This window comes from Fundulus heteroclitus, unplaced genomic scaffold (genome assembly GCF_011125445.2).
Source record: "Fundulus heteroclitus isolate FHET01 unplaced genomic scaffold, MU-UCD_Fhet_4.1 scaffold_47, whole genome shotgun sequence".
Taxonomy (NCBI): Eukaryota; Metazoa; Chordata; class Actinopteri; order Cyprinodontiformes; family Fundulidae; genus Fundulus; species Fundulus heteroclitus.
The window spans coordinates 2,540,148-2,681,289 of record NW_023396890.1 but is presented as its reverse complement, the minus strand read 5'-3'; the positions used below and the strand labels follow the sequence as shown (position 1 = coordinate 2,681,289).

Genomic DNA, 141,142 nt, shown 5'->3' with positions numbered 1-141,142 from the left:
GTCATGTGGGTTCTAGCAGCAGAAGCCGTTCTGCTCCTGGTTTCCAGAACCTCCAGATGTTTCTACAATCCTCCAAGGAACGAGGCTGAGATCCCTGCAGCTGCAGAGAAACACGCTTCCAGGCGTGAAAATATTCTGGTGCCATGAATCATCTGCGTGAGCAGAGGCTACCGTCATTCAGCTGCTGTGGCAGAGATAAACTAAATAATCTGCATTTGGTGTTTGCTTTAAAATCTAAAATACTTCCACTGATCCAACAAACACAAAAATGTGTTTTTATTTCTAAGCAGAAAAGCAGCAATGGTTGTCAGAGCTGCTAAATGAGTAATTATCAGTAAAATATTTTACACTTTAGTAAGTAAACAGCTGCTAAATGTCTGCAGCAGAGCTTCATAGTTTCTGCTTCTAACGTAACAGTGGAGGCTGGCTGAGCAGCAACAGGTGGGAGAGGGGCAGCACTCAGGTACTCTGGGTTCTAGAGCGCAGAACTCTCTTCATGTTCTCTACCTTCAGATTAAAAGGAGCGCAGGAACCGGATCAGGAACATTGATGGACTTTAAAGCTACTCACGTTCTCCTCCAGCTCGTTGTGCAGCTTCACGTGACTTTCTGCGATCTCCATCAGAACGACGCCTGCAAGAAACGTTCAGCAAATCATCGGACCGTCAGAACCTCTTAACACTCATTCAGAGATGAAACGCTGCATGGGTTAGGGTTATTTTCCTTAAACAGACTCTGGTTGATGCATTTACAGAGAAGGACTGACAGCCTGATGATGAACCTTCAGGCTTTCATCACTCATGATTTCTCTGCATCCCAGTTTCTGAATGCAGCTGTTAAACTGAGAATCTATTAAATCCCTGCAGTCATAGATCTACGATCAATAGAGCTCCTCGCTCTGATGCCTGCACTCAGAAGGCAAACTGGAAACTGTGAGGTTAACAGCTCATATTTAATGCCACAGCTTGGTTTGTGAATAAAACTTCTTCATCGTGATGCGAGCCAGAGGACCTGAACTCCAGCGGTTCAGGCCGAGGCTGGTCTGCCACGCCCGACGTCTCCAGAACCCAGAACCCTTCAGACGGTTCTGATGGGACACAGCAGAGACTGACAGGCTGATGAAGTCGGTACCAGAACCGCTCTGAGGAGCTAAAACCGTCATCCTGTTGTTGAACTGGGAGTCAGGCTGAGCTTTGATTCAGTGAATAATAACTGATAAATTACGTCTGTGTCTCATTTAAAAAAGCTAAAAACTGATCAACTAAAGCCACTGGAGTGAAATGAGCTTTAAAACAGAACTAAACACCTTTAATCTTTAATAATCTTTGTCTTTCAGTTGTTGCTAAAACTGGACAACTTCTAGTTAAATAGTGGAAACATAAAGATCTTTTATTGGTTAATTAGTTTATGTAGTGGGGAAAGAGACGTTTTAACGTGCATCATACGTGACGCAGTCAGCGATCCTAGAAAAGACGTTTGGGTCCGTGTCAGCACGCCGACGCCTGACAGAGTAAACGGCTTTAATGAGGCGAGCGTTCAGCGCTGCAGCTACAACAACACGGTGAAGGTCACCAGAAGCTGCTGGTAAATGCTGCCTTTGTGCCGCAGCAACAACAGAGAGAACGCCGTCTGCTGCGGGTCAAAGAGGCCGCTGGTTCACCTTTAGGGCCAACGAGGCGTGAAAACCCACCTGAGGGAAACGTCCTGAACCTCATCACACGCTGAGAGCCCACCGTGTTTCCACAGAGACTCCATCAGGTGGAGAACCAGGAGCAGTTCTGCTTCTCGTCTCTCATCAGGCCGTTTCAGCTCGTTTGTTTTCAGTTGAAGCATCCAGATAATCTAGTTTCCTTTGAAAGATTTCACAAATAAACTTCTGCTGGCATGTTTGATGCACGCTGCAGATATGATCAGAATCTGGCTTTGTCCTGCCATCCAGGTGACTTCATCCATGACTGAAGCCATCGTCTCAGCAGCTTCACAACCTCAACCTGTTGGTTTAATGACAGGAAGCGGCGTCTGAAGAGCTGCTGGGATTCAGGCCTTTGGGACGAAGCCGCCTCTCTGGCTCTGATAAGCAGAAGGAACAGAGTCAGCTCCATCTGACCTTTGATCAGATTATTAGTCATCTGCTGACACGCTTCCTCGTTGGCGTGTGGCAGAACATGTCCGCCTCCTCTGAGTCAAGACGAAACATCCGGGGACGGGACCGACTGATTAAAACGTGGAAATTAAAGCCCTGATTGACAAAGCTGCCCTCAGCCTAAACATTCCTAGAGTCGCTCTGAGGCTTCAGCCAGGAGACCGACATTTTTATCTGAGTGAGGACCATCGAGCCCGTTGCTAGGTGCGCTGACCTGTTGCTAGGTGTGATGCTGTCTTCTAAGGTTCTGATTGGTGGATAGTACAGGAAGTAAAAAAACAAACAAATGCGCTCCCAGTGATCAGAGGAGAGAGACTGGGTGAAGAAATGTTTCATGATGATGAAGCTTAATTTATTGTCACGCAGCATCAAACTGTCACTTATTTACATCCTCATCGTTATTTTGCTTATTTTCTTTTACTCGGCAGTCATTTTCCTACTTTATCTTTTTTCTATTAACGCTCTCTCTGCTGTCAGCGTTGTACTGGGATGGCTGCTGGTGTGAAGCGGCTGGATTTAGCAGAAGGACACAGACAGCGGCGCTGCCCAGCGCACGGCTCTGGGAGGAGGATAGAGGAGCGCTGAAAGGTAAACTGTCCCTGGATCACGGAGCAGATACACGCAGGACTGTGACGCGTGTTGCTGCAGATCAATGCATCCATTTAACACTAAACGCTACATAAGGGAAAGTAAACCCAGCAGCAGATGAGAAGATCATGGATCATCTCTGACGTGTGCAGCGGTCTCTCCACCCATGGAGCCGTTGGCAGCAGTTACTGCTTCACCTGAAGCTCCTTCAGACCAGCTGAGCTTCACCTGAAGCTCCTTCAGACCAGCTGAGCTTCTCCTGAAGCAGGTTTCCTCCTCGTAAACCCGTTCATTCCATGTCAGCTGAATCAGAACCTGCTGCTGGGCCCAGGAGAACTTTCTAGAGACTTCTCTCAGCATCTGGGGTCTGCTTTCAGGGGAACTCGCTATGGCAGATGTGGAGATGTAGGCAGATGCTCTGAATGTCCTCCACCTGCAGACTAGTTAACGGCTGAGCTCGGATCTCTAAACCCGACCAGAACCAGAACCTGCTCCAGTCTTCTCTGTTCAGCTCACTTCTACAGTCAGGAGCACCAGACCGGATGTGTGAGGTTTAGGCAGGACAACCTGCTGAGTCATGATGTCATGATGTGATGATGTCATGATGTGATGATGTCATGATGTGATGATGTCATCTCCACCTGAGCTGATTCACCTTTTTAAATGTGGGGGGGGGGGGTGCTAACTTATTCCTCCCTAGAAATTATATTGTTAAAACTACGGTTTCAGAGTTTAAAATGTATTTTCTTCTGCGTTAAATTTTGTTTTACTGAATTATTCGAACCTAAATTTCCTTTTGTCTGTTTGTAAAACAAATTATAAACCAGGCTTTGAAAATGTTTCTTCTTTTCTCTACTTTCTTAACTGGCCTGTTTTCTCGTCTTTCCCATTTCAAAGAGTGAAAGAAATCTCCTGCAGGACGTCTAAACCTTCAACATTTCAAACCCTTAACAGGTCCTGAGATCTCCAGCTATATGCAACATAGCGCTGCCCCTCCCCCACTGGTTGCTGCACACTGCCTGGCAGCCGTCTAAACATTTTCCTTAAAAATAAATTAGGAATATTTCTGGTCCCATTGAAGTGCAGATGGTGGAGAGTGATGCTCATTACAGCAACGTTGGTCTGAACTGCAGCCGGCTGGCAGCTTCTCAGCTTCTCTTCTGGATGGAGGGAAGGTCCATCCTGATGATCCTCTCTCAGACCTGACTGGTTGCTTCAGTTTGGACCGGTTCTGTTCTGGGGATGATCTGAACCCCCCAGTGGTGCTGCCGGTCAGTCAGGTCCTGGTGACCCACTGATCAGCGGATGGTTGTGTTTGGTCAGAGGTTCTGGAGCAGCAGATGTGACTGTAAAGAAGCTGCCATCAGGTAGGGTTAGGGTTAACCCTAACTCTAACCCTCGGCTGATCAGCAGAGAAATGTTTATTCCGCTCAGGAACACGGCGCTCCTCCTGTAAGGTGTGGCTGAGCTAACCTGATCGCTGCTTCCCAGCAGAGGAACGCCTCGCATGGCGTAGAGCGCCTAATGCCACGCTCCCAGAGTCAGCGCTAATCATGAGTTAGCATCAGATTAGCTCGTTGTTCTGGTCCAACCTAAGCAGCACCAGAACCCGCTGCTCTCTGATCCTATGAAGACCACAATGATCACTGAAACGGGTCAGAGGAACGTTGGTTCTGTGTCGTATCGTTCCTGAAACGATGATGTCAGAGCGTCTGTAACCTGCGGGCTCCTCCCTCACAAACAAAGATGGCGCCGCCCGCTGTTACATGCCTGCTGAGGCTCATACTGGCTTTATTACGCCGTTAGTGTCCTTAGACTCTTCCCTTCTAACCAGACCAGGGTTCTGAGACCACAGAACCAGACCAGGGTTCTGAGTAGAACTCAGAACCCTGGTCTGGTTCTGTGTAGAACTCAGGACCTGTATTGTGTGAGTGTCCATGACCCGCCATGCAAATGTTCAGATTGTCCCTGGCGGTACCATCTATGACCTTCTGTCTAGCAGCAACTAAAAACTCGCTTCATGTTCCTTCATGAATCATTTCTAAATGAGCGCTGGAGCCAACCCCATCGACCCCCCCCCCCCCCCCCCCCCCCATGGTTTCTGCTGAGCAGGATTCTAGCAGCAGAACTGTTCTTCACACCGCAGTGAGCAGAACCACAGACTTCTATTACTGGACGGACCAACACAAAGCTGAAGAACGAGGTGTGCAGTTTTAAAATCCTTATTTTATAATTAGTTCTAAATTAATATTCAGCCCCACTGAGTAAATGCTTAACAGAACCTCCTTCTCTGTCCTGGTCCAGCCCGTCAGGCCTGGTGGACGTCCACCTGGGAGGTTCTGTAGAACCTGACCCTGCTGGAAACTGGACCAGAACTTCCTGACCCGTCTGCTGGAGGTTCATCTGAGACCAGAACCAGAACCTCTGCAGTTGGACCCAGAGCTGGACTCTGGTTCTGGATTAAAGGATTTCTAGAAGTGACTGGATTTTATTTAGGGTTGAGAAAACGTGGCTAACATCTAGGGGTGTGATTACTTTAGCCAGTACCTATTATTGTTAATTATTATTATTAATTATTAATAATTAACAGTTAGGCGACCCCAGCTCTCTGTCACAGAATCAGCACCAAGCTGAGTGAAGCTGCATCATTGCATCGTTGAGCCCCCCCCCCCCCCGTCTCTGTCCAAGCAGATGAGTCATCATCCTCAGACCTGCATCATGTCTGCCATTACCTTTCCTCTCAGATTTACTGGTGAGGGAAGGAAACGGCCGTCCCTGTGCTGTAAGTCATATTCATCTGTAGAGGAGCTGCAGCATCATGACAGCCACACAGAAACACGCGCTTCCCCCTCTGCAGACCACCTGAAGGTAGCAACAACTCACCGATCTCCCTGGACATAGGAGACACGATGGCATGCTCTCCGATCTTTGACACGGCGCTGAAATAGGCTTTTCCTGCCAGAGTCATGGCTGCAAGACAAAAGAAGGTTTAGGATGCAGTCGGCCGTCATCAGGGAACAGCCGAGGCGTCTGCAGCTGCTTCACCTGCGACCGACTTCTCGTAGCTCTTCCCCAGGTTGACCAGGTTCCTGAGGGCCGGGTTGAACTGCTCCATCACGTTCTGGGGAGACAGAGCAGGACTGGCTGTGACACAAAGGCCTGAAGCACAGATACTCCCAGCAGCCAAACCGTCACAACCCGCTGCTTTCGCTTTCTCTTCCTGGTAAACATCTGGAATGAAAAGTTATTCTGGCTGGCTGCAAAACTGAGATTTAAGTTCAACCGTTTCTGCTCCATAAATATCGTCACGTGTCGATAATAAAGCGCTTCAATCTTTAACCTGACCTCTAAGCTGTGAAATCCCCACAAGGTCAAAGTCCCGCAGAGCCGCAGCTATTTACAGCGTTAAGAGTGATTTAACGCCGGCTGCCCTGCCCCGTCTCTGCAGCCACACCCCGACCTGAACTATGAGGACAGGTGAGCCACGACTGCTTCCTGCTTTCCATCCATCTCTCTGCCAGCTACAGGAAGACTGACACTTTTTTCTGTTTATCCTCTAACCAACGACACTTTACATCATGCTCAGCAGGAACTCAGCCAGGATAAATGATTTAATGGTAAACCCACCAGCCTCCAAAGCACCATTAATACCTTTAACTCCTGTGCTTTCACTAATACTGAAACTTTAGAAATATGATAACCTACAGTTAAATCAGTTAAATCGTTTCTTGGCCACATCTTTAATTAAAGCCCACAGCTTTTATCCTGGTTCTGCTGAACATCTGGCAGATTTAACACACGGTGACTTTTCTAGGGTCCAAAGCAGCAGCAGCTCAGTTTGCTTATGCCTTGGGCCGGCTGTCCTGTCAGCCAGCTTCCCTCACATGAGATCCAGATGTCTGCCATATTCATTAAGATCAGTTTGGAGGTGATAGAGAACAGGTTGGTTCTCCTGGTCACCGCGCAGACTGCAGGGCTGCACCGAGCTGTCAGCGTAAAACCAGCACTTTAATTAAACGTCACATCAGCAGAAAAATTAACAATTAAACCAACAGCGGACAGAAAACAGCCTTTCAGCTTCATTTAAAAGCGGAAGCAGCAGCTTCAGGTGTTCCAGGTGCACCTCTCCCACCTTGTAGGTGCTCTCCGTGAGCTTGCTCACACCTTCGGGCGTCCGAGCCATGACGGCAGCTCTTCCCTCAGCAGCAGCTTCCAGTCAGCAAAACTAACTCAGGCAGAGAGACGAACCCCGGACGCGCTTCTCTGATCCAGCTGCTGCTCCCGGTCACAGCTCCCAGTACCGACCTCGGTTCTGTGCATGTGGGCAGAGAGACGCGGAGCACCGCTGGCGGACCGGCTGATTGCCTCACTGACAGTCCTCTGGGTGCGTTTAGGGTCGCGGGAGCGCGCAGGACGCGCGCGGGAAGGGGTGTTCCCAGTGACGTAACAGCAGCGTCACGCTCATTAAAGTCGCCAACAGGTGAAATGAAACACCTCAAATCATGACGCATTGTCATTGTTCAGCCAGTTTCCATGCAATGCTGTGACGCACCGGCAGAGGGCGCCACAGGACGTGCAGTGAGCGGAGGTGTTCCAGCAGGGGGCGCTGTTCTAAAGCTAACTACAGACCTCTGGATTCTTTCTCCTGTTGTCTCACCTTCATGTTTCAGATCCTCACACATGTTTTAATGTGAGACTAAAATCCAGCAGCTTCTCTTTTTTTCTGAACCTTACCAGCCAGAGTCTAGCGCCTGACCCACAGCCTCCCCACTAAAATCATCATTTAATTAAAATTTCATTTGGGACTAACCCAAAGCACAGTCCCTATTCACCTGGTTTGGATCACAAATATTCTTATGACATTGACCTGCTGAACCTTTGTTTTTGCCCTGAACCTAAACATTTTATTTTTTATTCCTCACCCTGAGCCCTATGTTCTTATTTTTGTGTTCTGGGGGCGGGGCTTGAGCTGCTAATGGAGGCTGACATGGCAGGCCAGTCTGAGTGCAGGAACAGAACACATGGGGCGCCTAAACCTAAACTCAGTCGCAGTGGATGAAGAAACCCACAAAGAATCATTTTATGCACAAGAAAAGGAGCATCAGGGAGGCGGACCATCAGATGTGTAACTTCAGGATAAAGATTGGCTCTAAGGGCCGATCAGGCTGGAGCGCGAGCATAATCCCAATATATATACAGAAAAAACTAAAACCAACCTCTACATATTAATACTGACTAAATATACTTTGTTTATACTTATACTTAAATTGACAAATACCGTTACAGCTTCTGAGAGCTTCATGAAGTGAATTCCCCAGTTTTAACCCAATAACTGAAGCACACGTCTGTTTAAGGGTTGTACGTGCAAATTGGTGTTTAAAATTATATTCTCTCCTACTAAACTAATTTTCTAAGTGGAAAAGTTGTATTTATTCTGGTAAATTTCTACATCTTGCTTTAAACATAATTATTAGTGTTTGAAACATAACAAAATCTTCAAGCTTTAGTACTTTGGATTTAAAAAATAATGTACTGGTGTGTTCTTCATAACCAACTTTGTGTATAATTCTCTGAGTTCTCTTGACTTATGTGTTCCCCCAGACTTCTACGCAGAAGTTAAAATATGGCACAACGAATTAACTGCACAATATTCTGCCTTTTTAAAACCAATAAACACCCTATTATAACTTTATTACCATCTTTGGCTTTTATTATTTCTTCAGTAATATTAATTAAGGCAGTCGCTGTGGACCGTTGTTGTCTAAAGCCATGCTGGCTTCCACTTAGCAGCTGATACTTTTCTAAAAAAGTATCTAACTTATGAACAAAAAGCTTTTGAGAACTGTGACAGGAAGGAAAGCGGTCTATAATGATTGAAGCTTTGCTTTTCTCCTGCTTTAAATCGTGAAATAACTTTTGCTCTCTTCATTCCATCAGGAAATATCCCCTCTCAAAAGGCATGGTTGTAAAAATACAACAGAGGGGTTTAATAATACAATCATTTCTTTATATAACCATGTCTATCCCATCAGTCAGTGGAAGCCTTATTCTTCAATTTAGAAACAATAATTCAGTAACATCCCCTAAAAACCACTGACTGCAATACTTTACTATCTCCTTTCCACCCTTCCTGTAATGAAGTTTCATGCAACTTAATGCAATCTGCCAGAATTGGCCTCACATTTACAAGAAATGATTAAATTCATCGGCTTTCTCATTCATATTATGCACCGTCGTTTTATTGTCAATGAAATTATCAGGCAGGGCTGTAGATGCTGATTTATTACTTTATACAGAATGTCTCATGTTCTTTTAATATTATTTCTATTAACAACTAACAATGTATTATTATAATCCTTCTTATTATTAAAACCTACTTATTTTTATATATTTATATACTTTATGTTTCATTCTCTAAAGTTTAGTTTTCTTTTTACATGCATTCACCAATCCCCTTCATATCCATGCTTTTCCCTTTTCTTTTCCTCTGTTTGTGTAACACGTTGTTTATCAGTGTGTTTTATAAATTTTGAATAAAAAGTATTATAAGCAGTGTAAACGTCTCTCCACTCGTCATTCCTAAACTTATTTATAGCATCATTCTTTCTTGTTCTCATAAATCTGCACCCAATCTTCTCCTTCTTTCTCTTTAATTGGCCTTCAAAAGTAACAAACATTGGCAGGTAATAACTTATATCATTTATAAATAATCCACTTTAATACTTTCTCTAAAGCAATTTATAAAAATGTATCAATCACTGTTGCTGTCTGCTAGGTTTATAATCCTCTGCCCTACATTGATTCAAGAAAATCAGCGGATGCCTTATGCTTAGTAACCTTTAGTAGGTCCATGTCTGTGGAGATTACATACAATTTATAATAATAATAATTTATAATCACTTAAACCAAGTTGTTCTTTTAGTACTGTCATTCTCATGCACAAATATCTCATTCTGCTTTTAAGCAGATTTTCACCAGTATTTATAAGTTAGATCCTCACATTTTCTTGGTAAACTCGTCTCACAGACCCACCAATCACAGCGCAGCTTATTAACGCGGCGTCCAGGTACTTCAGAGACGTTCCTCTGATTTTATAATAACGCAGTTTTATGCCTGCTGATCCAGGATCATTCCAGTTTACTGAGAATCCACTTAATCCACGTAAAGATAATATCCATTAAACGCTGGTCCTCCTCGTCCGCGCCATCCATCCAGTCCATTTGCATCTCAGAACAAATGATACATATAATTTGTTCTGAAGCCTGAATATTCCCGTAATCCGTCAATATTAAGATCATTCTTTGCATTTGTTCTTTGATATCTTTAACTTCCACAGCTTTACATTCCTGTGGTGTTCCATTAAGTTTTAGCATTACTCTGCAGTTGCTTGCAGTTTTCTAGCTTTTTTCAACATGCGCCCAGCTGAACATGTAGACTCATCTTAGTTAAAGCCATTTTCTGCTGCTTTGGATATGACAGCAGTGGCAGGTGAAACGTGAAGCTGCTGGATGATGACGTCTGCAGCAGGAAACCTGCTAGTCCTGCTGGACGTTCTCACCAAGCAGCAGAGGTCTCTGCGCTCCTGCAGCGGGGAAGGAATCTGGGCCGCCGTCACATACGGAGGTCCAAAGCTTCAGAGACAGAGAAGGATGCACAGAATAACATCATCTCACCATTTTAATGTTTAGTTATATCTTAATGTTTTAAAGTAAAATACAGCTTTGTGGACTTTAACCGTGACGGGAGCCTGCTAGCGTTTAGGCTGCCTTCTCAGCTTCTCTTTTAGCTGCAAAAGTTGACATATGAGGTCATTAATACATTTATTAAAAGATCAGGATTTAAAAAGCCAAGGAGGATTTCTAGGCTTGTTATTAAACATAGTTAATAAATGTCAGAACCTGAGGTCAAGTTTCCACATTTTTGGATGACTCAAAGTGCAGAAATCCTTATAATAATAATACAAACTTATATAGCGCATTTTTGGACACTCAGACACTTTATAAAACAATTATGTTTTAATATTTTCGATTAAACCTTAACTTAACCAGATAAACGATAACCTGACAACAGCCAGCTGCATGTATCGCTCCGCCTAGCTCCACTCACATACATCTGGGACACGGCCATAGGAATTGCCTTTACTGAAGCCTGGGCCTTATCAAAACTCCTTGCATATGATTGGATAAGCCACTTGTCTGTCATCTTTATCGACGTGCTATTTCAACCACTCACACCGAAGCTAACCCGTGACGCTGATGAGACCGACGCGGAAAAAAAAAAACTTTTTTTTTTTTTTTTTTATGTGTTTGCGGCTGTAGTGCAGGGTTTCCCGCAGCGCTATCTTGGCGAGGCGGCCGCGGAAAACGTGTCGTCCACCCCCCCCCCCGCTCCGCGAGCCGGTCCGCCTCGCAGAAGCAAATTCCTGCGGGAAACACTGTAGTGGTCACACCGAAGCTAAGAAGAGGGGGGAAGACAGCCGGCAAAGCGCCGCGGGTCGGAGTCGATCCCGGGCTGACCGCCCGAGCCGTTCTCTGATGTTCTTTTAATGAAACAATATCAGGTAGATTGGACAACACGGAGGAAATAGCAGCATCAATGCTAACGCTTGCTTCCTCGATGCGAGCCGCCATTGTTGTTGGAATCTCACGGTGGCTTCTCCACTACGTCACATCCATGAAACACCCGCCCTGCGTCCTGATTGGCCAGACCAAAAATTTGGTTGGGGAAATCATTTTCAATGAGCGATGTCCCAGATGTATGTGAGTGGAGCTAGGCGGAGCGATACATGCAGCTGGCTGTTGTCAGGTTAGATAAACGACCCATTGAGGTCAAATCCTCTTTCATAAGGGTGACCTGGCCTAGAAAGGAGTCATGGCTCATGTCATTGTGTAAAAGTATGAGCAATTTGATGAATAAAATACAAGAGTCATTGTCATATTAGCAATATGACATTTAAAGCAGTAATAGTTTAAGATTTAAAACAGGCCCTGTTAGAAGAATTTCTGTGGTTGGCTTGTTCAGGCAGAGCTGAAAGATTTCAGTGAAACTGATTATTTATGGCAAACGTTTGTTTCTTTTTTACAGCTTTCTAAGGATCGCATGAAAACATGCAAAAATGGAAACACACAGGGAGGAATTAAAGGCGGAAGAAAATGAACATGCATAAATAAAACAATTATCCAGTTGAAAAACTCATTAAACAAAAATGTTTAAAACTCAATGAAAATGCAAAAAAAAAAAAACTGGGAAAATCTTGGTTTCACCTCAATGTTGCAGAATTAAATACGATGCCTTGCAAAAGTATTCACGCCCCTTTCATATTTTATCATTGAACAGCCACAAACGTCAGCCTGTGTCAGGTTTATGTAATAGTTCAACACAAAGCAGGTCATAATAGTGAGGAAGGAGGAAATAGACGTGATTTAAAGGGCAGCTTTGTGTTCAGGTCTCTAACCAGCTGTAGCTCTGGCTGTTTGTTGAGGTTCTCCTGCTGGAAGCTGAACCTTCCTCCCATTCTCAGGTCTTCCTGGATTCAGCTCCAGCAGCCTGTCCCTGCTGAAGATAAAACATCCCATAATGCTGCCAGACCCACGTCTCTGAGGGACGGCGATGCTCCTTGCCAATTCTTTCACTGCACAGATTGTTTTGTATGTGGGCTAAAATGTAAAATAATGTTCTTATCTTATTTTATCCCTCCATCTTCCACGTTTGCTTCTTCCTCTTTGTCCTAACATGGCTGCAGGTAAACAGGATTTCTATTCATTTATCCCCCCCTTTGTTTGGAACAAAGTTGAATAAATTACTTAATGCCTTAAAAGTTGCAAATGTTTGATATAAATAAATGGCTTTACATTTAGAAACACAAGTTAACAGGATTTATTACAGGTTGTCAGCATATAGTGGAACAAACATAGTGTAGTGATATCAGGAATTGGACCGGCCATCTCACAAAACACAGAGTGAACGTTTAAAAGGTTTATTAGAGAAGTAGGCGTAGGCGGCGTGGGGAACTGGAGACTGGCAGCACTGCAGGGGAGAGAGACAGCTTAGTGGCTGATAGCTTGAACCAGAAACAGGGAAGTGCTTTAATAGTAGCCACCAACCTTAATTGGATCTGTGACAGGCAATGAATCCAATGAGGAATGTTCCTTCCTGAAAGGGACAGACAAAGCGTGGGAATTATAATACAGTCCAAGGTCATACACACAGAGGCACAAACGGGGAAATTACAGCCACGTTCACTACAACAGAACTTAACTTCTTTATGCCACATACAACATGGCGGCCGGTGACGTTGACGTACGAACCCGCGCCCAACGAGGCGTCTACATATATGATGTCTATGGGTAGGCTAGGCTGTACAAAAGCTGTAACAGTAATGTTAAGTCTCAAGCAAAATAATGTTTTAAAAACAAACATTTTTAGGAAATAGAGAATTTCAATTATACCACGTCAAAGAATTATTAATTGTAACGTTCTAACGTTATTTGGACAAACTCTTTTTTGTTTGCTCTTTCAGGAGGAGTGAATGCTGCTTGGAGAGACTTGATGCAAGCATGCTGGGTTTCCTTAGAGAGGAAACTTTCTCACCAACCTGGAGGATCTGATGGAAGCTGACTTTAGAAAGAACCTTAAGATGATGTGTGATGTTAATTGGAGCTTTATAAATAAAACTGAATTTAATTGACTAGTGGCTGAGGCAAAAAGTTCATAGAACTGGTCTGACAGAAAACTGATCTTCATGGCGGAGCCAAGCTAAAATAATGAGTTACACCCACAGGACACTGAACAAGCACTACATCCGCTTTTTCAAAATAAATCGCTAAAAACATCTGAGACATTCTTGAAGGTCTAACTACTGCAAATTTATAAACTTACACATATATTGTACGCATCTATGCTAAATTAATCGCATGTGGTTATGCATAATATACAAACTAAATGGACTGAGTAGTAGTTTACTTTCAGTCTGTCATTTAATAGAAAACTCAAAGATGTCTTGCATGTCACTTTGCCTTCTATCCCATGTGTCACATTGAACATTAAAAATGGAATGAATTAATAAAGTATAGTTTATAGTGACGACAAATGTTCATTAAAACAATTGTTTAAATTGATGTAAGATTAAAAGTGAAGGTAAGAAAAGTGTTTCTTTAAAAACGGGTAAAGGGTAAAACACCTTAAACAGTTAAAAAGTTTTCTGATCTGTGATCCACCTACTAAGTCTTCCTGAGGTGACGCCTGTGATCGATTAGTCATGCCTGCTCAGGACTGAAGGGGGCGCTGGCGGCCATGATGCTTCATTCCTGCTGCCTTCGCTGGAATGGAAGCTGTCTGGGCTTCGTTTATCAGTTAGCCGTTTTCAGGTAATAACTGCATATTCTTCTCTGTTCACTAGTGATTGTTGTTGTGTTTTGTAACAGTTTATACTTGAAGTTGAGTGGTTTGACCAAGTAGTTTACATTTTATGTCCGTGGTCTGAGGTATTATTTTAAGCTAGTTAGCTGCGGTTAGCCTGCTGATGACGTAGCAGTAAACCAGTGTTAGCATTAAAGCACGTGAACAAAAATAAAAAAAGCACGTGTAGAACATGCCTCTAAGCTAAGAAGATGCTAAAAACTGCAACAGAGACTGGTAATAGAGAAATGAAAAGTTAAGTTCACTGTTATTTGGGGAAAATGAGCATTTATGCTTTCAGGTTTTTAGTCGAGAACAAAAATAGAAGAAAGAGAATGTGAAAAGACAAAATAAATGTTTTTATTTACTTGTCATATTTTATTTGACATGAAGATTAAAGTTGAGTGTTTTTTGTAAATAATCTTGAATTGTAAATAAATTGCTGCTGCGTTTTCCTGAGCTTCCTTTATTCATGTTACCCGTTTTCAGGCCGCGGCTTTTTTGGAGGTTCCACTGAGATGAATGAGTTGTGGATCAACTATTAAAGATAGACGTCCAGCTCATCATTCATCATTTTAGTCAACGGTTGCTGTCAAGCTGGATGGTAAAGTGGTCGTCCATCATCAGAGGTCATCCACTGGAGCCAGCAGAGCATCACAACATCTGGATGACAGATTCATCACAGCTGGAGGATCTAAAGCTAATGCTGGGATGGGCACTATACACCCGGACAAAAGATGCTTTATAGATGTTTGAGACTGCCTGATAATTGCTGGACCCACGTTTGTGTCTGGAAGTCCATCATCATGAAAGGCGAGACCTCAGTGAGTGTGAGGACCAGAGCGTGGCTCAACTGTTGGCTTTGAAGGACAAAGTGATGGAGTTCCAGCAGCGTGATGAAGATCTGAGCTTTGGACGGTTCAGCAGTCAGAGGAGCAGCGGCTGAAGAAACAAACATCACAGCCAGCATCAGAGCAACCATTGCAAGAGAAACTAAAGTGATGGAGCAGGAAAACTTGAAAATAAGCTCAATGAACAACAATCTCCTCAGTCCGTCTTTCACTGCAGTGAAACAGAGATAAAGATCTGAGAGGAACCAGACCAAAAGGACAAGCCGTGCTTTTCTAGTCTGGCACCACGTGTCCCTTATTGTCCATCTATACACACAGACACAAATACAGCCATCACAGTCCACTGTTAAACCAACAACCCCCCCACCCCCCCCCCACCCCGTCTCCATGGCCCAGATATCATGACGCTGTTTTTTATTTTCATGTCTACAAGTAGCTTTCCTTTATTAAATTTCTCCCCAGGTGGTGCCCACAGCTCCTCCCCTCCTCCTCCTAACATCTCCCACTTTTCAGGATGATCTCCATCACTCCCTTGGTGTCCGTCTCCATCGTCTCTGGACTCCCTCAGCCTCCTCTAGTCGTCTCCATCTGCCAGACAAAGACTTTAGTCACATGATGCCAGACAAAGACTTTAGTCACATGATGCCAGACAAAGACTTTAGTCACATGATGCCAGACAACCAAGGAACCCTATAACTACTTTTCCTCCTCAGCTTAGTCTTTTGTTCAGTTAGATTAATTCCTTTTTCTATCTTTCCAACATATTTATGACTGAATAACAAGAACCATTCATCTGGCTTGGAGAAACAGTCAGTGGTCTGACATGTTCTGGCCTAAACCTTCATTCTTAACATTTATCGCTGCCATTGTGATCTGAGAGAACCTGAATAACAGCAGCTGCAGTATCAGTTGGTTCCTAAGGATGTTTCACATTTTACCTGAAAACGTTCTTCATCTCCATAAACCTGAAAGAAATCTCTTCACACAACACGGAAAATGTCTTCAAGATTTAGGAAAACATCCAGCGGCCTTTTTTTAGAGCCTTAGGAGTTCTATAAGTTATAAGGATGTTATGCACACATTGTACAGTTGCTAAGAATTGCACAACTACACTGTAAACCTCAATAAGTTACCAGAACTTTAAACTCAAAATGTAGTTGATAAACTTTAGACAAATTTTTCCAGAACATAAGTTTGGTGCTACTTGTATCTTTTGATAACAGTTAAATTACCTAATATACAAATAGTTCAATTTAATAAAAAAATTGTTTAAATTACTCAAAAAGGAAAAACTAGTTATACAAACTTGACATAAGTTAACTTTGCATATAGACAACTTAATTTAATACTCTGACTGTTCCAGTGAAATAACATACCTGTAAAATCTTTCCTTCCACCGTTAGCAGGCCGTCGTGTCCGTGGCACTCATCCTGGCTTAGGTGCAGAGACGGGGATGAAGGAGAGCTCCTCCTCCTCCATCAACCCATCTCTGCACATCACTGGGAGCTTCTATAAATATCTGGGTATTTATTGATGCTGATATAATATAGGGCTTATCCTCGTATCACAGAATCTTTCCTTGGGAAATTTTGGAGGAAATTTCCTCAAAGAGGGTCAGTTTGGTGACAGATTGGTCATCTGTAATTACAGCCAATTTATTCTTTTTGACCACAGCTGGAAATGCGCTGTTGTTCCTGAAAGTCCAACTTATAAACTTTTATTTGCTCCTCTTCAAGGAGGAGGTGAAATGCAGAGGAGGAGGAGGTTTGGCGTATTCAGCACAGCTTTCAATGCCATTCTGCAATGAAAGGAAAGGAAACTTTGTTAACATATGTTGTATATATAGAATAATCAGTGTTTCCCGTAGGAATTGGCTTATGCGAGGCGGACCGACACGCGGAGGGGAGGGGGTGGGGTGGGGTGGGGTTGGGGGGGGGGGGGGGGGGTGCTGGACGACACGTTTTCCGCGGACCGACTCGTGGGGGGACGGACCGACTTGCGGAGCGGGGGGGGGTGGACGACACGTTTTCCGCAGAGCGGGGGGGGGGGGGGGGGTATCCATGTGTTTTTCCATGTCATTCACGCAGGCGCGAAAGCGCGTGTTAAGGTCACTTTTTTTCCCTTTTTTTTTTTTTTTTTTTTTTTTTTTTTTTTGAATGTTGGCGTGGCGGTAGCGTGAGTTTGCGGTAGCGCCAAGATAGCGCTGCGGGAAACCCTGATAATGATGGTGCACTTTATCAGAAATAAATCTATGCTCTGACCAGATGTGCTGTAAAGTCTGTAATACAACTTAAAGGAGGTGAATGTCCAGCGGCAGGTGGATGTTGAGCTTCACCTGTAGAGCAGAACAAGATGTCAGAAACCAGATTCTCACCTGTTGCCTTAATGCAGATGTTTATAAGGATTAATATAAGGATAAAGGCAGAAAACAACATCATGTCCAGTGAAGCAGTAACTCCTAACGTTATAATTAATCAGTAACATTTTGATCTGCCGTGGCCTTCGTCTCTTTGCTGCTCTGCCCTCGGTGTCGTCTTCCTGTCTGAATATTTCTGAACTCAGTGACATCAGCTGGCTGGTTCACATTATTAAACTTGTTTTATAATCCCTAATTTTACAGCCAAAATAAGCCAATTAACGTTAGAAAACAAGAAAATAAAACTGTAACCCCGGAGTCAGAATTACAAGCGATTTAAAATTGGTCTCTTAGAACAAGCGGACTGGGCAACATGACATTATGACTGTAGGCATCAGCTGTTAGCTCAAACATCTTCAGCTCCATCTTTGGCCAAAGTCGAGTCCTTTCTCAGTCGGCAGAATCTCAAGAAGACAATTTATGCTTTCATCAGTTCAACACTGGATTACTGCCATGCTCTACGTTGGCCTCAGTCAGTCATCGATCTCTCGTCTCCAACTTTTACAGAACGCTGCTGCCGATTTCTAACGTGAACACGTTACCTGTGCTGTCGTCTCTCCACTGGCTTCCAGTCCGTTTTAGGAATGATTTTAATCTCCTGCTGTTTGTATTTAAAGCCATTTATAGCTCGGCCCCTTCTTAACTTTTCCTAATAGTGGCAGAGCCGTGCGCTCCTCGGGTCCTTAGGTCAAGACTTAAACAGCGGAGCGATCGCTGCTCCCAGACAGGAACAAACTACGCCCAGACATCCGCACCATTACTGATCAGACTTTTTAAAACGAAGCTTAACACCCACTTTAATTCAGCATTTAATTCTGACCTGGGTAATACGGTCTCTTAGGTGTTCCTCCTTCTGTCTGCTGCTTTCTATGTATTTTTTAAATGGCCTTTAACGTCCAGCAGCACTGCACCATTACAGCACCTTTTATTGTATCTGTATGTTTTATATGTCTTACGTATTGTTTTATGGCTCTATTGTAAAGCACCGTTCGGCTATTATAAAGGGTTATACAAATAAACTTGATTGATTGATTTTGTAATTCCTTTAGTTCACCACTAGACGGCGCTCATGTGTGTAAATCTGAAACACTCTGGCTTTTAGGCTGTATTTATTTAAAAATTAGGTTGTGTTCTGCTGCGTTTTCTAAATGAGTTAAACGGTAATATAATTTAGTTGGCCATGATCTAATATTTAGTTTATTTTTAAATCTATGAACCTAAAAATACTTAGATGGTTTTAAATAGCTGATAAATGGGTGAAAATAAAATGAAAAAATGTATCAAAGAAAATTTTAAGTAAAAAAACCTAAGTTTACAAAGACGTAAAGTGCTAAATAAGAAGCGTGTACGGTTATTTACAGTGAAGACCTTGGCGTTAACCTTGGCGCTCCTGAAGTTACGCTGGGGCTGGAAACAGGAAGGCCGCCTCAGTTTTCACGGCGGCGTAAGCCCGGTCCTTATGCCCACATCTGGAGAGAACAAACAAAACGGCTAATTATTTTACAGTCGTCAATGTTAAAGACCACAGCGGCTGGTAAAATCCGTGTTCGTCATACTGACAACCCATCACAACATAAAAACTGCTTTAGTATCCATTATATTTGATTTACAGTTTAAGACAACGTGAAGTCACTATAACCAGGGTTCCTAATTAGGAAATATGAAAGACTCCATAAAAGCTAAATAAAGAAATAGAGTTAGTAAAGAACTGACTGGTTGGAAGAGCGCGGGAAGAAAGGACGAGACGGCCGCTGGAAGCTGTATTAATTTAAGCAGTTACTGCAATTAGCCTATTAACCAATCACTGTGGCTGTAAGGACTGAGAACAGACTGGTAGAGCGTAAACGGAGGTGAAGAGAGGATGAAAGAGAGAAAAGTGGAGGAGAAGAAAAAGCTGAAGATAGCTGGAGGATGTGTGAACATTTTAAAGTTTGGATGAAGTTTCTAGGTGAAAGGCTGAACTAGTAAACTGTGAAGAAGCACAAAGTTTTTGAAGGATTCTCCATTTCAATGGGAGAAAGTTACAAAAAGATAGATATTTAAAAATTATGAAAGAATTACCAAGAGATATAGCAGTAATGTGAACGAGCTGAACGTTTTCATACCAAAATCGGTTGATGTATGCTGAAGTTATTAGATGCCAAAAAAAACATATGTAATAATTATGAAGAAAAAAAACAGGAAAACTAAACGGTGAGAATGCTGACTCAGCATTTTCACTGACTGAGACCAGAATGTTGTATTTTGGTCTGATCTGAGCCCAGAAGTCTCCTCTGACTCCTGTGGATCATCTAACGGTCACAGATGTTCTGATTTAATCAGGAAACCTTCCTGCCACGCATGACTATGACGTCTCAGCGTATTACCAGAGTAACGCCAGCTCTCTGCAGCTCACTGACCCGTTCTGGGCTCATCCCTCACCTGAGGATCACTGAGGTGGAGACCAGTCACCTTTACCTTCTTCAGTTGATCTTTTTCACCACGCTGCTTGGTAATTACTCCTTCCAGCCTTGTGGAGGTCTACAGTTTAGTCTCTGGTGTCTTTGGTCTCAGCCATGTTAGTAGATAGTCTTACTGCTTGTGTGGGGTGACAGGTGACTTTATGCAGGTAACCACCTCAAACTGGTGCTTCTAATTTAGAATAATGGGTGGAGTGGACCTTTTAGAGGCCGACTAACATGTTTTTTGGCTGATTGGCTGTTCAAATACTTCTTTGCAGCAGTAACACCCAAATAAATTATTAACAAATCATACATTTTGATTTATGAATATTTTTATGGATTAGTCTCAGTGGACATGCATCTAAGAAGTTGCAGGGAGTTCACTGTAATTCTCATAATACTACAACCAGCAGTTGCACAAATAATTTTGTGTAACAAATGTTTTACAACTAGGCTTTTTATTACCTCTCTGGTTTTTCACTTTGTAATAAAAACAGAACACACTGACTGAACAAGCAAACAACTGAAGCCTCCAGGGTTTCTTTAATGCGAAAACTAATTTGCTATTTAGTAATGTGGGATTTTTATGTAATATTACTTTCATTATTGGAAAATTCTTTATTCACAAGTGCAGATTCTTTAAAGTTTCTCCAAATTTCCAAGCATTCCAAATTATATTGAACGTTTTCATGCCTTGATTAAGTTACTGGAAAATAATAAAGCCTTAAATCTTTCAGATGTGACAGCAGTTTACTTTAGCTAAACCCCTGTGCTGCTTGTTTTATATTCTTTTTCCCTTTGCTTCTTTTTATTTGACTGTTTAAGTTTATATTGTTTTTGTCTTAAAAACAACTTATGGATGACGTATGTTGAATTGTACTTTTGCTGTTTTGGAATTGTATTTTGAGTTTGTCTAATAAAAAGTTAGCATCGAGCTGCGGCTAATAGCTAAGCTACCGCTAGCCTCCATGAGCGTCACTTACCCTCGTAGTCATAGACATATATAAAGATATTTTATTATGTCTATGCTCGTAGTTGTCAATAAAAATTAATTCCTTCTCCCTCTGCTGTCTGCGGCGGTGGGTGAAGCTTGTAAAAACCGCGGAATGGCGCTGATGGTGACTTCAGGAAAGGCAGCGAGTGGAAAAAGCGCCATTGCTTCTCTATCAGGGGACCGGAAGTACCGGCAGTAACGCTTCTTAAAGCGGAAGTAGCGTCACGATGCATTTTTTGGCAGAACCTGCATATTTGGTTGAGCACTAAAATAGAAAATATACAAGAATGACATTGCGAAGGATTTATCTGATATGGTCAATATTAGCACGATTATGGGAATTCCTCTTTAACTTTTGTTAAAGAGGAATTTGTTAGTCAACAAAAATGGACATATACAAAAAATGTGTAGTGACGTCACAATTTCTGGTGCTTTGACTCAATAAAATGCAAAAGTTAACATGATGCAAGAAATTGTGTCATTGCTGAAATGGGTCTGTCTCTGTAAAGTGTTGATTTTAAATCTTTAAATACATTTGTTATAGGTATTTATACTTTTGGAGATTGCTTTGTATGCTTCCACTAGTTTTAATGTAAAAGCCCGTTCATTTATTTATTTGTTTTCCTTTGCCTTGCACAAGTTAAGTTGATCTCCTCTTTATAACTATTTTATTTCTCCTTCGTTATTATGCAAAGTAGAGATTCTTATTTGAACATGTAGTTAGTGTTCTGATCAAGTAGCCCTGACTGCAGACCGCAGATCGGGGTCGCTTGACTGCACTTGGGCGCCATCTGGTGGCGGAGACCATTCAGCACATTCACAAACAGCAACGCAGCAAAGCTACGGCCAGTTTTCTTTTTTTAATGATTTTTTTTCAGACAGACAATTTCACCAACTAAAAGAAAAGTGATCGACAAAACAAAACAAGGAAATCACAATCAACACATGTACCACCAACTTTTTAAAAGCATGGATAAACACTTGGAACACATTTTAAACTGAATAAGGAAGGAGGTTGGAACCACAAGTAAAAAGCTTTCTTAATGGGCCTGAACAGAACGTAGCCACTCATTTTACTGAGGAATGGTCTTTCATATGGTCGTCCATCACTGGTGTTGCAGCCGTGTGGCTGCAGCAGGGACAGTGGAATAGTCCCTATTAGTCACCGTTGGTGTGTCATCATCCAACAGTATGCTCTACATGTGTCTCTACATACGGAGGGGGGGGGGGGGGGGGGGGTATGCATAGATGCAATAATTAAAAGTCCACAAGACCAAAGCCTTAAACTATAACACTTTGTTTTAAATATTGTTTTAGAGAGAGAGAGAGAGATCTATATATAAAACTAATCAAGGTCACATCTGAGGTTATACTTGCAGGTTTATGAAATGGATTATTTTTTTTTAATTAGTAGTTTCTATTTATGTTCAAGTTAAGATATGTAAGGTGGTGTTGGTGCTCATTCCGATTAATATGCTTGTGTTGATTGTGATTTTCTTTTTTTTTTTTTTAGTTGGTGGAATTCTGTCTGGAAAAAAACTCATTCAAATTAAAAAAAAAAACTGTCCTTAGGTGATGCGTTGCTGTTTGTGAATGTGCTGAACGGTCTCCGCCACCAGGTGGCGCCCAAAGTGGAGTGAAGCGGGGCTCAACCGATCTGCGGTCTGCAGGGCTACTAGTTAGTTTTACCCTCTTTAAGTAAGTTGCTTAGAGTGCAGAAGTTAACAACGTTTTAACTTTCCCGTGTCTTCATCACTTCCTTTTCTTGTGCATAAAATGATTCTTTGTGGGTTTCTTCATCCACTGAGACTGAGTTTAGGTTTAGGCGCCCCATGTGTTCTGTTCCTGCACTCAGACTCATAGATATCCATAATAACCTTTATTATGGATATCTATGCTCAGACTGGCCTGCCATGTCAGCCTCCATTAGCAGCTCAAGCCCCGCCCCCAGAACACAAAAATAACAAAATAGGGCTCAGGGTGAGGAATAAAAAATCACATTAGGGCAAAAATACCATACATTGATTTTTAGAGCAGATCCAAACTAGGATTTAAGCACTTTAAAGGTCGGTATGTGGGTTTCAATGGAAAGCTGCCCACCATGTAAGTAGGTCAATTTCATTAGCGTTTTGTGATCCAAACCAGGTGAATAAGGGTCATTATTGTGCGTTGGGTTAGTTCCAACTGAAATTTAATCATGAATGATGATTTTTAGTGGGGAGGCCTGTGGGTCAAAACCAGGGGACAAGCCAAGGCACGACTCCCACAAGCGCTGGGGCTTCAGCTCGTCAACGTTTACCATGCCTGATTGTAGATGTTCTGGTTCTGAAATGATGCCTGGGGCCCTGAGCACATGTGGTTTGGTGAAAACAGAAGAGTTTTGTGTTGTTTCTGCTGTAGGTCGACACCACAGCAGCGTGATTAGCAAACGGCTTCCAGAGTGAAAGGATCCTGGGTGTGTGTGGGGAAGCCCTGGATATCTGTGATCCATATTTGTTTGATCAGAAACATTTAAGTGAGACAAAAAAAGCAAAAATAGAAGAATTCTGGAAGGAGGCAAATAGTTTTTCACTATCCTGTAAACAATCTTTATGCTCAGAGAAAATCTAACACTGTTAAACGTCAGAGCCGAGCAGGAAATGCTTTAAATGAAAGATCAGATGAATTAAAATGCTAAAATATGTTGAGATTACGTAGGTGTAAAATGTGTTGGACTCAGTTATGTGTAGAAATGAGCTGAAGGACTGAAGAAAACTGATGAAGCTGCAAAGGTTTAAACATGTTGGTGCTTCTGTGGCCTGATGGGGGCGCCCTAATCCAGCAGCAGAAAACCTAACATGTTGAGAACAAACCAGGAGCCGCTCAGGTTGGTAGATGAGTGGAAAACTGAGTAAAATGAATGTTAACATTTATATTTCTATATCTGCTGCTGCTACAGAACTCATTAAAGGCCAGGGTTCTCTGCTCCGTGTTGTTTATGAGAGGCAGAAACGGCCCACAGCACCACAGATCCTCCACCGTGTTTAACAGCAGGTTGCTTTGGGTCTTCCTGGTCCGACCAGGAGGAGCTTTTGCTTTTGGGGGGAACAATATTAAAATGGTCTCACACGGCCAATGTTTAGACCAATCACAGTGTAATATGTCAACACATTCATCTAAATAACTTCTTAAAGGTTTATAATCAGTGCAGTTGTGACATGTTTATGATGGGTTATGATTTCTTGGTTAATCTCAAGTTGTCATGATAAAGACATTTTAAACAATGTCAGCTTTGCTTTAAAAGTGTCAGACTTTACCGAATGGCACATAATGGCAACATTAAGTTATAATTTAACATTAAGTATTAAATGGTGATTTGTCCGTCTTTTGCTCCTCAGGTAAAGTGTTAGCAGGTCTAACAGAAAACTGACCCTCAGTCTGAACGAGCTCTGCTGAGTTAAAACGCTCCGCTTGTTTCATGGAGTCAGCTCAGGTTAACTAAGCAGAACGTTTTCCTGATAAATGATCAGCGCTCTCATGGTTCCAGGTTCTGGACAGGAGACGTGGTTTTCAGAACCATTCCCGGCTCTAACTGAAGGAAACCTTTGTTTTTAACGCTGCTAGCTGGATCAAGCAGGATCATTTCTATCCTTCTAAAGCTTCTCATCTACAGCATGAAGTTAAAACTAAACGGCTGCTGAGGCTGTTGGTGCTGCAGCTCCTCAGAAAAGCATTTAGCTCTCATTTCTTTTTCAAAGGCGAACATTAGATCAACATTAATTAAGCATCTGAGGGAGCGTCCCACATCAGGAAAAGAGCGTGACCGTCTCAGAGAATCCTTCAAAAGCTGTTTGTTTTTGCTCTGCCTCATGACTAGAAACGCATGCCCACAATTTCAGGCTTTTACGCCTCGCATTAGCTCTGAGGCTCAAAGGCCAGAGGTAGACCCGTCACCACTCAGTCCCTCGCATCCGTCCCGCTCACAGCGTCCACTGTCAGACTGCTGAGCTGCTTGAAGGAGAGGACCAGCAGACATGGACAGGTAAAGCAGATTCTGGACATGTTAAGGTGTTTCTCTTCCAGAGATTTAAGCCTTTGGATGTGTGCACACAGAGAGCACCCTCCATGGATGCTGCTGCAGCTTTTGATGCTTCTTCCAGCTGTGGCCGGGTCTGCGGGCCCTCTCACACATCTGGGTATGTCCTCCAGCAGATCCAGACGTCTTCAGCAGCAAATATTCCCTGTTTCTCTGCTGGAAATGTTTGTATGTTTTCACCAGAGAATGTAGCCGGGAAGCTGGTCTTCTATCAGACGCAGGGCAACGCCACCTACGTGAGAGACGCAGGAGAACTGGCATCACATGTTCCCACAGAGACCATGTTCGAGCTCTTCGACCCTCAGAGGAATTTCAGCACCGCCAAGTTCACCTACACCTGGGATCTGGGCAACGGGTAAAACTCGGCTCGGTTCTCTGTGTCTCCAAGCTCTGGATCTGTGTTTATTCTGGTCTCTGGTGCAGAGAAGTGATCAAGGGGAGCGAGCCGGTGGTCCGCTACCTTTACCCCCAGTCAGGAAACTACACCCTGCGGCTGAAAGTAGGAGCCAACATGCCCCAGTATGCACCTCCCATTACTGGGGTCTACTCCAAGGACGTCCAAGTGCTTGGTTTGTAGACTTTTATATGATTTAATTAATTAAACTGGACCTTTTAATAGAGATATTTCCTAAAAATATGATGAATATGTTGAAATGCAGTTGTTTCTGTGAGCTCATAAATGTCAACTTTGCATCAAAAAATAAACTTCTTACGTTAGAGCTTCCTGTTAAATCAAGAATAGAATTTAAAATTCTCCTTCTAACGTATAAAGCCCTTAATAATCAAGCTCCATCATATATCAGAGCTCTGATTACCCCGTATGTTCCTAACAGAGCACTTCGCTCTCAGACTGCAGGTCTGCTGGTGGTTCCTAGAGTCTCTAAAAGTAGAATGGGAGGCAGATCCTTTAGCTATCAGGCTCCTCTCCTGTGGAACCAACTCCCAGTTTTGGTCCGTGAGGCAGACACCCCGTCTACTTTTAAGACTAATCTTAAAACTTTCCTTTGTGACAAAGCTTCTAGTCAGAGTGGCTCATGTTACCCTGAGCTACCTCTATAGTTATGCTGCTATAGGCTTAGGCTGCTGGAGGACATCAGGGTCTATTTCTCTCTCTCTGCTGAGTTCTCCTACTGCTCTCCAATCTGCATTGTTTGTTGTTATTTCAGCTTTTAAAATTTAGTTCTCTGTCATTTTTCTCTTCATAGAAGGTACACCTGGTCTGGTGTTCTGTTAGCTGTGACATCATCAGGGGAGGCAGATCATCCACTATTACCATCTAACATAGAAAGTACTCCTGGGTCAATGTGAGCTTCTGAGCTTTCTGTGTCTCTGCTCTGTCTTCTCTAACATAGAAAGTACTCCTGGGTCAACGTGAGCTTCTGTGCTTTCTGTGTCTCTGCTCTGTCTTCTCTAACATAGAAAGTACTCCTGGGTCAATGTGAGCTTCTGAGCTTTCTGTGTCTCTGCTCTGTCTTCTCTACCATAGAAAGTACTCCTGGGTCAATGTGAGCTTCTGAGCTTTCTGTGTCTCTGCTCTGTCTTCTCTAAGCCCCAGTGGGTGGAGGCAGATGAGCGTTCACACTGAGCCTGGTTCTGGTTCTGCTGGAGGTTCTCCTCCCTGTTAAAGGGGAGTTTTCCTCTCCACTGTCGCTTCATGCATGCTCAGTATGAGGGATTGCTGCAAAGCCATCAACAATGCAGACGACTGTCCACTGTGGCTCTACGCTCTTTCAGGAGGAGTGAATGCTGCTTGGAGAGACTTGATGCAACCTGCTGGGTTTCCTTAGAGAGGAAACTTTCTCACCAACCTGGAGGATCTGATGGAAGCTGACTTTGGGAAGAACTTTGATGATGATGTGATGTGAATTTGAGCTATAGAAATAAAATTTAATTAAACTTTATTGAATAAATTATTCCATAAATGTCCAGCTGAGACAAAATGATTAGTTATTTACGAAGGATCTGATGGAAAGTTGCAGTTTTCTTTTATGAGGAATGAAACGTGTAAAAATTTGGCATTTTTTAATGTGTTGAACATCTTTTAATTTTTAGCTGAGGATTATCTGAATTTCCACATTACTAAAAATGACTCCTGAAGCTCTGTGGTCTCAGACTGTATTCCTGGGCAGGAAACTGTATAAAGCACCATGCTGAGTTAGACCGCCACTTAAAATGCAAATAAATTAATGTTTCTGTAGCATCATAAGTTGTAGAAATGTTTTAAGATCGGTTTAGACCGCTAAAATCTTCTAGTCTGAACTGAATTGTCTGACTCTTCTCCTCTCTGGGCCCAAACTGGCCTTTGAAACTATAAGTTGACTAAAATGATCTTTTCAGATGCCATCAAGAACATTGAGCTGGCGGGGCCTGCAGACTACACGGTGTCCCAGGGCTCCAGCCTGGCGTTCCACGTTGATGGGAGGTAAACGCTCCTCCTTCAGTAACGCAGGTCTGGACCAATGAGCAGAGTTAACGACCTCGTTATCCTTCGTCTGTCCAGCCCCCCCATGTGGGTGTGCTGGCGCTTCCTGACCAGCTGCCTTCCTGACGTGGCGGCCGGCTGCACGCTCACCATGCTGTATGAAAACACCCTGGAGCTGAACCACACCTTCACCTCCACCGGCCTCCACTGCCTGGACATCAGCGTCCGCAACGACATCAGCCAGCTGCAGACCTCCTTCAGCCTCTACGTACGGAGAAACGGTGAGCGACCGCCAAACCAAACCAGCTTCAGTCGACAGGAAGAAAATCTGGTTTCATGCCCTGTGCAGCGCATCAGCCACGTCTGATGAAGACCTTAATGATGAAGACCTTAGTGATGAAGGCCTTAGTGATGAAGACCTTAGTGATGAAGACCTTAATGATGAAGACCTTAGTGATGAAGGCCTTAGTGATGAAGACCTTAGTGATGAAGACCTTCATCACTAAGGCCTTCATCAGCCACGTCTGATGAAGACCTTAGTGATGAAGACCTTAGTGATGAAGACCTTAATGATGAAGACCTTAATGATGAAGACCTTAGTGATGAAGACCTTAATGATGAAGACCTTCATCACTAAGGCCTTCATCAGCCACGTCTGATGAAGACCTTAGTGATGAAGACCTTAATGATGAAGACCTTAGTGATGAAGACCTTAGTGATGAAGGCCTTAATGATGAAGACCTTAATGATGAAGACCTTAGTGATGAAGGCCTTTCCTCAGAGGTGGACCAGCTATCAGTATAACGCACATTAATGCCTCTGTAGCTCTTCCTAACGCTCCCAGCACTAAGGACTCTGATGGAGGAACTGTTGTTGGGTTTCTGCTGATCTGCAGCAACATTGGTTTTGTTGCTCCACGTTCCCGGAGTGAGGCCGTCTGGCTGGTCCTCACATGTCGGCTGTGTTTAATGGATCCGTTCCCGCTGGGATCCATTAAAGCGTGTCTTCCAGGAGGACAGAGACTTCTTTGCAGGCTTGCTGCTCTGAGCTGAGAGGAATGCTGGATGATGTAAAGGAACCGAGTCAGACAGACCAGCAGATTTCACCGTCTCACCAAAATGTTACAAAGTCCCTTCACATCTGAAAATATGCCAGAAATGTCCCTTTAATGTGTCAGATCTTCACAAAGCTAGCTTTATTTCCTGTTTTAGTGATAGAGTAATTACCAAAGTCTTCTCACAGGAATGGTTTATACTTTCAGACTTCAGCTTCTTACTGAGACGTCAGGTTGATGAAAAGTTAAAACCGTTTTGCGTGGATGTGTCCGTCTCTCACGCTGCTTCCTCTCTGCAGATCACACTCACCTGCTCTTCATCCTCACCTGCGCCGCCGTCCTCGTTGCCACTTTCTCCTTTATTCTAGTCGTCGCCTGTCGCCCCAGGAAACAAAATGCATCCCAGGTAGCCCAGAAACACAACATGTCGTCACTCTGACACCATGTGTGTCCCTCCATCTTCCTTTCTATCACTAAAAACTGGCTCTAATCAAAGAGACGAGCTTATAGGTGTGCCTGCTGTAGCAATCCTATTCAGTTAATTAGAATATTACTGACATTATGTTTATCTGCTTTAAGTTCCAGAAAGTTACAATCAAGCATCATTAGACGCAGATTCTGATTCTCTGGAAATGATTATAGCGCATAGTGGGTTTTTATTAAAGCTTTATTATCCAGGAAAGTCACCATTGAGATTAATTACTGAAAATAAATTAATAAAAACAAATAAAGAACAGCAACAAAACATTACATGTGAAACATCTGTATTCAGCATCAACAAAGACTATTTAAAAAACAAATGTTGCATCAGACAGAATTAAAAACAGACAATTTGGAGAAAAATAAAACATAATGTAATACGGTGTAGGACAGCTTGCTTTGATATAGTTTATAATATATAGTTTGTAATATATAGTTTGTAATATATAGTTTATAGTATATAGTTTATAGTATGTAGTTTATAATATATAATTTATAGTTTATAGTTTAAAGTAGATAGTTTATACAATATAGTTTATAATACATAGTATATAGTTTATAGTATATAGTGTATAGTATAGAGTTTATAGTATATAGTATATAGTGTATAGTTTATAGTATAGAGTTTATAGTATATAGTGTATAGTTTATAGTATATAGTGTATAGTTTATAGTATAGAGTTTATAATATATAGTATATAGTGTATAGTTTATAGTATATAGTGTATAGTTTATAGTATATAGTGTATAGTGTATAGTGTATAGTATAGAGTTTATAGTATATAGTATATAGTTTATAGTATATAGTGTATAGTTTATAGTATATAGTGTATAGTTTATAGTATATAGTGTATAGTGTATAGTATAGAGTTTATAGTATATAGTTTATGGTATAGAGTTTATAGTGTATAGTATATAGTTTATAGTGTATAGTGTATAGTTTATAGTGTATAGAGTATAGTTTATAGTGTATATTATATAGTTGTAAATAGTTGTATATAGTTGCGTTGTAGTGTACTACTGTAGAGGTAGTAGTGGTGTTTAGTAGTGCAGCAGTTTAAGTCGTTTTAAGTCGTTTTAGTGCTAAAAGGTCCTGAGGAAGTTGAGCTATGATGAAACTAGCAACCTGAACATGTTATAGGTTAATGGAGATTTTCTCTCCAGCTCGTTGTCACACTGAGGAGCTCACTGAGAGTTTCACTAACGAGATCACAGCTAGAAAACCATGGAGTAACTAGGCAACGACTTGCTGAGCTCATATGAATTAAAGCTTATTCTTTGTATTCAGCTAAATCTCTGGCTATGACCCATGTGACGTCTGGTCCATCCTGTGATGCAGGTCGCTGCCTCCAGCAACGCTGCGTTTCTGAAGGACCGGGACGCTGGAGGTGAAAGTGACGTGGTGGTTACCTTCTCCTCCGTGGAGAAAGGAGAGAGGGAGCGTCTCCTCCTGCAGCTCGGCCCCCAGTACTCCTCCTAACCATCACGCCGCCGCCATGGGGACCACTTCCTGTTTACGCTGCCTCTTCTGCTCTGAACGTCTATATATGAGCTACTGTGTGCACGACCGGGATCATCCTGTTAAATTAAGCTGAATTAGTGCCTCAGTGTGTCTAGATTAAAAAATAAAGTCGTTAAGCTACGAGCGGAAGGTGTGCTGTGCAGTAATTAAATGTTGATAACAGATTATTGAGTCAGAGCGCTCAGGTTGACATTCAGATGGGTATAATAAATTTATGGAGCCTTTCATGTTTAAACAATGAGCCTTAAAGGGCCGTTTAATATCGGTAAACTGGGTTCAGCTGAGTACTTATTAGAAGTCAGTATCCTGTCTGAAGTAATCAAAGTGATGGTGGTCCTCAACGCAGCAGGTAGTTAACTTTATAAAACAACTACAAAGCCATCAGTGTGGGAACTAGTTTCAGTAACACGTGTTAGCACGTAGCTAACCGCTCTCTGAAGAGCTTCCACGCTGCCGCGGTCACGTTCTGCTGTTGGTTCCTCCTCCTGGTTGGTTTATGGGACCTAAAGGTTTGTGGTAAACGCCACACGATGCTTCACACAAGCAGACAACAGGGAGGACTGGAATAAAACTCAGATTCAAAGAATCAACAAAGCCCACAGCTCGGTGGCCTCCTTCTGTCTCACCAGAAGATCTGAGACCCAGAGAAGAAAGACGGACGTCCAGGACAGCTGGCAGGTCCCTGCGTCCTCTGGAGCTGGTCTCTGGTGAGCCCTGCTGGGCTGCAGGGTCTCTTCTCCTGCATTCAGAGTCTCCAGAGCTAGTTAGTCCAGTGAGGGAGCTCCACACCACCATGGAGGCCGTCAGGAGATGAAATCATCGAAACGTTTCAGCTCCTGGCGGCGCCACGGAGGGCGGCTTCCCGCCGGACCTTCCATCAGGTAAGCGTTGCTAATGCCACACGGAGCAGCTGTTGTTTGAGCCTGAAGATCCCACGCAGCCCGTGTTCTTAACGAGCCGCGTCACACCTGCTGCAGCAGCTTAACGGCTGCAGGAGACCAGACCCGCTGCATGCTGCCACGGCACGCTCACAACCTCGCTTTAAAGTGAGAAACAGTCAGACGGATTTTTGCAACATTTATTTCCTTCATGTTCTCCTTATGTGACATCAAAGCATGTAAAAAACAACATTTAATGGCACTTAAACATTAACGGGAAGGCCATGAGACGAGGTGGGCTAGGCTAACACTGACACACAGAATAATCTAATTTACATTAATTTACATTGAGAACAAACAGCTTTAAGCTCTTTATGGGTTTATATTTTCTACAGTGTAACACAGCATAGTGTAACGGGTCATTTACAGACAGTCAGACAGTTTTAGTGGCGAAGGCCAGAAGAAGAGCGCTGGGCAGACTCACTACTACCAGGACTGGAGCGCCGCCGCAGAACGAGTTCCTTTGAGCATCAGCGGGTGTGGAGGCGTGGAACCGTCGGCCTCTGGGCCCGTTCACACATCAGGCAGACTGTTAGCAGCAGCAGCAGCAGGCTAACCTGAGGCTGGAAGAGGGGGGGGGGGCTCAGGGACCACCGGCGCCACGGCGATCCCTTTGTTTTTATCAATGTCAGATTCATTTTGGACTTTTCAGCATTTAGTTTCTCTTTTTCCAGGATGGACAGATAATAAGATTTTCAAAATAACACGTTTGAATTTAATGTGAGTTTTCTCAGGTTCATAAGTATACATACAGGCTCAGATTGCCAAACACACAGCCACTGATATCTGGATAAATCCGTTAATAAACTCCTCTGGCAGAAGATCCGATGCCGTTCTTATCAGAACCGCTGGAGCTCATCTAGGTTTGTCTTCCTGACCCAGAACTAAACATGTTTCCAGTGATCATCGCTCCTCATTATTTAATCCTGTGTTCTCCAGTCGCTGTGGTTCCCTGTTCTGCTACCGCTATTCTCCCGGTTCTCCTGGTTCTGCCTCTGTCCTCCTCCGTGTCTCAGTCTGTCTGCCTACTTCCTGCCTCAGCAACAACACGGTGTTCCCCTCACCTGTACCCCACAGCATGATGCTGCCACCACCGTGCCTGGCAGTGGGTATGCTACTCTACCTTCATTCCTCCCTAACCCCACCGTGTCTAACTGTTACTGAATAACCTTATCTGGTCCAAACATGAAACATTCTTCAGAACATGTCTGGTTCAGTTGGTCCATGCAGGAACCTTCAAACCCTCTGAGCGCCCTCTGGACCCATGTTACGTTAATTTTGCTTCGTTAAGGACAGAAACTCTGGTTTTATCACATCTCCCAGTTTAGGACGGGTTTGGACCTTGGTGGTTCCTGGATGTTCTCTGGAACATCCTAAGCGACTAACCTGAAACAGAACCACGATCCAAACCCGGACTGGACATGGATAAAGCGTTCAGCTTGCAGAGCGGCTCTGCTCTGATGGGAGGAGCGGTCCAGTATACAGACGATGATGATGATGATGATGATGATGATGATGATGATGATGATGATGATGATGATGATGATAAGAAAATACAGTCACATTCCTGCTGCTGATGGTCAGTAAAGTCCTGGAGGGCTTCAGAGTAGGAGAAGTGGGTCTAGTGGACGTCTTTTGTTGGACGGACAGAAACAATAAAGCAATGGCCGCCTGATCACGCTCTAGAAATTCGGCAGCCGCTCCTGGCATATCTCCAGGGGGCGCTTGGATGCCCCCCTCCCAAAAACCTCGACGTTGCTGGACAGCCAGGAGATGACGTTACCGGCCAGGTAGGAGCTGCAGTTTGCCATGGACTGGATCTCCACGGGCTTCAGGACGCGGTCCCAGATGTTCACCTGGCTCAGCTCGCCCACAAAAGCTTGTCCAGCATCAAAACGCCCGCCGACCACATCCTGAAGGTCAGAAAGAGCAAGATCAGCAGCAGCACTAGCAAAGGTGATTATATCTACAAGGTGAGGGGGGGGGGGGGGGGGGGGTTGGAGTCCTTAAATAACTTTGTCCTAAAGGTCCATTGCTCTGGTTGTGTGTCAGGTCCAGTTCTCACACAGGTTATTAACTCTGCTCAGATGAGAGCAAAACATGAAGAAACTGTCAGGAATTAGCCTGGACCACCTGATCCCCACAGAGAAACGTGGCGGCAGCATCATGCTGAGGGGAATCTGATCTTTAGCCGGGACAGACGAGTCGGTCACAGCTGGTGGGAGGAGGAAGTCCAGGACAATCCTGACAGAAACTGGTGTTGTGAGAGGTTTTAGATCTGGTTTAGATCAGGTTTAGATCAGGTTTAGATCAGGTTTAGATCAGATTCAGATCAGGTTTAGATCAGGTTTAGATCAGATTTAGATCTGGTTTAGATAATGTTTAGATCAGGTTTAGATCAGGTTTAGATCCAGTTTAGATCAGATTTAGATCTGGTTTAGATAATGTTTAGATCAGGTTTAGATCAGGTTTAGATCAGATTTAGATCAGGTTTAGATCCGGTTTAGATCAGGTTTAGATCAGGTTTAGATCTGGTTTAGATAATGTTTAGATCAGGTTTAGATCAGATTTAGATCAGGTTTAGATCAGATTTAGATCAGGTTTAGATCTGGTTTAGATAATGTTTAGATCAGGTTTAGATAAGGTTTAGATCAGATTTAGATCAGGTTTAGATCCGGTTTAGATCATGTTTAGATCAGATATAGTTCAGATTTAGATCAGGTTTAGATCCGGTTTAGATCATGTTTAGATCAGATATAGTTCAGGTTTAGATCAGATTTAGATCAGATTTAGATCAGGTTTAGATCAGATTTAGATCAGGTTTAGATCTGGTTTAGATAAGGTTTAGATAAGGTTTAGATCAGATTTAGATCTGGTTTAGATCAGGTTTAGATCAGGTTTAGATAAGGTTTAGATCAGATTTAGATCAGGTTTAGATCCGGTTTAGATCATGTTTAGATCAGATATAGTTCAGATTTAGATCAGGTTTACATCAGGTTTAGATCCGGTTTAGATCATGTTTAGATCAGATATAGTTCAGGTATAGATCAGATTTAGATCAGGTTTAGACCAGGTTTAGATCAGAGGACTCCACCTCCAGTCCTCCACCTTTACCTCTGCTTCAGCACACCTGACCCCAATGTTAGCTCGTTAGCAGAGCTCGTTAGCAGAGCTCGTTAGCAGAGCTCGTTAGCAGAGCTAATGATATGTGCTCACACTCCTTTCATTGCATACGTATGTTAGCTACAGACTTACATTCAGATAGAATATATTTAACTATAAATTTATACGGTATTTCTTTCAGATCCAGTTAAATGCTTCATCTTTCACCTGTCTCCTGCTCTGTAGGAGACAGGTGAGAGGAGACAGGTGGAGACAGGTGAGAGGAGACAGGTGGAGCAGGTGAAGACAGGTGGAGCCGGCCAGAGAAAAAGTCAGCGTCAGATCATTGAAGCTTTTTGTTAGCAGATGTCTGGCGGTTCTTGGTTGCCTGCGTTGCCAAACCCTCGATCAGCTTTTGGATCTCCTCTCCCTGCCTCGCCCTGATTGGTGGAGCTGGACTGTAGCCTGACTAAGAGTTCTGCCTCTGTCCAGACCTCTGGGTCACGACAAGCCTCGGCCATCCTGGCTGCCGCCTTCAGTCAGAGAACCAGATCTCTCCAGATCTCCTGCTGCTCTGGTTCCTGGTCTTCATTAATAAACCTTTAGGTTAGATTTCCACTGCCTGCACTCTGGGTCCCTGAGCAAGACCCGTAACCCCTGATTGCCTAACCCAGGTGCCCCACATGGCAGCCCACTGCTCCCCCAGGGGGACGGGTTAAGATGCAGAAGTGAATGTCTCCATTGTGAGATCAATAAAGTTCTATAACTAGCATTCAGCTCTTCTGGGTCCACTCAGAGATGGACCTTTGGTTTCCTGTGGATTCTTCTGCAGAATCCAGCAGAAGAACACAACCTGATGACTGGACCTTCTTCTTCAGGGTTCCTGCTAGAGAGCAGAACCTCTGGTTCCATCAGGTCCATCAGGTCCAGGTCCTGAAGCAGCAAACCCAGACCATCACTCTACCACCACCATGTTGGACTGAGAGGTTCTGGTTCTGAAATGCTGTGTTGGTTTTACTGCAGGTGTAACGGGACCCAAACCTTCCAGAAAGGTCCAGTTCTGTCTTGTTGGTCCACAGAATATTTCCTATTATGATGTTTTTCAGTAAATTCTTTTGGGTCAGCAGTGGTTCTGGTCTTGGAGCTCTGCCATGGAGGCCGTCTTTGCCTCAGCCTCTCTTCCTCATTGTTGAATCCTGACCTCTGACCTCAGCTGAGGCCTGCAGAGCTGTAGATGTTCTGGGTTCTGCTGGGACCTCCTGGACGAGTCGCTGATGTTCTCCTGGAGTGATTCTGGGTCAGGACATGATGTTTTACTTCCTGTGAGCTTCTAGCCTACTTCCTGCTGTCAGACGGGTTCTTTTTAACTCCTGGTTCTGCAGTTTGGCTTCATAAATGGGTTTAATCACATTTAATTCATGATTTAAGGCAGGATGGGTTGGATTCTTATTAAATCTCCCCCTCCCCCCAGGTTAAGAGTCTGGGTGTCATCCTCGATAGCACCCTATCTTTTCAATCCCATATCAATAACATTACCCGGTCTGCCTACTTTCACTTAAGAAACATCAACCGCCTCCGTCCCTCCCTTACCCCACACACTGCTGCCATACTTGTGCACAGCCTTGTCACCTCCCGACTGGATTACTGCAACTCTCTCCTCTTCGGCCTTCCTCAGAAATCACTCCATAAACTACAACTGGTCCAGAACTCAGCTGCTCGCATCATAACAAGAACTCCCTCTATCCACCACATCACCCCGGTCCTCCAACAGCTTCACTGGCTCCCCGTGCAGTTCCGCATTCAATATAAAATTCTCATGGTGACATTCAAGGCCCTTCACCACCTAGCCCCCCCTTATCTGTCAGGCCTCCTGCACATTCCCACCCCCTCCCGTGCTCTTAGATCCTCATCTGCTTTACACCTGTCTGTCCCTTCCGCCCGTCTCACCACCATGGGGAGCAGAGCATTCAGCCGCTCTGCCCCCCGCCTCTGGAACTCTCTACCACCCCTACTTAGAAACACGGACTCACTTCAAAATTTTAAATCACAACTCAAAACTCATCTGTTTAAGACCGCCTATTCTCTTTAATTATCAATTTCCCTGTCCCAGCCTCGGTATTTATTTATTTTTTATTTATTTTTTAAATGTTTTTTGTTTTGATTCTGTTCCTGACATTCTGTTTTTTACCCTTCTGTACGGCGACCTTGAGTGTCTAGAAAGGCGCCTTTTAAATAAAATGTATTATTATTATTATTATTAAATCCTCATCTAGAAGCTGCTGCTGGTTTCCTTCAGGTTTTCTTTGTCTGATCTTAAAATGTAAATCTCTCTCTAACATCCCGTTCCTCTGATCTTAGAGGAACCAGCTACTGCACCCAGCTGGTGTCGGCCCTAAATGAAACACGCTGCCCAGAGGGACTGGGTGCCGTCACCTGCTCCTGCCCCAGGATGATGACCCCCCCGGCTTTGATGGGGTGCCAGGCTGCCAGGTTGTCCCCCGTCCCCAGCTTCTCCCCGTCCTGGTAGGCCTCCCACTGGCCGTCCCTCGTGGTCCAGGAGATGCAGATGTGGTGCCACTTTCCATCCCGCACTTCCAGAGGCAGCTGGGCGACCTGCAGCAAAGCAACGCGTTACGTTTCATTTGTTCTGTTTATTCTGCCGTCTCATGCAGCAGCAGCGGGGGGGGGGGGGGGGGGGACTTGCCTTGTCGTTGATGAGCAGCTCGATGGGGTTGTTGCCCCACTCTATCAGCACGATCTCATTGGCCTGGCCCGGAACGCCGTAGGAGAACGGCGTTCCCACCCCGGGGCTGGCGCTGGACTTGATCCACATGCAGAGCGTGAAGGCGTACATCTCCGGCAGCGTCTTGGTGATGCGGCCATACAGGTAGTTGGTCCTCTGAGGGAGGGACAGCTTAAACTGCTCAGGTGACTTAAAGTCTCCGCCTCCTGGTTTAGAGGAGAAGAGAGATGAGAGAAAGAAAGGTCAGGAAACATCAGGAAACATCAGGATTCACAGAGTTCATCGCTCTCATCTGATTATAACTGTTTCTGCTCATGGTTCCCTCGGCTATTACCGTTCACTTTCCTTCTGACCTGATCCAGACTTCGCTTTGCAAAAATATTCATTTTGTCCCTTTACAACCAGAAACTGCAGGGAGTTTTACTACAGACCAACACATCATGGAGGAAAAATGAGAAATGTCTTATAAAGGTTTTTAGAATTCAAAATGTAGAAGCAACCTTTACCCTGAAGCTCATGTGCTGCTAATTGTTCTCAGAAATCCTTATTTAGTAAATGGACAACATCAGTGAGCAAAGGAGATGATACAGAGCAGACAGGTGAGGGAGGTTTACTGCGGGGAAACACGGTGATGGCAGCATCATGCTGGGGGAAGTAGGTCAGAGCTGATGGGAGACGGATGGAGATAAACCAGGAGGAGAACCTGAGACTGAGGGGCAGGTTGACTTTAACTGAGCTTCAGCTTTTATGCAAAGAAGATAGGACCAAAACATCAGTCTGTTTTTTATGTGTAATTAAAAATGATTAAACAGCTGTTGCCTCCTTCCTCTACTCTGTTAATCCATCCCATAAACACGGTGCTGTTGTGGCTGTAATGGGACAAAACGTCACCATGAACTCTGACTGAAAGCTCCAGGTCCTCTGTACCTTTCTCCAACTCGCTGATCCTCTCCACCAGGGCGTTCAGGGTGCTCTCCGTCTTCAGCCTGTAGGCGGCCGTGGCGTTGGACAGCTGGCTCTTCTCCTGCTCCAGGCTGCTGACCTTCTTCAGAAGCTGCTTCTCCAGCTCCCCGAGCCGACGCTGCAGTAGGTCCCGGAGCTCGCTGGGGAACGAGGCGCCCGATAAGTTGGCCCTCATTTGCTGTTGCTGCAGCAGGAGATCATAAACAGGAAGTGGACAAAGATAAGCAGGTGCATTAAACCACAGGGGATTTCCAGGAGACGCCTTACATCACCATATATCAAGTTGTTGCTCTTATGTTCTGGACATAGTTCCACAATGGATCATAATGTGAATGAAGCCAATCAGGACTGCTTCCAGAAGAAGTTCCATATTTTCATCATTTATTCCTAGAAATGTTTCCTAACGTTACACCAGGGTCACATATTTAGGTTACACAGTTCAAGCTCTTTAAAATAACAGACACTCATCAGACTTTCAGCATTTAGGTTCTCCACAACCTGAGATCAGATGAACTGCTGTTTTATTCTGACCTATTTTTAAGCTCCGTCATAAAACCTCACGGCACCAAAAGCACCAAACCTTTGGATTAGGGGTCCCATCTGTGCCCACCTCTTTGCCTTGAAGCGCCCCTGCTTAAGATCCCAGAAATATTAGTTCTGTGGTTTGGAGAGAATCTGTAATGTTGCTCAGTCAAATGAGACTAACGGCCTTAATTTAGCGGACTTTTACGCATGGCGCTCCATGCCGCGGGCTTTGCGCAGCTGGTGCCACCTTACCTCCAGGTTCTCCAGCCGCTCCTTCAGCCCCTGCATGGTTTTCCCCAGGCTGTCGATGGAGTCGTTTGGATCCGTGGGGACGTCTCCCATCGTGTTCTGCTTGTCCTTCCCCCACGAAGCCCCCTTTCCGTACTTCCTGTCGGTGGTGGCCGCGGCGCAGAGGGACAGCTTGGTGGTCAGCTCGTTGATGGTGCCCAGCTGCTTGGAGATCGTCTCTTTCTGCTGTAGGATCGTCTCCCGGAGCTGCATGACGGTGTTCCGGAGCTCCTCTTCCTGACCCCCGGCGCTCAGGTCGGGCAGTAAAGTCACAGGGCAGCCGGCGTCCCCGCTGATGGGCACTGCCCGGCAGATGTACCGCTTCCCATCATCCGGCTGAGCGCTTATTAGCGCGCCGAGGCATAAAAATCCGCACAAGAGTGAAAACATCGCCGCTCCGTCTGAAGGAATAATCCCGCGGAGGGAAAAGTCCGAAATCTACCCGAACAAACTCCTCGGTCGCTTTGCGTAAAACTCGGTCCGCGGGAGGTCTAACCAAACGCAGGGCCTGCTGTTTGTCAAAGCGGCGCCATGACCAAGGGCCAAAAGCAGGAAATCCGATCAAGTGTGAGTCTGTCACTGTAAGCCCGTTAATGTTGTTCGCGCTAATAGGACTATTTCTGGCGCAGAGAGCGCGCACAGTGTGGTGCTGAACAGACAGCTCTGATCGCCAAAGCGGATTACCAAAAAAGGTGTCTGTGAAAACGCACTGATTGGTCGGAGCTGGCTGACGTCACAGGCAAGTCGGATAAAACCACAGTTCACTTGTTCATTTGTGAAGTTAATTAGGCGACCAGGTGTTCCTTTTCTGACAGGTGATGTCATTTTTCAGTTCCTCTCTGGATTCATGACACTGGCTGAAGAACAGCCTGATGGACGTACAGGCGCTACAATATTACATTTATATTAAATGCTTATTTATCCAGTAATAAATGCTTATTTATCCAGTAGATTTACTGGATGGTAGCAGTGGTGGTCCTGGAATCAACGGCATCCTGATCAGGCCCCCCTCTCAGCGGGCCCACTTACGGCCTAGGGTGTGCAAAATAATCGTCATGACGATGCATCGCGATTCTAATTTTCGCGATCTACTGCATCGACTCTTGATGCCAAGTAGCGATTATTAATTTTTAAAAATGTATAAATAAAATTGTATGAATAGTTGGCGAACATCAGCCAAAAACAAGTGGAATACAACTTCATTGGTTTAAAGGACCCCTGAGGCCATGTAAACGGCACTGATTATCCTTATTTTGTTATTTTTAGTTTTATAATAAATACAGCTATGTATAAATTCAGTTTATTTGAGTTATGTATCAATTGAAGACACTATCCAGATCATACACAGCCAGTCAGCCAATGGTAATGGCTGTAATTTTTTTCTAACAGTGTTCAGTGAAAATATCACAATGCATCGCGATGCAACGCAATAATTCAAGTATCGTGATGCATTGTGATAGAATCAGATCGTGGCATGTGAATCGTGATTCAAATTGAATCGTGACTTCTTTCGCAATACTCAACCCTAGAAGCCCACTTCCACAGCGAAGGATGATGCAGGTCGATGGGAACATTTTAATATTTACAGCTTCCAAAGGTCCAGGTCACCCTTAATCTAACAAAGAACGTCTAAAATATGGCACTGTGTTGATGAACAGACGGGATTCTGAATATATTGGGGAACATAGAGTGAAAGTTAAGGGCAGTAGTGTCCTGGTGGTTAGAGTACACAGGAGGAGAAACACACTGTGCAATTATTAATAGATAATATGGCATATTCAGGTAATAATAAGATGTTCTAGTTAAAAAGAAAAGAGAAGCAGCAGTGGATTCACACAACGATGTAAAAAAGGGACATTTTGCATGAATGTACCAAACAGACACTCTGAGAAGCTAAAAGTGAGCAAATAGTCATTAGTATGTGAGAGGCAGTTTAATTGTTTTAAACATAACAGAATATTGTGTAAAATTATGGGAATAATCATTTCACAGTTGACCACATACTACATATTACTATAACAAATAATTTTAGGTATTTTCACAAATAGGTTTCTTAAACCTGAACTTGTGTTTAGAGGATCTGAGTTCAGTGTAGAATAATCCAGCTGACCTGTTTAAATATGGCGGATCTGAAAACAAGCTTTAATTTAGCTGCCAATCCCACTTCAGTCTCATCAGCAGTCCTCACACACCACAGGGGCGGCCGTTGTCAGGGAAGGGAGCTGTTACAGATAATAACATCCAGATGAAACATTTCATGCATTCGGTCCTGATGGTGCCCCCTGCTGTGTGCCGCCCTGGGCAGAAAGCCAAACTGGACCCTAAAGCACCGCTGTCAGACCGTTCTGCTTGTGACTGAAGAAATACCGGCCTAAAGCCAGAATTACATCCATCCAGAAGAGGGCGGTTTCTGCATTCATCCGGCATAAAGCCAGCGGTGAGGAAACAGCTTGTGGTGAGAACAATTAGGCCCAGTTTGCTGTAAAAGGTCAATAAGGCCTGGAGTGCTGAGGGGAAGACGCACCACTGTGCCGGGCTCACGCAGACTCCATCAGAGGTAGGAAGGCATGTTTTAATGACGCCAGAAGCGATGGAGACCACCGCTCTCTGGCAGATCAGCTTCACATGGTTTCCATTAAACACCTGCAGGCAACCTGCAGCCAATTAAAGTCAAACTGATGCGTCATCGTGGCTTAAAAGTGTTGCTGAGAAGCTCTGCAGTTACGCTTGTTTGCTAAAGTTTTTTGTCTTATTTAGACATAAAATGGTGGCTGTGTTGATAATGCTGAAGAGGAGAAAGCATCTAAACAGCTGATCTGATAACAGGATCCACCCTGAGGGGGAGAGGGTTCATTTCTATGGTTCTGGATCACAGCAGATCTCCTGCTGTAATCCACTCAGAAGGCCTGGAACCTTTTCCTGTTAAAACCACAAACTTCACCGTCTTTTATCAGGAAGCATCGTGTCAGATCAAGTATCTCATTAAGTCACCTTTCCCCGCTGCAAGTCTCCTCAGGTTTCCTGCTTTTAGTAAATCTAAGGGCTTCACAGAAGTTTCTCAGGTTTTAAAAGTAACATCTCTGATGCATGAGCAGTGGAGCTGCTTCTACATCTCTGATGGAAACTGACTGGATAACAAGTGGCTTAAATTTGGTTTAGATTCATTTATTATTTTAAATATGGTAAAAAAGAGATTACTGGTTCCAATAACGGACATAATAAGGGAGTTACAGCCGTCCATAAATCTGGTACGTATCCTTCCCATGGTCTCTAAAATTAAACGTGCCGCTTGCAGAGCCGATTATCAGATTTCTCAATCCATTTAATCTTCACCCAGTTTGGTTTTAGAAAACATTGTTCAACTGGAACAGCTTTCTTCTTTATCTGGGGGAAAAAAGCAGATATGACTGCATAGATTATCTCAATTTAATTTGATTGAAGAAAAGAAGTCAGTGTTTAAAGGTTGCGTTCTGGGGCTGATATTGTTTAGTGCGTAAATAAATGATCTCCACCCAGCATACCATGTCAGACGCATGCTGACGATGCAGAGGTGTACGGTCAGGTGAACAATAAACATGAACGACTCAACAACTGTGACTCTCAATCAGGAAAGATTGGATGGAAACTTCTCAATTACACCTCAACGTGTCAAAAACTGTTTTAATGCAATGATTATGTCATAATGATGTACTGTACGACCAGACGGACGTCTGCAGAACCAACCAATGGGGTGGCACCTCAGCTGCTTCCTGATTGGCAGACAAAGGACTGAAGACACTGGATAGAAACGGTGGATATCCTGTAGTTGTTCAGCGCGTTATCAAGTCCTGAGGATCCTGGAGCTCTTGACTACATTCAGTTATTCATCCGTTCACTCAGTCACACGCTGACTACTTCAGCTGAGCTATAGATAGATAGATAGATAGATAGATAGATAGATAGATAGATAGATAGATAGATAGATAGATAGATAGATAGATAGATATGTATGTATGTATGTATGTATGTATGTATGTATGTATGTATGTATGTATGTATATATATATATATATATATATATATATATATATATATATATATATATATATATATATATATATTGAATATTCATCATCCCTTTCACAAATAAATAAATACAAACTAGAAATTACAGTTTAAGCTGCAGGACGGCATGCAGAGCTTCTGATAACACATTTTTAAGTTGTGACTTGGATTCTAATTTGTATTCAGGTCTGGACTTTGACTAGGCCACTCTAGCCCATAATCCGCTCTGTTCTAAAGCGTCCCATAGTATCTCTGGCTGCGGGTTCAGGGAGGTTCTCCTGCTGGAAGGTCACCCCCCCCCCCCCCCCCCCCCCTCCAGCCTGTCAGTCCAGGTGGACGTCCATGTCCTGGTAGGTCTGCAGGAGGTCCACCTCTCTCCAGGTCCAGATGATTGATGGATCAGAGCAAATATGTTTGCAGGTGAATAAAAATGTGTCAGGCTTTCCTGTTTAGGCTCATCAACACTTCTTAGACAGAAATAGGCCGAACCCGGCTGCAGAAATTGACCATCAACACCTTCTGCTGGTTGTACACAGCTTTCCAGAGGCCTGTGACTGTCGGTGCCTCCTCTGATTTAACGCTGAATATTAGGCCGTGACATCACACCTATTTTCTGGTAACAAACTGCAGCTTCCTGCCGGCCGGCACCTGCTCTAATAGAAAAGCCACCTCTGATTGCATGATGAGCAGAGCAAATGCACGTGTCCCTTTCTGCTTGTTTAGAGTCACAGTGGGCTCTTTTCAGCCGCAGCCATCACAAAGGTATATGAATGAGAGACTGCGTGTGGATGGGCCTTAGCTGCATGAATGGATTATAGGGCATCGCTGATGATTCAGCCTCCAGGAGAGTGCACTTGGTTCTATAGAAGGAATACTGCAGGGGTGATGTGGTTTCATCATAGGGGCACGAGCACTGCTCTGAAAAACACTAAGGTAATGGACAGATGAGAGGTTTCTGGAAGCTCCAGTGTGTCATCCACTCTCTATGCTCAGAATAAAGCTCCGTCACGAAAAACGAAATAAATAAATAAACCAAGTCCACTAATGAAACAAACAGGACAGCGCAATAAGGCAGAGACAAATATCTTTTAGCAGATCATTATTACTTAAGGGAGCGGCGGGGGAAAGTGGCATTATACGTCAAATTATCTCTTACATGATGTGTGACAGTCACTGAAAGGAGAATCTCATTCTGCAGCCTTCTTTGCCACGGGCCTCAGTCTATGGGAGGCTGTGAAGGAGAGAATATGAATGAAAAGCCATTAGCAAAGCTGGTGGGTAGAAGAGGGACGCGATAAATAACGGCCCTCTTTCTGCCGAGCCTTATTATTCCAGAGCTATTAAAACAGAGCATCAGGGCCTGTTGCCATAAAGACACACGGCCATGCAGGAAGCTCAGAGCTGTGGAAGCTCAGAGCAAGACTCCTTCAGATATGATCAGTTACCCTTCCACAGACTTTCAGCGAGACGCAGAACTAAAGGATAAACTGGGAGCTTCTGCAGCTGCTGATGTATTTAAGGCCTCAAACACTCTGTTCACCTTCTCATGGAGATGCAGGAAGCATCGAGTCCATCCTGGACTCCAACATCCAGAGGCCAGACGGTGCCTTCTTCACCACGACCCGTTTCCACCAAGAACCCTCAGACTAAAAGCAGCTCTGAGTGACGGCATTTTGGGAAAACTCTCACCATTTCCTGGATTCTAAGATTTTTCTCAGAATTTTACCTCAGTGAGATAAAAGTTATTCCTCCAGGAGCTGCTGGAGGGACAAAATGTCAGTAGAGAGGAGCTTTAGAGCCTCAGAGTGAAGCAGGAAGATGGTGGAAACGGAGAGAGCTCATTGGCTGATCCTCCACCTGAACGGAGGAGGAAATGAAGAAAGAAACTTCTTTAACAATCAGATAATTATTAATATGCAGATGATATAAACTTTAACATCCCCATAGAGGGAAATGAATTAGTTTCAGCGGCCCGACGGGTTAAAGGTGCGGCTCTAGTGACGTCATTTTATTTAGGATGAATAAGAAAAATGTTGCATGATCAAGAATAAAAAGTGGAGAAATTTACAAAGACTAAATATAAAATAGGTGATAAGGTATTTCCTGTATTTCATGATGATGTCAGAAGCCTGAATGGTCGTCTAGACTCTCCTGGCTTTGATCGCTGCAGCCATTCTCACCAGGCTGCTGCGTAAAAGACGCTCAGAGAAAAAGATGCATTGATCTGCAGCAACACGCGTCACAGTCCTGCGTGTATCTGCTGTGGTGGTGGTCCATGAGATATACAGCGTCACACCTAGCCTGACTCCATACAAAGGTGTGTTCTGCCAGGAGGAATGGACCTGCGGGGTTCCTGGTTTGACTCCCACTGACTGCCTCTCTGGGTCCCTGAGCCAGACCTGTAGCTGCATGATGCTCCCTGGCGCCGCCCAGTGGCAGCCCACTGCTCCCTGAGTGATGGTTAGAGGCAGAGGACAAATAAGGAATAGATGTTGCAATGAGAGGAAAGGTGATTGTTATTATTATAGCAAATATGAAGGAAATTTATAGAAACGTCTGAATTCAAAGAAAAATTGACGAAGGCGGCTGCAGATGTCGGAGCTCACAGTCCTTGTGTTTATGTTCATGTTATCACCGCTCTAAGCCAGAATAGGACAGAAGAGCTGCTTGAATTTGGGTTAAACGTTTACAGGTTGTACCGATCGCTGAAACTGGACTTGATTCCACCTGAGCAGCGGCGGACGCTGCGCTCCTCCCACCTCTGAGGCCCAGACGCAGGCTGGAGGCTGATCCTCTCCTCCTGACCAACGTTAGATCACTCACCAGCCTCAGGTAGGATGGACAGGTGTGTAGCGATCTTCATGGAGACGTGGCTGGATGGAAGCACACCTCTGAGTTTACAGCCGATGGGACTGAAGCAGCAGAGAGGAGCAGAGGTGGAGTTCTGGCCGTGAACATCCACTTGGTGCACGGCTGCAGAAGCAATCAGAACCTGATCTGGGTTCCTGACCTCCTCACCAGCAGACCCAGGAGGAGAGGATGGAGAACATCTGCTCCACTGATCCTCAGGAACACCACAGGGCTGTGTCCTCAGCCCAGATCTCTTCTCTGTTCACCCAGGACTGTCCTGCTGCCCCCCCCCCCCCCCCCAACGACACAGACATAGTGGAGAAGTTAGAGGACGACTCCACTAGTGGGTCTGATCTCCACCAATGATGAGTCCCACTGCAGGGAGGAGGTCAGCAATCTGACCCAGTGGAGGAACAACCTGATCCTGAACACCAGTCAGACCAAGGAGGTGATGATGGAGAACAGGAGGTCCAGGAGGACTGAACACCTCCTCTCTACATACAGGAGGAGGTGGTGGAGGTGTGGACAGCATCAGCTTCCTGGACATCTCCTCTGACCTCCTGGACTGAGAACATGGGTGACTGATTATCAGGAGAATCAGGAATTTACCCGGCTGACCCGGCTGACCCGGCTGACCCGGCTGGCCCGGCCCCCTCAGTGGTCGCAGAGGTTCAGGTCACTCTTAATTTAAAACATAAAGCCGTTTATGCGCCTCAGTCACGCCTGCCTGCCTAAAATTCCCCCAGATTGCAGTTCAGAGGGAGAAAACAGACACATCCTTCTCCTCATTTCACCAGGCTGCTGACGCTCTCTGTCACAGCAGCGCTACGTTTCAGACCCCAGCTCCATCGATTTATTCATTTTAAAAACAACTTCTGGTCTTTTTCTGTGTTATTGGCGACTTGAGGGAGCCGTGATTCACTTTCCACTTCTGTAGTCAGCCTCACAGACAGCTGCTGCTGCCTCATCATGGCTCATCATATGAAGCTTCATACCCCCCGCAGACGGAGCAAAGAAATCAGAGTCTCCTCTCCGTTTGCACTTTGTAAAATTTATCAAATGCAGTGCAGGAAGGTACACACCAAGGTGTGCACTGGACCCCTTATAGAGCATGTAGAAGTCAGCAAGGAAGTAAAAAAGAAAGAAAGGGAGCTGAAGAAGAACCAAGCACTGGCCTCTGATGCAGCAAAGTTCACTAAACTGAAGTTTTTTTCATAATCAGATATAAAGACTAGAGGTGAAGAGTGAAAAGGCCAGCAGCCCATCCTGCAAGTAGTTTAATGCAGAGGTTAGTCTCACTGGGAGGAACCAAGGCTTTTACTTTGCTTTACTTAGTAAAATCCCACTGAGTTTAAGGAAATATTTGTTATTATGTGAATATAACCAGTGCATTAAATAGTAAATTAGTAAATAAAAAAATGAAGTGGTATAGTATTACGTTTTTTTACAACAAAGCGGTGCCAGTTGAGTGCAGCAGTGGTGCGGCTGGAGCTCCTGCAGACATGGAGGTGGTGAACAGCAGCAATAAGGAGCCAGAGCTGGAGCCTTCAGGTATGTTTTAGGAGCACAAAACACCTGCAGGTTCTGAGGTTCTGCTGGTGGTGGCCGGGCCTGAATTATTGTCCCAGTCCACCTCTGACTGTGAACACCTCCCGCCTGGCGAACAAGGCCCAACAACGCCTCTTCTTCCTCAGGAAACAGGAACGGTCTGGACTTAATTCATGGAACAGCACAGTACACGTTTGTTAAAGGACTGCTATCTGACGTTTTAGAATCAGATACAAGCTTTATCAGACCCTAAAGACTAGTTGAACGCTTTAAGCTTCTCAGGAAGCGTGTTGGTCAGCGGAATCAACTGAATTCATTTAGAAAAGTGGAAATATGTCTTGTTGTGTCTGTGTGTTCTGTGTAATCTGCGTGCTTCTGAAGCTAAACGTCTTCAGGTTTAGAATAGAAGTCCAGTTGTTTTATTTTTTTAACCGTTTTTGGATTGATTCTGACCTGGATGACTGAGAATCTTCACCAACATGTGAGCATCAAAAAATTCACTTTAGTAACACTTAGTGACAATAAAGACTCTTGTAGTTCTTTCTCATTATTCTGGCAGCTAGGAAATTCTAATTTCCTAGCTGTCAGTATAATAATTATAATTTAGGTAATCTGAGCTACAACAGGAAATGTCTGATTTAATGTCAGAAAGGTTTTTTTGTGTGTCTTTTATAGTGTGTATGTAAATATCTGGTTGTAACTGTTGCCCACCAAAATGGCCGGACTTGTTTGTTTTCCCTTCTGCAGTGTTACCTAAAGTTTTGAGACTGACAGAAAGTTTCTTTCAAGAACTGTGTTGTTAGGTTTGTCAGCTTTTTTGATCATATTTTAGAGTTAAATCAGAAATGTTTTCTAAGATATCTAAAGTTTGTGCAAAATGTCAATAGTTTAGTAATTAACTAAATTATTAGTTTGTAAAGACGAAGATCTGGGGAGTCTCTCATCATGAAACTAAAATGTGAATAAGGTTTTGATTGCTTATTCACCTGTTTATTACCTTTCCATGGGGCAAGCTGCTTCTTTGTGCTCAGAACCAACAGTTTGTGTTGGAGAAACTGGGTCTTGGAGGATGTTTGATTGCATTTTGCATTTTGTTGACCTGATTCCTTTCTGATTTGGGTGCAGTCCTGCAGGCAGGAGGAACATTGCCACTGACACAAAGCGATGATGATGCCACATGTTTCCTTGGTGGTAACCATCCATGATTATCAACTAATGTATGATTCAAACTCCACTGCCTTTAAAACAGCCATTCATCTCCTCTTTCAGTCAGAATGACAGAGTCATTTTAGCTCACAGCTAAAAATAACATCACCAAACTGATGCTAGCAGATCATTTTTGGCAGGTTTTAATCAAGGAAACTGATGCATTTCATCCAATCATCCTTCACAGCAACCAAAATTCAATAGAAACTTAAAAGAAAGAAAGAAAGAAAGAAAGAAAGAAAGAAAGAAAGAAAGAAAGAAAGAAAGAAAGAAAGAAAGAAAGAAAGAAAGAAAGAAAGAAAGAAAGAACAATAGAGGCCTGCCATCTGCTGGTTAAACAGCCCACAGTCCTCTGCTGTATTATGAGCCTATAGATGATATAACTTACCATACCATAACTGCATGTGGGTAATATATGTGGGACTAGTTGTTTTATTTTATTTTGCTCTTTTTAAATTTGTTGACCGCACAAAAACTGCACATAGAGTTTGAATGGCAAGCAAAGTTTATTTTTCCGATGTATTACTCAGTATGATGCATCAAAATTGATTGTTCAGTTATGTAAATTAAACTTGCATTTTGATTTAAAAAATATTAAAAATATGTGTCGTTTACTTTTATTGACGCTGATTTATCAAGCGGCAGGAAGACCATCGAAAACGATGGTCTTACATCGCATGTTTTCAGTTTTTATCCTTCCGCTGGTACTAGTTTAAACATTTTAGACAGGTTAAACGTGTTTCACACAGTCAAAAGTTAACCATTTCGTCTTTATACATATATCACCGACAAATAAAAACGTTTGCTTCATATATGTAGCTTAATATTTAGGGTGTAAGAACGAAGGCGCGGAGGGATATCTCCCATGTCCGCCTGGTGGCAAACAGGAGCGCGAAGGCGGCGGAGAACTGACTGCTTCCTGTCGGCGGTGTCGGGTAAGCGCTCCGCTTTGTCATTTAAACTTTGACCACATATTAGCCCCATAACTCAGCTTCTTTGACGTGAGTCCGTTTAAACGGTGTTATTTGTGCTTATCGCGGATAGTTTTGTTTGATGCGTCTCGCGCCCATGTACTTTGAAGTGCCGTTTGATGTTAGGTAATGCGCGAGCGCGTTGTTTCTGCACGGAGAGCTAGCTGCTGTGCTAACAGTTAGCCTGCTTCTCTCCACGCACGGTGAGCCAAACTTTCCTCGCTTGAATTGACGGATAAACTCTTTAGACAACTCGACCTGGGATGGTTTTTATTATGCGTTCATATTGTGGCTGTGCTTTAATTTCTACAGGAGTTAAAAGCACTGGTGGTCGGCGGCGCGAATGATAACGTCATCAGTAGGCGCCCATAAACGGCATGTTGTTTTCCTGCTGCGAGTTAAATGTTCTTTATTTGGCGTCTCTGCGTTTAATAGAAAACATCAGGGCTTTTTTTTCATCCCAGGCAGGGTTGGTAAAAAGTCTTAAACTATTCTCTATCAGATCTTGATGACCAGTCCTCCTTTAGTTTAATTTAATCTTTAATGTTTCCATGGCCTTTGGCTGATTTTATGCCAGTTTTAAACTAGCACATGGCCTTTCTGTTAGACTGCTTACCTGCCGGGGGTAATGTAGTGTTGCTCCTCAGGCTGATTTAAACTGGAGTCTCTCCTAAAGACACAGTTACTGAACATATCTGCAGCTGTTCCCACACAAAATGGCAAAGAGAAGCAAACTGTGCTTCACACCAAAACATCCCTGTTAAAATGTCATCTTTCTTCTCCTGGCTGACTGTGGCAGGTTGGACCGGACTCTGTTTTAACATCAGTTAGGTCTGCCACCAGGGATTTAGGGTTTTTATTCTTTTCTCCAGAAAACATTTCTCATTGCTTTAGTTTGTCGATCTCATTTAGTGGAAAAAGTTCTAAACTTTTTGATCTTGTTTGATGCATGAGAAAACCCGGTGTTAAAAAAGTATCTTTATATTAGTAATTATCGTAGCATACAGACTGAATTACCCAGTTTGGATGTTATTGGTAAAAACTGTGTGAGCTGCAGTAATAGCAGATTTTCTTTGCTGCTGTCTGGTTTGTGTCGTCTGAACTGTGGATGTTTTCAGCCGACGCCTTTATTATGAAGATTCAGAATATAAAACATCTAAACAATTAGTCCCAGCGTTGTGATATTGCGCTGCACAGCACAGTGACTACTGAACGGATGGGGGATTCAGGTTTCTGCTGAGTTAAAGACGCGACAGTCGGACACTTTTCATTGACTTTGATGCGTTTTCTTTTCTGCGTGCTTTGCTCTCACAGATCGGTGCAGACTGCTGCTCCGTCTGGCTCTGCCCTCACCATGGCGTTCGTACCCGCGCCCAGTCCCACTGTGGTGGACCAGACCACCCTCATGAAGAAGTACCTGCAGTTTGTGGCCGCGCTCACAGACACCAACACGCGTAAGTTCCTGCCCTGGATCGGTACCGACGGTCCGATGGAGGAAAGTCTCACTAAATCCTCCTGCTGCTAAACTTTAAAATGAATAACAGATCTAAAGGGAACCTGGAAGCTTTAAATGACACAAAGGCTTCCTGAAGTTCTGTTATTTCACCGGTTTAGTTTGAAATATAAAAAAAAAAAATCATAATTTTAAAAAACATTTGCATTTAGCATGAAATCAAGCTGTGATAAATGCTTTAAAATGCAGAAAGATGAGCAGCTTTAGTTAAAGCCAGACGCTGCAGCACAGAATGAACAGCTGAGATGTAATGCTGCACATTTCTATTATTACATTTATTATATTAATATGATGCTTTGGTCAAACACCAGTTTGCTCCGTCCTGTTTATTGGTGTCTGCAGAGTTCACGGTATCAGAAGCAGGACTGTAGGTCCTATGAGTAAAATGTCAGTAAATAGGAACATCTGCTCAAAGATGTTTGTGCAATAATTAAATAAACACTTTTAGGTGATGCTTGGTTTGTTCCTCGGTTTTACTCCATGTGTTCAGCGGGGCGACGTGATGAGAGCGATAAGCTTTAGTCCAGGCAGAGGTACGGGTGTCTGGGCGAGTGCTTGTGTGGTGTGAGAGTGTCTGAGTGAGTTTCTTTGTGTACCTTTGAACAACCTGGACGCTGAAAGTAAAACTGATAAGATCTGAGAGCCTCTGCTGAGCGCATGGAGACTCTGAAGCTCCGCCTGCATCTTTAGCCGCTGTGACTAACGCTCCTGTCTGTCCTTCACCTTCCAGCCGATGAAACCAAGCTGAAGATGATGCAGGAGGTCAGCGAGAACTTCGAGGTGAGTCGGCCGATGAACTCGAGTCTCTTCCTGCTTTCTGCAGACGGACGAATTCCAGTTGATGCTCGTATGAAATCTGGTTTTGATGTGAAAGCAGAGGATTGTGCTGACGTGTGAGTTTTAAACCTGGTGTGTTTCAGAACGTGACGTCTTCACCACAGTACTCCACCTTCCTGGAACACATCATCCCTCGCTTCCTGACGTTTCTGCAGGACGGAGAGGTTCAGTTTCTGCAGGAGAAACCCACTCAGGTGTGTGGCTGGAGCCTCTGTCCACAGTGGGAGTTCTTTGAACCCGGCTGTACCGAGTCAGAACGCCGTGCAGCAAAATAAGTCGTTTATTTAGCATAACTGATAAAAATGGCCGTCCAGATGCAGCAGCGGTAACTTTTGTTGTTTTCCTCAGCAACTGAGAAAGTTGGTGCTGGAAATAATCCACCGGATCCCAACTAACGAGCATCTTCGTCCGCACACCAAGAACATTTTATCTGTGATGTTCCGCTTCCTGGAGGTAGGAGTCCGGTTCTGGTTCTGGTTCTGGTCTCTCCCCCTCTCCATGTGAACTCTGTGTGCTCATGGTTTAGTTTAGTGTTAATGCTTCACTGTTTACCTCTGAATCAAAGCCGCTCCTTCACGCTTCTCTGTGATTCTTTCTTAGATCGAAAGTGAAGAAAATGTTCTGATCTGCCTCCGGATCATCATCGAGCTGCACAAGCAGTTCCGGCCCCCCATCTCTCAGGAGGTGAGCGTCTCTGTTTCTGCCTCATCATTTTTTAAGATTTAATTCTGGAAGGTCAGGATTTTATTTTGCTGATGAACTCACTGGGTTTCCTTGAGGAGAACAGCTAAATCTGTGTTGAGGAAAATATAGTTAAATATGGTAAAGAGGAAACTTTATTTATATGAGACACTTTATTTTTTTAAGTTAGTTTGAAGTTCCACCAGTGAAGTGAAGCCTGTTCTCAGCTCATTGTGTTAATCCCTGTTATGGATATTAATAATTATCAATTAAGTGAGCACACCACTCATGAAAACAAATGATGCATCGTTTGTTTTTAAGTTATTTTAATTCAAAGGCATGAGCGTTTGAATGTCTCTGTCCCCCAACGCAGTCAGGAAACAGAGCAATGAGAAAAAGAACACACTAACTTTTATACATTCTGGGTTAACAAAGAAAGTGGGAGTTATCGTCAGAGGAGTGCAGCCACTGGTACGATCCAGTTCCTATCTAACTCAACTCCTCTCTGTGTCCTTGGATGTGGAAACACAATAGTGAATCTGTGAGCATTAGAGCTTCTTTCACACGGGAAATATGCAGGTGCATCCAGACAAGATATGATCAGAGTTACATACATCAATAAAATTTTCACAACAATCCTCTCTTCTGATGCTGAAATCATCACATAATAAAGAAAATTTTCAAACACTGTGAGCCTGTAATAGTAAAAAAAAAAGGAAATTGTGTAAAAAAAAAAAAACATAAGCAAAGTGAAAGATAAAGAAAATAAAATAATAAAAAAATAGTTAGAAAGAAAATGTTAAAACATACATCTTACTGAATTTTAAAATACTAGAATGCTGAACATCAGTATCAACTCCCCATCTGGCTTAGAGTTATTACATCATTATAGCATTTTAAGTAATGTAAAATCCATCTTCATCAGTACTGTCATCATCTTTTAATTCAGAAACATCATACTTCTCCAAATTATGGTCAGTATAAACAGAAAGCATGTCTGCATCATTATTGATCTTCAGCATAGTGGCATAAGTCATTTTCATTACCGTTCTCTTAACAATTGGAATAATACAACATGAAAGAAAATTCAAATCAAAAAGAAAATAGATAGAATTCCTCCAATCTTTATTAACCAGGAGGTCCAACCACCAGAAATGAGACAAGACACAGGATCCCAGGATGAACCAGTATTTTCTTCCTGCTGGATTGTCAGCAACTGTTGTAATTTATCATGGATATTGGTCATGTTGTTAGACACATCAGGAATAAAAATGCAGCATTGTTCCCCAATTATGTGACAAACACCACCTTTCTCAGCTAGTAGGTAATCTAGAGCCAGTCTGTTTTGCAAGGTCATTGTTCTGATAGCCTGTTGTTCCTTTGTCATAGAGTAGAAACCTTTTTCAGTTAAAGCAGTGAGATTTTCTAACTCAACAGACAAGTCATTGATTCTATGTGCTGCATTAGCAACATCATAATGAGAAAATAAAATACCCAAGATCCCTTTTGCTGTTTAAGCCTTGCCTTCTGTTCCAGTAACGGGTAAATTGAATCATACATAGTAATGGCAGGTAGTAAATGAGCTAAAAAGTACACTCCAGACCAATCAGCAGGCAGATACAAATATGATCTAATTCCACACATCCAAACCATGTTCTTAAGACATGAAAATACATCTCTGCTGGGAAAATTTTAAGTTACCTGTACCATGCAGTTTACTTCCATCTGGCAAAGCTGTAAGATTAAGGGTTAAAACATAGCGTGCTGGAAATGAAGATCCTGGAATTGTATAAGGGTCAGATCTTACCACACATGACTTGGAGGAGTGACTTCTATGGGTCATTGCACATGAAGCAGGTATGATTACTTTACAATCTACTGTCCTTCCCTGAAAATCAGGTGCGGATTCTTGCTGCACTAAACAGATGTCTACTACCTCGAAACCTGTAAAGAGTTTCTGTTATGGCACAAGTTAAATTAGTCACATCAGAAAACTTATGTATCCTTTCGGTCTTATGGTGTAATTTTTTTACCCACTAAAAATGGTCTCCACCAACCTGTTAGATTGATGACTAGGGAAAAAGGTTGCTAGAATATAGGCAGTGTCAACAGAAACAGGTAACAACAATGGTTGGTTGTCAAGAGCATGTAGAATCAAAGATAAGCATAACAACTGTCATTTCTCGTTTTCCGTGCAGTCTGATGTATAAGTTGTCACTAGATGTTATGAGCATGATCATGAAAGTCACTGAAGTGATGGGTCTCTCTTTGAGTCAGCCGATGGGTATGATTGGTGTGATTACTTAGTTTAGTCACAAATTGTTCGTGTTGTACCTTTTCTTCAGTGAGCACAGGAGTGATAAAAATGAGTGTGACGCCAATCACCAGTTCTAAAAACTTCAGTCTTCCGTACCGCTGCATGTTGATCTTGGCTGTGGAGTGGATTGTCCTTTCTTCTGGTACTCAGTACTTTTTTTTTTTTTTTTTTTTTAAAACAGAAACGAAAAACTAAATAAAAATCCTGCTGCCTCTCCAGAGTGGCTCTGCGCTTCACGCTGCCCTGTTACCGGCCTGGTACAGGTGGGCGGTCGTTGGAACCCTTTGTAGGCAGAGGGTTCGGATCTGGATGCTGCTCAGGTGGTGTTCCCTTGAACGCTTTGCACTGTGTGGCATGGATCCAGGTGTTCCTTCGTTGGACCTTCATGGCATTGTGGGTCACCAGCAGGATCTGGAACGGACCAGTCCAACGCTTGTCTCTCCAGTGGTTCCTTCTGGTGTCTCGGATCAGCACCCACTGTCCTGGCTGGAATTGGTGCAGGATTTTATCAGCCACTGGGGTTAATGCAGCTCTCACGGCCTGATGGGAAAGAGAAAAAAAAACGTGACAGAACCTTACAATATTCTAACATTGAATATTTAAAATGAGCAGTTATTATTGTGGATAAGTTAGTATTGGGTCCTCCTCCCCTGTGCTCGCAAAAAGAATTTCAAAGGACTTAGATTAGCTCTGGATCTATTTCTCATCTGCATGTACAAGAGAACCAGAGGTTGCTTTTTTTTTTTTTTTTTTTTTTGGTGAACTTTTCCTTTTCTACAGCTACTCCTGATTTGGATGATAAGCACAATATGTTTTTAATTAAGGTGGAGTGGTGGCCTAGTGGTTAGGGCAGTGCATCTGCACCCAGAGAAGGATGCAAGTACCCGGTTCGATACCCACAGCCTGCACTCTGGGTCCCTGAGCAAGACCCCTAACCCCATGCATTGCTCCCCAAGGCACCGCACAGTAGGCAGCCCACCGCTCCCCAAGGGGATGGGTTAAGATGCAGAAGTGAATTTATCCACTGTGAGATCAATAATGTTCAATTATTATTATTATTATTAATTAGAGACTCAGAAGTTTGCTGATTTCCTGCAGAGATTTGGTTACTAAATATGTCCCATTATCACTGGAAATTAACTCCTGGACCCCCCAGCATGGAAAAGATCTCCATTAATAAGGCTTTAGCGACGGCACTGCTGTCTGCGTGTTTCATTGCAAAAGCTTCAACATACATGGAAAACATGTCCACGACCAGTAGACAATATTTATTTCATTCAACAGGTGTCAGCTTAATCAAATCCATTATCAGATGTGGGAATGGAAATTGTAGAGGCGTATGTGCAGTTTGTGGCTGTGCAGGAACCCTAGACGGGTTGTAAGAAGCACAGATCAAATACTTTTTGCAGTAATTTTTCAGCTACCACTGAAAACCCATTTGTGTACCAATATTTTTTAACCATATCCAGCATCGCCTCTCTGGACGCGTGATCCAATTCATGTGTCCATACCACAGTTTTTTTTTCTTCCACCAACTTACAAGCCTCAGTTAAAGCGATGAGTTGAGCTGTTTGAGCAGAATAGGAGTGCTGTAAAGGACCTGAGCGTAAAACACCTGAGTCAGAACACACAGCAAACCCATCTCAGTTTAAACCTGGAGCAGAACGGGAGGAGGAGCCGTCAACATACAATACGAGGTCGGTGTTAGACAAAGGGATGTCTTGTAAGTCAGGACGAGGGGTACAAACAACATTTAAGACAGCTGCGCAGTCATGACTTTACTCATCCTCCTCTGTAGGCAGAAGTGTGGCTGTGTTTAAAATACTGCATCGTTTTACAGTGATGTTAGGCATGTCCAATAAAATTAAGGAAAGTTTAAGCCACCTTGCTGCTGATAAATAAGAAGTCTTTTGTTCCAGGAGGATGATAGAAACAGAATGTGGAACAAAAACTGTCAGAGAGTTGTAGCCAACAATGTCACGTGACGCTAACACTACTTTCTCAGCTGCAGCAATAGCGCGCAAACAACCAGGTAAACCAGCTGCAACAGTGTGAAGTTTACTGGAATAATAGGCCACAGCTCGCAATTTGTCACCATGAGATTGCAACAAAACAGATGACATGAAACCAGATTTTTTATCCATCATTTAAATAAATGGTTTGTCAGAGTTTGGCAAAGCCAGCACCGGTGCAGAGGACAAGATTGCTTTCAGAGCAGAGAAAGCCAGTTCTGCCTCAGACGTCCATATGATTTTACCAGCAGCTGCTAGTCCCCGTCCGTGTATTAAAGCAGCCAACGGAGATTCAAGCTTGGAGTAGTTTGAAATGTGAGCTCTGCAGTAACCTGTCATACCCAGAAATGAAATAATTTGTTTCTTTGTGATTTGTTTTAGGATTTTTAGAGCCACTTTGATCCGCTGAGGTGACTACTTTTTGCTTTTATGTTAAAGAACATGGCCCAAAAATGTGACTTCCTCCTGCACAAACTGCATTTAGATTTTGAGACTTTATGGCCTTTTTTAAAGAGATGTTAAAGCTATTTCAACATGTCTGTCCTGCATTGATTAGCTGATTCGGTACAGATTAACAAATCATCAATGTATTAAATGAGAAAGTTTCCACAAGTCAAAGTCAAGTCCATCAGACACAAGGGAAGTACTATGTAAGTCATCTGAATCATTATGTCATTGTCAGGTGTCACAGCATTTACTGCTGAGACAAAATGTTAAGGCACAGGAGCAGCTGGAAGCTTCCATTCGTATGCATACAAAGATTTATCTAGGGCCCAAAGTACTGCAGTAAAGTCAGAGTCCTGAGTGTGAACCGTCAGTCCGTCAGAGGTTAAAATGATAATGTCCAAACTACACATCAAAGCTCTATCCATAAGATTTAAAGGACACAGACGAGACACCAAAAAAAAAGAAAAAAATTTGCTTCAGCTTCACTCCCTGCAGAGTGAAACACTTTAAAAGAAACAGAAAAACTTTTCCTAACTGAAGCTGAGACAGAATAAACATAACAGCCACTGAACTTTGGCTGTTACTTGATACATTTAGCAGATAAGAGTGAGTTGCACCCGAGTCAACAACAAAATAAATTTCTTCACCTATTACCAGTATAGAAAACATTTTTAAAGGCATTTTTTTTTAAAAAAGGCAGGGGTCTCTGTGTGGAGATGCGTGCCTGTTGTAACCGCTGTGGCACATTCTAAGTGTGTGATGGCCTCTGTGAGCAAACTATGTGGATCAGTAGAAGCAGGTACCATTTCAGCATTCAAACACAGGTGTAGCGGTGTGTGTGTGTGTGTGAAGCCTCACGCCCCTTGGCAGGTCCCTTCTCAACGAGGTTGGCCTCCGGATCCAGGGTCCGATCCCCCACCTGTCAGTTACCGGCACCAGGCTGCTGCGGTCCCTGCGGGCAGTCGTTCTTCCAATGTCCCAATTGTCCACAGTTGCGACATGCATCAGAACGAGACCACTGTCCACAACTACAGCCTCTGCCCTTGTGTGCATGGCCACATCCACGATGGTTAGATCTTCCTCATTGAGATCCATCAGAAAACAGGATTAGGGCAACCTTGTGCAGATCAGTGTCTCTTCTTTTTCTTTTTCCACTGATGACATTACTGCTGAGCAGAGCACGTTTCTTTGAATCAGCCAGATGCAAAACTTGACTCCAGTCTCCAGACAAAGTTCACTTTCTGCAGCCACCTTTCTCCTTCCTCTCTGGGATTAGAGAGGAGGGCAGCGCTGGCCTGGATGTTCAGCTGCAGTCCTTGGTCTAAACATGGGGTTCATTCGCTCCTGTCACCTCCAGCATAGGGAATTGATGAATCTGTCCTTGGTTTACTCGCTGTTTCCCATTTCTCTGGCATGTGAAAAACAGAGAGGTGCGAATAAAGTCCAGTTCTGGCTTTGAGATGACTCTTGTGTCTGCTCTGCCTTGGGAGTGACTGGGTCTGATGAGGGAGGGATCCTCCCGTAGTTTTCACCCGCTGCGCCGTCAGAGCCGCCCTGCTTGCTGAGCTCGCCTCGCTCCCCAGCCTTGCCTCGGTCCGCATACTGTTGAACAGGTTGATGTCTTCTCGGAGGGGGACAGGAGTCCAGATCCGGGTCAGCCACCTGGAGGGCCTGCAGCTCCATCTGCAATGGAGCATATGGAAAGGAGGGTGAAGCACCACATGTCTATATGTAATTTTAAACAAGGGGTCATCAGCAGCACAACCAGTATTGTCATGTCTGTTACCATGTCACCAGAAAAATATTTTCCCCTGCCCTCTGTTTCAGTTCAGAATTTAGTTTTAGCATTCATTGCAGCACTTTATTCATTTTTCCCGCAGATCTAAATCCCTGTTTTTTTATATATATATATATATATATATATATAGATATATATTATTTTTACTTTTTACCTAGTCTCTCTCCATCAACTGTTTAACCTTATTTGACTGATTTATAACTTATAAACTGACTTATAAACCTATTATACTTATAAACTTATAATAACTTATTATAACTTATCTTACCAAATGAAAGCACATTCAACACAATCATCTCCACTTTTCCCCCCATAATTTTATGTATTGGAGAGTCTGGAGGAGGGGGAGACACCCCCGAGGCCTTTGAGGTTCCGGAACCCATTTTTTACCACAGGCGGCACGTCTGCCCGTCCTGGCTTTCTCCTTTATGAGGTGTAGAAATGCTAAGACCACCCGCAAAACCCTTTGTCTTGCTTGGTCCTATTGTTACCAATAGACCGGGTCCTATTGTTGCCAATAGACCAGCCCTGTTCTCCAGACAGGGTCAGGCCCTCGCGCTGATGTTCCCACTCCACCAACTCTGCAAAATTAATTAAACAAGTATTAGGAGATGATGGTTAATGTACAATAAAATGGTTTAGAGTAGTGTCTCACTCAGAAATCATAACAGAATTTTCTTTGATTCGGATCCGATCAGCCAGGAGCTGCAGGCAGGTTCCAGGACTCCCCTTTTTTTTTTAATGTAGGTGGACTGAAGATAGGTCTTCAGGCTGGCCAAGCATCCTTATCCCTCACCATGCAGTCCTCCTGGCATGTCGGATCCTGCCGACAACGCCAAATTGTTATGGATATTAATAATTATCAATTAAGTGAGCACACCACTCATGAAAACAAATGATGCATCGTTTGTTTTAAGTTATTTTAATTCAAAGGCATGAGCGTTTGAATGTCTCTGTCCCCCAACGCAGTCAGGAAACAGAGCAATGAGAAAAAGAACACACTAACTTTTATACATTCTGGGTTAACAAAGAAAGTGGGAGTTATCGTCAGAGGAGTGCAGCCACTGGTACGATCCAGTTCCTATCTAACTCAACTCCTCTCTGTGTCCTTGGATGTGGAAACACAATAGTGAATCTGTGAGCATTAGAGCTTCTTTCACACGGGAAATATGCAGGTGCATCCAGACAAGATATGATCAGAGTTACATACATCAATAAAATTTTCACAACATCCCCCAGCAGCAAACATTTAGTTATAGTTTCATTGTGTTACAAAGGCAGGGCGGCCATCTTGTTTTACCAGCATGCTTCACATCTTGGATTTAGTTGCACTTTGAATTCAGGTCGACTCCCAGATTAAACGCTTGACATAGAAGAATGTTTTTAAAATTTCTTTAATTTCTTTTTGTGAAACGAAAAGTAGGAAAAAAATGTGTTAATCAGATTTGGTAGAATAAAATCTGAGATTTAATTTTACGGTGTATACTCAGCCCTGTAATGTGGATTAAAGGTGGCGGATCCATTTGTGATCCGGGTCGTAGCAAAGGGAGAGTTTCTGTTTAGAGAACCGAGTTCAAGGAACCAGCAGACGATGATTGGAGCAAAAGCTTTAACCTTAAACTGCTGCAGACTGAGGACAGTGGTGCATAGAAATAAGGCTTCTAACAAAATAACAGCTTTAACACTTTAACTCATCATTTCTCCTCAGATCCATCACTTCCTGGACTTTGTGAAGCAGATTTATAAAGATCTTCCAAAAGTTATTGTGAGTCAGACCTCGAGCTTTTAAGCAATGTGAAAGTTTTTGTTCGGCTGTTATCTCCTCTCTGCTGCCTTTAACAAACAGTAACGGTCTTCTCCGCCTCAGGCCAGGTACTTTGAGAACCCACAGGTGATCGCTGAGAACACCGTGCCGTCGCCGGAGATGGTGGGGATGATCACGTCCGTGTTGGTGAAGACGGCGCCGGAGAGGGAAGACAGCGAAACACGAACGGTAAGCCGCTGATGCTGCAGAGCCGGGAAACGCTGCTGCTCTACCGGGAGCGGCCACCGGGGGGCGGCAGCGCGCTGCTGCAGTTCTAACCCGGCTGGTAAAACAGGGCTGGTTGCTGAATGTCTGCTGGGTCCAGGTTCTGGTCCAGGTTCTGGTCCGGTTCTGCTCTCCTCAGCCTGTTTTCTCTCTGTTTCTGCCTCCAGCACACCATCATCCCTCGGGGCTCGTTGTCTCTCAAGGTTCTGGCAGAACTGCCCATAATAGTGGTGCTGATGTATCAAGTGAGTGAAACGGTCCTGGCCTCTTCGGACCCGTCTGCTTACAGGGAAGCCCGGTTCTGACTGGGAGTACTGAATGTTGTGGCTTTAAATAAACCTGACCTGTTTTCTTCGTCCTCTCAGCTCTACAAGCTGAACATCCACAACGTGGTGTCTGAGTTCGTGCCGCTCATCATGAACACCATCATGCTGCAGGTGTCCGCTCAGGCCAGGTGAGACGGCGCCGACCCGTTGGACCCAAACAGCACCAGGCTCTCTGGCTCCAGATCTGCTCCTCCTTAAAACCCACTGGGGAAAGATGAGGTGGTAGAAGTGGGCTCAGCAGGAGGTGCAGCCAGTTGTACTCTGACTACACTGGGTCGGGTCAGAACCTCAGTGTCAGGAAAGGTTTCAGGGTCTTTAGAACCTTGTGGGGGTGTTCTGGTGTCAGATCCTGTGTGTGGGAGCAGAGTAGAGGCTGATGGTCCTGCAGGCAGGTGTGATCCTCTCGTTTAGCTGCTGGGTGTCGCTCCCGCAGGTAAACGGCAGAATCAGCGCCGCCGGGTCTGGCCGGGTTCTGAAGGTTTGAACTTTGGTTCCTGCTTTTTCTCTGCAGGCATCACAAACTGTTCAACAAGGAGCTGTATGCAGACTTCATAGCTGCCCAGATCAAGACGCTGTCCTTCCTGGCCTACATCATCAGGATCTACCAGGTAACCACCTGAGAATGGGTCGGGTTTTCCAGCCTGAACCAGAACCGCCTCCACGGTGAGGAGCGGGTCCGGTCCTGTGGTTCGGCTCTAATGGCTGTTCTCTGCGTCCTGCTAGGACCTGGTGGGGAAATACTCCCAGCAGCTGGTGAAGGGCATGCTGCAGCTCCTCTCCAACTGCCCGTCAGAAACCGCTCACCTGCGCAAGGAGCTGCTCATCGCCGCCAAACACATCCTCACCACCGACCTGCGCAGCCGTAGGTGTCGCCTGGCAGGACGCCGCTCACACCTTTACCACAAGAAAGCCGCTGCAGATGTGTTCCTCTGTTTTTACTCCACAGCGTAAAGGGAGCAGAGCTGCTCTGACCGCTCAGAATATGATCTGGTTTCTTTTTGACGCGAATGGTTGTGTAAAAGCTTCACAACCATTCGTCTCCAGTCAATAAACGCACCTTTAGATCCGTCAGGCTGCAGCCCGGCCTCAAGCTGCTCCATCAGAACAGAGTTTTCTTTTAGTCGGAGTGGAAACACGAAAAAAAGCTCATTTTGGCTCTTTTTGTTCTGCAGGAAACGCTCAGCTCCAGAACTCAACCCCGCTAAGGCAGCGTTAGATGAGGGGGTGGGGCTAGAACAGGGGGCGGGGCTAGCAGGAGGCGTGGTTAGATCAAGGGGCGTGGCTAGGAGGGGCGTGGTTATAATGAGGCAGCGTTAGATGAGGGGGCGGGGCTAGAACAGGGGCGGGGCTAGAGAGCATGCAGAGACGACATCGTGCTGTGGCGGCGTTTATAAAGACTGTGACTTCGGGTCGAGCGGCGCTGGGGGATGAGTCCAGAACACTGTGAGGTTCTGGTGGGTCAGACCTTTGGCCCTTTCTCTGTAGCCGGTCCAAAGTCCCGGGGCCTCCCTCCTGCCCCGACCCACTGGTTCCTGTTGGGTTCTGGTTTCTGAGACGGTGATCTGGTTTCATCTATTCTGGGTCATTATCCTGCTGGGCGACCCGGTTCTGACCCGCTGCCAGGGTTTTATGTTCTGCTGCTTCACTCATACTCTATTGTCTCTGCTGCGGGAAGTTCCCTCTAACCAGGTTCTCAGAACCCCTGGAGGAGAACCCGGCCCAATAGAACCTGCACTGGTTCCTGTCCCGCCTAGTGGCTGAGGGTTCTGGGTCTATGACCCGGCAGGAAGGTTCTGGTTCCTAGTTAGACGTGATCAACAGAAATTATCCTGTAAAATAATAATTACTCCAAACGAAGTGAAATGCTTTGACTTTGCTGCTGCAGTAAGAAATTATTTTAATGCTTTTCTCTCTTAGGTTTTAATAATTAACTAATTAATCTACGTCTGAATATTTAATCCGTAATTGGCTGTAATCTCTGAACGTTTTCCGTCTCTCTTCCTGCTCCAGAGTTCATCCCGTGTATGGACAAACTTTTTGACGAATCCATCCTGATCGGTTCTGGTTACACGGCCCGGGAGACGCTCCGGTAAGTGACTCAGTCCAGTTCTGTGGGCCGGTGCCCCCCCCCCCCCCCCCCCCCCCCCCCTGCAGCAGGGCGCTAGCTGTCCTACCCGGCGCCTCTCGTTAGCGCGTCCATTAGCGGCTCCCTGAGGACAGAGCGGAGCTCCCTTAGAACGTGGCTGCCCTGACTAACATGGCCGCCTCCTGTCTGCAGACCTCTGGCCTACAGCACCCTGGCAGACCTGGTCCACCACGTGCGGCAGAACCTGCCCCTCACCGACCTGTCTCTGGCCGTCCAGCTGTTCGCCAAGAACATCGACGACGAGTCGTTGCCCAGCAACATCCAGACCATGTCCTGCAAGCTGCTGCTCAACCTGGTCGACTGCATCCGCTCCAAGTCTGAGCAGGAGAACGGCAACGGCCGCGACATCCTCATGAGGATGCTGGAGGCACGTCCTCTCCTCCTCATCCTCTCCTCTTCATCCTCATCTTCTCCTCTTCATCTCCTCCTCATCCTCTCATCCTCATGAGGATGCTGGAGGCACGTCCTCTCCTCCTCCTCATCCTCTCCTCTCCTCTCCTCTTCATCCTCTCCTCCTCATCCTCTCATCCTCATGAGGATGCTGGAGGCACGTCCTCTCATCCTCTCCTCCTCATCCTCTCATCCTCATCCTCTCCTCCTCATCCTCTCCTCCTCATCCTCTCATCCTCATGAGGATGCTGGAGGCATGTCTTCTCCTCCTCATTCTCTCCTCCTCATCCTCTCCTCCTCATCCTCTCCTCCTCTTCATCTCCTCCTCATCCTCTCCTCCTCATGAGGATGCTGGAGGCACGTCCTCTCCTCCTCATTCTCTCCTCCTCATTCTCTCCTCCTCATCCTCTCCTCCTCATTCTCTCCTCCTCATCCTCTCCTCCTCATCCTCTCCTCCTCATCCTCTCCTCTTCATCCTCTCATCCTCATGAGGATGCTGGAGGCACGTCCTCTCCTCCTCATCCTCTCCTCCTCATTCTCTCCTCCTCATCCTCTCCTCCTCATCCTCTCCTCCTCATCCTCTCCTCCTCATGAGGATGCTGGAGGCACGTCCTCTCCTCTTCATCCTCTCCTCCTCATCCTCTCCTCCTCATGAGGATGCTGGAGGCACGTCCTCTCCTCTTCATCCTCTCCTCCTCTCCTCTCCTCCTCATCTTCTCCTCTTCATCCTCTCCTCCTCTCCTCCTCTTCATCCTCTCATCCTCATGAGGATGCTGGAGGCACGTCCTCTCCTCCTCATCCTCTCCTCTTCATCCTCTCCTCCTCCTCCTCTCTCTCCTCTCTCTCCTCCTCCTCTTCTCCTCTCATCCTCCTCTCATCCTCTCCTCCTCATCCTCTCATCCTCTCCTACTCCTCTCTCTCATCCTCTCCTCCTCTCTCTTCTCTCCTCCTCCTCCTCTTCATCCTCTCATCCTCTCATCATCTCCTCCTCCTCATCTTCTCCTCCTCCTCATCCTTTCATCCTCCTCATCTTCTCCTCCTCCTCATCCTCTTCATCCTCTCATCCTCTCATCATCTTCTCCTCCTCATCTTCTCCTCCTCCTCATCCTTTCATCCTCTCTTCTCCTCCTCCTCTCTCTCCTCCTCTCTCATCCTCCCCTCCTCTCTCCTCCTCTCATCCTCCTCTCTTCTCCTCCTCCTCCTCATCCTCTCCTCCTCTCCTCCTCCTCATCCTCTCTCTCCTCCTCCTCCTCCTCTCCTCCTCTCCTCTTCTCATCCTCATCCTCTCCTCCTCCTCCTCTCCTCCTCCTCATCCTCTCATCCCCTCCTCCTCTCTCTCCTCCTCTCATCCTCCTCTCTTCTCCTCCATCAGGTCTTTGTGCTAAAGTTTCACACCATCGCGCGCTACCAGCTCGTCTCCATCTTCAAGAAGTGCAAGCCTCAGTCAGAGATGGGCATGGTGGATCCAGGTGTGTTACCTGGGGTGCCGGCCACGCCCACTCCCTCCACCACTCCTGCCCTTCCTCCACCCGCCCCCCCGACGCCCGTGGCCTCTGCCGCCCCGCCGGCGGCCACGCCCTTCGACCGACCCGGGGAGAAGGAGGACAAGCAGACGTTCCAGGTGTCGGACTGCCGCAGTCTAGTCAAGACCTTGGTGTGCGGCGTGAAGACCATCACCTGGGGCATCACCTCCTGCAAAGCTCCTGGAGGTAATTATACCTGCTTTATACCTGCTTTGGTGACATTATACCTTAAACAGGTAGTTACAGGTTTGGTGTTTAGTGTCTGCTAACGCCGGGTTCCTCTTGTTGTTGTTCAGAAGCTCAGTTCATCCCCAACAAGCAGCTCCAGCCCAAGGAGACGCAGATCTACATCAAGCTGGTGAAATACGCCATGCAGGCCTTGGACATCTACCAGGTACCTGCAGTCTGCTTCAAAGGCTCCACATTATGCAGCTTCAGCTGTTAGTCCTGAGTTAGAGGGGAGTTTTCCTCTCCACTGTCGCCTCGTGCATGCTCAGTGTGACCGTGGTCCTCCAGGAGGAGTGAAGCTGCAGGTCAGTGACTGGATGGAAGCTGCTGGCTCTGAGAAACAGGATCTGATCAGACTCTCAGCTGCAGGAAACAAACAGAGTTAAACTGTTAAAGAATTGACCAGCAGCAGTTACCCAGGTTATTTTACTGAATAATTAGACTTAGACAACTTTATTGTCATTATGTATGCAGAGAGTGTGTACAGAAATTACAGGATAAAGTGCAGCAGTGATTTAACAGTACAACAATTAAAATGTAAACAATGCAGGAGAAAGAGACGGTGTACGATCAGTGTGCAGGTCAGTATTTCTTAAAAACCAGAGACTGAGAGTTCAGCAGCATTTGTAATGCTGGATAAAAATGCAATGATGCAAATATGCGAATGTGGTACAGAGTCCAGTTTATAGCTCTATAACGCGGCTTTCTATTCTTCTGTAGTAATAAAAAGACTCTTTGACCATATTTAAGCTAAAAGGCAGAGGGAGGTTTAGAGCTGCAGTTGTGGACCCATTCAGGGCGCAGCGTGACATCAGACCTGCTATAACGTCTTCCCCTGATCAGAGTCTCAGCGTGTCAGGCTGTGTGTCTCCATCGTCTGTCGTCTCCATGATTCCTCTCTCAGTCTCTGACCTGCTGACCTGCTGATCCGCAGTAGTGAAGCTGGTGGTTGTGAGTCCAGCTGAAGGTGTCTGCTTCTCCCGCTCAGGTCCAGGTTGCCAACAACCAGCAGACGTACATCAGGGTGGCCAACTGCCAGACGGTCCGCATGAAGGAGGAGAAGGAGGTCCTGGAGCATTTCGCCGGGGTCTTCACCATGATGAACCCGCTCACCTTCAAGGAGATCTTTCAGACCACGGTGCCGTACATGGTGGAGCGCATCTCCAAGAACTACGCCCTGCAGGTGCGTGGACACGGATAGAGGCGTGGCCTCCTGGGCCGCGGTCACGCTTTAACCCCACGTCGTCTCCTCAGATCGTGGCCAACTCGTTCCTGGCCAACCTGTCCACCTCGGCTCTGTTCGCCACCATCCTGGTGGAGTACCTGCTGGAGCGGCTGCCGGAGATGGGCTCCAACGTGGAGCTCTCCAACCTCTACCTGAAGCTCTTCAAGCTGGTCTTTGGCTCCGTGTCCCTGTTTGCTGCTGAGAACGAGCAGATGCTGAAGGTATTTATCACCTGACCGTGGACCAGACACCCCCCCCCCCCCCCCCCCCCACCCTGAGCCTGTCTGCTGCTTCTCCTCAGCCACACCTCCATAAGATCGTGAACAGCTCCATGGAGCTGGCGCAGTCGGCCAAGGAGCCCTACAACTACTTCCTGCTGCTGCGGGCGCTCTTCCGCTCCATCGGGGGAGGCAGCCACGACCTGCTCTACCAGGAGTTCCTCCCTCTGCTCCCCAACCTGCTGCAAGGTAACCCCCCCCCCCTCCTGCAGCAGACCAGGAGGCGTCCAGCTCCTTCATCACACGTTCTCCTCCCTCTCAGGTCTGAACATGCTGCAGAGCGGCCTCCACAAGCAGCACATGAAGGACCTGTTCGTGGAGCTGTGCCTGACGGTGCCGGTGCGCCTCAGCTCCCTGCTGCCCTACCTGCCCATGCTGATGGACCCCCTGGTGTCCGCCCTCAACGGCTCCCAGACGCTGGTCAGCCAGGGCCTGCGCACCCTGGAGCTGTGTGTGGACAACCTGCAGCCCGACTTCCTCTACGACCACATCCAGCCCGTCAGGGCCGAGCTCATGCAGGTGAGACGATGATCAGGGCAGCAGATACCTGCACAGGTGAGACGACCTGATGTCAGATACCTGCGCAGGTGAGACGTTGATTAGAGCAGCTGATACCTGCACAGGTGTTTCATTAGATCGCTGCTGGGAAACGCGTCACGCAGTCTGCCTGAGGAGGAGGGCTGGGCCATATAGAACCCCATATACCACATTTATCTGTTTCCTAAAGTGATTATTAGAAGGCGTCTCTGAGTTAAAGCTTTATCCCAAAACTGTTAAACTGCTGGAGATAAATATGAAAATCAAGCTGCTGGAACACGTGAAATTATAACGTAACAGACCATTTAGCCTCATTTTTAATAATCTAGATATGTAGCCCAGTCCTGCTCGGCAGTGACCCGTTTAAGCTGCTCACCACTGGTTCTGGTCCGGCTCCGTTTACTGACTGCAGCAGCCAGTACAGTCTCTCTGTGAAATAATTTCCTTTAAAGCTGGTACAGCACAAAGGATCTGCTGCTAAATAAGCTTTTTGGTTCTGGGTTAGACCGGACGGGTTTTGGTACGGGTCGGTTTTAAAGACCGGCTGTAGGAATCCTGCTTGTGCAGCTGCAGCACTGGCTGCCAGACAGCCGCTGTAATACCCTTATATACGACATTTATCTGTTTCTCTGTTCCTAAAGTGATTATTAGAAGTCGTCTCTGAGTTAAAGTTTTATTCCAAATCTTTTAACAAACCGGATGATGAAAGTTGCTCCAGGAAACTGACAATCTGGACCTGGAGCTGAACGGCTGGATCGGATCAGGACAGACCCGGTTTCAGCTTTGCTGTTAAAAGGAATAAATGATTAATTAGGTTTATTTATTCCTCTTATGTTCATAAGAGCTGCTAAAGCTGTTCTGTAGCCGTGAAGCCGAGCAGAAAACCAGGAGGCCTGAACGTCGTTTCCATCACGGCAGCGAGCTGTGAGACACACGTAGCTCCGTCCTCCGCTGGTCTGTTCTGGTCTGGACTCCAGACACCACCAGACCGGTCTGGTAGGCCAAAGGTGTCCTCTGCAGGACCGGTCTGGTCAAACCTGGTCCAGGCTGGTGGAGCGTCAGTCCAGTCCAGGCGAGGCGAGGAACTGACGCTGGTGTTGCTGTCCTCCAGGCCCTGTGGCGGACGCTGCGTAATCCTGCTGAAAGCATCTCCCACGTGGCGTACCGGGTGCTGGGGAAGTTCGGGGGCAGCAACAGGAAGATGCTGAAGGAGTCCCAGCGGCTGCACTACGTGGTGACGGAGGTCCAGGGACCCAGCATCAAGGTGGAGTTCACCGACTGCAAGGCGTCCATCCAGCTGCCCATGGAGAAGGTGAGCAGGTCGTTATAGAAGAGCTTTTTATTCCTCGTTACACCTCCCCACTGAGAGTCATGGATCACAGAGGGGGGGGGGGGGGGGTGATAGATGTGCGACTCCTGCAGGTAATTAAATTCATGTCTTGTTTCTCCTCCTCATCCGCAGTCAGTGATCATCAATCTGCAGCAGCAGGGCCGCCATGACGCCGTTATTTACTCTCTAATGACCGCTCTCTGTTTGCTGCCCCCCCCCCCCCCAGAGGTTCATGTGGGAAATACCAACAAAGGAGAACACATTAGTTAATTGGCAGGAAAATGATGCTTTTCACCATTTAACTGATGGATTCCCACATGTTCTGATGTCTGCATGGACGTCTCCCACAACCAGGAGGTCTGGAACCACAGAGGGAAATCTGCATTTAGCTAGATATTTATCACTAATATCGTCTCTAGCCCCCCCCCCCCCCCCCCCCCCCCCCCCCCCCCCCCCCCCCCCGCCCCACCCCCCCGTCACGCTGACACTGCAAAAACGCTGCTCTTCTTACACATCCTGCTCTTCAAATAACACCATGCAGAAGAACTGGCAGATTGTCTTATCTATCTGCTCATAAGGAAAATACACTAGTTTAGGAAAGTTTTACTTATTTTTAGTTTGGTTTGCTCTGAGGCTCACTGCAGCGCTTCTAGTTCTGGTTCTGGGTTCAGAACATCCAGCATCAGGGAACCCAGCAGACGAGTCAGGGAGGAAGTTCTGGTCCAGTTTACAGCAGGTCCAGTTCTCCCTCTGAGGTTCCGGCTGGCCACATAGAGATGGCCGTCCTGCTCTGTTCTCTTTGTTGCATATTAATAATTTAGCCGCGTTCCTTCTGCAGCATTCCTTCTGCAGCGTTCCTCCTGCCGCGTTCCTCCTGCAGCGTTCCTCCTGCAGCGTTCCTCCTGCAGCGTTTTTCCTGCAGCGTTTTTCCTGCAGCGTTCCTCCTGCAGCGTTCCTCCTGCAGCGTTCCTCCTGCAGCGTTCCTCCTGCAGCTGACCCTCTCTCGGTTCTCCGTCCTCAGGCCATAGAGACGGCTCTGGACTGCCTGAAGAGCGCCAACACGGAGCCGTACTACAGACGGCAGGCCTGGGAGGTGATCAAGTGTTTCCTGGTGGCCATGACCAGCCTGGAGGACAACAAGCACGCCCTCTACCAGCTGCTGTCTCATCCCAAGTGAGCCCAGCTTCCTGCTTCTTACCGCCGTCTCCCTTCAATCGTCTTTCTAACGTCTTTCTGTCCCTGCAAGGAAAGTAAAGATGAGTTTAAACGATTACAGTGAGATTGTCCTCAGCGCGCCGCTTTATGTCTTTTAAACGGCGCTAACAAAATGCGGTTTCTGGCCGCTCCTCTAACTCTGGTTCCTCCTTGTGGCCTGCAGCTTCGCTGAGAAGTGGATCCCCAGCGTCATCATCTCGCACCGCTACAAGGCCCAGGACACGCCGGCCCGCCGCACCTTTGAGCAGGCGCTGACGGGCGCCTTCATGTCGGCGGTGATCAAGGACCTGAGGCCCAGCGCGCTGCCCTTCGTCGCCAGCCTCATCCGCCACTACACCATGGTGGCGGTGGCCCAGCAGTGCGGTGAGCCTCGGCTCTGTAGCTCTATAGATCTGCAGCTCTGTAGCTCTATAGATCTATAGATCCATGCAGACTGTAACCCAGCCTTCTGTCTGCAGGACCCTTCCTGCTGCCCTGTTACCAGCTGGGCAGCCAGCCCAGCACGGCCATGTTCCACAGCGAGGAGAACGGTTCTAAGGGCATGGACCCGCTGGTCCTCATCGACGCCATCGCCATCTGCATGGCCTACGAGGAGAAGGAGCTGTGCAAGATCGGAGAAGTGGCCCTGGCCGTCATCTTTGACGTGGCCAGCATCATCCTGGGCTCCAAGGAGAGGGTAGGTTCCTCTGGTTCTGCTGCTGCGCCTCTCTGGGTTCTCTGGGTTCTAACGCGCTGCTTGGACTCCCCAGGCCTGCCAGCTGCCCCTGTTCTCCTACATCGTGGAGCGTCTGTGCGCCTGCTGCTACGAGCAGGCCTGGTACGCCAAGCTGGGCGGCGTGGTGTCCATCAAGTTTCTGATGGAGAGGCTGCCGCTCATCTGGGTCCTCCAGAACCAGCTCACCTTCCTCAAAGCCCTCCTCTTCGTCATGATGGACCTCACAGGAGAGGTGAGAGCATTTTCTGTCCTGGTGCTGCCAGAACCTCTCTGGGTTCTGACCCGCACCGACCCGGTCCACAGCTTTTCCTCCTTTCACCGTCACATATCTGAAAAGTGTGGCGTGCTTTTTGCAGCCAGGCAATGTTCAGTAGAGACGTCTCCAGGCTGCAGCTCAGATGGAGAACATCTGTGAACATCTGGCTTCCACAGGTTCACCTTTAGCTCTGGGCTTTGACTAGGCCGTTCTAACATCTCAGGCTGCAGGTTCAGGCTGGTTCTCCTTAGGGGTGGGTACTGCCAAAGAAGTCACGATCCGATTCTATCACGATACTAGAATTATTGCGATGCATTGCGATATTTTCACTGAACACTGTTAGAAAAAAATTACAGCCATTACCAGAGGCTGACTGGCTGTGTATGGATAGTGTCTTCAATTAATACATAACTGAAAGCAACTGAATTCATCTATAGCTGTATTTATTGAAATGACTTTTGGAGGTATTGCCATGAAAACACATATTACTGTTACTGGACACAAATATTATTATTATTGGACTGGACACACTGACAAAAAGTGCTTAGGATTTATAAAACTTAAAATAACAAAATAAGGACGTCTTCAACTACGGAAAACAAGTCCAGTTGCTTTGTTTTTTACTTTTTTTTTTGGAACAAAATAAGGATAATCAGTGCCGATTACTGGTCCTTTAAACCAATGAAGTTGTATTCCACTTGTTTTTGGCTGATGTTCGCCAACCGTTCATGCAATTTTATTTATTCATTTTTTTAAAATTAATAATCGATACTTGCCGTCAAGAATCGATGCAGTAGATCGCGAAAATTAGAATCACGATGCATCGTCATGACGATTATTTTGCCCACCCCTAGTTCTACTGGAAGGAGAACCTCCTCCTCAGTCTCAGGTTCTCCTGCAGGATGGTTCTGGTTCTGGTTCTGCTCCATCGTCCCACAGCATGATGCTGCCGCCACCAGCCGCCTGTTAGCCGTTGTTCTCTGCTGCACTTTGCCTCCGCTGGGTTTGCCCTGCGTTTAAGTCGGGTTTAAAGCCCCGTGTGGTTCTGGTCCGACGTTGGACTCCCGTTACGTCTGGTCAGTTCTGTAGCTCCAGAGTAGGGCTGGGCGATATGGATTAAAAAATAAATCTCAGATTTTATTATACCAAATCCGATTAATCGATTTTTTTTTTTCCTCCTTTTTGTTTTTAAAAAAAAGAAATTAAAGAAATTATTTTAAAACCTTGCTTTTTATGTCAAGCATTTCGTCAGGGAGTTGACCTGAATTCAAAGTACAACTAAAAACAAGCTGTGAAACATGCAAAACAAGATGGCAGCCGTGCCATTATAAACAATGAAGATATAACAAAACATTTGCTGCTAGTGGTTTTACACATTGAGCTAAGAACAGGCTTCACTGCACATGTGAACTTCAAACTAAGTTAAAAAAAAAAGTAAATAAGTAAATGAAGTACCTTGTATTATGGTAAAAAAAGTTACCATATATATATATATATATATATATATATATATATAAATATATTGTCAAATATATTTAACAATATATTTGCCTAAACATATATTCAGCATCACATGCTGTTCTCTTCATGGAAACCCAATGAGTGTATTGGCAAAATAAAATCCAGATTTTCTAAAATTGAAATCTTAAAGAATTGTAAATTTGAATTAATGCATTAAATCGATTTATGGCCCAGCCCTAGTCCAGAGTAGAGCTTTGTGTTGTCACCTGTCTGACTTTGTGCAGAGCCTGGGCTGATTCTCTGGAGGCCCAAAGCAAAGCTGCACTTTTCAGACACATCCTGACCTGCAGGCCTCCTCCTGCATCCTCTTCAGTCCTGCTAACGTCAGTAAACCACAGCAGCGGTTTCTAAATCCAGGTGTGTCATGGTCCACAGGTGTCCAACGGCGCGGTGGCCATGGCCAAGACCACGTTGGAGCAGCTGCTGGTGCGCTGCGCCACGCCCCTGAAGGAGGAGGAGAAGAGCGAGGAGCTGCTGGCGGCGCAGGATAAGTCCTTCCACATGGTGACCCACGACCTGGTGCGGGAGGTCACCTCGCCCAACTCCACCGTCAGGAAGCAGGCCATGCACTCGCTGCAGGTGCTGGCCCAGGTCACCGGCAAGAGCGTCACCGTCATCATGGAGCCCCACAAGGAGGTACGGGCGGCTCAGGGGGGCTTCAGGGAGCAGGAGGCGCCAGCAGGGAGTAACGCCACCTTCTCCTCAGGTTCTGCAGGACATGGTTCCTCCAAAGAAGCACCTGCTCCGCCACCAGCCTGCCAACGCCCAGATAGGCCTGATGGAGGGCAACACCTTCTGCACCACCCTGCAGCCGCGCCTCTTCACCATGGACCTTAACGTCATGGAGCACAAGGTCTTCTACACGGAGGTCTGCAGCTCCAGCCGCCTCCTCCTCCTCCTCCTGGTCGTCTGCTCCTCCTCTGAACGTTCTCTCTGCTCTCCTGCAGCTGCTGAACCTGTGTGAGGCGGAGGACGCCGCCCTGATGAAGCTGCCCTGCTACAAGAGCCTCCCCTCGCTGGTGCCGCTGCGCATCGCCGCCCTCAGTAAGGAGGAGCAGAGCCTCCATCGCCGGGGGGGGGGGGACGCGCTGAATCGCTGCTAACGCTGACATGTTGCTGTCTGCAGACGCCCTGGCTGCCTGCAACTACCTCCCTCAGTCCAGGGAGAAGATCATCGCCGCTCTCTTCAAGGCGCTCAACTCCACCAACAACGAGCTGCAGGAGGCGGGGGAGGCGTGCATGAGGAAGGTCAGAGCCGCGGCTGCTTCCACACGTCCGGGGGGGGGGGGGGGGGGGGGGGGGGGGGGGGTTAATGATGACGTCATCAGAACCAGAACCACCGGCCCAGTTCTGCTCCTGCAGCCCTGAGCCGGTGGTTCTGGTTCTGATGACACCAGGCAGCGATTAGTCAGGCCTGGTTGTGTTTCTATGTGTTTCTCTGGGTGGTTCAGCATCTGCTGTTCTGGATAGGATGCAGATTCAGATTTAAGTTTTAAACCAATTTTATTTAATTTTTAAACCAATTTAATTAAAAGTTTAAACCAAATTAATTAAATGTAGTTTTTAAACTAATTTAATTTTTAAACCAAATTAATTAAATTAAAAATTTAAACCAATTTAATAAAAAGTTTAAACCAAATTAATTAACTTTTAAACCAATGAATTTAATTTCTAAACCAAATTAGTTTAATTTGTAAACCAAATTAATTAAAATTTTAAAGCAAATTAATTTAATTTTTAAACCAATGAATTTAATTTCTAAACCAATTTAATTAAATTTTTAAACCAAATTAATTTACTTTTTAAACCAAATTAATTAAATTTTTTAACCAAATTCATTTAATTTAATTTTTAAACCAGTTTAATTTTTAACACAGTTTAATTACATTTTTAAACCAAATTAATTAAAATTTTAAACCAAATTAATTTAATTTTTAAACCAAATTAATTAAAATTTGAAACCAAATTAATTTAATTTTTAAACCAATGAATTTAATTTCTAAACCAATTTAATTAAATTTTTAAACCAAATTAATTTACTTTTTAAACCAAATTAATAAAATTTTTAAACCAAATTAATTTAATTTTTAAATAAATAAATGATAAATGGACTGAACTTATATAGCGCTTTTCCGGTCATGCTGACCACCCAAAGCGCTGTAAACCAAATTAATTAAAATTTGAAACCAAATTAATTTAAATTTTAAACCAATGAATTTAATTTCTAAACCAAATTAATTAAACTTAATTTTTAAACCAATTAAATTTAATTTTTAAACCAATTTAATAACATTTTTAAACCAAATTAATTTACTTTTTAAACCAATGAATTTAATTTCTAAACCAAATTAATTAAACTTAATTTTTAAACCAATTAAATTGAATTTTTAAACCAAATTAATTTAATTATTAAACCAAATTAATTTAACAGATTTGTGCTTCATCGCTTTGATCCTCCATCATGGCGTCCATCAGCAGCCGTGACCTTTGTAACGTTGTAACCGTGGATCAGGCTGACACTTTGAGTTAAACCTCACTTCCTGTTCCTCTTCATCTTCACGTGGAGCTGCTCCTCTTCATCACGCCGTCCCTGAGCCTCCATCCATCCATGTCCCCCCCCCCCTCTCTCTCTCTCTCTCTCTCTCTCTCTCTCTCTCTCTCTCTCTCTCTCTCTCTCTGTATTCCTCTCTCTCTTCTTTCTCTCCTTCCTGCTCCCTCCATTCCTCCGTCTGAGCACCGCTGGCGCTAATGAGCGTTGCCATGGCGAGATCGATACAGGATGGAGTGTTTGTTCTCGCCGCTGAGATGACGATAGATTTGGCGCCATCGTTCCCTCCCGCCATCAGCTCGCTATCGGTGACGGTGTGTTGCTGTGTGTCCGCAGTTCCTGGAGGGCGCCACCATCGAGGTGGACCAGATCCACACCCACATGCGCCCCCTGCTGATGATGCTGGGGGACTACCGCAGCCTGACGCTGAACGTGGTCAACCGCCTGACCTCCGTCACGCGCCTCTTCCCCAACTCCTTCAACGACAAGTTCTGTGACCAGATGATGGTGAGAACCTCCCGCTTCTTCTCTGGAGACGAGAAATGGTCTTTAGCTGCATCGACTTTAACTCACTGAGCTATATAATACACTGGAGTGCTGATTTTGGTGAAAAACTGAAGTCACTGGCCGCCATCTTGCTCCTCCCTACTCTCCTAGAATCCCACAGGATTTGGTTGCAACAACAAGCAGTTTTCTGGCTGTGTGAAAACGTTTCACAGGTAATTCTACAGTCAGTGGATGTACTAACACTATCAACTACTAGAAAATTAGGTGCTGAAATATTTTACATGTTATTCATATTAAATATATATGTATATATAAGTATGTGTATATGTATATATGTATATATATGTATACATATATGTAAATATATGTTTTTGTATATTGTTATTTATATATTTATAAATGTTAAACATATATATTTAAATGAATAAAATGCAAAAGATTTCAGCACATGACTTTCTCAGTACTTGATAGTTTTAGAATATAACATGAAAGTATATTACATTTGACATTTTAAAAGTTTTAAGCCCCCCCTGAACATGAGAAAATCCTCATTATTCGATGCTGTAGCGCACATATTCCCTAGTTACTGGAGGGAAATAGGGAGTACCAATATGGCGGCTGGTGGCTTCAAAGCGACTCGTTCAAACAGACGGTGATTAGCACTCCAGTGTATTATATAGCTCAATGGTTTAACTCTACATCCTAAAATCAGTCCTCAGGTGTAAGTCTGACCCGGGTTCTGCAGAACCAGAGCCAGCAGGGTTGGTTCTGGTTCTGCATAGAGTCCAGTCCACACGGTACTGATTGTGTCCTTCTCTCCTCAGCAACACCTTCGTAAATGGATGGAAGTGGTGGTGATAACCCACAAGGGGGGCCAGCGCAGCGACGGCAGCGTAAGTACCTCCTCCAGGGAGACACATGACCTCATGACCTCAGCGGCGCCGGCCCGGTCCACACCGCCGTCAGCCGGTCCGCTTCTGTCCCACTTCTGTCCCGCCGCACCAGATTAGCCCCCCCCACCCCGCCCTGCCATGAGCTGAGGGCCGTATTTCAATCAGTGATTAATTAGGCGGCAGGCGGGGGCCGGCCACGCACATCCTCATTATCTCGCCGACAGATAACCTTGTAAGGCGGAGGAAAGGTGACGGGGAGGAAGAGTACGGCTGCTCCTCCTCGCCGACGCCTCCTTCGCTCGCGTCTCCTTCCACCACTTCATCCCCACGCGCTTAATTACATGCAAATTGGGCTTTTGTCTCCGCTGCCCCCCAAATAGTGGTCTTTGTGTCGGGTGACAGCGAGGCTGGCAGCGACAGCGGAGCCCGGGTCACCGAGTCAATTAGCCGCCGCTGATAAGCACAGCAACACGAGGGGGAGGGGGGAGGAGCCGCTCCACAGCCTCACTCTCTGTAATTAGTGGCTTTTTAATTAAATCCGTCAGCTGGCAGCCGGGTTTCGTACCGGCAGCTCTTTTCCTGAGCGGCTCGTCTCGTCTGGTCCGCCTGGAGCCGCTGGCATGATCCAGACGGTCCAAACGGACCCGACTGAGACAGAATGTTCTGCTGACTGACCGTGTTCTCCATCCTGGTGCAGCCGGCGCTGGAAGGTGTTCAGGTGAGACGTGTCTCGGTGCCGTTTGTCAGTGATTGGACCGCCACCAGCGTGGTTCCTGTGTGTGTTCTGGTATCGGACCCGCTCCCCTCATGCAGGCTGCGGCTCTCCGCTTCTGGCTCCTCACTTCAGACGGTTTATAAAAAGCTGACATGCAAAACTATTCACACCCCTCAGGCCTCAGCGTGCAGGTTCTGGTTCTGGTTCTGGTTCTATGAGACAGACCAGCGGCGTAGAACCCGACAGGAACAGCACGGTCGGTTCGGTCTGGGTCGGCTCCAGCAGCAGGTTCTGTGTGAAACACCTCCACCCGAGTCAGGCTGGATGGAGAACATGCGTTTCCAGGTCTGGACTTTGACTAGGCCGTTTGCCATCCCCGCTGAAGAAGACGGACCCTGCAAGGCAAACAAAGGCAGAACTGTGGAGCGCTGGTTCTGGTTCTGGACCGGACACAGGTGGACCGCCTCCTCCGGGTCGGCCTCTGCCTCCAGCAGTTCTAGCATCAGGGTGTTCAGCAGTGATGGAGGTTCGGATCAGAACCAGAGGAGCCAGCTGACCCGCTGCTGATGAGCAGAACCAGGATGGACGTTCTCCTCCTCCCTGACCCGTCTGTCCTGTTCCTGCTGATGCTCCGTAACGAAGCAGCGGTTCTGAAGCGGGTCCGGTTCCTCCAGCAGCTGTGACTAATCTGAGACGCTGGAAGGTTCTGGGGTGTGAATACTTATGCGACGTTCCTGCAGACGGCATCTTCAGGAGTTTGGCTGAGCTTCATCCTCGTCTTTCCAGTGATGTCATCAGGCCTGTGTATTTGCTGCTCCCTGATTGGCTCCCTGGTCTCATCCCGGTTCTGGTTCTGGGTTTCTGCAGGAGATGAAGATCTGTTCGGCCATCATCAACCTCTTCCATCTGATCCCGGCTGCTCCTCAGACGCTGGTCAAACCTCTGCTGGAGGTGGTCATGAAGACGGAGCGGGCCATGCTGATCGAGGTAGGTCCAGCCGTCTCTGTGATCGTTGCGTCGGGTCTGCTGGCAGATGAACACCTGATGAAGCTTAGCTGCTCTTTACCTGTGTGCTGCAGGCTGGCAGCCCCTTCAGAGAGCCTCTGATCAAGTTCCTGACGCGCCACCCGTCCCAGACGGTGGAGTTATTCATGATGGAGGCGACGCTCAACGACCCGCAGTGGAGCCGCATGTTCATGGTCAGCGACCTCAGCCGTACTCTCTTCCTTTAACGTTTCACTGTTAGCGGCCGTTAGCGGCCGTTAGCGGCCGTTAGCGGCCGTCAGCGGCCGTTAGCGGCCGTCAGCGGCTGTCAGCGGCCGTCAGCGGCTGTTAGCGGCTGTTAGCGGCTGTCAGCGGCTGTTAGCGACTGTTAGCGGCTGTCAGCGGCTGTTAGCTGTTAGCGACTGTTAGCGGCTGTCAGCGGCTGTTAGCTGTTAGCGGCTGTTAGCGGCTGTCAGCGGCCGTTAGCGGCTGTCAGCGGCTGTCAGCGGCCGTTAGCGGCTGTTAGCGGCTGTCAGCGGCTGTCAGCGGCTGTCAGCGACTGTTAGCGGCTGTTAGCGGCTGTCAGCGGCTGTTAGCGACTGTTAGCGGCTGTCAGCGGCTGTTAGCTGTTAGCGACTGTTAGCGGCTGTCAGCGGCTGTTAGCTGTTAGCGGCTGTCAGCGGCTGTCAGCGGCCGTCAGCGGCTGTTAGCGACTGTTAGCGGCTGTCAGCGGCTGTCAGCGGCTGTCAGCGACTGTTAGCGGCTGTTAGCGGCTGTCAGCGGCTGTTAGCGACTGTTAGCGGCTGTCAGCGGCTGTTAGCTGTTAGCGACTGTTAGCGGCTGTCAGCGGCTGTTAGCTGTTAGCGGCTGTTAGCGGCTGTCAGCGGCCGTTAGCGGCTGTCAGCGGCTGTCAGCGGCCGTTAGCGGCTGTTAGCGGCTGTTAGCGGCCGTCAGCGGCTGTTAGCGGCTGTTAGCGGCTGTCAGCGGCCGTTAGCGGCTGTTAGCGGCTGTTAGCGGCCGTCAGCGGCTGTTAGCGGCTGTTAGCGGCCGTCAGCGGCTGTTAGCGGTTGTCAGCGGCTGTCAGCGGCTGTTAGCGGCTGTCAGCGGCCGTTAGCGGCTGTTAGCGGCTGTCAGCGGCCGTTAGCGGCTGTTAGCGGCTGTCAGCGGCTGTTAGCGACTGTTAGCGGCTGTCAGCGGCTGTTAGCTGTTAGCGACTGTTAGCGGCTGTCAGCGGCTGTTAGCTGTTAGCGGCTGTTAGCGGCTGTCAGCGGCCGTTAGCGGCTGTCAGCGGCTGTCAGCGGCCGTTAGCGGCTGTTAGCGGCTGTTAGCGGCCGTCAGCGGCTGTTAGCGGCTGTTAGCGGCTGTCAGCGGCCGTTAGCGGCTGTTAGCGGCTGTTAGCGGCCGTCAGCGGCTGTTAGCGGCTGTTAGCGGCCGTCAGCGGCTGTTAGCGGTTGTCAGCGGCTGTCAGCGGCTGTTAGCGGCTGTCAGCGGCCGTTAGCGGCTGTTAGCGGCTGTCAGCGGCCGTTAGCGGCTGTTAGCGGCTGTTAGCGGCCGTCAGCGGCTGTCGGTGGCCGTTAGCGGCTGTCAGCGGCCGTTAGCGGCTGTCAGCGGCTGTCAGCGGCTGTCGGCGGCCGTTAGCGGCTGTTAGCGGCTGTTAGCGGCTGTTAGCTTCATAACGCTGCCTTCCTGTCTGCAGAGTTTCCTCAAGCACAAAGATGCAAAGCCCCTCAGAGACGTTTTGGCCTCCAACCCCAACCGCTTCGTGCCCCTGCTGGTCCCCGCCGGTACTGCGGCTACCGTTCGCCCCGGCTCCCCCTCCACCACCACAGCCAGGCTGGACCTGCAGTTCCAGGCCATTAAGGTAGGAGGCGCCATGTTGGCGCCGTTGTTCCTGCGGGCGGCGCCTGTGCTGCCACGTCTGGCCTTCAGAGGTTCCTTCATGAAAACATTCTGCTTCTCTGCTCCTCTGCTCAGATCATCAGCATCATAGTGAAGAACGATGAGGGCTGGCTGGCCGGCCAGCACTCCCTGGTCAGCCAGCTGCGCCGCGTCTGGGTCAGCGAGGCCTTCCAGGAGCGCCATCGCAAAGACAACATGGCCGCCACCAACTGGAAGGAGCCCAAGCTGCTGGCGTACTGTCTGCTGAGCTACTGCAAGTACGTGGTTCTGTCCGGGTAACCCTCCCTGGTTCTGCCTGAGCCGGGTAACCCTCCCTGGTTCTGTCCGGCTGGTGCGGGCCTTCTCGGGCCGCTTCCTCTGCAACATGACCGGGTTCTGACCGGGTTCTGACCGGGTTCTGTCCGGGTTCTGACCTGGTTCTGGTTCTGACCTGGTTCTGTCCGGGTTCTGACCTGGTTCTGGTTCTGACTCCTCTCCTCAGGCGTAACTACTCTGAGATCGAGCTGCTCTTCCAGCTGGTGCGGGCCTTCTCGGGTTGCTTCCTCTGCAACATGACCTGGTTCTGACCTGGTTCTGACCTGGTTCTGACCTGGTTCTGACCGGGTTCTGACCGGGTTCTGACCTGGTTCTGGTTCTGACTCCTCTCCACAGGCGTAACTACTCTGAGATCGAGCTGCTCTTCCAGCTGGTGCGGACCTTCTCGGGTCGCTTCCTCTGCAACATGACCTGGTTCTGACCTGGTTCTGTCCGGGTTCTGACCTGGTTCTGACCGGGTTCTGACCGGGTTCTGACCTGGTTCTGACCGGGTTCTGACCTGGTTCTGGTTCTGACTCCTCTCCTCAGGCGTAACTACTCTGAGATCGAGCTGCTCTTCCAGCTGGTGCGGGCCTTCTCGGGACGCTTCCTCTGCAACATGACCTGGTTCTGACCTGGTCGACCTGGTTCTGACCTGGTTCTGACCGGGTTCTGACCTGGTTCTGACCGGGTTCTGACCTGGTTCTGACCTGGTTCTGGTTCTGACTCCTCAGGCGTAACTACTCTGAGATCGAGCTGCTCTTCCAGCTGGTGCGGGCCTTCTCGGGTCGCTTCCTCTGCAACATGACCGGGTTCTAACTGGGTTCTGACCTGGTTCTGACCTGGTTCTGACCTGGTTCTGACCGGGTTCTGACCTGGTTCTGGTTCTGACTCCTCTCCACAGGCGTAACTACTCTGAGATCGAGCTGCTCTTCCAGCTGGTGCGGGCCTTCTCGGGTCGCTTCCTCTGCAACATGACCTGGTTCTGTCCTGGTTCTGTCCTGGTTCTGACCGGGTTCTGACCTGGTTCTGACCTGGTTCTGGTTCTGTCCTCTCCTCAGGCGTAACTACTCTGAGATCGAGCTGCTCTTCCAGCTGGTGCGGGCCTTTTCGGGTCGCTTCCTCTGCAACATGACCTGGTTCTGACCTGGTTCTGGTTCTGACCGGGTTCTGACTCCTCTCCTCAGGCGTAACTACTCTGAGATCGAGCTGCTCTTCCAGCTGGTGCGGGCCTTCTCGGGTCGCTTCCTCTGCAACATGACCTGGTTCTGACCTGGTTCTGGTTCTGTCCTCTCCTCAGGCGTAACTACTCTGAGATCGAGCTGCTCTTCCAGCTGGTGCGGGCCTTCTCGGGTCGCTTCCTCTGCAACATGACCTGGTTCTGACCTGGTCGACCTGGTTCTGACCTGGTTCTGACCTGGTTCTGGTTCTGACTCCTCAGGCGTAACTACTCTGAGATCGAGCTGCTCTTCCAGCTGGTGCGGGCCTTTTCGGGTCGCTTCCTCTGCAACATGACCTGGTTCTGACCTGGTTCTGGTTCTGACCGGGTTCTGACTCCTCTCCTCAGGCGTAACTACTCTGAGATCGAGCTGCTCTTCCAGCTGGTGCGGGCCTTCTCGGGTCGCTTCCTCTGCAACATGACCTGGTTCTGACCTGGTTCTGGTTCTGACCGGGTTCTGACCTGGTTCTGACCTGGTTCTGGTTCTGACTCCTCTCCTCAGGCGTAACTACTCTGAGATCGAGCTGCTCTTCCAGCTGGTGCGGGCCTTCTCGGGTCGCTTCCTCTGCAACATGACCGGGTTCTAACTGGGTTCTGACCTGGTTCTGACCTGGTTCTGACCTGGTTCTGACCGGGTTCTGACCTGGTTCTGGTTCTGACTCCTCTCCACAGGCGTAACTACTCTGAGATCGAGCTGCTCTTCCAGCTGGTGCGGGCCTTCTCGGGTCGCTTCCTCTGCAACATGACCTGGTTCTGTCCTGGTTCTGTCCTGGTTCTGACCTGGTTCTGACCGGGTTCTGACCTGGTTCTGACCTGGTTCTGACCGGGTTCTGACCTGGTTCTGGTTCTGACCTGGTTCTGGTTCTGTCCTCTCCTCAGGCGTAACTACTCTGAGATCGAGCTGCTCTTCCAGCTGGTGCGGGCCTTCTCGGGTCGCTTCCTCTGCAACATGACCTGGTTCTGACCTGGTCGACCTGGTTCTGACCTGGTTCTGACCGGGTTCTGACCTGGTTCTGACCGGGTTCTGACCTGGTTCTGACCTGGTTCTGGTTCTGACTCCTCAGGCGTAACTACTCTGAGATCGAGCTGCTCTTCCAGCTGGTGCGGGCCTTCTCGGGTCGCTTCCTCTGCAACATGACCGGGTTCTAACTGGGTTCTGACCGGGTTCTGACCGGGTTCTGACCTGGTTCTGACCGGGTTCTGACTCCTCTCCTCAGGCGTAACTACTCTGAGATCGAGCTGCTCTTCCAGCTGGTGCGGGCCTTCTCAGGACGCTTCCTCTGCAACATGACCTGGTTCTGACCTGGTTCTGACCTGGTTCTGGTTCTGACCTGGTTCTGACCTGGTTCTGGTTCTGGTTCTGTCCTCTCCTCAGGCGTAACTACTCTGAGATCGAGCTGCTCTTCCAGCTGGTGCGGGCCTTCTCGGGTCGCTTCCTCTGCAACATGACCTGGTTCTGACCTGGTTCTGACCTGGTTCTGACCGGGTTCTGACCTGGTTCTGGTTCTGATTCCTCTCCTCAGGCGTAACTACTCTGAGATCGAGCTGCTCTTCCAGCTGGTGCGGGCCTTCTCAGGTCGCTTCCTCTGCAACATGACCGGGTTCTGACCTGGTTCTGACCTGGTTCTGACCTGGTTCTGACCGGGTTCTGACCGGGTTCTGACCTGGTTCTGGTTCTGATTCCTCAGGCGTAACTACTCTGAGATCGAGCTGCTCTTCCAGCTGGTGCGGGCCTTCTCGGGTCGCTTCCTCTGCAACATGACCTGGTTTCTGACCTGGTTCTGGTTCTGACCGGGTTCTGACTCCTCTCCTCAGGCGTAACTACTCTGAGATCGAGCTGCTCTTCCAGCTGGTGCGGGCCTTCTCAGGTCGCTTCCTCTGCAACATGACCGGGTTCTGACCTGGTTCTGACCTGGTTCTGACCTGGTTCTGACCGGGTTCTGACCGGGTTCTGACCTGGTTCTGGTTCTGATTCCTCAGGCGTAACTACTCTGAGATCGAGCTGCTCTTCCAGCTGGTGCGGGCCTTCTCGGGTCGCTTCCTCTGCAACATGACCGGGTTCTAACTGGGTTCTGACCTGGTTCTGACCTGGTTCTGACCTGGTTCTGACCGGGTTCTGACCTGGTTCTGGTTCTGACTCCTCTCCACAGGCGTAACTACTCTGAGATCGAGCTGCTCTTCCAGCTGGTGCGGGCCTTCTCGGGTCGCTTCCTCTGCAACATGACCTGGTTCTGTCCTGGTTCTGTCCTGGTTCTGACCTGGTTCTGACCGGGTTCTGACCTGGTTCTGACCTGGTTCTGACCGGGTTCTGACCTGGTTCTGGTTCTGACCTGGTTCTGGTTCTGTCCTCTCCTCAGGCGTAACTACTCTGAGATCGAGCTGCTCTTCCAGCTGGTGCGGGCCTTCTCGGGTCGCTTCCTCTGCAACATGACCTGGTTCTGACCTGGTCGACCTGGTTCTGACCTGGTTCTGACCGGGTTCTGACCTGGTTCTGACCGGGTTCTGACCTGGTTCTGACCTGTTCTGGTTCTGACTCCTCAGGCGTAACTACTCTGAGATCGAGCTGCTCTTCCAGCTGGTGCGGGCCTTCTCGGGTCGCTTCCTCTGCAACATGACCGGAGTTCTAACTGGGTTCTGACCGGGTTCTGACCGGGTTCTGACCTGGTTCTGACCGGGTTCTGACTCCTCTCCTCAGGCGTAACTACTCTGAGATCGAGCTGCTCTTCCAGCTGGTGCGGGCCTTCTCAGGACGCTTCCTCTGCAACATGACCTGGTTCTGACCTGGTTCTGACCTGGTTCTGGTTCTGACCTGGTTCTGACCTGGTTCTGGTTCTGGTTCTGTCCTCTCCTCAGGCGTAACTACTCTGAGATCGAGCTGCTCTTCCAGCTGGTGCGGGCCTTCTCGGGTCGCTTCCTCTGCAACATGACCTGGTTCTGACCTGGTTCTGACCTGGTTCTGACCGGGTTCTGACCTGGTTCTGGTTCTGATTCCTCTCCTCAGGCGTAACTACTCTGAGATCGAGCTGCTCTTCCAGCTGGTGCGGGCCTTCTCAGGTCGCTTCCTCTGCAACATGACCGGGTTCTGACCTGGTTCTGACCTGGTTCTGACCTGGTTCTGACCGGGTTCTGACCGGGTTCTGACCTGGTTCTGGTTCTGATTCCTCAGGCGTAACTACTCTGAGATCGAGCTGCTCTTCCAGCTGGTGCGGGCCTTCTCGGGTCGCTTCCTCTGCAACATGACCTGGTTCTGACCTGGTTCTGGTTCTGACCGGGTTCTGACTCCTCTCCTCAGGCGTAACTACTCTGAGATCGAGCTGCTCTTCCAGCTGGTGCGGGCCTTCTCAGGTCGCTTCCTCTGCAACATGACCGGGTTCTGACCTGGTTCTGACCTGGTTCTGACCTGGTTCTGACCGGGTTCTGACCGGGTTCTGACCTGGTTCTGGTTCTGATTCCTCAGGCGTAACTACTCTGAGATCGAGCTGCTCTTCCAGCTGGTGCGGGCCTTCTCGGGTCGCTTCCTCTGCAACATGACCGGGTTCTAACTGGGTTCTGACCTGGTTCTGACCTGGTTCTGACCTGGTTCTGACCGGGTTCTGACCTGGTTCTGGTTCTGGACTCCTCTCCACAGGCGTAACTACTCTGAGATCGAGCTGCTCTTCCAGCTGGTGCGGGCCTTCTCGGGTCGCTTCTTCCTCTGCAACATGACCTGGTTCTGTCCTGGTTTCTGTCCTGGTTCTGACCTGGTTCTGACCGGGTTCTGACCTGGTTCTGACCTGGTTCTGACCGGGTTCTGACCTGGTTCTGGTTCTGACCTGGTTCTGGTTCTGTCCTCTCCTCAGGCGTAACTACTCTGAGATCGAGCTGCTCTTCCAGCTGGTGCGGGCCTTCTCGGGTCGCTTCCTCTGCAACATGACCTGGTTCTGACCTGGTCGACCTGGTTCTGACCTGGTTCTGACCGGTTCTGACCTGGTTCTGACCTGGTTCTGACCGGGTTCTGACCTGGTTCTGGTTCTGACCTGGTTCTGGTTCTGTCCTCTCCTCAGGCGTAACTACTCTGAGATCGAGCTGCTCTTCCAGCTGGTGCGGGCCTTCTCGGGTCGCTTCCTCTGCAACATGACCTGGTTCTGACCTGGTCGACCTGGTTCTGACCTGGTTCTGACCGGGTTCTGACCTGGTTCTGACCTGGTTCTGACCGGGTTCTGACCTGGTTCTGGTTCTGACCTGGTTCTGGTTCTGTCCTCTCCTCAGGCGTAACTACTCTGAGATCGAGCTGCTCTTCCAGCTGGTGCGGGCTTTCTCGGGTCGCTTCCTCTGCAACATGACCTTCCTGAAGGACTACATGGAGGAGGACATTCCCAGGAACTACTCCATTTCCCAGAAGCGCGCTTTGTTCTTCCGCTTCGTGGAGTTCAACGATCCGCACTTCAACGACGAGCTGAAGGCCAAGGTAGGTCCTGACCAGGAGGTTCCTGCTCCGGGACCGGACCGAGCTGAATCAGAACCGCTCCATCCCGTCTGACACCTGGTTCTGGTTCTGGTTCTGGTTCTCAGGTTCTGCAGCACATCCTCAACCCGGCCTTCCTCTGCAGCTTTGAGAAAGGAGAAGGCGAGCAGCTTCTGGGGCCGCCCAACCCCGAGGGAGACAACCCAGAGAGCATCACCAGCGTCTTCATCACCAAGGTGAGCCCGCGCCGCGTCCTCCCTGACGTCCCCTAGTTCCCTAGTCTCCTAGTCTCCCCGATGTCTCCTAGTTCCCTAGTCTCCTAGTTCCCTAGTCTCCTAGTTCCCTAGTCTCCTAGTCTCCTAGTCTCCTAGTTCCCTAGTCTCCTAGTTCCCTCATTCCCTAGTCTCCTAGTTCCCTAGTCTCCTAGTCTCCTAGTTCCCTAGTCTCCTCTAGTCTCCTAGTCTCCTCTAGTCTCCTAGTTTCCTCTAGTCTCCTAGTTCCCTAGTCTCCTAGTTCCCTAGTCTCCTAGTCTCCTCTAGTCTCCTCATCCCCTAGTCTCCTCTAGTCTCCTCTAGTCTCCTAGTCTCCTCTAGTCTCCTAGTTTCCTCTAGTCTCCTAGTTCCCTCTAGTCTCCTAGTCTCCTAGTCTCCTCTAGTCTCCTCTGGTCTCCTAGTCTCCTCTAGTCTCCTAGTTCCCTAGTCTCCTCATCCCCTAGTCTCCTCTAGTCTCCTCTAGTCTCCTAGTCTCCTCATCCCCTAGTCTCCTCTAGTCTCCTAGTCTTCTAGTCTCCTCTAGTCTCCTAGTTCCCTAGTCTCCTAGTTCCCTAGTCTCCTCTAGTCTCCTCTAGTCTCCTAGTCTCCTAGTCTCCTCTAGTCTCCTCTAGTCTCCTAGCTCCTAGTCTCCTCTAGTCTCCCCTAGTCTCCTAGTCTCCTCTAGTCTCCTAGTTCCCTAGTCTCCTAGTTCCCTAGTCTCCTAGTTCCCTAGTCTCCTAGTCTCCTCATCCCCTAGTCTCCTCTAGTCTCCTAGTCTCCTCTACTCTCCTAGCTCCTAGTCTCCTAGCTCCTAGTCTCCCCTAGTCTCCTAGTCTCCTCTAGTCTCCTAGCTCCTAGTCTCCTCTAGTCTCCTAGTTCCCTAGTCTCCTCTAGTCTCCTAGTTCCCTAGTCTCCCCTAGTCTCCTAGTCTCCTCTAGTCTCCTAGCTCCTAGTCTCCTCTAGTCTCCTTGTCTCCTCTAGTCTCCTTGTCTCCTCTAGTCTTCTCTAGTCTCCTCTAGTTTCCTTGTCTCCTCTAGTCTTATCTAGTCTCATCTAGTCTTCTCTAGTCTCCTCGTCTCCTCTAGTCTCCTCTAGTCTCCTAGTCTCCTCTAGTCTCCTAGTCTCCTCTAGTCTTCTCTAGTCTCCTCTAGTGTAGTCTCCGTGTCTCCTCTAGTCTCCTAGTTCCCTAGTCTCCTAGTTCCCTAGTCTCCTAGTCTCCTCATCCCCTAGTCTCCTCTAGTCTCCTAGTCTCCTCTACTCTCCTAGCTCCTAGTCTCCTAGCTCCTAGTCTCCCCTAGTCTCCTAGTCTCCTCTAGTCTCCTAGCTCCTAGTCTCCTCTAGTCTCCTTGTCTCCTCTAGTCTCCTTGTCTCCTCTAGTCTTCTCTAGTCTCCTCTAGTTTCCTTGTCTCCTCTAGTCTTATCTAGTCTCATCTAGTCTTCTCTAGTCTCCTCGTCTCCTCTAGTCTCCTCTAGTCTCCTAGTCTCCTCTAGTCTCATCTCCTCTAGTCTCCTCTAGTCTTCTCTAGTCTCCTCTAGTGTAGTCTCCGTGTCTCCTCTAGTCTCCTTGTCTCCTCTAGTCTTCTCTAGTCTCCTAGTCTCCTCTAGTCTCCTAGTCTTCTCTAGTCTCCGTGTCTCCTCTAGTCTCCTTGTCTCCTCTAGTCTTCTCTAGTCTTCTCTAGTCTCCTAGTCTCCTCTAGTCTCCTAGTCTTCTCTAGTCTCCTAGTCTCCTCTAGTCTCATCTCCTCTAGTCTCCTAGTCTCCTCTAGTCTTCTCTAGTCTCCTCTAGTGTAGTCTCCTAGTCTCCTCATCTCCCCATGTCTCCTCTAGTCTCCTTGTCTCCCCCTGTCTCCTCTAGTCTCTGTGTCTCCTCTAGTCTCCTTGTCTCCTCTAGTCTTCTCTAGTCTCCTAGTCTCCTCTAGTCTCCTAGTCTTCTCTAGTCTCATCTAGTCTCCTAGTCTCCTCTAGTCTCCTCGTCTCCTCTAGTCTCCTCTAGTCTCCTAGTCTCCTCTAGTCTCCTAGTCTCCTAGTCTCCTATTCTCCTCTAGTCTCCTCGTCTCCTCTAGTCTCCTCGTCTCCTCTAGTCTCTCCTAGTCTCCTCTAGTCTCTCCTAGTCTCCTCTCGTCTCCTAGTCTCCTCTAGTCTCCTAGTCTCCTCTAGTCTCCTAGCCCCTCTAGTCTCGTCTCCTTGTCTCCTTCGTGGGTTTTCCTGATGCCCCCCCCCCCCAGAGGAGCCCAGAGGGGGAAGTTTACACGCTGTAAACCAGGCAGCTTGAAGGCCTAGTCAAAGCCCAGAGCTGAATCCTACTGAAACACCTGACCAGGTATCCGTCTGAAGCAGCTGCTGGAGACGTGGTTCTGCAGAACACGGGCTCAGGTCGGCCCACTTGGTTCTGCTCCGTCCATGAAGGCCTAATTTAAGGTGGGCTGTTAGAACCAGAACCGGGCCGGTTGAAGCCCACTGCCTCCTCCTCGGTCCCAGCTGTGGGGGGGTTAAGTGACATGATGAAGAACCCGTGATGGTTGTGGTTGTGGTTCTGATGAGACCGGATGGTCCCTGACGGGGAGCCCCTCCCCCCCCGCTGACCCACTGCTGTGCCCTGCAGGTGTTGGACCCGGAGAAGCAGGCGGACCTGCTGGACTCTCTGAGGATCTGCCTGCTGCAGTTCTCCACGCTGCTGGTGGAGCACGCCCCTCACCACATCCACGACAACAACAAGTCCCGCAACAGCAAGCTGCGCCGCCTCATGACCTTCGCCTGGCCCTGCCTGCTGCCCAAGGCCTGCGTCGACCCCGCCTGCAAGTACAGCGGCCACCTGCTGCTGGCCCACATCATCGCCAAGTTCGCCATCCACAAGAAGATCGTCCTGCAGGTGAGTCCTGCCGCCCGCTGCTCACCTGGCCCACCTGGCCGTGCCCTCACCTGCCCTCACCTGGCCCTGGCCTCACCTGGCCGTCGCCTCACCTGGCCGTCCCCTCACCTGGCCGTCGCCTCACCTGACCCTCACCTGGCCGTCTCCCCCTCAGGTCTTCCACAGCCTGCTGAAGGCCCACACCATGGAGGCGCGCGCCATCGTGCGGCAGGCCATGGCCATCCTGACGCCGGCCGTGCCGGCCCGCATGGAGGACGGCCACCAGATGCTGACCCACTGGACCCGTAAGATCATCGTGGAGGAAGGCCACACCGTGCCGCAGCTGGTGCACATCCTGCACCTCATCGTGCAGCACTTCAGGGTACGTGCAGCCCGGCCCCGCCCGGCCCGGCCCGGCCCGGCAGAACCTCCCTGCTGAGTCCAGCCCGGCCCGTCAGAACCGGCCGAGCCGTGCTTCAGGTCTGAAGGAGTTTCTCTCTGCAGCGTTCGCTGCTGGAGCCGGTTCTGACGGGTCTGGGGGAAACGGAGCCGTCATGTTGTTATTATTATACAGGTTTAAAGTTATTTAATGTGTAATAAATAACTCTGTTAGGTATTATCTGGTGAATATCAGCCAATCAGCTGATATCAGGACAATAGGTGAAAGCAATGATTCAAGCTCTGGTGATCTTTTAACAGCAAACTCTGCACACATGTAGAATAAAGGAGTGACAACTTCTCTTCAAGTTCAAAGATTTATTAACAGAAATAAAACATCCAGAGAACATCACTGTAGAATGCTGTTTATCTGAATTAATACTATATTTCAATCGATAAATCCTCTCTACTAGGCTGTGAGACTTAACTACTGAGCAAAATGAAGATAAAAAGAAGCTAAGGAACTATGAACACACAAAAGAATAAAAAAATTAAATAAAATAATAGGTCACCATCAGAATGATTCAGTGATCCGAGTTAAAGAACCAAAGTTCATCTGAAAGAACATGGAATGAGGTTAAATTAGCTAATTTAGAACATTTGGTCTGTGTTTCACACACAATGTAAATCCTGATTTAAATTAAACATTATTTGAGGAAATAACATTTCAAAGAACGATTTGCTAAATAAAAATCAGTAGACTTTAGGACACTTTGATTATATTAATGTGATCATTTCTTCAGGAAACTGCAGTATTAGCAGCAGCTGAACTGACGCTGAGCAGCAGCGAGCGTTTCATTTCTCCCGCTTCATGCAGGAAGCGTGGATCGTCATGTGACTGAGGTTCTGCTCCACAGGTGTACTACCCGGTCCGCCACCACCTGGTGCAGCACATGATCAGCGCCATGCAGCGGCTGGGCTTCACGCCCAGCGTCACCATCGAGCAGAGGAAGCTGGCCGTGGACCTGGCCGAGGTGGTCATCAAGTGGGAGCTGCAGCGCATCAAGGACCAGCAGGTAGGCTGCCGTTCAGAACCGGGCTGGGCTCAGCAGAACCAGAACCAGCCTCACCGCTCCAACCGGTCCCGCTCTCTTTCTGCCGCAGCCGGAGTCCGAGTCTGAAGTGGCGGCCGGCGAGGGAACCAGCGGCGGCGCCGTGAAGAGAGGACTGTCTCTGGAGTCCGCCGGTACCGGCCAGGATGTCAAGCGGTTCCGGACAGCAGCGGGCGCCGCGTCCACGGTCAGTGTGAGCCCACGACCCGAACCCGTTTCACTGAAAACGGTTTTCTGCTAAAGGTTCTGCTTCTGATTGGCTGCTGGGGTTTAGCTGCTTTATTCAACATTAGCGTACTTTCTGGACTATAAGTTTATTGCACACAGTCCAAGAATAAAAACAGGAGCAGGATAGTTTTCACCAGCCTAGAGCGCCCTCTGGTGGCTACAGACGGTAATGTTTGCTCCTCGGTTCATGCTGGTTAATATAAATTACCATTTAAATGATTTAAATGGAGGACGGCTTCACCTGCGGCCTCTTTAGGCAGGAGCCCTGGTTTCTGTGATGGAGCCGCTCTGATGTTTGTGTTGAAGGTGTTCGGGCGGAGCCAGTCCATGCCTGGAACCGAGAGCCTGCTCACCAAGCCTGTGGAGAAGCAGCACACCGACACCGTGGTCAACTTCCTCATCAGGATCGCCTGCCAGGTAAGGCTGGAACCACCTCATTCCTTATGACTCCTGCAGCCCACAAGGTGCAGCTCAGTGGTTCCCAGCCCTGGTCCCCGGGTCCCCAGGGTCCCCAGTCCTGCATGTGATTGTGGAAGCAAAGCTGCATGATCCTGGTAACGCTGAGACCTTCCTCTTCCTCCTCTTCCTCCTCCTCCTCCAGGTGAACGACAGCACCAACGTGGCCGGCTCTCCGGGGGAGCTGCTGTCCCGCCGCTGCGTCAACCTGATGAAGACGGCGCTCAGGCCGGACATGTGGCCTCGCGCCGAGCTCAAGCTGCAGTGGTTTGACAAGCTGCTGATGACCGTGGTAAGAAGAGCCTTCCTCCTTCCTGAGGCCAGCCCTCCTCTTCGTGTTCTGTCCAGGAAGCAGCTGAGCATGTTTAGCTAAAACATCCAGACTGGCCGTTGTTAAAGAGCCGGTCTGGATGTTTTAACTCGTTAAAGGGCCGGTCTGGGTGTTTTAACTCGTTAAAGGGCCGGTCTGGATGTTTTAACTCGTTAAAGGGCCGGTCTGGATGTTTTAACTCGTTAAAGGGCCGGTCTGGATGTTTTAACTCGTTAAAGGGCCGGTCTGGATGTTTTAACTCGTTTTAAAGGGCCGGTCTGGATGTTTTAAACTAGTTAAAGGGCCGGTCTGGATGTTTTAACTCGTTAAAGGGCCGGTCTGGATGTTTAACTCGTTTAAAGGGCCGGTCTGGATGTTTAACTCGTTAAAGGGCCGGTCTGGATGTTTTAAACTCCGTTAAAGGGCCGGTCTGGGTGTTTTAACTCGTTAAAGGGCCGGTCTGGATGTTTTAACTCGTTAAAGGGCCGGTCTGGATGTTTTAACTCGTTAAAGGGCCGGTCTGGATGTTTTAACTCGTTAAAGGGCCGGTCTGGATGTTTTAACTCGTTAAAGGGCCGGTCTGGGTGTTTTAACTCGTTAAAGGGCCGGTCTGGATGTTTTAACTCGTTAAAGGGCCGGTCTGGATGTTTTAACTCGTTAAAGGGCCGGTCTGGATGTTTTTAACTCGTTAAAGGGCCGGTCTGGATGTTTTAACTCGTTAAAGGGCCGGTCTGGATGTTTTAACTCGTTAAAGGGCCGGTCTGGGTGTTTTAACTCGTTAAAGGGCCGGTCTGGATGTTTTAACTCGTTAAAGGGCCGGTCTGGATGTTTTAACTCGTTAAAGGGCCGGTCTGGATGTTTTAACTCGTTAAAGGGCCGGTCTGGATGTTTCAACTCGTGAAAGGGCCGGTCTGGGTGTTTTAGCTCGTTAAAGGGCCGGTCTGGGTGTTTTAGCTCGTTAATGGGCCGGTCTGGTTGTTTTAACTCGTTAAAGGGCCGGTCTGGATGTGTTAACTCGTTAAAGGGCCAGTCTGGGTGTTTTAGCTCGTTAAAGGGCCGGTCTGGGTGTTTTAGCTCGTTAATGGGCCGGTCTGGTTGTTTTAACTCGTTAAAGGGCCGGTCTGGGTGTTTTAGCTCGTTAATGGGCCGGTCTGGTTGTTTTAACTCGTTAAAGGGCCGGTCTGAATGGTTTAGCTCGTTAAAGGGCCAGTCTGGGTGTTTTAGCTCGTTAATGGGCCGGTCTGGTTGTTTTAACTCGTTAAAGGGCCGGTCTGGGTGTTTTAGCTCGTTAATGGGCCGGTCTGGTTGTTTTAACTCGTTAAAGGGCCGGTCTGAATGGTTTAGCTCGTTAAAGGGCCGGTCTGGGTGTTTTAACTCGTTAAAGGGCCGGTCTGGGTGTTTTAACTCGTTAAAGGGCCGGTCTGGGTGTTTTAACTCGTTAATGGGCCGGTCTGGTTGTTTTAACTCGTTAAAGGGCCGGTCTGAATGGTTTAGCTCGTTAAAGGGCCGGTCTGGGTGTTTTAGTTCGTTAAAGGGCCGGTCTGGTTGTTTTAGTTCGTTAAAGGGCCGGTCTGGTTGTTTTAGCTCGTTAAAGGGCCGGTCTGGATGGTTTAACTCGTTAAAGGGCCACTCTGGTTGTTTTAGCTCGTTAAAGGGCCGGTCTGAATGTTTTAACTCGTTAAAGGGCCAATCTGAATGGTTTAACGAGTTAAAGGGCCGGTCTGGGTCAGCTAATGGCTTCCAGGATCCTCCTCTTGAACTATCTGCTGTACACACAGCGAGGCGCCAGCAGCAACAATAGCAAAATAATGGCAGTGGTGAGATAACAGGAGGCCCCCCCAACCTTTCTTCATCCTCATTCATCCTCATCCTCCCTCTGGGGCTCCATATCTCCTCTCCTTTGGTCTCTGAGCTCCTCCTCCTCTCACTCGCTGCTCTTATCACAGCCTGGTTGCTCTCTCTGCTCCTCGCTCAGGGTCCGACTAACAAGCCTGCTGTTGTGCTTCCTGTAGATGGACCCCCCCCCCCCCCCCCCCCCCCCCCCCCCCCATCTGTCCCGCTCACGCTAATGAACAACGGTCCTAATCGGATTAGCTTTATCGTTTCATTGTGCCGAGGCGGCGCTGATTAGGCGGCGGCACCAGGTCAGATCTAGAAGCTGAGACATCCTCTGTCTCTGGCTCCATGAAGACCCCCCCCCCCCCCCCCCCCCCCAGCCGGTACCGGCCCGATCAATAGCAGCCTGATACCTGGCGGCAGCCTTATCACTGGAGTCACCTTGTTCATTAGACCACATTAGCTCCTCGGATCAGGACAAGATTATCCTGCGGGCCCGGCCTTGTAAACCTTGATTGCAATTTGGACAAAAAGATTTCATTGATCTTTAATTTAGCAGCCTTGGTTCTGCTGTGAGAGGTTCTGCTTGTTTGGACCAATAGGGTGAAGTTAGGAACGTGTTTGTTTGCCTCAGACCTCTGCAGCTCCTCTCCTCCTCACAAAGGAAAAGCTTTTCTAAGTGGAGGCGGTCCAGTTGTTCCCTGAATGAGCCGCATCAACAGGCTGATGAAATTAAAAAGAAAACAGAGGAGGTGGAGCAGAGGCTGCTGGCTGCACGGTTCTGATCCGGTCCTCTCAGGACCCATCCCGCTGCTCACATATTTATATATATCTGTAATGATGTGTTCTGCTGCTCTCTGACCCGTTCTCCTCCTGCTCCTCAGGAGCAGCCGGCCCAGGCTAACATCTCCAACATCTGCACGGGGCTGGAGATCCTCTGCTTCCTGCTGACGGTTCTGCAGTCCCCGGCCGTCCTGGCCCAGTTCAAGCCTCTGCAGAGAGGCATCGCCGCCTGCATGTCCTGTGGCAACACCAAGATCCTGCGGGCCGTCCACTCCCTGCTGTCCCGCCTCATGAGCATCTTCCCCACCGAGCCCAGTAAGTCCAGAACCGCCGTCATGTGACAGAACCGCCGTCATGTTCAGAACCAGCACCTATTCCGCTGGGTCGAGCTCTAAGCTGACGGTCCTCTCTGATTGGTCAGCCAGGTTTATCACCTGGATAATTACGTTGTTTCACCTTCACTGGTGAAGTCGTCCCTAAAGTTCTGCAGAACCTCCTGTCCTGCTGGGCTTCTCTCTAAACTAGAGCCACCCAGGAACTCACTGACCCACCAGCATTCACTCACAGAGAACAGGGGGAATTGAACCCACAACCTCATGGCGGCTACCCACTGAGCCTGTAGTCCTCCTCTGGTGGGTCGGGTTATTCTGCTGTAATTTGGTTAAACCTCGCCTCTCTGCCGTCACGCCGACGTTCTTCTGGTTCTGGTTCTGGACTGGTGGACTAAACGGTTCTGGATCTGGTTTAAACGGTTCTGGTTTAAATGGTTCTGGTTTAAATGGTTCTGGTTCTGGTCTAAACGGGTTCACTCCTGCAGGCACGTCAAACGTTGCCTCCAAGTACGAGGAGCTGGAGTGTCTCTACGCCGCCGTGGGCAAAGTCATCTATGAGGGTCTGACCAGCTACGAGAAGGCCACCAGCAACACCAACCCCACGCAGCTCTTTGGTGAGATAAACCTCCTCTACCTCCTGCTCTTCCTCCTCCTCTTCCTCCTCCTCCTGCTCTTCCTCCTCCTCCTCCTCCTCCTCACCTCCTCTCCTCCTCCTCCAGGAACGCTGATGATCCTGAAGTCGGCCTGCAGCTACAACTCCAGCTACATCGACCGCCTCATCTCAGTGTTCATGCGCTCGCTGCAGAAGATGGTCAGAGAACACCTGAGCCCCCAGCAGGCCAACCCGGCCGCCACCGAGACCAGCACAGGTACCGACCCGCTTCCTTCAGAAGGTACCAGCACAGGTACCGACCCGCTTCCTTTAGAAGGTACCAGCACAGGTACCGACCCGCTTCCTTCAGAAGGTACCAGCACAGGTACCGACCCGCTTCCTTTAGAAGGTACCAGCACAGGTACCGACCCGCTTCCCTCAGAAGGTACCAGCACAGGTACCGACCCGCTTCCTTCAGGAGGTACCAGCACAGGTACCGACCCGCTTCCCTCAGAAGGTACCAGTACAGGTACCGCTCCGCTTCCTTTAGAAGGTACCAGCACAGGTACCGACCCGCTTCCTTCAGAAGGTACCAGCACAGGTACCGCTCCGCTTCCTTTAGAAGGTACCAGCACAGGTACCGACCCGCTTCCCTCAGAAGGTACCAGTACAGGTACCGACCCGCTTCCCTCAGAAGGTACCAGCACAGGTACCGACCCGCTTCCTTTAGAAGGTACCAGTACAGGTACCGACCCGCTTCCTTCAGAAGGTACCAGCACAGGTACCGCTCCGCTTCCCTCAGAAGGTACCAGCACAGGTACCGACCCGCTTCCTTCAGAAGGTACCAGCACAGGTACCGACCCGCTTCCTTTAGAAGGTACCAGCACAGGTACCGACCCGCTTCCTTTAGAAGGTACCAGCACAGGTACCGACCCGCTTCCTTTAGAAGGTACCAGCACAGGTACCGACCCGCTTCCCTCAGAAGGTACCAGCACAGGTACCGACCCGCTTCCTTCAGAAGGTACCAGCACAGGTACCGACCCGCTTCCTTTAGAAGGTACCAGCACAGGTACCGCTCCGCTTCCTTCAGAAGGTACCAGCACAGGTACCGACCCGCTTCCTTTAGAAGGTACCAGCACAGGTACCGACCCGCTTCCCTCAGAAGGTACCAGCACAGGTACCGACCCGCTTCCTTCAGAAGGTACCAGCACAGGTACCGCTCCGCTTCCTTCAGAAGGTACCAGCACAGGTACCGACCCGCTTCCTTCAGAAGGTACCAGCACAGGTACCGACCCGCTTCCTTTAGAAGGTACCAGCACAGGTACCGACCCGCTTCCCTCAGAAGGTACCAGCACAGGTACCGACCCGCTTCCTTCAGAAGGTACCAGCACAGGTACCGACCCGCTTCCTTTAGAAGGTACCAGCACAGGTACCGATCCGCTTCCTGTAGAAGGTACCAGCACAGGTACCGACCCGCTTCCTTTAGAAGGTACCAGCACAGGTACCGACCCGCTTCCTTCAGAAGGTACCAGCACAGGTACCGACCCGCTTCCTTCAGAAGGTACCAGCACAGGTACCGCTCCGCTTCCTTCAGAAGGTACCAGCACAGGTACCGACCCGCTTCCTTCAGAAGGTACCAGCACAGGTACCGACCCGCTTCCTTTAGAAGGTACCAGCACAGGTACCGACCCGCTTCCCTCAGAAGGTACCAGCACAGGTACCGACCCGCTTCCTTCAGAAGGTACCAGCACAGGTACCGACCCGCTTCCTTTAGAAGGTACCAGCACAGGTACCGACCCGCTTCCCTCAGAAGGTACCAGCACAGGTACCGATCCGCTTCCTTTAGAAGGTACCAGCACAGGTACCGACCCGCTTCCCTCAGAAGGTACCAGCACAGGTACCGACCCGCTTCCTTCAGAAGGTACCAGCACAGGTACCGGCTGCTTCCTTTAGAAGGTACCAGCACAGGTACCGACCCGCTTCCTTCAGAAGGTACCAGCACAGGTACCGACCCGCTTCCTTCAGAAGGTACCAGCACAGGTACCGACCCGCTTCCTTCAGAAGGTACCAGCACAGGTACCGACCCGCTTCCTTTAGAAGGTACCAGCACAGGTACCGACCCGCTTCCCTCAGAAGGTACCAGCACAGGTACCGACCCGCTTCCTTTAGAAGGTACCAGCACAGGTACCGATCCGCTTCCTTTAGAAGGTACCAGCACAGGTACCGACCCGCTTCCTTCAGAAGGTACCAGCACAGGTACCGACCCGCTTCCTTCAGAAGGTACCAGCACAGGTACCGACCCGCTTCCTTCAGGAGGTCCACTGCTCCTCCAGGTTTCTGACCATGAAGGACTTCTAGAAGGAAACATCTTCCATCTTTCTGGAGCATTTATCTTCTAGAAACATTTGCTGCTGATGGTTCTTCTCATGTCAGGGATGTAAAATCCAAGCTGTGCAGAACCCGACCCACAGAGTCCGGTTCCTCCGCTCCTTCCTGGTTCTCCAGTTTTGGTCTTTTAGTAGAACTTTGCTGCCTTTCTGGGTGAATTGTAGATCCAGCCAGTCTGAGCTCTTCAGAACCGGCTGCTCTTCAGAACCGGCTGCTCTTCAGAACCGGCTGCTCTTCAGAACCGGGCTGCTCTTCAGAACCGGCTGCTCTTCAGAACCGGTCCCTTCAGCGCGCTCTCTCTGTCCCCGCAGTGACGAGCGAGCTGGTGATGCTGAGCCTGGACCTGGTGAAGACCCGGCTGTCTGTGATGAGCATGGAGATGAGGAAGAACTTCATCCAGGTCATCCTCACGTCGCTGATCGAGAAGTCGCCCGACCCCAAAATCCTTCGCGCCGTGGTGAAGATCGTGGAGGAGTGGGTGAAGAACAACTCCCCCATGGCCGCCAACCAGGTGACCTCCTCCCCCCCCGGTAGACGGGCCCAGCAGGGACCTCCTCGCCTCCACGGAGCAGTGAGGAGGAGCTGGAGGTGTTAGCCTAGCAGCTAGCGTAGCAGCTAGAATAGCAGTTAGCGTAGCAGCTAGCCTAGCAGTTAGCCTAGCAGCTAGAATAGCAGTTAGCGTAGCAGCTAGCATAACAGCTAGCGTAGCAGTTAGCATAGCAGCTAGCCTAGCAGCTAGAATAGCAGTTAGCGTAGCAGCTAGCATAGCAGTTAGCATAGCAGCTAGCGTAGCAGTTAGCATAGCAGCTAGCGTAGCAGTTAGCATAGCAGTTAGCCTAGCAGCTGGCTTAGCAGCTAGCGTAGCAGCTAGCATAGCAGCTAGCCTAGCAGCACCTTCTAGTCTGGCTTCTGCTCTGGACTCATCAGTGCTTTTCCTCCCAGATGCCCAACCTGCGTGAGAAGTCCATCCTGCTGGTGAAGATGATGACCTACATAGAGAAACGTTTCCCAGACGAGCTGGAGCTCAACGCCCAGTTCCTGGACCTCGTTAACTACGTCTACAGGTAATGGCCGCCGTTCATCCCTGAGCCCAACGCCGCCCTTTCAGCCGCTTTGACACGACTGCTGGAGGTCTGAGAGTTTAACCGTCAGCAGGCGTTTGGGGAACAGCTGGTTGAAGTTTAAAAGCTCAAAGATTTATTAAACTCCTTGGCTGAGACGAAATGAGAGAAGCTGAGCAGCAAAGAGCAGATCTGCTGGTCGCCACCAGCTCCAAACATCTGCAGACGGAACATTTTAACACGTTCTTCTCTGCAGACCTGGATGGAGAACATCAGCTGTCAGGTTCTCAATGGGGTTCAGGCCTGGGCTTTGACTAGGCCGCTCTAACCCATAATATCTCAGTCTCAGGTTCTCCTGCAGCCTCTAACAGGTTCCAGCATGGTTCTGGTTTATAATCATAATTATAAACACATAATGTAATTATTTTAAAATATTTTTTATTCCAGCTCCTTTATTTAAGATAAGAATTCCTTTATTGTCCCACGGTGGGATTGAAAGGCAAACACAGTCTAATCTAAAATTAGCTCTAAAGAAACACTAAGAGTAGAAGATAAAAGGAAATGTCAGAGTAAATAAATAGAAATGTTGCACAGTGCAGAAAAAGGTAATAGTGGAAAAGACTATTTATATATATTATGCAGAAGCAACCGACGTAGCGAAGGCGCTGGCAGCTTACCTTAGTGATCGGATCAGAACCTGTTTATTTTATTTATTTAATTGATTAGTTTATTTATTTTTTTTGTTTTGCTTATTTATTCAATTGATTAGTTTATTTATTACTTTGTTTCTGCGTGTAAGGCTTGCTAGGCAGCAGGAAAGCTTAACGAGCTTAACAAGCCGACCAATCAGCCCACAGCATCACCTCCTCCCTGTAATTGGACCAAGATAATGTCTTTAGCTGTTTACCGTTTACGAAACTTTAACTTTTATTTAGAGACATTTGTGAATAATATATCTATCACCAACAAATCTGCATAAATGTTGTGGAGCTGATTATTTCCACTGTTCCAAGCCATGAATGTAGGAAATGATGGCGAGCTCCTGCGGCTTTAATTAACACGCTTGTTGTTGTGTTCAGAGACGAGAGCCTTTCAGGAAGTGACATCACGTCCAAGCTGGAGCCGGCCTTCCTGTCGGGGCTGCGCTGCACCCAGCCGGTGATCCGGGCCAAGTTCTTCGAGGTGTTTGACGCGTCCATGAAGCGCCGCGTCTACGAGCGGCTGCTCTACATCTGCTGCTCCCAGAACTGGGAGGCCATGGGCAGCCACTTCTGGATCAAGCAGTGCATCGAGGTGAGCCCCCCCCCCCCCCCCCCCCCCCACAAACACCCAACCCCCCCCGCTGCGCCCCGCTGACGACCTCCCCCTCCCTCTGACAGCTGCTGCTGGCGGTCTGTGAGCGAAACACCATCATCGGCACCAGCTGCCAGGGATCCATGCTGCCCTCCATCACCAACGTCATCAACCTGGCCGACAGCCACGACCGCGCCGCCTTCGCCATGGCAACGCACGTCAAGCAGGAGCCGCGCGAGAGGGAGAACAGCGAGACCAAGGAGGAGGTGAGGCGTGCTCCTGCAGGATGGTGGCGCTGTGGCTCCTCCAGACGTCAGCTTCCTGTTTCCTCTCACCTGTCCGCAGGACGTGGAGATCGACATCGAGTTGGCGCCGGGCGACCAGACGGCGCTCCCCAAGACCAAGGAGCAGGCGGAGCGAGACACGGGCAACCAGCTCCACATGCTCACCAACCGCCACGACAAGTTCCTGGACTCCTTACGGGAGGTCAAGGTGAGCGCTGAGGTCAGCGGTGTCGGCCATGTTGGACGGCGTGTCTGCCCCCGGCCTCGTTTCCCCTGATTTACTGTAAACTGTGCGGTTCACGGAGCCACTTACGCTTTAAACGGCATCCTGGCGGCGTAGGCGCTGACGCTGGTTCTGCTGTTTCAGACGGGAGCCCTCCTCAACGCCCTGGTCCAGCTGTGCCACATCTCCACGCCGCTGGCTGAACGCACCTGGGTGCAGCTCTTCCCTCGCCTGTGGAAGATCCTGTCTGACAGGCAGCAGCACGTGAGTAATCATCATGTTCTGTTCTCTCCTCGGCCCGTCTGCACCTTAGAGCTGCGTTAGATCCTCCATGGTTCCTCCGTAGAAACACGCTAACAGACATCTAGCCTTACGCTTAGCGCCGGCCTCCACAGATCTGACCTTTATGCAGGAGGCCTGTAGAAGAAGCTATGCTCACAGAAAACAGCCGTCGACCCTCCGTAGAGATTAATGTGTGAGCTGAAAAATCACCCCACCCTGAACACGCCACTCCTGAAGCACGGTGGAGGCAGCGTCATGCTGGGGGGAGCAGGTCAGAGCTGATGGAAGACCATCCTAGAACCTGTTAGAGGCTGCAGGAGAACCTGAGACTGAGGTGGAGGTTCTGCTTCCAGCAGGAGAACCAGCCTGAACCTGCAGCCTGATATGTTAGAACGGCCTAGTCAAAGTCCAGAGCTGAATCCATTGACATCTGATTCATAGCAAGACTTGAAAATGTGACGTTCACTGATGTTCATCCAGTCGATCAGGTAATCAGTGAGTTAGCAGGACTGAGGAGACGAGCTTTACAGCGAAGGATGCTTCCCGTCTGCTAGCGGTCAGGATGCTACTTCTCTGCTAGCGGTCAGGATGCTTCCTGTCTGCTAGCGGTCAGGATGCTTCTGAGTCAGTCCGGACTTCCAGGGCGCTGATCGGACCCAGAATCTGTTTTTGGGTTTTCTACAGGACGCCGTCTCTGCTAAGTAGTTTAACAAAGATCTATTTCTATACATCTGATGGTACTAAGTAACAGCAGCTGGTCGTCCCCGCTGCGTCGTGTTGCGTCTGTGCTGCTGCCGTAAAGCGGAGGTGCTGACGGTGTCTCCTCCTCAGGCGCTGTCGGGGGAGATGAGCCCCTTCCTGTGCAGCGGCAGCCACCAGGCCCAGAGGGACTGCCAGCCCAGCGCCCTCAACTGCTTCGTGGAGGCCATGTCGCAGTGCGTGCCGCCCATCCCCATCCGGCCCTGCGTGCTCAAGTACCTGGGCAAGACGCACAACCTGTGGCTGCGCTCCACCCTCATGCTGGAGCAGCAGGCCTTCGAGAAGGGCCTGAGCCTGCACAGCAAGCCCAAGCAGAGCACCGAGTTCTACGAGCAGGAGAGCATCACGCCGCCCCAGCAGGTAACCCTCCTTCCTCCAGGCCTCCTCCGCTGCTCCTCACGCCGCTCCTGCTCACGTGTCACCTCCCCCCCAGGAGATCCTGGACTCCCTGGCTGAGCTTTACTCGCTGCTCCAGGAGGAGGACATGTGGGCCGGCCTGTGGCAGAAGAGATGCAAGTTCCCCGAGACGGCTACGGCCATCGCCTACGAGCAGCACGGCTTCTTTGAGCAGGTGAGGCAAACGAAGGAGGCGATGGCGTTTGTGCCGCTAACGTCTTACGCTAGCAGCAGATTCCAGAGGCTGACGGAGCACTTCGCTGAAACACGCTGGTTACAGGGCGCTGCTTTAAAGTGGTTAGCTTACTGCTAGCATCATGAAAGCAGCATGGGGCGTGTTCCCCGGCAGGAGGAGGGCTGCCGTCACACGTTCAGCCTTCCTGGTCTCGCTCTCTCTCGCTGCGCCGCAGCTCAGAGAGCCACAGACGCGTCTCTGAGCTCCTTGGTTGTGAGAAATGTTGTTTCTGGTCGTGTTTCAGGCCCAGGAGAGCTATGAAAAGGCCATGGAGAAAGCCAGAAAGGAGCATGAAAGGAGCAACGTCTCTCCAGCTGTTTTCCCTGAGTACCAGCTGTGGGAGGACCACTGGATACGGTAGCAGGACCTTCCTACAGCAGCTTGGCCTGCATGTTCCTGGATGTTAGCGCTCCCTGATTAATGCCTTCTTTCTCTGCAGCTGTTCCAAGGAGCTGAACCAGTGGGAACCTCTGACTGAATACGGCCAATCCAAAGGCCACTCCAACCCCTACTTAGGGCTGGAGTGTGCTTGGAGGGTCTCCAACTGGAGCGCCATGAAGGAGGCCTTGGTGCAGGTGAGCAGGGTGACCTCAGCGGCGGCTCCAGGTTCTGGTGTGAAGCCGCCGTTAATGGGAAGCTGGTATCAGCGCCGTCCAGCCCGTCATAACCCGTCGCCTCCCGGGAGGCCGTAAAGTTCAGGCCCGCCTGCTGCGCTCGTTAATTTAGTCGCCTTTGCTGGAACAAAGCGTGGCGCGTTGGGAGCCTCCGATAGCGCCGCTGACGGATAACAAATACTCCTGCTTCCCTGTTTCAAGGAGACTTTGACCCAATCCATCGAGCGGCTCTCTCCTCCACTGACACCTAATTAAATTATTTGGATGCAACATCAGCGCCTTCTTGTTTCTCTGCGCCTCTTTCCTTTTGTTGGTCTTCTATATCTCTGCTCCCTCCCCCGTCTTCCCCCGTCCCCCGTCTCTTTGTCCCCGGCTCGGCGGCTCAGGATGCAGCGGCTAATATTTATGACGGCTGTGTGCGTGAATAATTACCTGAGCATCTGCTGCAGGGTGATTTGTTTTTACGGCAGCGGAGAGGAGCAGAGCTGGAAGTGGCCCTGCTGCCCGCCGCTCAGAGGCAAAGTCCAAACGTCCCCGTTTCAATTAAAGCTGGCTGTTGATAAGGGCGGCTCTGTCTGCGGGATATTCATCAAGCGTCGGCCTGATAACTGCGCTCTGACTGATCGCTGTAATTTCCTCAGGAAAACACACCTGAGCTTCAGCCTCGCTCTGCGTCTCTCCCTGATCCATAAACTACCTCAGTGCTGCGTCAGTGCTGCATGCTCACACCGCATCGTCTGTTCAGCTCCGGGCTTTGACTAGGCCGTTCTATCCCACCTATTCCCTCTGAGGCTGCAGGTTCTGGCTGGAAGGAGAACCTGCGCCTCAGTTCTCCTCCAGGATGGTCCTGGTTCAGCTCCATGCTTCCCCCAGCATGACGCTGCCGCCGCCGTGCTGCTGCACGCGGCCCGTTTGTTAAATCTGTGCAAACTGAGGTTCTGTGTGGGCCTGCAGGTGGAGCTGAGCTGTCCCAAGGAGATGGCCTGGAAGGTGAACATGCACCGCGGCTACCTGGCCATCTGCAACCCTGAGGAGCAGCAGCTGAACTTCATCGAGCGGCTGGTGGAGATGGCGTCCAGCCTGGCCATCCGCGAGTGGAGGAGGCTGCCGCACATCGTGTCCCACGTGCACACGCCGCTGCTGCAGGTTAGGAGGAGGAGATCCGTGTCAGGAGATCATCGGTGCTGCCGAGCGTCGCCGATAGCCGCCTTCATCTCCTTCACTGTGGTCTGTGATGAGGAGATAGAGCGAAGACAATGACAGCAGCCGTTAAGCCTCCTTGGTTGGTCTGAGATGGAGAAGCTGGCCGGTGAAAATGAAAGACTAGAGGAGGATGAGGGAGGGGAGGAAATAAAAGGTAGTTTAGAGTTTCCATAATTACTGCGCTGCCATCAGATAGTGTTTGATTAAATACCTGCAGCAGAATCACATTTACATGATGAATGGGTCGGCCTGAGTGAAGGTGAGAAGTGGGCCATCAGCTGATATGAGCAGATAGTTGGGGAGGGGGGGGGGGGGGTCTGCTGCTGGCTAATTTCTCTGCTTCAGTCCGGGGAGGGGGGGGGGGGGGGCAGGTCCTGCACGTTAGAATCAAGTTATCATGAAATCCCAGCGATCGATGAATTATCACCCTGACTATCGACCACAGGCTCGGCATTAATATTGACTGATGAGTGGTTATAATAGCAGGATTGATTATATGTTTCTCTGCTGCTGCGGCCGATCAATGCCGCTTCTTTTCAGGGAATGAGAAAGAAGCTGCTCACTTATCATCACGTCTGCCTGCTCCTCTGTCTGGGGGGGGGGGGGGGCTCCTCTTTATGGTGATACTCAGCAGCTGATTTCCTCCAGTTTTCAGACATTTAGGCCTGAGTGAGAGAAGTCCAGAGGAAATTTACCTAAAGGGACGATGTGATGATGTTAAACTGGTGCCTTGGTGGTAAAATATTCTTTATTTCACATCTAAAGACGCCGTGATGCTGATTTTGGGTCATAAAGAGCAAAGCGATCAAGCTTTAGCCCTGAGATGGACCGAGGCAGCAGGACTGCTGCCTGACCTGGTGCCATGCTGTCCTCAGGGATAGAATCAGGCTGAAGGCTGAAGGGAAGCAGAAGATACAGATTAAACAGTTTTTAATCGTCACGTTTGTCTCCAGGCGGCTCAGCAGATCATCGAGCTGCAGGAAGCGGCTCAGATCAACGCCGGCCTGCAGCCCACCAACCTGGGCCGCAACACCAGCCTGCATGACATGAAGACGGTGGTGAAGACGTGGAGGAACCGGCTGCCCATCGTGTCCGACGACCTCTCTCACTGGAGCAGCATCTTCATGTGGCGCCAGCACCACTACCAGGGTGAGGCCCGCTGTGCTAACCTGCAGCTGCAGCCGCTGTGGCGCCGTCTTCATCGCCATCTTCATCGCCATCTTCATCGCCTGTATCTTCATCGCCTGTGTCTGCTCTCCCTGCAGCCATAGTGACGGCGTACGGCACCAACACGCAGAACGACCCCAACAACAACGCCATGCTGGGAGTTCATGCCTCGGCGTCGGCCATCATCCAGTACGGAAAAATCGCCCGTAAACAGGTACCTGCAGCCGTTTGGCTTCAGAGGAACAGTTCTGCAGATGTTTAGAGCCAGAGGCTGAAGCAAAGCCTGCAGCGTGGAACCTTCACTGACCTGGAAGCAGCAGACGGCTCCGCCTGCAGCACTGCAAAAACGGAACTAGAAATAAGTAAAATATTCTTTAAAATGAATGCATTTGTCCTTGAGCAGGTAAATAAGATCATCTGCCAATGGAATAAGTTGTTTGCACTTAAAATAGGAACAATTCATCTTCATCATCTTATTTCAAGTGCAGGATGTCTAAATATCTTATTTTAGGGGTCATAATACTCATTCCATTGGCAGATAATCTTATTTACCTGCTTAAATCAAGGATAAATAGACTCATTTTAAGAACATTTTACTTATTTTTAGATCCGTTTTTGCAGTGAGCCGCTACTTCCTGCTTTGTTACACAGGAAGTGGCGGCTGGAGGCGGAGCGCCACCAATAAAGTTCCTACCAGAAACACAAAGCTTCTGATCTTAGCTCTGGTTTCTCCTGAGGTTTAGTGGCTGCCTCCAGCCTCCTATAGATAGAAAGTGCTGTGATTCATGCTGAGCTCAGGTACCTGCTGCAGGTACAACATCAGCTGCTTCCAACCTGAACTAAGTGTGTCTTCCTGCTTGCTCAGGGGCTGGTGAACGTGTCTCTGGACATCCTGAGCCGCATCCACACCATCCCCTCGGTGCCCATCGTCGACTGCTTCCAGAAGATCCGGCAGCAGGTCAAGTGTTACCTGCAGCTGGCCGTTGTCATGGGCAAGAACGAATGCATGCAGGTAACCGTCACCTTTGTTCCCTCAGTGAAAGCTCAGCAGCACCTCCTGCCCTCATAATGCCGTGTGATTAAATATTTATGTGCAGAAGTCCCAGGATTGATCAAAGCACACTGGATCCGTCGGCGCTGAGGTTATTTCAGGGCTGGCTTCCCGGCTCAGACGCTGCTTTGTGTGGAGAGAGGAAGCAGCGGCTGGGCCGGCTGCAGCAGGCGGGTTATAGACCTATAAGAGTAACTCAAGACGCTGCTCTTAAGCCCACAGACTGCTCTGATTAATAGAAGCTGCTCAGCAACACACAAGTCATTAAAAGTGCCAGTAGGCATTGTTCTTTGCCTTCCCTGGTTCTCTGCGTCTCTTCCCTCGGCTACACGTCGTTTGTCACCGCAGGACGAGCGAGACACCTAATCAGAGACACGCCGTAATGGAGCCTTAGCTCCCGTAGCACCTTATTTTTACTTCTTAATGAACAGCGAGCGCTTTGGTTCTGGTGTGTTATCTAGAACAGAGTAATGGGATTCTCTGAGAAACTTTTCCTCCTGCAGGATTTAAGTTGTTCTCCTCGTCTCGCTTTCTCAGGGCTTGGAGGTGATCGAGTCGACCAACCTGAAGTATTTCACCAAGGAGATGACGGCCGAGTTCTACGCTCTCAAGGGCATGTTCCTGGCTCAGATCAACAAGTACGTCCCGCTGCTGTCCTGCTGTCCTGCTGCTGTCCCGCTGCTGTCCCGCTGCTGTCCCGCTGCTGTCCTCCTGCTGTCCTGCTGCTGTCCTGCTGTCCTGCTGCCGTCCTGCTGCTGTCCTGCTGTCCTCCTGCTGTCCTGCCTCTGTCCTGCTTTAGCCTGAGCTGCCAGGCTCCCTCCTCCTGTCTGTTGCAGCGGGACGTCACCGCTACCTGCTGCTGTCTAACAGGGAAATCACTGCGATGACGACGTAAAACCAGGAAAACAGTGAAACTCTCTGTACCGATCCAACATCCTGAGTTTATCTTCTCTCTGATGGTTCGCTGTGAAGTTTAAACTAAAACCATCACAGCATCTTCACTTTATAACTTAATCCCATCTAACCTCTGCGCTCAGATTAAACTAGTGTTAGTTTAAAGCAGCACCGCTTTTAACCACTAGGGGCGCTAGACCTGGAAGTTGCAGGTCTAGCGCCCCTGTAGGCCGCTGGCAGCACTGCGTCCCTCTGGAATCTGATAGCAGGGCAGGTGGAGAAGTTCTGGCGTCACTAGCAAAGAAACTTTCTCCCGTTTCTATTCAGTCCTACATCAGAGACCCTGATCAGGTAAGTGTCATACCTGTTGTTACCTGACTGGGTCATGTGACCTGCAGAGGCCACCCTCTGAGGTTTCAGAGGCGGGTTTCTGAGAAGATCTCTGAGCATCAGTATGAGCCACATGCTGCACATTGACCTGAAAAATCATTTCCTGTACCTCAACCTAAGCTGCTAATTGGCTCCACCCCATTCGGCCATTTTTGTAGTCTTCTGGGTGATGAACTACAGATGGCTGCTCCACTCGTAGCTCCAGCTTCCTCCAGCTTGGGCTTCCACCTCGCCCTGAAATTAGCGGCTTTGTGAGGGCAGAACACTGATTGGAGTCCATGACTTTGTTAAGCAGCCGTGCAGCAAATGCTGCGACATAATAAACTGAATAATCTGACCCAGCCAGAACAGAAAGACGTCCTGGTCAGACTACAGTCAGGCTCCAAGATCACAACCAGATGGATTTAGGGCTTAAAAGGTGGATTTTGCAGGATATGTGCCTTTGAATTAAGCTGTTTAGTCTGGTGACACTGAGAGCCTCTACCAAACGTTTGGTCCCTCCAGTCTGTCCTCCAGTCTGTCCTCCATGCCTCCGTCTCTGGACGCTTGGTCTCACCAGCAGCCAGGAACCTCCTCTGACTGCAGCCTCTCTGTTTAATGACACAGTAGCAGTTGTGGGCGCCCATCATCTTTGACGTGACACGGGGTCCTGGGGGTGAGAGACAAATTGAGGCGGGCTTATTAAATGTATATGCAGCTCAATAATTAACTGGAGGCAATTTACTGGAATCTCTGGGATCAGCAGAACTCGCCTCCACCTCGCTGGGGTTTACTGCAGTCATTAAGTTTCAGAGTTAACCGCGGCGCCGTGTGTGTGAGCTCGCTGGGATCGTTCAATTAAACGGGTGTCAGTCTGCGGGGGGCCGCCTGGACCCGGCAGCAGAAACTCTTAATGTACTCCAACAGTCAGAGAACCCATTAAGCTACGCTGCCGGTTCTGGATCCCACAGCAATCAGGCTCCCGTTTCCTATCACATCCACCAGGCATCCCATAATGCCGCGCTCTAAGCGCTTGGTTTGGGAGACGATCTCCTGGGTCCGTCTCCTGGTTCTGACTGCAGAAGGTCAGAACCGGGTCGGCTGAAAGGTTCCTCCTGGTTCAGCCCAGAGCTTTATTCACATTTCTCTACAGATGTTAATGATTTAACTGGACCAGTCAGAACCTGAGCTGATCCAACAGAACGTCCCTGGTTCTGACCCGCTAGATGTTAGCAGCCAATCATTCAGGAGGAAACCAGGACGCCATGAAGGAAGACCCTGGAACTCCATCCAGAACTTTCTGGGGTCCGCTCCAGAGTGGACCGGTTCTCAGCCAGAGGCCACAGTAGTATCCAAATAAAAAGGTAATTTACCTGTAGCCAGGGTTCTGTGTGGAGCGGCGCCGGTCATGTGACCGCTGACCCACTGGACCAGGGTTCTTCTCATCCTGGTGGAAGTCCAAAAGTCCACATGCTGACTTTGCTTCAGTGAATGAAAGGTTAGATCAGGCTGAGGTCCAGCAGGAACCAGAGAAGCAGCTGCAGGTTCTGGGTTCGACTCACCGGCCGCTCTGCCCTAAGCTCCGCCCCCTGCCCCCCAAGCCCCGCCCCTGCCCCCTAAGCTCCGCCCTCTGTTCTGCCCTAAGCTCCGCCCTCTGCTCCTGCCTAAGCCCCGCCCTCTCTCTCTTCTGTTTTATTTTCCTATATTTTAATCATGTAAAGCACTTTGCATTGTCTCTGTACTGAATTGTGCTATATAAATAAATTTGCCTTGCCTTGCCTTGCCTTGCCTTGCCTCTCTGACCCGCCTCCCTCCCTCCTGCAGGTCCGAGGAGGCCAACAAGGCGTTCTCTGCGGCGGTCCAGATGCACGACGTGCTGGTGAAGGCCTGGGCCATGTGGGGGGACTACCTGGAGAACATCTTCGTGAAGGACCGGCAGCTCCACCTGGGCGTGTCCGCCATCACCTGCTACCTGCACGCCTGCCGCCACCAGAACGAGAGCAAGTCCCGCAAGTACCTGGCAAAGGTCAGTGGGCCGTAGCCTCCGTGTTCTCTCACTAACGGGTTCCTGGACCGGACCGTCCCCATCAGAACCACCAACACCGCCTCCAGGTTCTGGTCTTCAGGGAAAGTTCTGGTCCGGTCCAAACCTCTGCTGTCTGATAGTCGACTGCTCTTCACCTCTGGATGATCAGAAAGAGATTTACTTCCCCCATTCATTCATTCATTTATTCATCATTCATTTATTCATCCATCATTCATTCATCCATCCATTCATCATTTATTCATCCATCAGTCATCCATTCATCCATCATTCATTCATTCATTCATCCATCATTCATTCATCCATCCATTCATCATTTATTCATCCATCAGTCATCCATTCATCCATCATTCATTCATTCATTCATCATTCATTCATCCATCCATTCATCATTTATTCATCCATCAGTCATCCATTCATCCATCATTCATTCATTCATTCATTTATTCATTCATCCATCAGTCATTCATTCATCCATCATTCATTCATTCATCCATCCATCATCCTTTCATTCATTCATCCATCATCCATCCATCATTCATCCATCCATCATTCATTCATCCATCCTTTCATCATTCATCCACCCATCATTCATTCATCCTTTCATTCATTCATCCATCCATCCTTTCATTCATTCATCCATCAGTCATTCATCTTTTCATTCATCCATCCATCATTCATCCATCCATCATTCATCCACCCATCATTCATTCATCCATCCATCATTCATCCATCCATCCTTTCATCATTCATCCACCCATCATTCATTCATCCTTTCATTCATTCATCCATCAGTCATTCATCCTTTAATTCATTCATCCATCATTCATTCATCCATCCATCATTCATTCATCCTTTCATCCATCCATCATCCATCCATCATCCTTTCATTCATTCATCCATCCATCATTCATCCATCCATCATTCATTCATCCATCATCCATCCATCCATCATTCATTCATTCATCATCCATCATACATTCATTCATCCATCCATTCATCCATTTATTCATCCATCATCCATCCATCCATCATTCATCCATTCATCCATCATTCATTCATCCATCATTCATTCATCCATCATTCATCCATTCATCCATCATTCATTCATCCATCATTCATTCATCCATCATTCATCCATTCATCATCTTGCTCCACCACCTCTGCTGGTGACTGCAGTGAGATGTTAGAACCTGCTCTGTGGACCTTCCTGCTGGTGGAGTGGGTTTCTGTGTGTGTCTGTCCCCCCCCCCCCCCCCCCCCCCCCCCCCCCAACATGTGGAAGAGGAGCCCGGCGGCGCCTTGGTGCCTCGTTTAGCTGATCCGAGGCTCCCCCCCCCAGCAGGGATGAATGGATGAATGTGGTCATGGTGGACACGCTGCTGCTGCAGCTGCTGACCAGCTGGCTTCTCCCTGCAGGTGCTGTGGCTGCTCAGCTTCGATGACAAGAACACGCTGGCGGACGCCGTGGACAAGTACTGCATAGGCGTCCCCCCCCTGCAGTGGCTGGCCTGGATCCCCCAGCTCCTCACCTGCCTGGTGGGGTCAGAGGGCAAACCCCTGCTCAACCTCATCAGCCAGGTGAGCCACATGTTCCCCGCGTCTCACATCTGGCTCTGCTTCTTAGTCCTCATCTTTCTAATCTGGATTAATTAGAATAAATTCTCTCTCTCCTGCTTCCTGTTTTCCAGCCATTCACGTTCTCTCTCTGTGCTTTTACAGCGATTTATAGGCTTTCACTGCTCTCTGGTGAATTGGCTTTTAAATTATTTGTTCAAGAAATGATTATAAAGTTAATATTGCGCGCATCCGCACTGCGGGAACCGAGCTAGTAATTAAAGCCAGGACTAATTTGCTTTGCCTAATGGAGTATTATTTCCGCACAATTTGAAGAGGGTGATCTTCAAAGAGTGGCGTGCGATGACAAACAGCTTCCTCTGAGCAGAGCTGCAGCTCTGAGGCGGCTCTGAGCCCAGAGAGGATCATGGGACACCAGGAGATCAGCGCTAGCTGCCGCTCTTCCTCACTCTTCATCACTCTTCCTCAGTCTTCCTCCGTCTTTGTTTTTATGCTGCCGTTAACTCTGGGAGGGGCTTCATGCTTCAGTGTTAGCGTTTAAAGCCCCGTATAAACCTGGACTATAAGTCGCTCCACAATGTCAGTCAAAAATGCATCATAAAGAGGAAAAAAACATACATAATTTGCATTTATTTAGAAATTTATTTCACACAATCCAACACTAAAAACTGACATTTAATCTGGATAAATTAACCAGCTGCATCTACAAGCAGCTGAGTAACCTGGGACGTACCTGAGAGCTGTAAGCTAGCGCTAGCTGCTGTTAGCTTCACGGTCCAGTAACGGTTCTGTCTCAGTCTGCTCCAGCCATCGCTCTGCTGCCTTAATCCACACTGAAACATATAAACGTGTTTTCAGTCTGTGTTGTTTATAAGTTAATGTTTTAATTAATTTATAAGTGCTACAGGAGCAGCATATAGTTTCCACATGACTACAGCCCCCTCTTGTGGCTGCAGGTGGTAATATTTACTCCTTGGTTCATGTTGTTCAGAATGATTTATCATTTAAATTTAATATATAAGTCTCACCTGACAAAAAAAGTGCAACTTATAGTCTGGAAAACACGGTGGTTTGTTCCTGTCATCAAACTTTAAGAAAGCAGCAGCCAAATACTTTTTATCTTGGTCAGATTTAAAAGAATAAAAAACACTTGAAACATTTATTTCTTCATATTATACTTTTTCTTACGTCTTGTTTTTCTTTAGTCTGTTTAATGTGTTTTAAAATGAAAATGATTGGATGTGTGGGCTATCAGGGTTAGGGTGTGTTCTGATGATGTCCCACAGGGGGCGCCGTGGCGCCGCCCACTCTGATGCACGTCAGCGCCTTCATGAAGCTGACGTAGCTCAGCCACGGAGACGCTTTCTGCCGTGAAATCGATAACTATTAAAAACACTTAGCTGTGTTTTTTCAGCAGGAGCTTCTAGATCATTTAGATCTATGACCTGCTTACAGTCAGAGTTATAAATCAGAATCTGTTATTAGAAGCTTTCTGCCACGTCAGTAACACTTTGATTAAAAGGTACAGTTTACCTGCTAAACATCACGTTTATTAGCATTTTTAGCATATTGATATTTGTTAATGTTTTTTCAGAACCAGTAGAGAAAAAGGTAATAAAGTACAACATTAAACTCTTTATATTGTGATAATCCTTTAATCACAATAAATATAGTTATAGAAATATTTCCCAATAATAACTAATAGCCTCTCTAACTCACATAATTAAACTGGCTGCTAAGGTGGGTTACTCTTTTAATTCCTGGTGTCTCTCAGGTTTTCCTGCCACTGTGGGGCAGCCAGACTCACCATGTTGTGACTGGACTCCCTAAAATGGTGAAAACTTGTAAACCTTAAATAATAACTGCACGTCTGAAGCTGCTAACTCTGCAGATTAGTTGGAATTGAAGCTTTAGCAGCTTCAGTGAAACCTGAAGACCAGGAAGTTAGCGGCGGTTAGCTCCGCCCACTCGTCCTTTAACAGCTGAAGGGTAAAAGGTTGACACCTTTTCCTCCTCGTAGAGAATAAAACACATTCTGATTCATGACATTCTGTTTCTCTCCTGCTCGCCTGAATTATTTAGCGTTGCTCTGCGGCGGCGGGGTGTTTAAAAAACGTATGTTGAAATATTGATGAAGGTGAAGAGGAGCGCCGGGGGGCAGGCGGGGAGATGAATCAGAAGTTAGCTGAGGATCTCAGCACCTGCACCTGTCTGCCTCCCTCATCCTCCATAAAATGAGACATTTCTCATCTTCATTAGCGTGATGATCTGGTGTGCCTCCTCTTCCTCGCTGCCTCCTTCATCATTAATGAAGCTGTTAGCTGCCACATGAAACTCCCCTTTCCTCTCGTTTCCACGTTGCCTTCACCTCCAGATTCCCTCTGATTCCCGACCGTCTCCTCTTCCTCTGAAAGGCCGAGGAAGAGGAGACGTTCAGAGGAGACTGACACCGGGTCATCGATGGGTCAGAACTGATTAAAATAGACAAAACACTGACGAGCTAACAGGCAAATAAGATGGTTGAAGATTAAATCATTTAAAATAATGGAAAAATAAAAAGGAATGGAGCCTTTTGCCAGAATCAGGTTGTTCTCATTGGATGGGAGATTGTCCATTAATGGATAATTGGATAATTGGTTGGTCCAGACTGCAGCAGCCAATCAGGAGAGAGGATCATCAGGCTGCTCTCTGGGCTCCTGGCTGACGGTGACGTTTGTCCTCCTCTGTCTGCCAGGTGGGGCGCGTGTATCCGCAGGCCGTGTACTTCCCCATCCGCACCCTTTACCTGACTCTGAAGATCGAGCAGAGGGAGCGCTACAAGAGTGGTGAGTCGGTCCGCTTGGTGCTTTAGAAACTGGTGGTTCTGCAGGACAAAGCGGTTCCTTGTATCTGCTCCTGGTTAGCTTCATGCTCTGCTCTTCTCTGCCTCAGATTCTTCTGGACAGCAGCAGCCCAGTTCTGTGGGGGCCCAGCCTCACTCGGGGGCGTCTGACCCGGGTCCGATCCGGGCCACGGCCCCCATGTGGCGCTGCAGCCGCATCATGCACATGCAGCGGGAGCTGCACCCGACCCTGCTCTCCTCCCTGGAGGGCATCGTGGACCAGATGGTGTGGTTCAGAGAGAACTGGCATGAAGAGGTGAGTAGAGCCAGGCTGGGGCGGTGTGTGGCAGCAGGAGCCCTGGCGGTTCTACCTGGTTCTGGTTCTGATCAGTCTCTCTCCATGCAGGTGCTGCGGCAGCTGCAGCAGGGTCTGGCTAAATGCTACTCGGTGGCCTTTGAGAAGAGCGGCGCCGTGTCCGACGCCAAGATCACGCCCCACACGCTCAACTTCGTGAAGAAGCTGGTGAGCACCTTTGGCGTGGGCTTGGAGAACGTCTCCAACGTGTCCACCATGTTCTCCAGCGCCGCCTCGGAGTCGCTGGCCCGCCGGGCCCAGGCCACGGCGCAGGACCCCGTCTTCCAGAAGATGAAGGGCCAGTTTACCACAGGTGGGGTTCAGTCGTGTTGCTTTAACCTGCAGCCTTTACCTCACTGCTGCAGGTCTGTAGTTCAATTCCTCACAGGCCCAAGGGCTCGTCTACAGACAGAAATCAGCTTCAGGTATTCCCAAAGATCCTCTGATGGTCCGGCCTTTGACTAGGCCTTTCTGAACGCTTCTGTAAACCGTCACGCTGCAGAAGCTTGCAGTTCCTGTTTTAAACAGTAGAGGCCGCTGCAGAGTGCTGGTTTCAACAGTCTGCAGCAGAAGAAGTAATATTTCCACATATTTCCCTCTACCCACAGTTTGCATTAGGGAGTCATTGCTCAACAGTGAACAATGATTTAACTTCACCAGAAAAAATAAACTTGCTTCTATGTCAATCATTTCATCGAATTTAAAACGCAACCACAGCTAGTAAAACAAGATGGCCGCCCTGCCATAGTAAACAATAAAAATATAACTAAGTAGTTGTTTTGCACAATGAGCTGTAAAACAGGCTTCACAGGTGGAACTTTAAACTAACTTAAAAGTAAATTAATCAATTAAAGTCCCTCATTTTATGGTATAAATTTTTCCTCTTTAGAATATTTGACAAAATATTCTCCTAAACATATATTCAGCATCGCTGAGGAATGCAACATAAAATCCAGGTTTTCCACAAATGAAACCTTAACTTGTGAATTTGAATTGATTAGATGGATTTGTGCATTATGTGCATTTAGCAGTAAATATTAACCTCAGGGTTCTGTGCAGAACTTTAAACCTTTATGTTTGTCTCTGACGGCCTCCTCTGCATTAGATTTAAACATTTTAAACCAGCCCGTTTAGTGTGAAACACTTTCACTAAAACTAACAGAAACATCTACTAACGTTTCTCTTGCTTCTGTAAATCACTTTTATTTTTCTCTCTGAATAATCTCAGGTGTGTCCTCCATCCTTCCTGTGCTGCGGCTCCAGCAGGGCAGGTGCTCTTTGACTGGAGCCAATCCCCTCTGAGGCGTTCTTCTCCAAACAATCATCCTGTGTTTGTTGCCCAGGTGCTTTGCTACGCTACATCAGGGCGTAGGTCCACAGCTCCACGGCTCACTGGACCCGGTTAAACGGGTCGTCAGAACCGCCTCAGCTTCCAACCTTCACTGCTTTCCTGCAGGCTGATGATTAACCTCTGAAATGATGCATCTGCGTTCTCCTCAGTCCTTATAAACAGTTTTCTCTGGAACCAGACAAGAAATGTACCCAGAGCGGTTCTGCTGCCAGAGCTGAGTGAGAAATGTGGGTTCTGGAAGAACCTGGGTCCAGGCCGGGCTCAGCACCACTAACCAGGGTGATCTCAGCAGATGCTGCAGATGCTGCAGATGCTGCCAGCTGTGCTGGTGCAGCCGGGCGTCACGGCGGCGCCGGCGGCCCGCCTCGCTGCAGCGGTCCCACGGCGGCGCAGTCAGAACCACACAGAGCTTCCAGAGCGGAACAAACGGGTTTAGCGAGCAGCCGGGCTCACGTTGCTGCTCCGTGTTAGCGGCTCACTCGCCTTCACGGGGTTTGTGGGCTGGAAAATGTGGGTTTATGTGAGCACACATAACATTTGGCAGCAGGGAGGCATTCAAATCCAATTAGGGAGAATGCTCTTTGCATGACTTACTGTTTTAGCCGGAGATCACATCAGACACTGGCACAGCGCTTTCTCACTGAACTCACACTTCCTGTCTCTTTAGGTGTGAAGGCTTGTTGGCCTCCTCAGAGCGCAGCGCCTTTTATACATTTATTTATGTATAAATAAGCTCAGCGCCCAGCTGTGGCTCCTCTGCAGCACTCAGGAAGCTCTGGGTTAGGGAGACCCCAGCAGGAGGCTGTAGGACCTCTGGTCCCTGATCTCTGATCTCTGGTCCCTGATCTCTGGTATCTGGTCTCTGATCTCTGATCTCTGGTCTCTGGTCTCTGGTCTCTGATCTCTGATCTCTGGTCTCTGTTCTCTGGTCTCTGTTCTCTGGTCTCTGATTTCTGATCTCTGGTCTCTGGTCTCTGTTCTCTGATCTCTGGTCTCTGATCTCTGATCTCTGGTCTCTGATCTCTGGTCTCTGTTCTCTGTTCTCTGGTCTCTGGTCTCTGTTCTCTGGTCTCTGTTCTCTGGTCTCTGGTCTCTGGTCTCTGGTCTCTGATCTCTGGTCTCTGATCTCTGATCTCTGGTCTCTGATTTCTGATCCCTGGTCTCTGGTCTCTGGTCTCTGATTTCTGATCTCTGGTCTCTGGTCTCTGTTCTCTGATCTCTGGTCTCTGATCTCTGATCTCTGGTCTCTGATCTCTGGTCTCTGTTCTCTGGTCTCTGTTCTCTGGTCTCTGGTCTCTGGTCTCTGTTCTCTGGTCTCTGATCTCTGATTTCTGGTCTCTGATCTCTGGTCTCTGGTCTCTGATCTCTGGTCTCTGGTCTCTGGTCTCTGATCTCTGGTCTCTGGTCTCTGGTCTCTGGTCTCTCCGTCCAGCAGCAGGATGACAGGATGTGACGGCGGTGCTAGAGCGGCGTTTTGCTCTGGCTGGGCTTAAATGCTTGAATTAGGCCTATTAGGGATCATGTGGTGTCAGGCTGACAGGTCCAGGAGTTACAGCCTGCAGCCGTTTACCTCTGATCTATGTCTGATTTCTGATCTCTGGTCTCTGGTCTCTGATCTCTGGTCTCTGTTCTCTGATCTCTGGTCTCTGTTCTCTGGTCTCTGTTCTCTGGTCTCTGTTCTCTGGTCTCTGGTCTCTGGTCTCTGATCTCTGGTCTCTGGTCCCTGGTCTCTGATCTCTGATCTCTGGTCTCTGGTCTCTGGTCCCTGGTCCCTGGTCTCTGATCTCTGATCTCTGGTCTCTGGTCTCTGATCTCTGGTCTCTGATCTCTGGTCTCTGATCTCTGGTCTCTGGTCCCTGGTCTCTGATCTCTGATCTCTGGTCTCTGGTCTCTGATCTCTGGTCTCTGATCTCTGATCTCTGATCTCTGGTCTCTGGTCTCTGATCTCTGATCTCTGGTCTCTGATCTCTGATCTCTGATCTCTGGTCTCTGATCTCTGGTCTCTGGTCTCTGGTCTCTGATCTCTGGTCTCTGATCTCTGATCTCTGGTCTCTGATCTCTGGTCTCTGGTCTCTGGTCCCTGATCTCTGGTCTCTGGTCTCTCCGTCCAGCAGCAGGATGACAGGACGTGACGGCGGTGCTAGAGCGGCGTTTTGCTCTGGCTGGGCTTAAATGCTTGAATTAGGCCTATCAGGGATCATGTGGTGTCAGGCTGACAGGTGCAGGAGTTACAGCCTGCAGCCGTTTACCTCTGATCTATGTCTGAATTCTACATTTCCTCACACGTCTGAAAGGACAGAGCGTCTTTGTGCGTTTTCTATTCGCCAGCGTTTTATCAACTGTAATGGTTGTCCGGCTGCAATTTCACTGGAGCCGTTTCAATTTGACTTCCAGCACCAGGCAGGTGAATCTCTGAGGGGAACATTGGCTGTTTTAAAGGCTTATTTAAAGTATTAGGAGGTCTCACTCTGGCAGAAATTGCGCTGAAATAGGAGACGTTGTCGGTCTGTGTGCACCGAGCCGTTTCTCTTTAGGTTACAGAGATCTTGTGTGAAAAGCAGCTTAATGCACGTTGCTGTACTTTTGTTGTTATCATGCACATCATCACAATACGCTGGATGAGAGTCTGGGTTTATAGCTGAATCACATTTTATTTCTAAAGCATTTTACTGCCTGCACAGAGTGCTGCACAGAGCTAAAAATAGTGATAAATGTGTAAATCAGCTGTATGTATCAGTGTAATTCAGTTTACAGTTTAAAAGGGTGAGAAAACAGCTGCTGGGACCTGAAGGAGCCTCCAGCCTGCAGACCAACAGCAGAACAGCCTTTCAGGCCCAGCTGCTGTCCTAATGTGGCCTTTTAATCTCTTTATGGCTTGACTCCTCGGTTTCAGCTGCTAAGACTGTGGCGTTGGTTAGAAACGCTGCTAATGCTGCCTGCACACGGCGGGGGTGAAGGGAAGCAGCTGAAAGTCCCATTTTCTGCTTATAGTCCATGTTTATTTACCTGCGCTGCAGCAGAAATGTTTCCTGCAGAGACTATTTTCAGAAACCTGTCCTCCTCTCACTAACTCCTCCCCTCGGTTCCTGACGAAAGTAAAATCGCTCCTTCCTCCTTATTCCGTTTGAGACAACGACCTGTTTCTGTTAATAACAGGAAGCCATCACGTGGATGTCCAAATATGGTCACAGCTTTCCGTTTTTTGAGGGTGTGGCGTTCTTATTCAGAGGGTGTGACTTAGTAATTAGGGGTGTGGCTTTCTCATTAGGGACGTGGCATTCTAAGTTAGAGGGTGTGGTTTTCTCAAGTTAAAAGCCGTGGCTTAGTAATCAGGGGAGTGCCTTTCTCATTGAGGCGTGGATTTCTAAGTTGGAAGGCATGGCTTAGTAATTATGGGCGTGGCTTAGTGATCAGGGGCGTGGCTTTCTAAGTTAGAAGGTGTGGTTTAATAATCAGGGGCGTGGCTAAGTGGTCAGGGGCGTGGCTTTCTCGTTAGGGCAGATCTTTCTAATTTAGGGGCGTGGCTTTCTCATCAGGGCGTGGCTTAGTAATTAGGGGCGTGGCTTTCTCATCAGGGCGTGGCTTAGTGATCAGGGGCGTGGCTTTCTAAGTTAGAAGGTGTGGTTTAATAATCAGGGGCGTGGCTAAGTGGTCAGGGGCGTGGCTTTCTCGTTAGGGCGGATCTTTCTCATTTAGGGGTGTGGCTTTCTCATCAGGGCGTGGCTTAGTAATTAGGGGCGTGGCTTTCTCATCAGGGCGTGGCTTAGTAATTAGGGCGTGTCTTAATAATTCAGAGTGCGTGGCTTTCAGCTGCAGCTGCTGCTGAATCCATCATACTGAAGCAGAAAACCAGGAAATCAGACTCCCTCTGACTGCATGAGGATCATCAGATTTCTTTCAAAGCTTGTGTTTGATTCCATGTTATTAAATGTTCAGTCACAACCAGTTAAAGGCTGTTTTACCTCATTTCTCAGCAGACATTGATGAATATAAATGTTGCTGTCGCTCTAACGGCCGCCTCACGTTGCTCCAACAGACTTTGACTTCAGCGTTCCCGGCTCCATGAAGCTCCACAACCTGATCTCCAAGTTAAAGAAGTGGATCAAGATCCTGGAGGCCAAGACCAAGCAGCTGCCCAAGTTCTTCCTCATCGAGGAGAAGTGCCGCTTCCTGAGCAACTTCTCCGCCCAGACCGCTGAGGTGGAGATCCCCGGAGAGTTCCTGATGCCCAAACCCACGCACTACTACATCAAGATCGCCAGGTGAGGAGACGCCATGCAGGTTGGTTACGTCTGAAGCTGCAAACCTTTAAATGCCCCCCCCCCCTCCTCCAGGTTCATGCCCAGAGTGGAAATCGTGCAGAAACACAACACAGCAGCGCGCCGTCTCTACATCCGGGGCCACAACGGAAAGATCTACCCCTACCTGGTGATGAACGACGCCTGCCTGACCGAGTCCCGCCGAGAGGAGCGGGTCCTCCAGCTGCTGCGCCTCCTCAACCCCTGCCTGGAGAAGAGGAAGGAGACCACCAAGAGGCACCTCTTCTTCACCGGTACGAGCCCTCAGGTTGCTCACCTGTGGTCCGGGTCTCTGCACAGGTTCTGGCCTGGTTCTGAAGGTTTAGGTCTCTGCCTCATCGTCCTCCTCCTCCTCCTCCTCCTCCTCCTCCTCCTCCTCTTCCTCCCCCAGTGCCCCGGGTGGTGGCGGTGTCTCCTCAGATGCGGCTGGTGGAGGACAACCCGTCGTCGCTGTCGCTGGTGGAGATCTACAAGCAGCGGTGCGCCAAGAAGGGCATCGAGCACGACAACCCCATCTCCCGCTACTACGACCGCCTGGCCACGGTGCAGGCCAGGGGCACGCAGGCCAGCCACCAGGTGCTGAGGGACATCCTGAAGGAGGTGCAGGGCAACATGGTGCCCCGCAGCATGCTCAGGGAGTGGGCGCTGCACACCTTCCCCCACGCCACCGACTACTGGACCTTCCGCAAGATGTTCACCATCCAGCTGGCTCTGATCGGCCTGGCCGAGTTCATGCTGCACCTGAACAGGCTCAACCCCGAGATGCTGCAGATCGCTCAGGTAGGACGCGCTCACCTGGTGGGGACGCGCTCACCTGGTGGGACGCGCTCACCTGGTGGACGACGCGCTCACCTGGTGTAGGACGCGCTCACCTGGTGGACGACGCGCTCACCTGGTGTAGGACGCGCTCACCTGGTGGACGACGCGCTCACCTGGTGGAGGACGCGCTCACCTGGTGGAGGACGCGCTCACCAGGTGAGCACGTCCACCAGGTGAGCACGTCCACCAGGTGAGCACGTCACCTGGTGGACGACGCGCTCACCTGGTGGACGTGCTCACCTGGTGGACGACGCGCTCACCTGGTGGACGTGCTCACCTGGTGGACGTGCTCACCTGGTGGAGGACGCGCTCACCTGGTGGACGACGCGCTCACCTGGTGGACGACGTGCTCACCTGGTGGACGACGTGCTCACCTGGTGGACGTGCTCACCTGGTGGACGTGCTCACCTGGTGGACGACGCGCTCACCTGGTGTAGGACGCGCTCACCTGGTGGACGACGCGCTCACCTGGTGGACGACGCGCTCACCTGGTGGGGACGCGCTCACCTGGTGGGGACGCGCTCACCTGGTGGACGACGCGCTCACCTGGTGGACGACGCGCTCACCTGGTGTAGGACGTGCTCACCTGGTGGGGACGCGCTCACCTGGTGGACGACGTGCTCACCTGGTGTAGGACACGCTCACCTGGTGGACGACGCGCTCACCTGGTGGACGACGCGCTCACCTGGTGGACGACGCGCTCACCTGGTGGACGACGCGCTCACCTGGTGTAGGACGCGCTCACCTGGTGGAGGACGCGCTCACCTGGTGTAGGACGCGCTCACCTGGTGGACGACGCGCTCACCTGGTGGGGACGCGCTCACCTGGTGGGGACGCGCTCACCTGGTGGACGACGCGCTCACCTGGTGGACGACGCGCTCACCTGGTGGACGACGTGCTCACCTGGTGGACGTGCTCACCTGGTGGACGACGTGCTCACCTGGTGTAGGACACGCTCACCTGGTGGACGACGCGCTCACCTGGTGGACGACGCGCTCACCTGGTGGACGACGCGCTCACCTGGTGGACGACGCGCTCACCTGGTGTAGGACGCGCTCACCTGGTGGAGGACGCGCTCACCTGGTGTAGGACGCGCTCACCTGGTGGACGACGCGCTCACCTGGTGGGGACGCGCTCACCTGGTGGGGACGCGCTCACCTGGTGGACGACGCGCTCACCTGGTGGACGACGCGCTCACCTGGTGTAGGACGCGCTCACCTGGTGGACGACGCGCTCACCTGGTGGACGACGCGCTCACCTGGTGGACGACGCGCTCACCTGGTGGACGACGCGCTCACCTGGTGGACGACGCGCTCACCTGGTGGACGACGTGCTCACCTGGTGGACGTGCTCACCTGGTGGAGGACGCGCTCACCTGGTGGACGACGCGCTCACCTGGTGGACGACGTGCTCACCTGGTGGACGTGCTCACCTGGTGGAGGACGCGCTCACCTGGTGGACGACGCGCTCACCTGGTGGACGACGCGCTCACCTGGTGGGGACGCGCTCACCTGGTGGAGGACGCGCTCACCTGGTGGACGACGCGCTCACCTGGTGGACGACGCGCTCACCTGGTGGACGTGCTCACCTGGTGGACGACGCGCTCACCTGGTGGACGTGCTCACCTGGTGGACGCGCTCACCTGGTGGACGACGCGCTCACCTGGTGGACGACGCGCTCACCTGGTGGACGACGCGCTCACCTGGTGGGGACGCGCTCACCTGGTGGAGGACGCGCTCACCTGGTGGAGGACGCGCTCACCTGGTGGGGACGCGCTCACCTGGTGGACGACGCGCTCACCTGGTGGACGTGCTCACCTGGTGGACGCGCTCACCTGGTGGACGACGCGCTCACCTGGTGGACGACGCGCTCACCTGGTGGGGACGCGCTCACCTGGTGGACGACGCGCTCACCTGGTGTAGGACGCGCTCACCTGGTGTAGGACGCGCTCACCTGGTGGACGACGCGCTCACCTGGTGTAGGACGCGCTCACCTGGTGGACGACGCGCTCACCTGGTGGAGGACGCGCTCACCTGGTGTAGGACGCGCTCACCTGGTGTAGGACGCGCTCACCTGGTGGGGACGCGCTCACCTGGTGGAGGACGCGCTCACCTGGTGGAGGACGCGCTCACCTGGTGGGGACGCGCTCACCTGGTGGACGACGCGCTCACCTGGTGGACGTGCTCACCTGGTGGACGCGCTCACCTGGTGGACGACGCGCTCACCTGGTGGACGACGCGCTCACCTGGTGGGGACGCGCTCACCTGGTGGACGACGCGCTCACCTGGTGTAGGACGCGCTCACCTGGTGTAGGACGCGCTCACCTGGTGGACGACGCGCTCACCTGGTGGAGGACGCGCTCACCTGGTGTAGGACGCGCTCACCTGGTGGACGACGCGCTCACCTGGTGGAGGACGCGCTCACCTGGTGGAGGACGCGCTCACCTGGTGGGGACGCGCTCACCTGGTGGGGGACGCGCTCACCTGGTGGAGGACGCGCTCACCTGGTGGAGGACGCGCTCACCTGGTGGAGGACGCGCTCACCTGGTGGAGGACGCGCTCACCTGGTGGGGGACGCGCTCACCTGGTGGGGACGCGCTCACCTGGTGGGGGACGCGCTCACCTGGTGGAGGACGCGCTCACCTGGTGGAGGACACGCTCACCTGGTGGAGGACACGCTCACCTGGTGGACGACGTGCTCACCTGGTAGGACGCGCTCACCTGGTGGACGACGTGCTCACCTGGTAGGACGCGCTCACCTGGTGGAGGACACGCTCACCTGGTGGACGACGTGCTCACCTGGTAGGACGTGCTCACCTGGTAGGACGCGCTCACCTGGTGGACGACGCGCTCACCTGGTGTAGGACGCGCTCACCTGGTGGACGACACGCTCACCTGGTGGACGACGCGCTCACCTGGTGGACGGGGGGGGGGGGGGGGGCGGTCAGTCAGCGTCTGCTTCCTGGTTCTTCAGGACGAGGCGTCAGTCTCTGGTCTGATCTTTACTGAGCTTATCAGAACCTCCTGGACCCGCTGCCCCCCCCGGGCCTCTGCAGAACCTCACCTGGAGGGGTGGAGGTCCAGGAGGCCAACCAGGGGAGTCGGGTCGACCCGGTTCTGGTCTCCATGTTGCTGCTGACAGCAGAGGAGGAGGAACCTTCAAGCTGAAGCTCCTTAGAAGATCTCAGGCTGTAGTGGAGCTGCTGACCTCCTCCTTCTTCTTCTCTTTCTTTTCTTTCTTCTTCTTCTTCTCCTCTAACCTCCATTTTCTTCTTCTTCTCCTCTAACCTCCATCCTTCTTCTCTTTCTTCTTCTCCTCCTCCTTCTTCTTCTGCTCTGACCTCCTTCCTCCCCATCTTCTCCTCCATCAGGACACGGGAAAGCTGAACGTCTCCTACTTCCGCTTCGACATCAACGACGCCACCGGCGACCTGGACGCTAACCGGCCGGTTCCGTTCCGCCTGACTCCAAACATCTCAGAGTTCCTGACCACCATCGGCGTGTCGGGGCCGCTCACCGCCTCCATGATCGCCGTGGCCCGATGCTTCGCCCAGCCCAACTTCAAGGTGAGCCGCCATCCTTCCCTCAGACTTTGACTAGGCCAGTTTAACCTTTTTAATTTAGCTTCATTTCAGACGAGGAACAAAACAATCAATGCTTCTGCTCTGCACCCATTTTAGAAATTAAAGGACTTCTGAAGGCAGGTGTTGGATTTTCTTTCAGGGATCAAAGATTTTTATTTATTTACCAGAAAAGTCCATTTAAATTAATAATCTCTTTTTTAAGGGATGTTACACAGAACATCACAGTTTAAACCAAAGCGGTTCCTTTACCTTCCAGTCTTTGTGTGAATGGTTCCCTGCTGTGGCAGCAGAACCCTGAAGCCTCAGCAGAACGTCAGACGCTTTGGGTTGAATAAATTCACAGATACGAGGGCAGCAGACGTATTATAGCCTCATAAATGATAATAAATAAATGAGTCTGCAGAGCCGGCTCACATGTCTGTAAAGTTCACCGTGATTCCAGAGTTAAACCTCAGTGATGAGCCGCTAATGAACCAGCAGGTAAATCACTGTGATCCACAATGGGTGCAAAAATGCTCTTTGCACTGAAAGAAAAACATATTTCTGAAATAAAAACCTGTTTCAGAACCAAATGTTCAACATATCCTTTAAAACTAAGATCAGTTAAGATACCTAGATACCTCTGAAAAGAGACAACTGGAGAATTATCTGCAGATTTCTCTGAATATAACGTTAACTTGCTCTTATGAGCGTTTACAGTCAGTCCAGTTATAGAAATGTGTGTTAAAAGCATTTAGTAACGCAGAGACACTGATACTAGATAAATATAAATATATCATCAGATCATCAGCATAGAATGGTTCTTAGACGGTAAAACAGCCTTCAGTCACTGACAGAATATTAGAATTAATGTTTAATTTAATAAATATTGGGCCCCATCAGTGAGATAATTACTGATGATTGGTCCGTATTTCTCTCCGTTAGAGAAGTCTGAAGTAGAACGGACCTCATGCTTCATGTCTGGAAGCAGAGCATCAGCTGTAGCTCCTCAGGATGCTAGGTCCAGTCCCACAGTCTGTCCCCTGAAGGGAACCAAATGTTCTAGAAGGTTCTGCAGGTTCTGACGGCTCGGTCTCTGGCAGGTGGACGGCATCCTGAAGGCGGTGCTGCGTGACGAGATCATCGCGTGGCACAAGAAGACCCAGGAGGACACGTCGGTACCGCTGTCGCCGGCGGGTCAGCCGGAGAACATGGACTCCCAGCAGCTGGTGGCGCTGGTCCAGAAGGCGGTGACGGCCATCGTTACCCGCCTTCACAACCTGGCCCAGTTCGAGGGGGGGGAGAGTAAAGTCAACACGCTGGTGGCTGCAGCCAACAGCCTGGACAACCTGTGCCGCATGGACCCGGCCTGGCACCCCTGGCTCTGAGGCCCGGTCCGGTACGGCCCGACCCGGTACGGCCCGGTTCCTCTGAGCGGACTTCTGCTTGTATTTATTTCTGTTGTTGTTTTGCAGGAAGCGCAGAAACGTGTAAATAGTTTATTTCTACTGATCCGCCAGACGAGGAATATTTTGGTTCTGGTCTGAAATCATGTGGAGAACTTCCTGCTCCACGCTCCTGGTTCTGGCCCGGTTTACAGGCCCGGTCTCTCCTGTGCAGAAACGTTTTGTTGTAATAAAGTTTTTATCAGAGCGTCGGGTTTTCTGCTGTGGTTCTGGTGCCGCTGGGGTTTGGGTCATGATGCACATTTCAGCCCAGAGTGGTTCCGTCTGGAGCTCCTAGAACCTGCTGGACCCGCCCAGCCCGTCTCGGTTCTGTCTCTGTTTGGGTCCGTGTCACCAAGGCATCAACGCTCAGAACCGACGGAACCGGAAACAGAACGGGTTTTCCTTTTTCTATATTTTAAAACTTCAAAATAATAAAAGAACCAAAAAACTGAACCGGGTCACAGCTTGAAATGGACCCTGGTTCTGAAAAGACAGGATGGTGAGCAAACCGCTAGATGAGCCAGCTTAACCTTCATCTCTGCCGTTTGGGTCGGCCGGTACCAGATGATTCTGCAGGAGGTTCTGAATGGACCGGACCAGACCCGTTAGAGGCGCTGCTCCATGTTTTTCCACACAGGAAAATGGTTCTGAAAACCCGCAGAAGTTATTTCTGGGTCGGATCGCAAGAAGAACAGAATCTGGTCCATTTCCCGTGGCTTACCGGTCCCAAACCGGAACCAGAACCAAGATACCGTGTCGGTACCACATGGAGGTAGGACTATGTTCTGCTCTCATGATTAGTCCTGGTTCTGGAGTTCTGCTCATAAAGTCCAAATAAAGCTAAGCTAAGGCTTCTCATCAGAACCGGTAGGTAAAACTCATCGTTTCTGGTTCTGGTCCGTCTGGCTGCTTCAGGGAAGTTCAGATTAAATTTCAGCTGCAGCAGCCGCGGTTCTGGTGGACCGGACCTCCTGCGGTTCTGATCCAGCCCGTAATTGTCAGCCTGCGCGGTTCTGTCTCCTCCAGCCCGGTCCAATTAGCGATTTTCCTCCCAGGAAGTCCAGATGCCTCCAAGCAGAAAGCTTCTCCTCGGGCTTGACAAGCGGCCCCCGCCTCCCCTTCATCGCTGCCTCCTCTTCCTCCTCCTCTTCCTCCTCCTCCTCCTCTCTGAGCGGCTGATTTAATTTGGTGGTAATATCAGGATTGGCAGGTTCCGCCCAGCTTCGCTCCAAAGTGAAATTGGACCGGGGCTTTGGAGCCTCGCCGTGTTCCACCTGCCTCACCCTGACAGCTGCCTGAGAGGCCCGCTGGTTCTGGAGGAGGAGGAGGAAGAGGATGAAGAGGAGGAGGCTTCAAGCCGTCAGGAGGAGGACCAACCGTGAAGAGGGAGGCTGTGGGCCCTGGTTCTGGTTCTGGTCTGGTTCTGGTTCTGGTTCTGGCAGGCCTGTTTCATCAGATCTCACCGTGGGTCAGTTCTCCTGAAATTAAGATATTTCAGATTAAATAATCTGGAGCTTTAATCTCAGTCAATGTCCCAGCAGCTGATGAAGGAACCGACTCACTGGACCACAGAACCTAGAACCCAGAACCCGCTGATGGTTCCCCTGTTAGGCGGAAAACAAGAGGCAGAACCTTTTGGGTCGGTTCAACAGAACAGAACTCCTTCACTGTCCCTCAGCGTGACGAAAGTGAAACGCTTTGCTTTAAATCTGCGATAATAAACCCACCGGGAAATATAACATATATGTCATATTTGTTATAATATATTTATAAATATAAATATGTTTAACCATAAATATATTTATAAATATAAATATTTATAAATATAATTCAAAAATATATTTATAAATATAAAAATGTTATAACAAATATGTTATATTTGTTATAACATATTTATATTTATAAATATAAATATATTTAACCAAATATAATAAATATGTTATATTTGGTTAAATATATTTATGGAGAAAAGTATTCACACCCCTGAACGTTTGCTCCTGGAGCTTCATGGAGATTCTGGGATGTTGCAACGTTGTGGACCCCTGATGGTCGTCCTAAAGAAACACAATTCCACCTGAGCTGTGGATCTCTGCAGCTCCTCCAGAGCCACCATGGTCCTCCTGCTTCTCTCCTGGTCCAGCCTGTCAGTCCAGGTGGACGTCCATGTCCTGGTAGGTCTGCAGGTGGTCCATCCTCTCTCCAGGTCCACGTGATGATCAGAACTCTGGGAGGTTCTGTAGAACCTGACCTGCTGGAAACTGGACCAGAACTCTGGGCTGAATTTCAGATGTTCAGGTTTTGAAGCTTTTCCTCATGGAGTGACTGAGATGTTTAAAGCCTTTCATCTTCTCGTCCTCGTTTCTGTGTCCGACTTCAACTCTGAGACCTTCCGACCCGTCAGAACCTGGCAGAATATGTAGCTGCAGAACTTTTCTCTGGTTCTGTCAGTGAAGAGGAGGAGGTCCAGTCTCACACCTGGGAGGCCCGGTTCCTAATTGAAGTCCTCGTTAGCAGCAGGATAACGAGTTCTGACAGCAGAACAGGACGGGCTGAAGGCGGGCCGAGGGAGGCAGCGGGCCGGTACCAGAACCGCTCTCATTGCTTTGATTGACGTAAAAGCATCTGGAATCAGATGGTGGTTCTGCAGCAGAACCTGGTGGTTCTGATGGAGGGTGATGAGAACCACAGCGTCCTCCACTGTGTGCAGCAACACGACAGGAAGTCCAATTAAGGGCGAAGGTCCTCAGCTGCTGGCGCTGCCTCCAGTTCTCTGAATCAGAACCAGAATCACCAGAACCTCTGTTCTCATCCAGCACCAACCCAGTTCTATGAAACATGGCCCGTTTCAGCCCACATTCAGTGTCTGCTGTAGAGAGGCAATAACAGGAAGAGGAACCGGGCCCAGGGTCAGAACAGTTCGGTCCAACAACGTCTCCTTGCTGCTCAGAGGTTCTAGTGGGTCGGTTCTGTCAGGACTTATGGTTGGACTTGTCCTCGGAGCTCCTTCAGCGCGGCTGCAGCCTGGCAGAGAGAAGCAGAACCTTCAGAACCGGATGAAGCAGGGAGCTTTCTAACCTTTGTTGTCTTTGTAGCGGGTCGACCAGAACCACCCGCTCATCTCTGGGGGGGGGGGGCAGATCAGCAGAGGCTCCATCTTATTAATAATTAATAACACTGATGCTGGTGTCACTTCTCATAAATCACATTTAGCAGAGCGCTGACGCGTTTTAGCGTCTTCATGATGGTGAGAACGTGTCCAGGCTCAGAAATCGCTGACGGAACCGACTGAATGTTCCAAGCCCAGATCTGCCCACATGCAGCCGTGTTCTTATTTCTATTATTATTATTAATGCTTAAACCATAATTAATAAACCGACATGGAGAACCCAGGTTAGGGTTAGCTGCAGCTGATCCAGAACCTGAACCCTGCCTCATTAATCTTCATGTCAGACCACATTTCCTGGTTCACCCTCTTTAAACCTTTTTCATAATAAAATAATAAACCAATATTGTTTAGAACATCTACCAAGTTCTTTTGTACACAAATTAAATGTTTATTTGGGTTTATAGTTTATTTTGGTTTATAGTTTATTTGGGTTTGTAGTCAACTGAAGAAGTCATTAACTTGACCTGAAAGGTTTAATATAAGCACTTTTAGATTAAATATGTAATTAAACAGATAAGGTTCATTAGGTCAGTTTTGTCTCTCCTTAATTAATGCCTAATAAACAGTATGAATAGTTAATAACATGGATAACTTTTAACCTTTTTGCTACTATTATCTTGATCGGAGCAACAGGACATGTCTGCATCGTCCCCCAGGGGCCACTGGGTGGGGTCTTGCTCAGGGACCCAGAGTCTGTGGGATTCAAACCCAGAACCTTTCCCTGCTCCCTGCTGTGGAACCACCATTTCCCTCGTTTATGGTTTGTGTTGAATTTAGAGGGATAACTTTAAACATTTCTTACAGTTAATGGAAATAGTGTGAAAAAAATCATCATGCCTGGATTTTATCAATGCTGCAGCCTCTCCCATGTTCATCTGCAAAAATTAATCATTAGACAAAAAATGGAATTGCTTAATGGGTTTTTCTGTTAATGTTGCATAGCGACAGGAAGAGAGGGGTGCGTAAAACGCTCGCCAAAATGAAAACTAATAGAACGGAAGGAAAGCGGGATATTTATAGAAACCAATTTGCTGGCCAGTCCATAAACAGTTGAGTAATTGACTGCATGTGTGTGTTTGCGTCTGGAGGAGAAAACCTCCCAGGGCCGATGCACCGTCGCCCTGACTGATGCACGCCACGTGGCGGCGGCGTGGCGGCGGCGTGGCGTGGCGTGGACGTCTGAAGTCTGCGCCGCCATGTTGGTGCAGCCGCTCTGCTGCAGCCAGCAGAACTTTCAGTAATTACTGATCTGCGCCGCGATAGCTTCAGGAAGGAGAGGAAAGGCAGGAAACCTCGTCGTTTATGATCATCAGAGAAATCAACACAAATTCCCATTTGACTCTTTGTTCTGCAGAGCTTTTCTAAAAGTGTCATTTAACTGTGGATTTGACTCTAGCAGTGATTTAAAGGCCCAGAGAGCAGCAGAATAACGTGACTGAGGCACAGTGTGGCCCCTGATGACATTTACACCCTATTGCAGCCTCTCTGTGGGCGACCCTCGTCTCATGGCAAACATCTCACTGAATCTCTAATTACTGAGCTCTGAATGGAGGTTCTTCCTCCTTTGAAAGCTTCTCACTGAGTCATTCATATGCAAGAAATCAACTCAATTGTGTCTAACTAATGTTGGGAGATGCAGCCTTTCTTGGAGCATCTGGGAGTTTTGTTAAATGGATCTTCTTCTTCTTGTCTTGGTTACCATGGCAGCAAGCTAGCATGATGGCTAATTAACCCGTAAAACAATCGACACGGGAGCTGGTGAATTCAGACATAAATGGGTTCATTAGATGATTTCTGACAGCGCTTTTATGTCTCTGTCTTTGATTCTGTTTTTACGGATCTGGTTCCCAGCAGCTGGTAAAATCACGCCGCTTCATTGGAAGCTCAACGAGAAATTTAGCTGAAATGAATAAGGAGGTAATAACTTCTCACACTATCGTCTGATTCTAGCATTCGCAGACCTGATGATGTCATCAACTGAGCAAAGCTAGCGTAAATCTTGAGTCGAACAAATCTGCGTGACGAGGATCCAAACAGAATCAAAGTTTACAGCAAAGACCTGATGTGACGCGCTACGCCCTGCAGGTGCTCTGTCTACACCGATGAAGATCCACCGACCTCAGCATGACTGCTGGCCGTTAGGTCGTCTAGGAAGACCCATTTCTGCTTGAGTCAGCTGGTAATTATTTGACCACTGGGGGGCGCTCACAGACAGCGAGTAGAGAATTGAACCTTCATCCCCAGACGGTCCGGACGTCATTCAGTAAGAAAAACACAGAACTGACTTTATAGCAACAGGAAGTCTGTTCTGACGCAGCGGATCTTAAAAATATACCCAGCAGACAAAGGAGCGCCGTGTCAGAGTCAACACTGAGTAAAAACTGTTTCCTCTGCAGAGAGAGGATCAGCAGCCGGTTTGATGACTGGATGTGAGCGGCAGCTTCAGTCGCTTTCTGCTGCTTCAGTAATAAACCTGCAGCTGCTGCTGCAACGTGAACCAAGCCGCAGAGAGACAGATGTGTTGAATAGACCAAGCAGTCACCGTCAGCAGTTATGCTTGGATGGAGAAATACTTTTTAGATCAACAATTTAATGATGCCAGAATTAAAAAAAAGAATCCTAATATAGCATTTTTTAAACTTTCTGAAAGGTTTTTGTAATAAATTGCTCTGATGTTCTGGTCCTGATCAGAATCTGAGTTATGATCAGGCTGGTTAGATAAAAAGCTTTGAAAATAAAAAGCTTTAAGCGCATATTAAAGATGTTTTCATTAGCGTTTCTGTATTAAAATGATTTTCTTGTTCTGATGTAATGTTCTAATCTTAAATGTCATGTTTTCATTCAGCAGAAAATGGTAATTAACAGAATTAAAGGCCTGAAAGCGTCAGTCTGAGTGACTTTAATAATAATCTCATTTATGGCTGTGCTGACCCGAGTCCTCCATCAGAACTTCCTTCTGCTTCTCCAGACTGGGTCTGATTGGACCGTCTAAAGGTGTGTTCACACCTGCCACCTTTGGTCCGGTTTAAATGGACCAGGGTTCCTTCCCCCTCAGTCTGGACCTTTAGTCCAGCAGTGAACACATTAAAGAAAATCCTGATCCGGACCAAACAGATTCTGGTGGGGTGAGTATGAAACGGCCCAACTACAGAAAGCATACGTCAGTTTGGACTAAACGGGCCACCGTAGCAGTGAAGGTAGGACCTGTTAGCAACGCTGCCTCCAGGACGCCTTCAGCTCACAGGACTGGTTCTCTGATGCTAATCCTAAATTAGAAATAAATGCTCTCGCCTCACAATGATCGATCAGCTGTCAGAACTATTGTCATGCTCCTTTATTTACAAGTTATACTTCACTTTTAAAAAGTAAAACGTGGAAGCAGACCGCAGCAAAAGAACAAAATAAAGTCCACATTTCATCCGGTCCGGACCAAACAAACGAGACAAAGAACTTTCCAGGCCTGAATACACCCTGAGATAAAACACTGACTGCTCAGAACTGCTTCACACGACCACACTTACATATGAATGAATCAAGGATGGATGAATGAGTGATGAATGGATGAATAAATGAATGATGGATGAATGAATGAATGGATGAATGAATGATGAATGAATGAATGAATGAATGATAGATGGATGAATGATGAATGAATGAATGATGAATGAATGATGGATGGATGATGGATGAAGGATGGACGGATGGATGAGGGATGGATGGATGAGTGAATGATGAAGGATGAATGAATGGATGAATGATGGATGAATGAATGGATGGATGATGGATGAATGATGGATGGATGAATGAATGAATGAATGAATGATGAATGAATGATGAATGATGGATGGATGATGAATGAATGAATGAATGAATGAATGAATGATAGATGGATGAATGATGAATGAATGAATGATGAATGAATGATGGATGGATGAATGATGAATGAGTGAATGATGGATGATGGATGAATGATGGATGGATGAATGATGAATGAATGAATGATGAATGAATGAATGATGGATGATGGATGAATGATGGTATGGTGATGAATGATGACTGTGGATGAATGAATGATGGATATGAATGATGGATGACAGAATGAGGTATGATGGATGATGATGGATGGAGAATGATGAATGAAGGAATGAGTATGTATGGATGAATTGATGATGGATGATGAATGGAATGAATGCTGAATGAATGAATGATGGATGATGGATGAATGATGGATGGATGATGAATGAATGAATGATGGATGAATGAATGATGGATGAATGATGGATGGATGATGAATGAATGAATGATGGATGGATGATGGATGAATGAATGAATGAATGATGAATGGATGGATAATGAATGAATGAATGGATGAATGGATGAATGGATGATGGATGGGTGGATGGATGGATGGATGAATGATGAATGAATGAATGAATGATGGATGGATGAATGAATGAATGATGAATGGATGGATAATGATAAATGAATGAATGAATGATGGATGGATAAATGAATGAATGATGGATAATGAATGAATGAATGAATGAATGATGAATGGATGAATGGATGATGGAGCCTCAGCCTCGGCCCTGAGGCCATCAGCTCCTCCTGGCTTCTCTCGGTTCTCCTGGTTGGATCGACTGCTTCTGCCTGAGTTCTGCCATCGGCTCGTTTCCAGCTGCAGAGGCGGCTCAGGTGTTGCTCTGCGTGTTCACCTGGGCCGCTGTGATTGGTGGTTAGTCCGGCAGCAGCAGGTCACATGTTGCCGTTTTAATCCATTTGGGTTCTTGGTTCTGCGGTTCTCTTCCTCTTTAATCCACTTCTGCAGAAATCTGGATGAGGCGCAGCAGCTCTGCTTCTAATCAATGCCTGTAATTAGCCGGCTAACATCAGGTCAGGTATCGATCACCTGGCTGCCAGACATCCCAGGAACAGAGCAACGTTTCCGGGTTCACTGCCCCCCCCCCCCCGCAGACTAGATGTTTTTAAATTAAGTAAAATAGAAGCAGCAATAATCAGCCAGACTGTAACTGTGCTCAGATCACCTGTGGCCTTTTCACCTGTCAGATCACCTGTCAGATCACCTGTCAGATCACCTGTCAGATCACCTGTCAGAACACCTGTCAGAACACCTGTCAGATCACCTGTCAGAACACCTGTCAGAACACCTGTGGCCTTTTCACCTGTCAGAACACCTGTCAGAACACCTGTCAGAACACCTGTGGCCTTTTCACCTGTCAGATCACCTGTCAGAACACCTGTGGCCTTTACACCTGTCAGAACACCTGACACCTGTGTTTCCTGTGGGCCTGCCCTCCATTGTTCTGCCCTGCGTTCTCTTCCTGGAGAACTCCTCTGCTGTGGCAGACCAGCAGGAACCTCCAGCTGAACGCTGCAGGAGAAAAGTTCTGCAGAAAGCGTGAAGATGTTCTCCAGACAGAACCGGATCAGAACCGTCCGCTGTGTTAATGGATGAATGCAGACATTTCTATTCCTCGCTCAGCAAACCGGGTGCTTCTGTGGTTCTGTGGTTCTGGGGCTCCAGTTCTCTGCTGGCCCTGCAGTCTGTGGTTTGGACCGTGAGGACCTGTTGATTAAAAAGGTCGTTTATGAATCACCTCTGAGGCGAGGGAGGAACTACTGAACCGTTCTAGACGTTCTAGACGTTCTCGTCTAATTCATCTGGCAGATTCAGCTTTAGCCTCTGGTGTCCCTCAGGGATCCATCTTAGGGTCCCTGTCCTACCAGAGATGTTCTTCAGTCCCACATCTCCAGCATCCAGATGTTCTCTTCACCATCTCTGATCTCCCTGATCTAGCGTCAGCCGTGAGGAGCGACTCCAGCCCCGAGTCAACGGTTCTGTTACAGTGGAAGGTCCACAAAGTCATCTGGATCTCCACTGTGAGCTGCTGCAGGGATGAGACCACCTCCTTCAGAAGAAAAGGTTCTCACCGCCCGCTACAGAATCCTCCACAGCCTTACGTTAGCAGCTCTACGTGACGTCAGCGGAGCCAGAGGAGCAACGAGACGACTGCACCGTGTCTCTGTGTCGCTTCCTGCAACAGATTTATTCTGAGGAAGAAAAGGAACCAGGTCAGACATGTCTTCAAAATAAAAGCCTGCTGCTTTACCTCCTATCACAGGGATGTTCTTCATGCTGCTGACAACATTCATTATTCTGTTGCTGGCAGAACGATAGTCAGTCAGTTTGGTAAAAAGGTTTCAGACTGACGTCAGTTTTCAACTATTTTAATAAATCCAACGTTTAAGGAAGAGAGGCGAGAAGAAGTCGGGTTAAAAGTTTGGTCAAAGGGAGGCAGGAGACCCAGCAAGCTTGTTGAGGAAGGTTCTCTGGTCAGAGAAGACCTGAACTAAACCTTGTTCCACACATTCACTACTACTAAACCGTCCCCACAGTGAAGCACGGCGGAGGCAGCATCATGCTGCGGGGAGCAGCTCAGACCTGATAAATAAGTTAGATAGATAAATAAGTTTTAGTTAATGTATGTTCCTGTTCTGCTATTGATTCAGGAAGTCTGCATTTAAATGCAAGCCACACTTTTCAGATGCTGATCTGAATAAACTCTGAAAATCCTGCATCCTTCTCCTTCCGCTGCATAATTAGACTTTTCTTTGTGCTGGCTCCATAAATAAGACCCAGCGATCTTGTTGGGTTGAGGGGGAAACGCCTCAGTAGCGGCTCTGAGGACGCTGCAGCTACACGCAGATCTCCATTAACTCTGAGCATCCAGTCCTGCTCTCTGGCTCATCTTCTCCATGCATGCCATGAATTCATAAGCGTTCCTAATTTGGGCCGAGGAGAGGAGAGTGGGAGCAAGGTGACCCCAGCTTTGTTCCTGATCATCAGCTGGTCCGGCCGAGGTTAACGATGGAAATTGGTTGGTCTCTGTTCTGAATTATTCTGATAACTCCTCACCTCGTTTCACCTCTTTGTCTGTTCTTCATCTCTGTTTTATATCTCCTCTCCTCGGCTGTGTCTCCACTCTTTGTCCTCTCTGATAACTCAGCATGTTCCTAATGGGATTTATTTAAATGGCTCTGCTTAAAGCAACCGTCTATGATTATACTGAATCTCTCACATTCCTTTATAATTAATCGTCTCTCCATTCTTCCTGTTTTTCCTGTTTTCTTGGTTCTGCAGCAGCTCAGGACAGACGAAGGTTTTCCTTCTTGCTGCCCAGAGACACTTTGGACACAGTAGGTGGTTCTGAGTCTTTGGCTCATTAGATTCCTGCCAGACTGACTGACTGTTGCGTGTTTGGCTGTTTAAGCATCGCGTCTAATTAGAGCAGCTTCACAGAGACGGAGACTAATGTGAGACAGGAGGATCCAGGCCATGTGAGTCCGGTTCTGATCAGCTTCTGCCCTGCAGGAGCGTCTGCCTCACTTCTCTGGATCTACAGCAGCATCTTTATCTGCTGCACACAGAGAAATTTAAATTTAAATGATGTAAAAACAGCATAAAATAAGAGAGTTTGTTTGTGCTGATTTTATCTGTTGCAGAAATAGAGACTGAGGACCAGCATTTAGTTTGGATCAGGACCGGTACCGGTACCAGTCCTGCAGCTGAAACCTTTTCATGAGACACCAAAGAAAGAGTTTTCTCTGGTAGAACAGAAGCGAACCTGCTTCCCCTCCCCCACATGTTGCTGCACACTGCAGGTCAGGGGGCTTAAATGTGGCTGTTCAGCTGTGAGAAATACAGACAGGAGGTTCAGCGTCGCTGATGTGAAGGTAACGCTCGGCTGTAGATAGACGGATGGTGACACCGTCTGAGGTTCTGCACGGTCAACACTTTGCTGTTTATCCTAAATGTTGCACAAAAAGGAAGGAGATCTGTGTTCAGACGAAGCTTTCTTTGTAGCCATGCCTCTCTGCAGTAAATCCTACACCATCATAAATTCTGTTTATTCCCTTTAAACGTGCCTCAGGTGTGGGTTGAGCAGCAGAATCCTCTCTGGGGACACAGCGGGGTGGGGGGGGTGGGGGGGGGGGGCATCGCCCTTACTGGAAACACAGAGCATCACGTCTGCAGATCATTTCCTTGCAGACAGATAAAGATAAATGCCGTTTCTCCTCTGCAGGAGTGGAGATAGAATGTAGGGGGACACATTTAAAGCTTTAAAAATAACAGAACAACTAATCCACTAAACACTCATTTCCCTACATTTTGTATAAAGGTTGTGTCAAAATAATAAAATAAAAAAGGGTTAAATAGAGCGGAACAGAATAGAAAAATGATATGTGGGATTATTGTAGCTGCAGTTAAATAATTTTGTTTTCTCTTTTAGATAAAAGTCATGATGTGGTGCAGAGCTGCAGTGGCATCTGACCTGCAGGAGTTAGAACCACATGAACCAGAGACAGAGGAACGATCCAGCAAAGAACAGATGATCAGCGAGAGCTTAAACGCTGAGGGAAGAGTGGAGAATGACATTAAAAGCAGGTTAATCTGATGAGGAGATTATGAGGAGCGGCTAAGAAGACGGACAGCAGGGAGGCTGAGGGAGGGAGACTAATTAACACCAATGGGGCTGAAGTCAGACACAGAAACTAAAACACTAAGAGATCCCAGAGAAATAAATACAGACGGCTAAAAGAACGTAACCTTAAACTAAGAAACTACACATAGTGGAACGAAGTAATATGGCAAGACCTTTCTAGCAATAATCAACATGGAGAAATTAACAGGACACAAAAACAAGGAAACGATGAAAACGCCTTTAGATCATGAAACTCCGATGATTTGGAATATTTTTTATTAAATATACTGCTAACTTACAGCCAGAATGTCATTTTATACAGTGTTCTTAAACTTTGCATAATTACACGCACGTTTTCTACTCTTTTGGGTCTCACAGCTACACAGCTGCACATTTCATTTAATGTGAATATGCCGTTTAATAACTGTCCCTGATTGGCTGCTGAATTTCTCCAGTGTGGGACATTTAGAGATGATTCTATTGTAAACTGAGCGCCGCCGCTGCATGGACCATCTGTGCATGATCTGAACCTTAGTGACCTGCATGATGTGGTGCCAACATGTGAAGAAGACGGTCTGCAGAGCTTCATCACAGCCACTAACACGCAGGCCGTGAGTTTGCATTGATTCCTGCTGAATATGTTTAACATGCAGGGTTTTTATTTATTTCTCCCTGAAGGGAATTAAAGATCTCAGCTTGAACACGTCACATCTGTCACATCCTCCAGGTTCCCAGCCTGCTGCTCTGCAGCGGTTCAGGCGCTAATCATCTCTGGACCGCTCTGCCGTCCTGCTCCCAGAGGCCGGTACCATCAGAACCGGCGGTCCCACCGCTGCTGTCCACCAGGCCGGCAGATGGCTGCACGGCCTCAGAGGAGAGGCGTGATGACAGGGGGACCAGGAGGAGGAGGAGGGATGCAGGAGGAAAGATGCTATATCTTTCAGGCAAGGTCAGGAGAAGACGTTAAAAAGCTGCAGGACGACACGAGGCAGAAATCTACGTTCTCATTGAGACTAATCCGTGACAGGCTGTCAGATGCAGCAGCATCGGTGGAGGAGTCATTATGAGCCGGTGTCAGCGCAGGAGAATACGGACGGAGAGGAACCAGGAAGGACATCCAGAAGGACAACAACGTGTGAAGACAGAATGCTTCATGCTTTCTGCAGCAAAGCTCTTCAGCTTTAATTAAGTCGCTTCATACTAAGAATTTAACGGCCGTCCCACTTTGCTCCAAGCAGAACACGCTAAAAGGTGAAAGCTTGTCATTAAAGCAGGAAGACGTGGCTGGGTTGGTGTAAATCAGCCGGGTCTGCTTCCTCTGACTGTTCTGGGTCCATCAGAACCAGCCTGACCCGGGTCCAGTACCGGTCCGGGTCAGGCTGTGGTACGGCGGAGCCTCACGGCCGTTCTGAGCCCTGACCTTTCTGGTTCCAGCAGCACAGCGGGTCGGTTCTGGACGGGATGAGCGGCCAGAACCGGCCAGGTTTAGGGGGAAGTGTCACCACAGCCTGCTTTGTCTCAGAAAAACGACTTTTCTGCTTTGAAAGTTCAGGAATTTATGTTTTTTATCCTCTGCAGATGTTTGGGAGTTCTGGCTGTGAAACATGATCCCTGCTTAACGATGGACTCGTCTCTGCAGCTGTATCTGGGACCGGCCCGTTAAAAAGCCTCGGATCAGCTAAACGAGGCACCAAGGCGCTGCCGGGCTCCTCTTCCACATGGGGGGGGGGGGGGGGTGTAATGCTAGAAGCTGACGCTGCCGTCACTCCTCTGATGGTAAACCTTTCCTAACATCACTGAGGTCCTAGAACCTGTTGAGCCGGTACCAGTTCACCAGAATCAGACCCAAACGATCATTTCCATCAGTCAAGAAAACAGGCGGGGGGGGGGGGGGGGTGTAGGGATAGTTTAACATTCAGAACAAGCTCTGGATCTTTAATTAAAAGAAGTCCAGTCAGTCAGAACCAGAACCTGTGGAGTCCTACTGAGAGTCAGCGGGTCCTGGGAAAGATGTAATGAAGGTCCGGTTGAGTTTCACATGTTAGGGCTAGCGTGGTTCTGCTTGGTCCAGATTCTGCTCACAAAGCTTCCGTCAGCCGGCTTCTATAATAAACAGGTGAATTTAATAATCCACACCTGCCTTGTTACAGAACCTGTCACCAGGAGTCTTCCTCATGTTTCTGCTCTGAAGTCCAAGGGGAGTGAAAACTTTAGTAACTGAGGAGGTGAGACAGACAGACGGTCTTCGTCCTTGTAGTCACAGCCTGCTAATGATGGAGAGATTTATTGCTGGTGCTGCTGCGGTCAGCGGCCCGTTGTGCTTCCGGGTGCATCTTAATAACGCTCCTAATGAGAGCTGTCAGAAAATTCATCTAGATTAAAACCGACCCAAGAGTGCATGCAAACTTTTCTTCATTAACCGAAGTGACAGTAAAAGTTCTGCTGGGTCCTGCTGGCCAGGAGGCTCCGGCTGCCCGGTTCTTTCTGAGAATCATTAGCTGGTGACAGAGCAGCACCGGGGAGCGGTCCAATCAAACAGCACCAGCCTCTGGGTCCGGTCCATTTATGACCGGGTCAGGCTGCAGCGGCGCCGCTCCTTCATGCGTCCTCTGCAGCCTCCTGCTGCTGCAGCCTCAATCCACCAGCTCTCACCAAGCGGAGAGAGAATGAGGCTGATGGAGCGGTTCTGAAGAGGTTCTGGTTCCACCGGGACACGCTGGACCCAGCGGTTCTGAAGAGGTTCTGGTTCCACCGGGACACGCTGGACCGCAGCGGTTCTGAAGAGGTTCTGGTTCCACCGGGACACGCTGGACCCAGCCGTTCTGAAGAGGTTCTGGTTCCACCTGGACACGCTGGACCCAGCGGTTCTGAAGAGGTTCTGGTTCTGGTTCTGAGAGCCTCGTCTCAGGAACAGGCTCAGAGACGAGGCTCCTCTCTGTCAGACTTTCTAACCTGCTTTCTGCTCAGCAGTTACTGAGTTTAAGATAACGATAAGAAATAAAATAAATATTCCGTTTATTCAGCTTCTGCGCTATAAACACGTTATTAATAAAGACATTTCTGATTCAAAACTTTATTTACAGCGTTTACGCACCGTAAGGCCCCCATGATGCTTTACAGGGGGATAAAAATGCAAGATGATATAATAATTAATAATAATAATAATGATTAGGAATAATAATACAACAACAACAATAATAATAATAATAATAATTATAAATAATAATAGTAATGAATAATTATAATAATAACAATAATAATAATAATGATTAATAATGAATATGAATAATACAACAATAATAATAATAATATGATAATTATAAATAATAATAGCAATGAATAATTATAATAATAACAATAATAATAATAACAATGAATAATAATGAATAGGAATAATAATACAACAACAACAATAACGATAATAATAAATAATATTAATAGTAATAAATAGTAATACTAATAAT

The 141,142-nt window shown here is 48.3% G+C and overlaps 4 protein-coding genes and 3 long non-coding RNA genes across 7 annotated transcripts in view; 3 read left to right on the top strand and 4 right to left on the bottom strand.

Annotated features, from left to right (window-relative positions):
• baiap2l1a (BAR/IMD domain containing adaptor protein 2 like 1a) overlaps positions 1-7,146 on the bottom strand; it is a 20,184-nt gene extending 13,038 nt beyond the window's left edge. The window contains exons 1-4 of the mRNA XM_012867091.3: positions 6,863-7,146; positions 5,776-5,851; positions 5,614-5,700; positions 571-632 (exon numbers count right to left, since the gene is read on the bottom strand). Of these exons, the coding sequence (XP_012722545.2) occupies positions 571-632; positions 5,614-5,700; positions 5,776-5,851; positions 6,863-6,913 (276 nt within the window). The 5' untranslated portion in view covers positions 6,914-7,146. The remainder of the gene's footprint in view (positions 1-570; positions 633-5,613; positions 5,701-5,775; positions 5,852-6,862) is intronic.
• An 8,215-nt stretch (positions 7,147-15,361) lies between these two features.
• LOC110368803 lies at positions 15,362-17,359 on the bottom strand. Its single transcript, XR_004929545.1, has 3 exons — positions 17,240-17,359; positions 16,355-16,776; positions 15,362-15,566 (listed from the first exon to the last, which is right to left on the bottom strand). It is a non-coding gene; the product is annotated as an uncharacterized LOC110368803 (long non-coding RNA).
• Positions 17,360-24,738: 7,379 nt separating this feature from the next.
• On the top strand, positions 24,739-30,506 carry tmem130 (transmembrane protein 130). Its single transcript, XM_012866966.3, has 8 exons — positions 24,739-24,850; positions 24,922-25,004; positions 25,088-25,259; positions 25,328-25,473; positions 27,242-27,326; positions 27,405-27,607; positions 28,680-28,786; positions 30,200-30,506. Exons 1-8 carry the CDS (start codon positions 24,843-24,845, stop codon positions 30,338-30,340), a joined length of 945 nt encoding a protein of 314 aa, XP_012722420.3. The 5' UTR covers positions 24,739-24,842; the 3' UTR covers positions 30,341-30,506.
• A 1,391-nt stretch (positions 30,507-31,897) lies between these two features.
• Positions 31,898-39,596, bottom strand: nptx2b (neuronal pentraxin IIb). The gene is made up of 5 exons (XM_012867035.3): positions 38,906-39,596; positions 38,093-38,312; positions 37,127-37,371; positions 36,856-37,035; positions 31,898-33,233 (listed from the first exon to the last, which is right to left on the bottom strand). Exons 1-5 carry the CDS (start codon positions 39,329-39,331, stop codon positions 33,003-33,005), a joined length of 1,302 nt encoding a protein of 433 aa, XP_012722489.2. The 5' UTR covers positions 39,332-39,596; the 3' UTR covers positions 31,898-33,002.
• A 9,853-nt stretch (positions 39,597-49,449) lies between these two features.
• Positions 49,450-126,216, top strand: LOC105929276 (transformation/transcription domain-associated protein). Its single transcript, XM_036132049.1, has 71 exons — positions 49,450-49,524; positions 50,875-51,014; positions 51,804-51,853; positions 51,994-52,104; positions 52,259-52,363; positions 52,511-52,594; positions 60,874-60,930; positions 61,033-61,158; positions 61,362-61,439; positions 61,560-61,648; positions 62,032-62,128; positions 62,244-62,382; positions 63,531-63,609; positions 63,799-64,033; positions 65,429-65,765; positions 65,876-65,973; positions 66,796-66,990; positions 67,062-67,253; positions 67,334-67,499; positions 67,573-67,829; positions 68,959-69,159; positions 70,199-70,350; positions 70,556-70,755; positions 70,851-71,068; positions 71,142-71,339; positions 73,260-73,520; positions 73,591-73,752; positions 73,832-73,928; positions 74,011-74,132; positions 75,769-75,939; positions 76,764-76,832; positions 78,415-78,534; positions 78,627-78,746; positions 80,228-80,392; positions 80,506-80,687; positions 86,192-86,390; positions 86,495-86,623; positions 89,241-89,507; positions 89,662-89,868; positions 90,782-90,940; positions 91,029-91,163; positions 91,511-91,621; positions 91,806-91,952; positions 94,691-94,904; positions 95,407-95,535; positions 95,641-95,790; positions 98,213-98,412; positions 98,844-98,965; positions 100,042-100,255; positions 100,342-100,521; positions 100,601-100,747; positions 100,907-101,026; positions 101,876-102,163; positions 102,237-102,374; positions 102,679-102,791; positions 102,874-103,009; positions 104,003-104,194; positions 105,205-105,400; positions 105,517-105,632; positions 106,284-106,430; positions 107,007-107,107; positions 109,557-109,758; positions 111,196-111,357; positions 114,089-114,179; positions 114,286-114,491; positions 114,582-114,843; positions 119,918-120,143; positions 120,216-120,433; positions 120,571-120,959; positions 124,369-124,563; positions 125,664-126,216. The coding sequence occupies exons 2-71, from the start codon at positions 50,915-50,917 to the stop codon at positions 125,946-125,948; spliced, it is 11,526 nt and encodes a 3,841-aa protein (XP_035987942.1). The 5' UTR covers positions 49,450-49,524; positions 50,875-50,914; the 3' UTR covers positions 125,949-126,216.
• On the bottom strand, positions 80,832-82,243 carry LOC118560722. Its single transcript, XR_004929552.1, has 3 exons — positions 82,120-82,243; positions 81,900-81,997; positions 80,832-80,860 (listed from the first exon to the last, which is right to left on the bottom strand). It is a non-coding gene; the product is annotated as an uncharacterized LOC118560722 (long non-coding RNA).
• A 9,667-nt stretch (positions 126,217-135,883) lies between the features above and the next one.
• Positions 135,884-136,856, top strand: LOC118560721. Its single transcript, XR_004929551.1, has 3 exons — positions 135,884-136,073; positions 136,337-136,533; positions 136,699-136,856. It is a non-coding gene; the product is annotated as an uncharacterized LOC118560721 (long non-coding RNA).
• Positions 136,857-141,142: the final 4,286 nt, after the last annotated feature.

Coding starts and splice junctions, on each gene's coding strand:
- nptx2b (XM_012867035.3), bottom strand. CDS start 39,331: ATGTTTTCACTCTTGTGCGGATTTTTATGCCTCGGCGCGCTAATAAGC. Junction 38,313..38,905: donor AGCGGCTGGAGAACCTGGAG/GTAAGGTGGCAC, acceptor CTCCTGCTGCAG/CAACAGCAAATGAGGGCCAA. Junction 37,036..37,126: donor AGCTGCTCATCAACGACAAG/GCAAGTCCCCCC, acceptor GCTTTGCTGCAG/GTCGCCCAGCTGCCTCTGGA.
- LOC105929276 (XM_036132049.1), top strand. CDS start 50,915: ATGGCGTTCGTACCCGCGCCCAGTCCCACTGTGGTGGACCAGACCACC. Junction 90,941..91,028: donor AGCGCATCAAGGACCAGCAG/GTAGGCTGCCGT, acceptor TTTCTGCCGCAG/CCGGAGTCCGAGTCTGAAGT. Junction 114,844..119,917: donor GAAGGGCCAGTTTACCACAG/GTGGGGTTCAGT, acceptor TTGCTCCAACAG/ACTTTGACTTCAGCGTTCCC.
- tmem130 (XM_012866966.3), top strand. Junction 27,608..28,679: donor CCTCTACGTACGGAGAAACG/GTGAGCGACCGC, acceptor TCCTCTCTGCAG/ATCACACTCACCTGCTCTTC. Junction 28,787..30,199: donor GGAAACAAAATGCATCCCAG/GTAGCCCAGAAA, acceptor CCTGTGATGCAG/GTCGCTGCCTCCAGCAACGC.